Source organism: Hirundo rustica, chromosome 2, assembly GCF_015227805.2.
Source record: "Hirundo rustica isolate bHirRus1 chromosome 2, bHirRus1.pri.v3, whole genome shotgun sequence".
Taxonomy (NCBI): Eukaryota; Metazoa; Chordata; class Aves; order Passeriformes; family Hirundinidae; genus Hirundo; species Hirundo rustica.
The window spans coordinates 115,628,749-115,750,644 of record NC_053451.1 but is presented as its reverse complement, the minus strand read 5'-3'; the positions used below and the strand labels follow the sequence as shown (position 1 = coordinate 115,750,644).

Here is a 121,896-nt window from a genome sequence, read left to right as displayed (position 1 = left end):
CAGCGGTCTGTGTCTCTTCCCATGTGATTGGGAGCCCTTTGATCAGCAATACTCTGTTAATAATTTATGTTAGCATTGTGCCCATAAGCTGACAGACCAGTGGCACTCCTGTCAGAACACGAATACTAATGCAATACACCCACGATTGCTCTTCACTGGAGAACGGTGTCACATGAGACACAGCTTCTTCAGGGGCTAAACTTCATCATCTTTATCTTGGGTTCTCACAGGGCAGCTCCTGAAGCTGCTCATGCAATGAACTCTTGCCATGTTTGTTGCCTGCTTGGGCCACTCACAACAAAAACTGGGAGAATTCATGACAATTAAAAAAAAAAAGCCAGATGCTGGTGGAAGTCCTGGGAATAGTGGTGTTCAGTACCACAGATTTCCTGTTTTGTTTACCAGGAGGGTAAATTTACTTTTCTCCTTTTCTGGACATAACTGTAGAAGCCCTTATTATTTTTCACACCCCTTGCCAAATTCAGCTCCAATTCTGTTTCAGCTTTCCTGATCCCATCCTTACATATTTGGCCAGTATCCCTAAAATATTCCCAGGATACACACCCCTGGTTCCACTGCCCGTGGAGCCTCCTTATCCTCAGGCGAAGGAGCCCAGCCCCTCCTGCCTCTCCAGCTCCGAGGGAAAATGTGGTTTCTCATCAGATTTATTTCTCTGTCTCTATTAATACTGGCCCTGAAGACAGATGTTGGCAAAGAGAAGAGGCTGCTGCAAGGTAGTCCCTGGAAGTGGGAGGGCTTGTCAAGCTTCTTGGGCTCTCCAATATAACACTTTAACTTTTTTATTGATTTGAGAAAAATTTGAGGGAGTTAAGTGCATTCCCAGAGCTAATTGAACCTATATTTCTTCACAGATACGTGAGTCAGAGCATCTGAGTCTGTATTGCCAAATATAGCGATTGTGCTCCATCAAAAGACGGATGCTGGAGCACAACAGCACACATCCCAAAGTCCTGCTTTAGTTTCACATTCAGAGAAATAACAGAAAGGGCTCTTTTCCATGTATCTGTGGAAGAAATGCTATGTATTTTAACATTTTAACAGGAATGGCAGCAAGACTGATGAGACAGAGAGGAGAGCCAGGGGTGAGCAGAGCAGTGATTCTCTGCCTGGTTTATAGGTTCGCAGAATGTTAAAAGGTTAGGAAAGGATCTTAAAAATCATCTCGCCCCAACCCCTCTGCCACGGGACACCTTCCACCATTCCAGCCTGGATTTGAACACTGCCAGGCTTGAGGCACCCACAGCCTCCCCGGCCAACCTGTTCCCAGTGCCTCACCGCCCTCACAGTGAAAAAAAAAAAAAAGAAAAAAAAAAAAAAAAAAAAAAAATTCCTTGTTTAATTTATTCATCCGATCTGCCGCAATAATTCCCCATTCCCAAGCTGCCTCCAGCACACTCGGAGGTCGTGTCTCTCCCCTGTGGGGATGCCCGAAGCCACCCCAAAGTGGCGCGCACGGTGCCGGGCACTCGGGGATGTGCGGGGGGAAGGGGGAGGAGGAGGAAGAGGAGGGAAAGGAGGAAGAAAAGGAGGAAAAAAAAGGAGAAAGATGAAGAGGAGGAAGAAAAGGAGGAAAAAAAAGGAGAAAGATGAAGAGGAGGAAGACGCGCTCAGCGCTCCCGGCCGTGAGGGCTGTGAGGGCCGTGAGAGCCGCCAGGGGGCGCCGCGCGCTCTCGGGATGCGGGGAGCGCGGGGATTGGGTGGGGCCCGCGCGCGCGCGGCGCTGATTGGCTGGCGCCGGCCGGGCCGGGCGCTCGGCGCCGCTTCTTAACGCGCGTCGCGGGGCGGCGGGAGCGCTGAGCGCCGGCGGGGCCGCTGCCACTGTCACTGTCACTGTCGCGACATGAGCGAGGTGAGCGGGCAGGGGGGCACGGGGCGCTCGGAGGGGCAACGTCACCTTCCCTCTCTCTGCGGGCAGCCGGGGAAGGGAGAGGCGCATCCCGGGTTGGGAAGGTGGGGAGGCTCTGGAGATCCCGGGAAGGGGTGTCAGCATCTCCTCTTAAACCCTGCTGAACGCATCCCCACGTGTGTATGTGTGTGTGTGTGCAGAGCATAAAGCAAGGTGGTGCTTTTGCCCTTTGAAGGGCTAGGTACGGTGATGGAGGTTCCTAGTTAAAAATCCCCCATAATTTCTCATGTCTACCCAGCGCTTTCCCGTGTAGAAAGGAGGATTTAGTGAGTTGTGGGAAAGTTGCCTGCTAGAGCTCATGGAAAAAAACCGCCCTGTTTGTGGTTGGGTGCTGATGTAAACTTTGTGAGTAGTGTCCTGAGAAGGATTACAATTGAGGGGAAAAAAATGTAAATAGTGCCAAACATGTAAAGATCACTTGTACCCTTGTAAATAAATAAGCTGAAATTTTGCACTTGTGGGGTTTTTTGCTTGCCCTTTTTTCTCTCTCTCTCTTTTTTTTTTTTTTTTCCCCTCTGCAATGGAAAAGTTCAAACTAGATATATATATATATATATATATATATATTTTTAGTTAAATGTATTGTTAGACAGAACGACTCCTTAGTTCAGCTGAGAGATCCCACATTCTCTAGTGCGGCTCATTCTTTGGGAATCAGCAGAGGTACCTGCAACTATGCCTTAGCCAGCGCCTATTTTTGGAGGCTGTTTGTTAAAAAACACCTGCTACTCCATTAACAAATGGGATTTTCCTTTTTTAGAAGCAAAATTGAGAGTGACACTGGATAAGCTGTGAGCATTGGCTGTGCAGGTGTTACACTCAGCTGTGGTTTTTCGTGAGGTGTAAACCGGAGATGAAAACCAGGAGCAGCCTGGTGCGTGGTGCAGGGATTTGTGAGGAGCAGCTCACATTTTGGCTTTCAGGTCATGCCAGGTGGGGAGAGCAGAGGAAATCCTCATTGCTGCTGCCTGCAGGTATCAGGCACAGGGAGATCTTCACGACCTCTCCTCTGCTGCTGCCTCTATTTCTATCACCTGGCTGGAGTTCCTGCACTGTGGGTTTGGGTTTTTGGTTTTTTTTTTTGTTTTGTTTTGGTTCAGCCACTGTGACTTTGCTGCCCAGGCTGGCTGAAGTGTGTTGAGAGATGCAGCAGCACTGTTCTACTCTTTAAATTTATAATTTAGGGGAAAATCTTACAGAGAGGGGTAATGTCTCGATGGTGCTGCTGTACCTGCTATAACTATATGAGGCATTCTTGTCACAGCTTTAAGATGGGTTGTTTTTGCTCAGTAATTACCTTTCATAATTTGAATTGGACTGATTGCCTTTTGGACTTAGAGACACAGTGAAGATAATGATCCTGCCTGCTACCAGCACAGGGGTTCTTTATTCACAGTGCATTTGTTTGTGCCTGACAGAGCTGTATTCCTGGCAAACCCCTGGAGCTGGGAGATGTTTCCCTGGTGCAGAGCTGTGTCCTGTACCTGTGACACTGAGCCCTGCACTCGGTGTCTTCAGTGCTGCTGTCATTCCCCTGACAAAATTGGGGAGTTAATCACTCACAGCTCCGCTGAAGAAAAGCCTCCCTGCTGTTCCTTGCTGTCAGCTCTTCCCCAAAAGGCAGAGAAGAGCAGCTACACCACCCCAAACCACCTCACTGAAAAAGATTCTTGTTAAATGAGGCAAAAAAACTCCTGAGCAGAAGAGAGGCTCTTAGCTACTGTTTGCTATTGGGGGGGTCTTGATGGTTTTAGCTTGCAATGCTGCAATTGAAAGGTATTTTTATTTTTGGCTTAATCTGCAAAAAAAAAAAAATAATCTGTGGATGGGGTGATTGAAAAGAAGCTCAGTTAGAGCCCTCAAAAGATTATCTCACATGCAACAGTGTTGGAAGGGTGGGGAGGTTTGGTTTTGTTTTTTGCTTTATGTTACAAATTACCTGGATTTGAGCAGCGCTAGAAATGCGGTCGCAGAAATCTCTGAAAAGAGCTTTCATTTCCCTGAGTTCTTTACTGAGACTTTGCACGAATTCTCGTTTCATTGCTTCGAGCAAAATTAACTTCTTTCCTGTTTATGGGCAGTGATTGGGGTGATTTATGAGTGTGGTGAGGCACTTCAACAGGTTGTGCTGAGAACCTGTGGCTGCTCCTGGATCCCTGGAAGCGTTCTAGGAGAGGCTGGATGTGGCTCTGAGCAGCCTGTGACAGCAGGAGGTGTCCCTGCCCACGGCAAGGGGTGGAACAAAATGATCTTTTGGGTCCCTTCTAACCCAAACGATTGTGTGATCACCAGTCTTCTGGTAGAAAAAGCTGAAAAGGAAGCAGCCCTTCATCTGACTGTGGTACTTTCCTATTTTCTAGCAGCTAGCTTATATTTTTTTCAGGAAGGATAAGGACCTTTTCTACTGGATGAATGCTACACTCTTTTCTCTGCAGTATTTGTCTGACAAAATGTTTAATGAGTTCCTTCTGCTGGGCAGAAGTCTGGCTCCATACGTAGTCATTGGGCGTGTGAGGTGCAAGAGTTGACCCAGTGGCTTTGCAGATTGTGATTTCTGCTTCCTGCTGCCTGGTTTAGTGGCAGACAGGTCCCTTAGCTGTACGGGAATTCCTTGGGAATGTCAGCGTACACTGAAATGCATTTTTAGCTCTGAAAGTCTGCCCTCAAATAACTGGGGAGCCATTTCTGTAGGTCTGTGCCTGCTCTCTGTTTTTAACGAGCCTAGGGAGGAGATCTGTGCTGAAAAATATCAGCTGCTGTCCATGAGTGGCCATGAGACTCAGCCTGGCTTCCATGAAAGGTCTCCAGTCACACAGGCTGAACTGGGGGAAGAGATCTTGGTTAACGAGCCCACAGACCAATGCCAAATCTTTATTCACAGTTAGCAGCTGTACCAGTGAGCCTCTAGACTCACACCTGGCATAAACCCGATTCACCACAGGGAATCCTGCCATCTGAGCAGTCATTTAACTGTCCTGACATGTTGCAGATGATGTTATGTCGTGGTATTCCCCTGCCACGAGGGTTCACAAGAAGCATTCAATCACACAGACGTTTTTATGACGTTCACTCTTGCCTTCTGTGTGGAATGCTCGTGGTTGTCATGAGAAATCAGGTCTGGGTTTAGGAAGGAGAGCACTTAAACAATGTGTTCTTACAGCCCTGGGTGCTGTTCCAGTGGCTAGGGGATGAGGAGATTGCCTTGGATGCATTAATTTCCTTTTGGTTTTAAAGGGTCAGAGTGGTGTTGCTGGTATAGGGGACAAGCTCAGCTTTAATGTGTATTATTTAGGATGTGACTTTAGGAGAGCCATTGGGGAAATCTTTTTGATTGCCTGAGGCACTTGTGACTGAAGAACATGCATTGGAAGAGCCTTGTGCAATGTGAATGAAGTGCAGCGCTGATTGGCAGGGTGCTGATGTGCACCCCTTGAGTGTTGTGTACTTTGAACCAGCAGCTTTTTATGTGTGAGAATCAGCCTAGTTACCAGACAGCAGCAAGAATATTCTGCCTTTCCTCTGGAAACAGGTGTCAAGCAACCAGGCACATGAAATTCAGAGAGCTGTTTGGGGTCTGACTCTCTTAGCTGGGAAGGTGAAGAACTCAGAACTTGATCTCTGCATAAATGCACAGGTTTTCGTTCTTTTGAAAGCAAAGAACCCCAAAACTTGCTTATTTGAGCTACAACAAGCTCTTTCTCTTTGCCTTTGGTTGGCTTTGGAATCCTGTAGCCACTGCTGTGCTGTGCCCACCTTCAAAAGGATCATGGGGAGTGTTTGTGTGGGAATTCCTGTGGGTGAGCTGTCCTGGTGGGTGTGCTCATGCAGGCACCTCCGCTCTGCAGCCTGGAGAGCTGAATCTTTGCTCTGGAGCTCAGACCACCCTCACTGGCAGGAGTCCAAACAGCCAAATCTGCAGGCTGATGTGGGATAACTCTGGGGTCAAAGATGTTCTGAAAAAGGAGCTTGAGTGCTTGAGGTGTGTCTGTAAGACACCCATCAGCAAGGCAGCCTCTGCTTTCCAAACAAGTGATACCCTGTGATTTGGGCATGTCCCACGGCAGGCAGACTTGGACAGAATGTCCTTTTCCCTCAGAGCTGAGGGAGAACCTCAGACATGTCCCTGTCCCTCTGGAGGGGTGTGTTCAGCTGGAGGCTGTTGGAGAAGGACGGGGAATGTGTGAAATGTTAGGTGTAAGTGGAGGTTTGCGGTTGAAATTGTCTGCTTGAGGTGGTTAAAATGGTAAAACTGGGGTTCTTGCCTGGGTTGCTCTCCTGAATTCCCTTGAAACCATTCCATTGAAATGGTGTTTATCATCTTGGAACCACATAAACACAAGTGAGGATTATACAACCATAATCCTGATGGCACTAAATCAAAGAACTGGTGTTGGTGAGGGAAGAACACACCATATTTGTTTAGACGAGCTCCGGTTTATCTTCCTGGTAGGTGTCTGAGTGAGCCCCTCACCTTAGGGAGGGCCCTTCTGCTTGCATTTTTGAGATGTTGCCGTGACCCCAATTGTTAATTATTTGCCTCATTATACCCACAATATGTACAAAAACTGCAGCTCTAAAAACCCCAGCAAGAACATGGCAGAGTGGAGGAGGAAATTTTGCAGCTGTTACAGGATGGGGGCGGGATCGATAAGCACATGAACATCAGTTTTTAATTTTAACTCACATCTATTTATTAGCTGAGTGGTAAATTGCAGCTCAAAAGAGGAGGAAGAAGGGAGAACAATAAGTTTTACATCTGTCACTTTGCCTACTCTTTCCATCAGTGTGGTTTCAGTGGGATCAAGCATCTTCTAAAATAGCACTTCGAAGTGACGTTGGAAATTGATCTTAATTTGATGACACTGGCACAAGCTCATGGGTTTTCTTGCCATGTATAGAATGCCAACAGATTCAGGCAACACACTCTGAAAAAAGGACATTTAGCTTTAATAGTGTGCTTTGATATCATGTTTCCTTGTAAGAGAATAACTTAATCCAGCCTTCACCCTGCAGGACTTGACAATGCAATAGAATTTCAGGTTGCAAAGGAGTATTAGTTTCTAGTCCAATATCCCTAAATTTGTAATGAGTTGGCAAGCTTATAGGAGTCATCGTCCAACAGTTATTACATTACCTAGATCATGCTAATGATGAAATGTGGTGTAAAGCAGCAGTTAACTTCAGCAGGAACAGCAGGGGCACTTCCATTGAAGGCTTCTGGTTTTTTGTGGGGTTTTTTTTTTTGGTGTGTGGTTGGTTTTTTTTCTTTGTTTGTTTGTTTGTTTGAATAAATGATTCGATTTCCAAACTGCCATTTGTTCTGGTCTCTCTGTTTTTTGTAGGGATGGCTTGTAAAATGTGTTTGCATGTTTTGCCTCTTTAACTCTGCTCTAGAAGAGCTTGTAACAGGGTGGGCTAAACACTGGGTATGTCAATCCTGAAACATCCCTTTGGCTGAAGAGGATGGGGGAAAGCAATGCCTTTCTTCAGCCTCTCACAACAGAACCTTAAATTCCCTGAGCCAGGTACCACGGTCTCTGCAAGGCACAGGATCTTCTCATGAAGATGAAAAACATAAATTCCTCCTCTTTCTAAGGAAAGATCTGTTCAGTTATTTGGATATTTGGTTTCTAAATAAATAATAAAAAAATGGTGGATACCTATGAACGAGGTCAAATCACAGATAATCCCTTTTTAACTTTGTCTTCTATTTTTAATTCAGAAAACTAATCTCTAGTTCTCTTATAAGAAGTGAAAAGCAGACTATATACATTTATATACATTTGTCTTATTAGGAAAACAAATGGCAAGCAACTGCAGAAGAAATCAGTTGTGAAAGATTATAAATTACAGGATTTGGGGTCACGGTTTATCCCCACTCTCCATGTCTGCTTCCTCGGCGACAACACTGAGTCTACTTAGCAGTAAATTGGGCAAGCATCACACAGAGCCGGTATTTGGCTGGTGCTGCCTCATCTCATCAATTTATACCAAGAGGGATAAAGCCTTATTTATGCACTAACATGGAATTTGGAGGGAGAAGTACAGGTTTAGTCGGAGAAGAAATGAAAATTGTCTGCCTACGTGACTTGAATATTAGTTACAGCTGAACTGCCTTTCCTCTGAAAAAGAAAAGTATTATTTTATAGACACTGGATGTTCTTGCATTATCACCTTAGTCTAAGGCATGAAATATGACCTTAACCAGTGGTGTAGCTGACACTTGAGTGATGTAATAGTAGACAGAATGATGTTAGAGAGCTCTTTTGTGAGAGATGAAAGTAAGAAACAAAAGGAAAAAGAAGAAAGTAAAATAACTTGCAAAATCTGCTGTCCTTCTGTCTGACCTTGGAGACTTCAGCGATCCCTGGAGACAAGGAGCTGGTGAGAAGGGTGGCACCAGCTCAGAGGACATCAGGTCTTGGAGACTCCATCTCTGCCAAAAAGTGAGGCGGTGTGTATTTAATATCTTTAACATTGAGTCTGAATGTCCAAATGCCTGACAGAAAGGTCTGAGCTGCTTTGTCCCCAGCCTTACCTGGTGTTCCTTGGCTGGCAGTTGGATTCTTGGTGGGTCATGAGGCCTCGGCTGCTGCATGGTGCCAGCAGAAGTGGAAAGCTGCAGCAGTAGAACCAGAGAAACCTGAAATGTGGTCAGGTTATGATGGTTTAAACTTGAAAGGTGTGAGCAGGGCTGTGGAAAGTCGTGTTGGATCACTGCACAACAGGAGTCTTCTGAAAGTGAAAGGGAGAGATCCCTTTGGGGATCCTGGCTGGCTGCACACACTGATGTGGATGGATTTGGGGTGTACCTTTTCTGGGAACAGTGGAGCACAGTTAAAAAATGCCCAAGCCAGCAATGACCAGGGCTGACTGTGGAAATGGGACAAATCCATGTCCTGCTGAATCAGCTGGACAAGAGTTCACAGGCTCTTCAGCAGTGAATCGGGGGGTGGACGAGATCTTAAAAGAAGACTTATGGTCTGCACAGCTTCAAAATGTTGGGAGGGTGACAGCACCCATTGCTAATATCTGGGGATGATTTGCATCTCAATGCCTCCACTGTGACAAACAAAATCAGCCTTGTTACCCAACAGGTACCACGATCTCAGCAGCCTTTTCCCCAAAATGCAAGTGTGTAACAGCAGATGAAGCAAAAATTAATAGATCTGAGGACATAAGTGCTTCCCCATGGATTTTGATGATACGAGACCTTTTCTTAGTGACACTCAGGATGTGAAGGAAGACCAATGGTTTGTGAGAATAGTTTTCGCAGATACCGTAGCATTTTTCCATTAAATGTTTGCCTCACCAGGCAGTAGGGTGAGGTTGGCTTGACCAGGTGAGTACCAGGGTATAATGCCTAGATAAATATAAAAACACATTTTAAAAGGCTAAAGTCCAAGTTTAGGTGAGAGGCACAGAGGCAGAAAAATAATCCTCATAAAATCACAAGTGTGTTTTTCATTTGAATTGTAGTGGTTTTCATTCTTTAGCTTTAACGTTTTAAATGGGGTTCTTTCTTTCTCTTTATGCCTTGGAGGAAATAGACTTCTCTTTGCAATAACCAGCATTAACTTAGTCTTGTATTAAAATACTGAATACTCTGCATGTTGACTCTAAAGCACCTAGTTTTAACACTGATGGAAATGCTCCGAAGAATGACTTATTTGAACTTTTCATTGTAGCATTCCAGGAAGAAATCTGAATGACATGGAAATCTGTTTCTTGGAATTCCAAAAGAGTACTTATAAAATGGGTTGCTGAGGGAGGCAGAAGATAAACTGCCAGAAATTAGAAGCATTAAGTTGATGGGAAGGAAGGAGGAGGAAGGATGGCTGGGCAGGCAGATGACATGGGGGGCGAAATGAGCCATGTGGCTTCATGGCTGCTTCACACATATCACTACTCCCGTCAGAGCCGACAGATACACACCCCTGGAAGAGAGCAAACATATTGTTGGCTTGGCACACTTGAGAGTGCATGTGCCAGCACACATGTGCTGCAGTTGAAGCAGGGCAGCCAAATGCCTAAGGCAGGCCAGCTTGATGCCAATTTTAATTTGCCAGTCAGACTTGGCTAGTTATCACTTCTTTCCTTCAGCATATTTTGCAAGCTACTGGAGAGCACTAAAGCCCAAAGAAAGCTGAATGAACCTCTCAGGATAGATTACAGGAGATCCTCTCTTTCTCACAGCATTGCTTTGTATTCCTTGCGTGGATCAAAATTTTGAGTGCTTCCATCCTGGAATTGGACTTAGGGGATGGATCTGTAGGTGTGGGAACATTGGTAGCAAAGATTCTACCTTAATATTGTGAATTGCAGAGAACCCAAATTGCAAATTACCGGAATTCTAGCAATAGCTTTTGCAGTTATCTTGAATAGATGTTTTTGGCTGACTGTGGTGTGTCAGGCAGCACAGCTGGACCTAAATCTGCTTTCTGCACGGAACTTCTAAGGAACCTGTTTTCTCTCTAGTCATGGGATAAGTATGGGAGACTACTACCAAAATGCATGACTTTCCTTGTAGGAGCACCTAAGGGCCATTTTTACTGGCATGGCAGGATGTTTTGCCATGTTGATGTGTGAAGGAGGTGTAAATGTTTAGGTGGGTAATGTTTTTTCTTTTGCTTCAAAATGCAAGGCACAAAGTACAGAATGGAGCCTGCTTCATAATGTGAGACTGAAGACAGAGAGAATGAAAGAAAACTACAGAGAGAAACTTGCAAGTTTTCATTGAACTTGCATTGGAAAACACAGTTCATAGAATCACAGAATGGTTTGGGTTGGAAAGGACCTTAAGGATCTTCTTGTTCCACACCTTCCACCATCCCAGGTTGCTCTAAGCCCCGTTCCACTTGGCCTTGGACACTTCCAGGGATGGGGCATCCACAGATTCTCTGGGCAGCCAGTGCCAGGGCCTCCCCACCCTCACGGGAATGGATTTAGTCTTAGGGCAGGTAACCCAGTATGTCTCTGCTGGGGCCAGGGAACCTGGGAACTCTTACAGCTTTCCTGTGGAATTTGCTTTCTTATCTTTGCTGCTGTTAGCAATGAAATGGATCGTAGCAAAAGTTTCCCCAAGCAGCTGTGGGGTCCTCAGAATCTGTGATTTGTGGAAATCCCAGTTTTCTGTCCGTCTCTTGGACAGAGGCAGTGACCTGACTTGTCTTCTGCTTGCTACATGTGAGCTTATTTGATCGCTGCCCCTGATTCCTGGCCTTCAAGGTGACCTTGTGCCTCACCCTGCCCATTTTCCTTTCACTGTTGTTTCTAATCCCTTGGCTGTGGTTTTTCCTTGCAGTGCCAAGAGCTCTGCTCTGAACCACATCCCCCCCGTAACAAAGCAGCTCCCCTAAAGCTCTCAGCGGGTCATTCCCGATCCAGATTGGAACAATGCTGGACAAATCCTCTGCTGAGCGATGCCCCATGTCAAGGGCAGCTCCAGCAGCCCATCCCGAGTTCCCCTGGCAGGGCTGTGCCCAGGGTGCCAGGTTTGCGTCATCGCCCTGGGCAAGGCTGCGCTGCCAAGGCTGCGGCACGCTCGCAGTCCAGTGATTTGTGCCGCTGGAACGACCCTGGAGAAGCTCCTGTCATCCCAGCAGATGGCTGGGGGGCTGCTCCCAGTCGCTCCCTGGGACCAGACGGGCTGCCTGGGCCGGGAGGAGCAGTGCAGTAAGTGATGCAGAAACATCCCTGCCGCTTGGTCTTGCTCTTGTCTTGAAAATCAAAGGCTTTGCCCGAGGCTGAAGGCAGAAAGTTCCTTTGCGTGGTGGCTTGAAACTGCCATAATTAATATTTTTGGGAAATCCTGGCTGGCCCAGTTGCTAGAGCAGTCTGACTGTGATAATACCTGTTTAACTCTGAAATATGTAGGGAAACAGCAGGGAAATAAGAACAGTTTTTGGGTTTTTTTTTAATTATGCAACTGGAAATAAAAACATGCCAACAGAAAAAAGCCGTCACCAGAATTTTTGCAGGCTGGGAAGAAGCAGCCTGTTTTAATAATGATAGGCAATATGATCAGAGATGGAGCAATTTGTCAGCACATATTTTTGCTGTGAATAATCCAAGCTGTCCCTTGAAGACAACCTCTAACTCAGTTACAGCTGGGTTTAGAGCTCAGTAAATTGCATTACCCAAAACTTCAGAAGGGCTCGGAAGAATAAAATATAAAGTGAATTTTCCGCTACAAAACCTCTATCCGTAATCAGTTATGTATCCTAGGCAGAGACTCTGACCCTAATTGGATTAGGACACTCTTCCTATCTGGGGGTGCAGATATGAAAGGATTCCCAGGATATTGTCTGTATCCAAATGCTGTTTCCAGATCCCCAAGGTTATCTTCTTCCTAATCAGGTGCCCTGCTGTGTTTCCCACACAGGGGACCAAGGCTGATAATTTAGTTTGCCCTGGTGCAACTGTTTGTGGGATCAGAGACATCAACTAAGGACTGAAATGATCAACAGAAACAGTTGAAATATGTATTTCTTTTTTTAGCTGGATCGTTTCAATGATTGTTTTCAACACAGCTCTGCTGGAGGTTATTTTTAACTTGAATCATTTTAGTGCTCCTATTTTCCATGTGACCTTGCAAACAATAGTTTCCAAAGAAATGAGGCCTTGGGGATGGGAAGGCGTGGCTGGATTGGGCTCTAATGGGAAGTAGGAGTTTTTAAGGCAGGTTTCCTGCCCAAAGATGCCCTTTTTGGAGCTGTAATGCCAGGTCTGATGCTACCAACAGATAAGGAATAATAGAAAAAAAAAACCAAAACAAACCAGGAGAAACCACCTTAAGAACCACAGTCAGTTTTTATTTACACCATATAGCTTAATCAATTTTTATGTAATTGAAATATTCCTCTTGGGTCACCTTGGAAATGGATAAAGAGGAGGCCTCAGTGTAACTGGGCTGTATCACCCATGTCCAAGTGAGAACTGAGGTCACTTTTTGGCAAGTGGGGTGAGAAGGTTTTTTTTGTAGTGGATTTTACTCCCTTTGCCCTTTGCTATACAAAACCCAACACACAATTTAGGGGAATTCTACACTACCACACTGAGGTTCCAGTTCCACTCATAAAAGTAATTCTGCTGAGTTGAAGACAACTCCTCGTCCACGTCTGACTTAGCCCTGTAAATAAACCATGCTGGATCAAATCTTCCATTTCCTGCAGGAAATAAAAAAGCGGATTACTTCTCACGGCTGGCCTGGTAATTAACAGGATTTGGGAAATACATTCTTGCAGCTGCTTTCAAAATTAACTTCAAAGATTCCATTAATCCCTGCCTCTAAAAAAAAAAGTGATTACAATGTCTTTGGAGAAATAATGTTTTAATTCAAAATATGCTAATAACCTAAATATTAAGCAAGATACTGTTTGTGCTAATTACATTGATTACATTTGGTGTTGGTGTAAATATTCAGTTTAGAACATTATATGGAATCTGAATACAAAATCAGCAGGTTCTCACTGTGCTGATTTATAAATTATAGCCCAGCATCGGCAAAAGTGGGGCACAGCTAAAGTTCTTTTCTGTGCTATTAGAATATTTAAATTCAGCACTGTAAGTAGGTTCCTCTATCCCAGACAGTGATTCCCTGAGCCCATTTTCATCAGGTGCCTCCTGATTTATCCTGGGAGCTGCTCCAGCCCTGGGCCAGCACAGGGAGGACGTGGAGCTGCTGGAGAGAGCCCAGAGGAGGCAGCAGGATGAGCAGAGGGATGGAGCAGCTCTGCTGGGAGGAAAGGCTGGCAGAGCTGGCATTGTTCAGCCTGGCCAGGAGAAGCTTTGGGCTGAGCTCAGGTTGGCCTTGCAGGGCCTGGAGGAGCCCCAGGAAAGCTGGAGAGAGACAATTCCCAAGGAATGGAGGGACAGGACACAGGGAATGGCTCCCAGTGCCAGAGGGCTGGATGGGAGATTGGGAATCAGGAATTGTTCCCTGTGAGGGTGCTGAGGCCCTGGCACAGGGTGCCCAGAGCAGCTGTGGCTGCCCCTGGATCCCTGGCAGTGCCCAAGGCCAGGTTGGACCCTGGGGCTTGGAGCAGCCTGGCACACTGGAAGGTGTCCCTGCCATGGCAGGGGTGGCACGGGATGATGTTTAAGGTCCCTTCCACCCAAACTGTTCCATGGTTCCTAGTGTGCTCAGTGCTGAAGGATCTCCTGCTGTCTGTGTACACTCAGAAGTGCCTGTTCTGAGGATTTACCTCAAACCAGAAATTCTGTTTGGACAAAAATGAACAAACCACACCTCCTAATTGAAGCAAATGACCAACCATGTGATTAAGCACTCTGCATTTTGTGTAGCCATACTGTGCTTTCCAGGATGACAATGTTCATTCATGTGCATAACCGTGTCCCTTTGGTGACTGAAAACGTCACACTGTCCCTCTGTCAGCTTGCAGCCACTGCAGTTTGAATCCCATCAGCTCATCTCAGCCCACCTGCGCAGTTTTAATTTATTAATATAGCTATAAGAAAGCCCTAATAAAATTAGGGACAATCAGGAGCCCAGTCATGTAGAAAACTGTCTGACCCATGAGGATAATTACAGGAATTGTCAAAGTGCCAAGGATCATTTAGCTTTGACAGCCAGTATGGAAAGATGGATTCTGGTGCTCTTGCTCTGGCAACGTTGTGCTGCCCTGACAAAGCAAAACAGACAGAAAAATGACTGTAGAAAACTCCCTTGGAGTAGAGGAGCATGCAGGGAGGAGGGGATGCCTAGGTGAGGAAGTTGATAAATAATTTTTCTTCCTGTCAGGCTGCTCAGGAAATGCGGTCTGCGATTTCTCACGGTGATGTGTAAGACAGAAGTAACAGACACATTATCAGATTTATCCATCATTCTGACAAAATCTTGGCTAGGTGTTCTGTACCTGGTGCAATTCCTTTAAATGTGGCCTTTGAAGGACACTTTAATATTATAAATATTCAGTACCATGTCTATAAAAATGTGCAGAGGAGTGGAGGAACTTGTAAAGGAGGCACAAGTGGACGAGTGAGGAAGGTTTATTTGTGTAGTGTCTTGTGCAATTTTTGTTGCTTTATCCAAGCTTCTGTCGGGGGTTCTTCAGCCCTGTGTGCAGATGTTGTGTAGGTGAGTGATGTGAGTGAACCTGTACGTCACAGAGTTGGTTTGGGATTTGCCATCTGTCTGTGCCGCAGACCAGTTTGGAGAAGAAATAATTAGAAGTAAATGAGTGAAATGATAGAAGTTGTGCCTGGCTCTCCAGCAGTGTGTTTCATCTCTCCTAGCTGTTCATTTCCACGCTTTCTGATGTATAATTCCAAAAAACACACTGGTGCTAAAATTCCAGTCCCATTACTTAGAGGCCAGGAATCCCTTGCAGCTTCAGCAACCAAAATCTTTTTGTCACAGCAACATAATTTTTCCCTCTCTTAATTTTTATTTTAAGCAGTGTGATTTCTTTTATCCATTTATAAACCAAATTTTTACTGTGTTGTGGCTAACAGTAATGTTTTTCACACTTCATGGTGTGAAATGCTGAGTGCCATGGTTTCAGGTCAGTACATGACGTTAGAAAGAGGTAGTGACACAGAAACCTCCAATAAAGGAGAACCTAACCTAAATAATCATATTGAAATCCCAAATTCTGCAGAGAGTAGCCACTTACCTCAGTGAGCGAAGAGAAATAAAGCTGCTAGCTTCTTGCCCCTACTTAAATTCTGGATCTTCATTTATATTCTCATGTGTCTCCTGAGCATTCTGCTGTGATTGGGAAGCTTTCCTTGCTTGGAAAACACTACAAGTCCCTGAGCAGCTATTTTCAGTGACATTTTTGTTTTCAGAAAGATCGTAAACTTCATAAATCTTAGATACGTATTTTTTGGGTACTTTTTTCACATTAAGGATGAACAGCTGAGTTGTTTTTTTGTTTTGTTTTGGTTTTGTTGTGTTTTTTTTTTTTTTCTTTTTTTCTTTTTTTTTCTTTTTAATTAAAGCAGAATACTATTAAAAAAAGTCCTTATGAAATAGTTTCGTTGGATTCAATTTATGTTTCTTGAAGAGAAACCTTTGTATGGAGAACAGGTGGTGGTGCAGAGGGAAGGTTTGCTTGGCACTGTGCTGGCAAAGCCACAGCTTTCTTTTGTTGCTTAGTACCAACATGTATTTCCTTTTGTCACACCTTAGGGTATCAAAACAAAGCTTAGGACGCTCAGGATATGCACAAATTTCCCTGCTGGTCTCCTTGCCAATACAGAACATCCTAAATAACATTTCTATGTGTCACCCCCATCAGTCTATGCTGACTTTTTCTGCTGTCCACTTAATTGAAACTTTCCACCTGTTTCTGTTCTTTTAATTCCACTCCTGGGTCTTTTTTTCCGATCTTTTTATGTAGAAACACAAAACGCATTGTGTTGAAAATCTGCAGCCACTGCTTTCCTAGGATACAACCCTCTGTACCTTGTTGACCCTGCACCCAGGCAAAGCATCAGCATGATGTTATTATCTGGAAGAGCCCATTTGTCAGAACGTTCTGGCAGTTTCATGTCCCTCATCTTGGACTTTCTGTGGCTCACCATAAAACAAACAACCCTTCTGCCCCCAAAAATTCTCTAATCAACACCTGGCTGCAATCCCTAACACTGAGGTGCTAATTAAAAACATCTCTGAAAAGGTCAGGCTATTTCAAGACAAGAACAGAATGTAAGATTAAAGGCAAAAATTAGGCTTGGGGGTACAGCAGGGGCAAGAGGAATGGGTTGAAAAGCTGCTGCAGTAATTTAACATTCTTCTTGAAATGTCCTCGTGGCTGCAAGTTCACTTTTGACCTTAGTTTGCTCACCTTGGGGACTAATTTAGTACAGATTTTCATACTACATTAGCTGGCCTTTGCGTATAGCTGTGAGAGTTTAACAGGAAAGCAAACCTGTTCTTTTCTTACTGGGATTTTGAGCATATGGCAGAAGTCTTTTTAACTTCCTCTGCTGACAAATTGGGAGTCACTTTGATTTTTGGAGACATTTCTTAATTATGTGTCTTTGGTGTTTTGTAAAACCACCGAGTTAAAAATTAATATATCCCGAAGCAGTCATAAACTCTGTTTCCTCCTACGCAGCATAGCAACAAAACTGTTTATCATGTCTTACTGTGTAATTGGTCTGCACTCATGTTCATCTTAGCTCTGATGTTTCTTTGATGCCTGGTGGAAAGTTTATTCAATGTTTCTGTCCTGGTGCTTGCCTTAAAAGATGCTGTGGAATTCCAGAAGCAGTCTCTGAATGAAGGGAGCTGGCTGAAAGTTACTGGGGATGAGAATCCTTTCTTGGGAGGGGAAGGCTGAGGGAGCTGTGCCTGTTCAGCCTATCAGATCCCAGAAATAAATATTGCTTTTCTTGTATTTCAGTGATTTTAATTTCATCTATTTTATCTATGGACAACATCTGCTATACCAGCATTTCATTCACTGCTGCTTGAAAATACCCCCAGTAACTCCTCCTCATGTTTAGTCCCTTTTTGCTCTGAACCACATTAAAAAGCTCAGCTTTGTTCTGCAACCTCGGTAGCATCATGAAAGGTGATGAAAGAAGAAAGAAACTCCAGCTGCTAATAATACCAACACCTTGAAAATGTTTTGAAAAGTAGGTCCACTGAAAGTATTGAAATAAAAGACTAAAGGCTTTGCAGGAGGATGATCCCATTGTATCTGGCTTTTTCCTGAGTTGCAGTGCCTTGTTAATGAGAAGCTGATTCTCACTTTCAAATCCGTTGCAGTCACTTGGAAGACAGCACAGGGCTTATAGATCAAAATACATCTATAACTAAAGGAAAAGCTCTTAGAAGCTGGTTTGGCAGACTTTCAGATTTCTTTCTGTACGAGTCCAGTGGTCACCAATCAAACAAATGGCTGCAGAATATTGCAACTGATTTCAGACTTAAAGAAAAATACCGTGACCTCATGAATAGAAAAACCTTACTTTACCAAACCCAAGTTTTTATTCTTTTTCCTTAACAACATTCTGCTCTCCCCGAGGGGAAATCTCGAGACACGAAATAAATGTGTGAATCCATATTCCAGCACTCCATCATGAGCAGACTGAACCTGACAGGTATAGCCCAGGGAGGAAAGAGAAGCTTTATAAAGCTTAAGCAGCACAGCCTGAAATGCTCAGGAAATAAAATAACTTGAAAAAGCATTTAAAAATATACGGGGGAAGAAAAAGGAATATAGGTAGCTTTTTATTGATAGGAAAAATAAGCTGTTTTGTAAATGAGCACTAAGATCTTCTTTAAAGTGCTGTTTAGAGTTGAAACACGAAATTATGACTTTAAATAAAGGCACAAAACAGAACTGGTGGTTGGGTGGATGTATTGATTTCTGGCTGTTGGTAACTTATGCTTTTGTCAAAGGTGTTTATCCCTTTAGAATTCCATTCTCTGTTATTGGCCAGGTTTTTGTCTTGGCTGTGAGGCTCGAGGGAGAAAAAGGATGTATTTCCATTTTCCATGTCAGAGCTAAGAGCACATATGAAGGTTTTCTCCTTACCTCATGATTAGGTCTATGTACAAAAAATACCTTAGAAATACCCCTGCTTGGAAAGGCAAAAGACAGAAACCAAAGCACAGAAGGCTTTAACCAGAAATTTTAGAGAAAATGCCTTCAGATAAATGTGGCTGTATGAATTTGCATGGGAGAATCCAAAGGACTGTCCAGATGTTGGTAAAAACCATGTGGTTTGCAGTGCTCCTGTACCTGTTCACTTCCCTGGTGCTTGAGGGTATGCTGCCTCTGATGGCTGCGTGCAGCTGGATTTATTCTCATATTCCCAGATTTTTAACATATGCAACCCTGGAGGATGATTTCTATAGTTCTATTCCAGTCACACACACAAGCATGAATAATTCGGCATAAGAAATGTTAGTTTTGCCATTCTCTTTAAATACCTTAATCCACCTTGAGATGCTTTCTCTGGGGGATGCCAAGTAATCTTCATAGAGTGACCATTCCTAAGCTGTGAAGTTCCCTACTATTGTAACCACTCTGGTTCTCTGCCACTGCGAATATTTTGAGTGCCCTGGTGTTTGCCACCTGTCACTTGGCAGAGTGATCTAAATCAGTTCTTTTTCATGGAAATTCAGGAGGCTATTCCTTGGACGAAGTGAATTAAAGTGGGAAATTCCATCTTCTTTTGTGGCCAAAGCAGAAAATGTATCTTCCATCCAAAATGAGGTCTGGAACATTCTCCTTAGCCCTCCTTTCGTTGCTGATGTTTCTAGGAACGTTGTTATTGTGTCTTTTTTTATGGCATCGTCCAAATTAACTTCAGGCTGGGCTTTGACCCTTATCATTTTGTCCCTGCAAAACCTCACGACTTCCCTGTAGTCTCTTGAGTCATGGAAGAGGAGGCACAGCAGGGAGCTGAAGAAATGAAATGCTGCAGTGTAGCTCCTACCCTTGGACTGCTGGGAACCTGATTACACACATACATATCACTCATTGTGATAATTACATCCAGGGGCACACGGAGTGATGCAGCTGGACCCAAATCAATCTTTTATATTGGAAATGAACTCCAGGATCACAGAGTCCAACCTTGAAACGGAACGAAGCATTCCTGGTTCACTGGCAGCGTCTCAAAGCAGCATTGCATGAGGGTGAATGGATTATCCAATGTGTTGAGGAGAAATCAGGCTGTAATTACCAGGAATTCCAAGGGGAAAACGTGTGTTCTAACATCTTGTTTTGTGTTTTTTGTTCCCCCTAACAGAGACAAGGAACCGGGGCTACAAATGGGAAAGACAAGACGTCTGGTGAGAGTGGTAAGGGTTGACTTTATTTCTGGATGGAGAATACTGAGTAAAATCGAGCCAAAATACTTCTCACTGTAATGACAGACGTCTGTAGTGAAGGCTTTGGTGTCATAACTTATCTTTTGATTGTGTTTGAGAAACTGGAAGGGCTTCAGTGGCTTTGTTTTCTTTTTATTTGTATGTTTAAACCCTTTGGTAAAGTAGAGTCTCTTTTCTGAGCATGTACTGTGGTAAACTAAAGGACTTCACAGAAGTCAGAGCAGACACAGATGGGGCTAAAACAAGATTAGATATGTGTGGAAAGGACACAAAAAACCAACATGGGGTATTATTATGAGCTGCTCCATGAATGAGGAAGGTGAAGAGAAATAAAGTTTCAAAGGATTTGGTCATAGAGTTTCTGTAGTCTGATTAATCGTACCTAATTTTAGGCCCAGAACTAAGATACCCAAGTTAAAATCCACTTGTTTAGAGCTCATTTGCATGTTGCTAGACAGAAGCTATGGATGGAGCAGCTCTCATGGAAGGACCAGATGGCAAAGAGGCTCTGAATTTCATCACTGGAGTGAGCTGGGCTCATCTCCACTTCTCCAAGGGGTGACTCATGGGGCTTTTTCAGATCTTAACAAAAGGGTTGGCAGAGACCAATTTCAGCCCTTCAAGTGACATGAACAATTCTAATTAAAAAATGTTGATTTTTTTTTTTTTCCTCCCAGAAGAATGCAAAACTGAATTTTCATGAAAACAATAATTGTTTTGGGTTTTATCTGCTGAAATCTCGTTTTATTTCTTAGAGGAGCAGAAATGCTTTACACACAAGTGATAATTGATTAAAAGCCTGTTAGTGTCAAAATCATTTTTCAAAGGAAAAGATAAAAAAATTCATTTTTTTTTTAAATACCCAGCTGAAAAAGAAGCAGCATCAGAAAGAGGATTGAACTATAAAATGTGCTCTCTGCTTCTGTTTTCTCATCCAGTTCTAATTAAAAGAATGTGTTCTGTGTCCATCCCATCCCCTGAAAAGATCTGAAAAATCCCTTCTCTCAAAATCCAAGGCTTTTCCAGTGGGTCATTTGAGCAGTCATTTCGGGTATGTGTTTTGGCTTTTTAGTGTTGGTCAGAGTAGAATTTTTGGGCCCTTTGAGGTAACACATCCTAAAGCATTAAGAGCCTTCTTTATGGATAGTTTTCCAATTGCAGGGAGGTGACTTTCCCGTAAGGGCTGTTTGTGTAATGTTTCAGTAAATGAAATCTGTAGATGATGCTCCCGCTCTGATAAAACACAAATTGGAGTGGGGAAAAAAAAACCCCACAACTAAATAAATATTTTGGCTTGTTATAGTGTCTTGAATTAGTGAGAACAAATGTACCCTGACAGCAAGACAATTTGCATTTTCAAGTTAACAGGGAAGGAAAGCAAGCAAAATTATGTCAGCCATTCGGGCAGCATGGGGAGCATGATTTTCTCTTTTCTGTTTGAGCACATTCTGAACCCAGCTCATTTACTTTGAATTTCTTTCCCAAATAAAAATTTCTTCCCGAATAAAATCATCCTGTTGTCAAGTTTAGCTTGGATTTACTGATTCTGCAGCGTTTTTAAAAGCAATTTTTTTTTCTTAGTGGGGATTTTGAGTGAGCAAGGGCTGCCTCATTAATTCAAAAATATATATGGTTCTAGTTGTAGCATAACTTTATGTATAACATACACAGACAGATGCACGGTTAATCTTGGGCAAATAGATAGCAATTATTTTTTGTAATGAAATTATAGCAGAAAAGCTGTCACCTACATAAAACACAGGAGCAGCAGGGGAGATGGAATAGAGTCCTCTGATCTCCCCAGCCCACATGCTTGCATAAAAATAAAGCAGAATCAGAACTTTGAACCTGAGATTGAATGCTAAATCAAAGAAGCAGAAATGTGTAACTCTTTGTCCTTATTAGCTCTGTGTGGTTAAAACTCAAGCAGTGATTTATTGCTCTGAAAACTGGGGTGTGCTGTAATCCCACATACACAATAAAAATCCTGTGTTCCATGTTTTTCCGGCAGAAGTCTGCAATATGTCCATGTCTTAAATGTTATTAGCCTCTTCTTCGAGTGTTTGTTTCCCTGTCAAAAGGAGACTTTCCCTCTTGTTTCCCTCTTGTTGAAAAGGAAGGAGGGTGGAGAAACAAAAAACTTTCATCTTTTAAAAAGAAAGAGAAAAAAAGGAAAAGTCATGCTCTGACAATGTTTGCGAAGGCAAACCGGTCTGGTTGCTGTCTTTGCTCTTGTTTACAGACCAGGAAGAGCTGCTGAAAACTGGCTCAGCCAACAAAGATGCTTGGCTTTTCTCAGGGTTTGATTCGCACAGTGAGACACTGTGGGGTCGAGCTTTGTTTGTGCATTGCAGTAGAAAATGAATTTTGGGCTCGCCTCTAGGTTAGATTGAAGCTGAAGAAAATAAAATAATGACCATGGCAATCAGCAGTGTCCCTCTTTGAAGACATGTATGGCCTTGCTGTCACCGTGCAGCACTCAGGGAAATTCAGTCTGAGGCTTCCTTTTATAGCAGGGATGGTTTGGGTAGACTCAAATGCATGTTTTTGTTTGACCTTCCTTGGACAGGAACAGCTTATCCTTAACTGTGTTTAGTTTCCTGCCCCCACAGCAGCAGTGGCAGCTCTTAGCAAACCTCTGAACCTTCAGCTGTAGGGAACTGCTCTGCTGCGCGCACAGGATGGGTGAGGAGGGAAGGGACCACAGAGGGACATCTGGTGCCACCTCCCTGCTCCCAGAGCACAGGGCTGTGTCCAGATGGCTCTGGAATATCCCCAGGGAGAGACTCCCCAGCCTCTCTGGGCTCTGCTCAGGGCTGCTCCCTGCCCAGGGCACAAGTTGTGCCTCCTGTGCAGGGGAATTGCTGGGCTCAGTCCCTGCCCGTGGCTCTGGGGCCATTGCTGGGCCTGGAGCAGAGCCTGGGCCCTGCTCTGCCCCTCCCTGCACACAGGGACACACAGGGACACACAGACAGACAGACAGGGACAGACAGACAGACAGGGACACACAGGGACACACAGGGACAGACAGGGACAGACAGAGACAGACAGAGACACCCAGGGACACCCAGGGACAGCCAGGGCTGAGGCCCCTCTCAGCTGAGCTCCTCTCCAGGCTGAGCAGCCCCAGCTCCCTCAGCCTTTCCTGGGCATGGAGCTGCTCCAGGCCCTTCCTCAGCTCCAGGAGCTCCTGTCCCTGCTGTGCTGAGGATCCAGGGCTGGACACAGCACCCAGAGGTGCCTCCAGGGCTGGGCAGAGGGGCAGGATCAGCCCTGACCTGCTGGGAATGCTCATCCTGATGTCCCCCAGGATGCCATTAGCATTCCTGTCCCCAGGACACTCTGCTGGCCCAGGGACAGCTCGGTGTCCCTCAGGACTCCCACATCCTTCTCCAGCAGGTCACCCCCAGGCCGTGCTGATGCCTGGAGTTATTTATTCCCAGGTGCAGGACCTGACTTTGCCATGGTTGAATTTCAGACAGTTCTTCTCTGCCTGTCTCTCCAGCCTGTCGAGGTCCCTCTGAAGGGCTGTGCAGCCCTCGGGGGAATCAGCTGCTCCTCCAAGCTCTGTGTCATCACCAGACTTGCTGAGGAGGCTTCTGCCCCTTCATCCAAGTCACTGGTTAAAAGATATGGGCCCAGTATTGAACCCATAACCTCACTGGGGATCTTGAGGGACCTCAGTCTACCTGAAACAGCTCAGTGTGGGATAAGAAGCCGTAATTTCCTTGATGCTCACCTGGTTTGATTAGTTGGGACAATCATTTGCAGATGCAAATATGAAAGCAGAATGTTCCCCCCTGATTATTCTTAGTGAATAAGTGATTCTTCTCTGTGACCTTGGCAGTGTCACAAAGTTCCTCTGTAGGTTAACACTTGTCACTTCTTGTTCTGCTTCGCATTGCCCTGTGTTGTTTTATTTCTCATGGTGTAATTTGCAAGCTGCTCTCATCCAGTCTACTCTTTAATAGCCCAGCACAACTGCCAGGGAAACAATTGCATCAGAACCAATTATTTCTATCTTCAAATTTAGAATCACTCTGTTTCCTATTAATAGATCTCGCCCTTTCTTCTCGAAGTACATAAGGCATGTGATTATTAATTGGTATTAATAATTTTTCTTGGAAGACGAGGTTTATCATTCGGTAACATGAATATTTATGGTAACAAAGTGTTTTCATGGGATGAATTCTATGCCTTCTTGGCTCTGAGTGAAATGAAAATGAGTAGGTTTTGCATGAACTGAGATGTCATGGTGGATTAATCCAATCACAGCAAGATGGTCAGTTGTGTTTTCAGTTTCTTCTCATTCCCAAACACTTGTCAGTGTATGAGCTCTGCTTTGAGGCATTGAGAAAGTTATACATGAATAAATATTCTGTGTTTCATCCTGTTTGTGAGATGCCTCTACGTAAAAGATGAAGATACAGTACAATTAATAAAGTAAATTTTTATATTTTACATCTAAAATGGAGTCACTTCAGCTTGAATGCTTCTAGAAAATATTAAGGGTAAATAACTGCAAAGCAATTCTGTGTGGAAGAATAAAGATCTCTCTCCAGTAAGCTTTCCTGGTGTAGGGATAGGCACCTGCCAGTGTTAACAACAGTCCATTCACCCACTCCCTCTATTCAAGAAATTTGGTAAATTCTGCTCACTGCACTCAGGAATAAAAAAAAAAAAAAATCTTTCCAGATCTGATAGAGTGAATAATAATCTTCATAGTTATTTATGTAGAGTGCTTAGCTTAATAGAGCTTCAATTCCTGGCTAGAGGCCAGGATCATTATTGTAGTATGGGCTAATATAAATATCTCTTTAAGAACTCAAAATTAATTTTCCACTAATATTCTCCAATGACTGCGTAAAAAATGTGCTGTTTTTGGGAACAGCCCTACAAATAAACTTACTGGTGGAAAAAACGATTCTGAGGAGGGAGGGGAACACATGAGTGTAATTTGTATAAATATTCAAAGGACCTCATGGAACATGGTTTGCTGTATCTTCCCGGGCCTAGAGGTCACATTTTTTAGTCCAAGGAAAGGACAGAGCCTGAACTGCTGCATTGCAATGCTCATGCATTTTCTTTCCCACAAAACATTGCTTATGTGGCAAGAGATGAATCTTCAGTATTGCAAACAACTGCTGAATCAATGTAAAAAAACCGAAAAACACCCAACCCTTTCGAACTGCTGCTCTCTGATGTTTCACCCCCCCCCAGCACTAGTCAGAAGTTAGGATGGAGAGTATTGGATGAAGGTAATTAATATTGAGTTTTCCTGGGTGATAGGCTGAAAGCTGGCAGGGAAATTAGCTTGCCTTGTTGTCTCTTCACTGTGGTGTTCTAAAATTCTCTCATCCCTTTTAAGTGGTGCTTCAAGGGATATGGTCTCCCAGTAATGCAGTCTCTCTTGTTCTACTTTCAACCTATATTCAAAGACAAATTCTGCCCTATATCATCCAGTCTAGTACTAGTGGGGATTTGGGAAGGGAAATGAGAATGATTTGTTGTACCTCATCCCACATCTCTTAAAATAAAAAGTCTGTGCCTCAGCAACATTCCCAGACGTGTCTGCAACCACCAAATTCCATAACACCTTCACAGAGCCTAAATCCAAAAGTGTCTGAACCCTCAGCATGGTTACATAAGTTGTGTTCGGTCATGTACAGATCACTCAGGCTCAGAGAGAGGTGTAAAAATCCTCTGAGAACTCAACACTGTGATCTGTAGCTGAGGCTGGATCAGATGAGAGGAGAAAAAGTCCCAAGAGAACAGTTCTAGATGAATCCCATCTCAAGGCATGGCAAAAACACTGCAGGAAACTGCTGAGCTGCAGTTCAGGCATTTGCCTGGGGACAGCTGCACGTAAAGTTTGCCCAGAACCAAACCCAAGATGTCTCAGGTCCTCCCTCCTGGCTTGGTTCTCTTCCTTTGCCCATCTTGTTGTGTTTATCAAGGAATGTGTCCATCCCTGCAGCAGCCAGCAGGGCTCAGTTAAAGGCAGATTGAGCCTTTAATAACAAGGCTCTGGGATTGTTCGCAGATCTTCCCTGGGGAGGATGCTGAGAGGAAGAGAAGGGAATTATACATGAACTTTATTTCCTCTCCTAGGTGAATTTCCATTTCTGGAGGCCAGGGATGAGCATGAGTCCTCTCCAGAGGGATGCTGTGTGCTTATTTATTTGGGGTGATGAAGGCAGTGAAGGACTGTTCACTAAAATTCTCTGAGCAGCAATTTTTTAGTGTTTATCCAGCAACAAAACTTCTAAAGTGATGTTTTTTTGCGTGTGTTTGAGATAATGTGGGCACCTTCTGCACTGAAACTTCACCTACACCCACATGTGCCTGTCCATGTGCAGTGACCATCTGGTTTCATGGAGAGGAGCCTCTGGGGGAGTTTAATCAATGCATCTGATCTAAACTGGAGTAATACTTCTGAAAGAGCAGATATTGTTCTTATTTTTCTGTTATCTGTCAGGTTGGCTTTGACACTGTGCATTACAGCTGCACCTCATCTGGTAACGAGGAACTTTCATTTTTTTTGAAAGTTTTGGCAGAAGCATCTTAAAAAAAAAAAAAAAGAAGAAAAAGATTGTATAAAAGTTTCATCAATTAGCAGCAGTGCTCTTGTAGTCTGGCTTGTGCCCTGGTTCTGAAATTCCCTGCAAGTTTTCGTGTATATATGATTTATAACCACTCTCATGACTCCCAAATAAGTCCATCTTCCCACAGAAAGAACATAGCACTATCCACATGAAGGATGTCTGTCAGTATTTTACTGTATAACATTAATTATGCAACTTTTTCTTTCATGTTTTGGGTTTTGGTTTATTTTTCTAATGCAGAAGTCCCACAAGGATAAGAAAACATAGAGCAGAACAGCACAAGCATAGAATAAACATTTCAGCTTTTTAAGGACTAAAAAAATAGGAAATTATTTCAAATTACAAAGCTTCTTTTAACTGGTACCTTTGACATAGAGAATCTTCACACAATATTTGTGCTACCAATGAATCTGTCTAGGTACTTATATGGTCCTCACCACCATAGTAACTGAGAGTCTTGCAAGGATTTAAAAATAGAGATAACAATAACAATTCTTGCCCTGGTCCACCTCTTTCTTTCCAGCTTGCCAGGAGAACAACTTGATTAATTTATGGGATCTTTGTTTTGCACACAGTGCCTGCACACAGCTTGGGAACCTTGTGTGCCTGCGTGGATGCGATGTTCTCAAACCCAGTGCATCCAAAAATCCGGCTGCATTTCTAAAAATGTGAGAGATGAACACATGTATAGGAGTTATATATATATTTCTATATGGTCCCTCACAGTCTGCTCCGTGGCAGTACGTAGAAGTCAGTAGAACTGCAGCATTCCTGCAGTATTGAGGTCAGGAGAAGCCCAAGGAAATCATCATGAGGTGCCTCGTTCAAGTGGGCATTTGAACGCCTGAAAAGTGGTGGTAGCCCAGCTCCTTTCTGAGAAACTGTCTGGAAAATCAGCCAAGGTCATTAGGGAAAAAAAAAATAAAAATCAGTGATTAGAAATGAAGAAAAAATGAAATTAGGACAAAAGAAAATAAATCTGTGGTGATGCAGGTGGGTTTTGCCTTTTGGATGAGTCATAAATATGTTGGAGTTCCCATCAAGTGTTAACGAGGAAAGACAGAATTGAAATGATGCCTTTGACAAGTGCCATATTTCTTCTGGAAATCAGCCTGTAATTACCAGTGAGCTGCCTGACTGTGCACCAGGGAGAAGGAGCCTTCTTTCCATGACTGGCACGTAACTGGCTGGCTTCCACGAGTGTGCGCTGCCTGGAAAACGTGTTTTCTTGGGAGCAGGGGCCTTTAGTTCTGCTTTGGTGCTGATGCTGACCCAAAGGGAGGACACAGCTCAAGCCAGCCCCTCAATAATCTTGGTAATACCGATGAAGTTATCTCTGGAATGAAGCTGCCCCTGCATCATCGAGGGTGGTTTGGGGTTTGGAGTCAATGGGATATGGGAACTGGACTATTTACATTGGGAATCCATGGAGCTGGGCTGAGTGGCACAGCTTGGACATTCATCCCTCCACATTTGTTCCCCGACACTAACAACAGATGATTAAAAGGCTACAAGAGGTGCATGTAGCTGAGCAGCATGGGGGTTTTTTTTTAATTTAGTGGAAGTGAAAAATGAAAGAGGAACGCAATCAATGCCCAACAGTGGTTACCAGGATTTACTGTTGTGGAAACATCACTTTTCTTTTTGACTGTACACACATGACTGTACACAGACCTGCTTTACTTCACGCCACAGGCTCTCGTTTTCTCCTTTCTTCTTGGGTTTGTAAATGGAATGAAAATACTTTCCTACTTAAGAGCTCTTCCGTTTGCATCGGTAAATGATTAATCATATTTTTTTTTCAAAAGGTTTTTAAGATTTTGATTTGTAGCACACAGCTGTCTTCAGGCACTTAGCTCGGTGCTCCAAAATTAGCTTGTAATTTGGTGTTATCAGGCTCCCTTGTGTAAGCAGGCACCAGAATTTAGAACAGCAGGAGTGTTACAGACATGATGAAAATGTGGTCCTTTGCTGAACTGGTGGCCAGAACAACAAGCAGGAAGGAAGCAGAAGCTCCATCAGGAACCAGCACAACTCTTCACCTTCAGTCCCAGTGCTCAGGGCATTTTAGGACCTTCTATAAAATGCTTAGGTTGCTTGTCCAAGGGAAGAGAGGAGTGTCTCAAAGTCAGCCCCACACGTGTCTTGGGTTCCTGTACCTCTCTCTATAAGTTTGGGGTGAAATTCTTCGTGTCTGGCTCTTCAGGTGCATGTCCATGTGAGAGGCCTAAAGCTCTGTCTGTTCTCAGCAGAGAAAAATGTGGTTTTCTGGGGACATTTTTTTTGTGTTTATCATAATGACCTCTGGAGATCCTGGTGTTCATAGATCTTGATTTGATTTAGGCTTCTAATTTGCTTAGCTCTCTCAAGGCTGAGGAATTTGTGGGTAACACTAAGATTACAAAATAATAAAGATATTATAATAAAATAAATCATAAAGATAAGAATCTTTTGTCTATCTCTGGAGTTAAGTGAATGATCAGCAGGGTATTTCAGAATGTCTGGTTTGTACCTGGACATTTAATTTTTCCTTAAATCCGTCTCAAACCATTCCATCCTTATTCAGATTTGACTTATCCTGACCACCTTGTGCCAGCTCTCACAGCCATTTTCTCTGTGGAAATACAGATGTGGAAACAACAAAATATTTTCTGGCTTGAGGATTTTGTTAGCCAGGACACTGGATTTGATAGAAGAATTTGCTTTAGCCGAGCACTCTTAGCATTGGTTCATTTTCCCCCCAGCCCACAGCGAATAGGAAAGATTGAGAAAAACACATATTTTCCAAGAAGGAATTTCTGAGAACAGAAGAAAGTTGGGTAGCACCGGATATGGCAAAGGCATTTTGAAAGTCACAGTGGAAAAAAAATAGGGCAGGGTGCTCTGGCAGCTCCTGAGAGATGGTGTGGATATTCCAGAGCTGGAAATCAGCTCTCAGCACTTCTCCAGGGTCTCACAGTGACATTATTTAATCACCGTTGATGAATGAGTTCTCTAACTGTATTTTGAGTATCTCATCTTTCATTCTAATTTATACCTAAAACCCCCCGAGACTGCTGGTTGATTCTAGGTGGAGAAAGCATTAATTATTCCTTAGGTTTTAGTGAAACACTGGCACTCCACAGTGACCAATTTACTACTCCTTTAAAAGCTGCCAATAAAAGATGGACATGTACAAATATATTCATTAGCACAAACTAATTAAAACCCAGGCTAATAGCCAGAAGCACAACACGGTACTGCAGGATTTTGGAATTCATTATGTGCCTGTGCTAATCCACCAGTAACTATCACTGCATCTCCTATCTGAGATAAAGATCTCATACTGATAGACACCTAAAATTTATAGTCCCTGTTCCACTAAAACCCACCTAATTGTCTTTACTGCTTGAATTTTAGATATGAATGAAAACAGAACAATTAAAAAAATAACTTTTTTTTTCCTTTTCTGCTCAGGAAACCAAATTATTTCCTTCCTTCCTTCCTTCCTTCCTTCCTTCCTTCCTTCCTTCCTTCCTTCCTTCCTTCCTTCCTTCCTTCCTTCCTTCCTTCCTTCCTTCCTTCCTTCCTTCCTTCCTTCCTGCCTTCCTTCCTTCCTTCCTTCCTTCCTTCCTTCCTTCCTTCCTTCCTTCCTTCCGCACTGCAGAGCATTTCTGGCCCAGGTGTCTGACAGGAAGCAGGGATTGGCCATGGAGAAAATTTCTGGGCTACAGGAATGGAGAAAAATCTGAGCTACATCCTTTTTTTTGTGTATGGTAGAACCAAACAAAAGGGTGGGAGAGGTGAGATTAATTAAGCCTGAGGAATTGTTTATTCTCCTGACCTTTGATTTCAGAGTGAACATAAGTTATCAGGTACCTTTGAGGGAAGATGTGGACACACCTGTGTGTATTCCAGACCTCCAGTTGCATTTGTGTTCCATCCTGAGGAGTGATGAGACCACATAAACCTCTATCCTGGCTTATCCAGGTTCATACAGCACAGGTGAGGATCAGACAACCTCCTTTTCGTTCTGAAGAGACAGAACCCATCAAGAGAAGGACACTGAGACAGAGCTGAGCTGGATCCAAAGCTGTTTGGTGTCCTGAAGCAGCCACCTCTGGGTCTAGCAGCCAGCAGAATAATTACTAGCAGAAAATGTATATTTTAATCTCACCTAATGATTGTATTCGTCAAGCACACGGCTGTATTTGTCACTTGCAGAAATTTCTTGGTGACCCTTCCAATGAATCTGTTCACAACAAAACTCCTTGTCTCTCATGAGCTCTGCCTCTGTCAGGCAAAGATGTGGAGAAACTGGGCGGGGGGAAGCATTCCTGGCTTATTTTAGGCAAGAAGGTAAGAAGACAAATGGAAGATGTGGAGGTTTGGACCTTTTCTGTCAAAGGGTGATGGATGCTGTCAGCAGAGGGCAAGACATTGGGTTTGCCAATCAATCATTCTCTCCATCAGCACCACCTGGTCTCATCTCAGACGAACCTCTTTGGCTTAAATTCCTTCCTCTGTCGAATTCAAGAGAAAGAAATAGCTTTTCCAGACCCCAGTAGGGAGAAATTTGGAGATTAATGACCCATAAACAATAGTGTATATTCCTGTGCCATTTCCCTTGAGGGACCAGGTTTGGGAGGGTTGGTGGACGTTGTCCGCTCTCACTTGTTGCACCTCTTTGAAGCTTTTCCAGAGAAAAGGGTCACAATTCTTGTTTAAGTAGTTACGGTTTTCACAGGAGGGACCACAGAAATAAAAAGCAAAAGACTTAAGTCATGAGATGGAATCCTCTGGAGGTTCCTCAGCTCAGAACCATTCCATTACGGAAGAACATCAAAAAGGAAATGTAATTTTTGGCGCTTTCCCCCATTCCTCCCCATGCCACGGGCAAACCTTGGGAACAGCACAGTCTAAAAGCTGTTCTTGGATGCAGCAGAGTTGGAGTAGAATTTTAGTCCCTATTCATCATCTTAAGAAGATTACTGCCGCTAACATTAGCATTTTTGCTATTACATGGTGGACTGGCTGAAGTCCAGACTGAGTAGGAATTAGAATACTTATTTCTTTCCTTTCATTAGTTCTTTTTCTTCTTGCAGTAGAAGATGATGGACACAAAAGAAGCCAGTGAAGAAAGCTGCATCAAGGGATACCAGTGCTTTGTAGTTTCTCCCCATGTAACTGTTTATGTGAGCTTTTAATTCCAACTCAGTTTGGTTTTAAGTTTCAAGTTTAAATGAAATTAAATATAAACACGCCCACAACTGCCATTTATTTTTGAGTGGGTACTGTGTGAGACCTCTAAGAAGTTACTGTTTTCCTCTCCAAACCATAAATATATCCAAATTTACATGAAACTTGGCATGAAAAGGTTTTATAACTGCCATAAATTTGACCCTTGTTTTGAGTCTCCCACAACGCTTTGGACATCACAGTAATTTTCTGTGGCTGAAAGTAGTTTCCTGCAAGATTCTGTAATACTAAGGTGCATATTTGGGGCTGAATTTCTTGACTGAACTTGCAGAGTTTAACCTGAGCTGAGTTAGAAAGCAGCTGCTTCTGTTCTGCTGTGTATTTGTGGGGGTTCTGGCCTGGCAGCAAAAGGCTTAGTTTATTTTTATTTATTTCAATGTAATTGCTGAGAATAGGGAATGATGCAGCCCAGAGCTGCCAGCCTCCTTTGCTGGTGTCAGGGATACCTTTTGTTGTTGTAAGTGATGCTATCTGAATGTGACAAAACACTTGATAAGCTTGGCCAAGCATGCCAGAAGACAAGACAAAACAAAACAAAAAAGCAATGTGGATTTTCAGACCAAGCAGTTAAAAAACCCCCAGGGTGTTCTGCCCATACCAGCGAGTTGTTTCAGGAGAAAATCTGATCGATTTGGTTAAGAAAAAGGAAGAAAGTTTTGATTTTGCTAGTCAGGAGAGGCTGCACAGATTGAGGTGAGCACTAGAAGACACTCAGTGCCGTGGTGCACATTGCCAGAGCTCTCCTGGCAGTGGGTTCTGCTGGCTTTTGCAAAGCCCAAGAGACATTCACTCACAACATTGAAGCTTTTAACCAGTAAATATACTTACTTGTGTGGGTAGATACTTTCCTGCCACTGAGACCCCTTGTTACCGGCAACAAATGAATGTGCCCGTGGGAGTGGGATGAAGCCCAAGGTGCTCTGGGGGTTCTCTGGGGTGATTCCAAATTCCTGGTCCTTCCTGCCAGGCAGGCCAGGATGCTGTGATGGGTCAAGTTAGTTATTCCTTACTTTCTTCATAAAACCTGAGGTTTTCCTTTCATCTTTTCCACAAGTAGGGTCTTCTCTGCCTGCCTCTCTTCCTGTCTCCCTCATTTCTTCTGTTTCACCTCTCATTCCTTCTACTGCTCCAGAGAATTTTGTGTCTCTTCAGCACAGGCAGGTCAAGTGCTGCTTCTCCCTCTAGCTGCCAAATTTCCCCTCCTGTTTGCCCAGGCAAATTTGCAGGCTGGGTAATTAGTAAAGAGTACTCATTTGCCGAAAGAAAAAAAAAAAAAAAAAGTTCCTGACTAATGCTCTAATTTGGGGTGATAGTGACCCTCGCCTGAAGTTCCTCCTTCCTCTCCAGTCTCACAAAATATTTCCCAGACTAGGTTTAAGCAAGGGCCAGGTGAGGAGTAACCTGGAAGGAGAGAAACATCAGTAAGAGACAAAGCAGTTTTTAATGTAGAAGGAAGGAAGGAAGGAAGGAAGGAAGGAAAGAAGGCAGGAAGGAAGGAAGGCAGGAAGACAGGCAGGAAGGCAGGTAGGAAGGCAGGAAGGAAGGAAATAATTCGGTTTCCTGAGCAAAACAGGGAAAAAGAAATAATTGTTCTGTTTACATTCAGATCTGAAATTTGAGCAGTAAAGACAATTAGGTGGGTTTTAGTGGAACAGGGACTGGGGCGTGCTCTGTGCTGTGCATTCTGCATGTGCCAGCACTCTGGAGTCAGTGAGGGATGTGAGTCCCAACTTAAGTCCTTCCTTGCACCAACCCAGCTTGTGTTTTGTGAAGCAGAGCAGATGCATGAAAGGTTTAGTCCTTCTTCCAGATGCTTGTAAGCTCATGTCCTTGTAATCCTCTGAAATGCAGAGGAAGAATGGATCTCTCTAGATCAGAAAACACGGGCTGGAGGGGTGATCTGAGGTTGGCCAACCGTGTGTGTCAGCTCAGATGTTGTTTCTGATCAGCTTTATTGACAATGTGACACGTCTGTAAATCCAGACAGACCTTAAAAATGCCCGTCAGGGTTTAAATTCACACAAGGGAAAATGTTTTCTAGAGAATTTTTAAATGAGTAGCAGAGATAAGTGTGAGAGAAATCCCCAATATAGAATGTGTAAAGCACTATTCAGATTAATTTTTGTCTTCCATGTAATCATTTTAAGTGACTCAACTGTTTTCAGTTTTTTTCCCGTGCTCAAATCTTGGAGAAATCGTTGGCAACTCCCAAAACACCATCAGAGTAACACTCACCCTCTGCTTTTGATCCATTTTAAAGGTTTTCCAGCTATCCATAACTTTTATTTCATTTAGTTTACATTCCTTCATTGGTTTTTTATGCACTTATTTTGTTTATTGCAATCTGGACTGGTGGCAAGGCCGATTAACAGCTGCTGAACTCTGCTGGTTAAAAGCTCCCTTTTCAGTTGTACACAACCTTGCCAAAATCCAATTGCTCAGGCTGAAATTTGTCATTTTGATTGCTTGCCTCAAGCAGAATTATTTTGGAAGGGTTCAGCAAAGTCATTCCAGTAGTTTCCAAAAATGAGGCTCAAGCGAAATGTTAGCACATCAAGAATTAGAAACAGTTTCTGGTGGCCTTTTGTTTGACTGCTTTGAGTCTTTGTCATTTTGAGCAGAAATGTAAGATTTGTCATCTGGGATGTGACTTTTCTATCTGTTATAGAGGCCAAGTTATAAATGTTTAGAAGGACAAGTCTTATATTTGTGTGAGTTCAGTGGAGCAGTTATTTTTTTTTTTCCCCCATGAAAACTCAATGTTGCTAAGCCAAATAGTAAACACTAAAGCAATTAAACCAACACTGTCTTCGAAAGGCTTAAAGAAATCATAGTTTTCCTTAATTGCTGCTACATTCAGCAGTCCTTTGGCCAGGAGCTGAAGCCAAGGGCTCAGCCCTTTTTGTGCTCCCAAAACATTACAATTGCTTAGGAAAAAATGCGCCTCCATCCTTGGAAGCAGAAGGACCCAGAAGCTGGAGCAGGGAGGTCAAAGGACGGAATGACAAAAGAGTTCAGTAGGTCTCGTCAGGAAGCTGGAACCACAGAGGATTAGGCAGGATTTGATATTTTTGGGATGGGAACTGGGGCTGGGAGGGAGGAAAATCGACTGGAATGTGAGAACTGAAGGGGAGAGCAGGAATTGGCTGGTGTGGAAAGGGACTGGGCTGGACTTTTGAGGTTAGGGAATGTCCTGGTGCAGTTCTGGGGAGCAGGAGTAGCCAGATGAAGACACAGCATTGTTGAGGTCTGCTGGGAGCCGTGGTGACCATCGGGGCTGGCCCTGAGCTGGAACAGAGGAGGTAGAACAGGAGCAGCCACCACATCTGAATGCATCAGAGTTTTCTCACTGTTCCTTTCCCGTCAGCTTTATGAATCCCACCCAAAAAGCAGTCAAGTTCATTCCCTTTCCTGCTGATTCAGGAACAGGACAGCAACCTCCCACCATTGCCAGTCACTCCATTAAAACTGGTGTTGGATTTAGCAGTTCCAAGCAGCTGTGCTGAGGAGCCATGTGGGTGTCCATATGTTGCATCAAAATACATTTTTTTTTGCTTTCAATCTAGGAAACGCTGTGCTCCTAAGACCATGAAAGTTTCAATGTCAAAAATTAAAGTCGTCCACTCAATGTTCAGTTAATTTTGCCGAATGGTATCAGTTCATTTTGTAATTTATTAACTTTCTCATGTTCAGCTTTGCAACCCGAATGTTCTTTTAAGATAGCTTTATGTGTGCAATAAACTTACAGCTGAAGCAGGAGAGAAACCTTTATCCCCCAGCCTCAGTTAGATTTTCATGTCAATTAGTCTATCTGGCACAGGGTTTAATAACTTTCTAATTGCAATTGCAGCACTTAGCTAAATCGATGGCTACCCCTTCCGATAAAATGGATTTTAAATAGCCGTTGTTAAAAGGCACCAGGTGAAAACTTAGTGAGGTGAAAACCAAGATAAGATGAATAGGAACCCTCCTTTTCTTCTAGACAGCTCATATTAATAAAGCTTGCTTTTTGTTTTGTTTTGCCATAGCATGTTTTTGCATTGAAAAAAAAATAAATTGAAGTTACAGAGCAAAATTTCTGAGCTTCCTTTTGAGATGTTGCAGGATGGGAGGATTAAAAGGGGTGACAGTCCCTTCTGGAGAAGGAGTCAAGGAATGACAAAAGAGATTTGTCCCAGCTCTGAGGACTGGAAAGCAGCAAGGCTGGAGGGCCAGTGTGGTGGTACCTCACACACCACTTCTCTGGCAGCTCAGAAATGCACCACACTTCCAGCACGTACAACCTTCCTTTGTGTCCTCAGTGTTCTGTGTGGGTTTGTTAAGTGCACCATCTGTCAGGATAATGAGACCATTTTCACTTCCCTGCTCCATAACTTCCTGATGTAGATAAAGAGCTCCCAATATGGACCTGGCTTCCCCTTCTGCAGGGGCTTTATTGGAAAAACATGCTTGCTTTTACCCACATTAAAAAAAAAAAAAATAAAATAAGGTGTGTGGGTGTGATTAATGAATACATAGGCTATAAAAAGGTGGATACTCCTTGCTACACACTTGAGGATCAGCCCACTGCAAGGCAGCTTTAATGATCTACGCTTTAGTCAGGCGCTTGTCAGAACACAGAACTGCACCCTTAGGGGAGAACAACCCTTCCACCCTTTCTCTGAAATAACATCGAGTTTAAAAGAGGATGTTGCTGAGTCAGTGCCTAGGACCTGGAAGGTTTGGAATTCTGTTTTTTTTATGAGATGGGGGGAAAAAAAAATTAGAAGAAGCATGGTTTGAAGTACTGTCTAGTGTCTTTGGAGCCCGACCTTGCTCATTATCTTCGCTGCTTTGGAAAGGCTTGGAAAATTAAATTACCTTACAACCATCAGTCCTTACTCAATAAATACCAAGGCTAAAGGCAGGGACAAGAAATCCCATAGAGCTTTGGTATTGACTTGTTAGAATTCCAGGCTTTAGTCTCCCAGTACAGCAAGTGCCTTTAGGTAATGAACAGGCTGCTGAGGACACCTTGCCCTTCTGGATTCATTCCCCCCCTCTTTTAAAAGATCTGTTCACTGCCATTTTTTACTCCCTTATGCTAAACAGTAAATTGTCCTAAGTGACAATGAGGTCTTCCCTATTACTCTGGGACAGGAAATCAGTGGAAGAGCAGAGCTGTGCTGCAGTTCTGCCTCAGAGCCAGTAGTCAAGCCCAGCTCAGCATCAGTTTCCACAGTAGGGGATGGGAAAGAAAAAAACATGGCAAGGATGTGTGGTGGGCTTGTATTTCTTCCATTAAGGAATTATGGAGCAGTAACTTGTGTGCTTTGGCATGTAAGGAACACGTGAGTGTAATTGTGCTGTGAACTCTGAATTCTCTATTGGGTGCACCATATTGAGGAGCTGCACCAGGAGGAGGTCACTGTGTTCTCCTGAGCTCTGCATGCAGATCCTGTTCTCATGTCAGTGTTCCTTGGCTTGGATCAGCCATGAGAATCATGCCAATACCTTTTAAAGCGTTCTTCTCTTCTACAGACAGTCACCCAGCACATCTAACCCCCACGTTTTATTCCTCCTGCATTCTCAGCACTGCCTTGGCCACATGCTGGGTGCAGCAAGGTTCCTTGGAGCACCTCCACCCTTCAGGATGGCAGCAGCCATCACCTGGCTCATTCTTAGCTAAGTAGCAGAGCAAGGTTTGGTGTTTGCTGTAGCTGGTGAATTCGATTACAGTTCTCACAGAAACTCTCATTTGGCTGCTTGTTCACGTGAAGCATTTGATATTGCTTGTCGTGGTGTTAGTTGTAATCCCTTATTAGAGGTATAGAAGGAGTCTTATTGATGTACACATAAAAGCACACAGTGTACACAAAAATTCACTATCTCTGAATTAAATTGAAGGGAGAGCGAGAGGTGCTGATACAGTTCTTTTTTGTCTGTTCAACTATATTTCTGTTAAAAGAAAAGTGTATGCACACTGTTCAGTCAGCCCCTGAGGGAGCATGAGAGAATCCAGATCAGCTGCACGACTGGCAGCTTCTCTGGCCATCTCAGCAGAGGGAACAAATGTTCATTCTGACCCTCTGTTGAAGGTGAGCTGTTCCCTTCTTCTCCATCCCATATGGGATCAGAGCACACGGATGGAGTTGTGTGAGAAGGCGTGCCTACCTTTATTTTATTTTATTCTCTTCCTTCCTGGAGTAAACAAGATTTCTTAGCTGCTGCAGTTTCAGTGTAGTACCTTTCATAAGGGCTAAATAATTCATTTGGTGAGAAAGAATTTCTCATGAAATAGCAGATAAGTGTGTTCATCTGAAATTCTACAGTGTGCAGTTCAGGCACCACTCAGGCTCAGCCAGTGTAACTCATTTAAAGAACAATGCCTACATCTGAACCAGTCCCTCTGAGCTGCCTTTACAACTAATAGAGAACTGCCCAGTGTAGGAAGGGGATTCAGGGGTGAGATTCATGCTGTGCAAAAAATGTTGGAATTGCACCCTTGGAATCCTTGCTTTTCTTCATTGATGTCTTTCTAAACACCTCCAAATTTGGCTTCCTTTATAGCTGGACTTGATGATCTCAAATATCTTTTCCAACCTAAATGATTCTATGATTCTAAGTTAGATTAAGGATTTTTTTTTTTCCCCTAGGAATTTGTCAGACCTTTTTACCTAGAATCTGGTTTTGAAATATTTGGCTTAATGAGCTCCTGCAGAACGTGTAACGTGGCTTTCCAAGCGGCTCATGGGCAAGACAGCCCAGAACACACTGACGGTACCCTCCAGCATTTAATTCCTTCCCATCCTCTTTCAGAGCCACATTGCCACTGGATCTTAATTTATCTCCCCTGTGCTGCTGTTCCAGTGTTAATCCTACATTCTCTTGAGGAGCCCCTCCTCTCTTCCTAGGAAAGTCAAGCAAGCCAGCCTGCAGGGGAAATAAACAGAGAATGTGGCTTTTTGTGTTCAGTGGAGACACGGTAAACTCAAATTAATGATTCTGTTCGGGTAACAGCCCGAGCAAAGGAAAACAGTGGAAATTTCCTAGAACCAGCCCTCCAGCAACAGGATATCTTTGCTTTATGGTGGAAAAGTACAGCTGGGTGACTGCTTTCAGGAGTCAGAGATGTTAAAATTCTGTACCTTTCGCGAGAAAATTTCATTCTGTGGAACGTTCAGTAAAACGTCTGGTCAGACTGAATCTACCCAACACTCTGGCTGAACTTGTGGGTGCTGGAGCAGAAGTGACAAAGCTAAGTGATGCAGGAGCATGTGAGTCCCACTGGCAGGCCAAGTTTCATGCTAAATCAGTATCCATCAGAGTCTCCTGGTCTTTGCTTAGGCTGAGCTATGTTGGAGCTGCTCCAGAAACCTGGATTTTATATCCGTCACATCTCTGTGGCTCTCCTGAAGGGATGAATTTGGTTTTATGGAGGGGTGACAAACTTTATTTTGCCAAATGCTGTCCTAAAAGGATGTCTTAGAGCAGGTTTGGTACTTCCTTGGGCATTTTTAACCTCACAAGCTCCACTTCTACCCAATTATTGACTAGTTGCCTCTACAAGCATCCCCAAACCGGCAGGTAGTGCAAGATATTAGAAAAACATGGTACATGTATTAAAGCAGTGACTTTTTTTGGTGGTGTGATTGCGCTAAATTAATTATGTTATTGTATCATGGAGCAGTGCTCATGTTTGTGCAAATAAAAGCTGCACTGCTTGGTCATTATTAAAGTTGTTTGTTTCTTGCATTTAATCTGTGCAGTAAAGTGAGTGCTTCTTACTGATAATATTTGCAAGGCTTAGAAGATGCTGAAATAGAATCATAGAATGGTTTGGATTGAAAGACTTCTTCAAGCTCATCTCATTCCAATCACCTCTTCCATAGGAAAGGAACATCCACTAGACAAGGATCTTCCAAGCCCTGTCCAACCTGGCTTTGGGCACTGCCAGGGATCCAGGAGCAGCCACAGCTGCTCTGGGCACCCTGTGCTAGGGCCTCAACACCCTCACAGGGAAGAATTTCTCTGCAATGTCTCCTTTGTTTAAGAATGTGATATTGAATGGCAAAGCTCAGTTCCTGTGCCTTACGCTGTGCACCTCTGAGTGTGGGATTAAGTCATTTGTAATTAAAACCTGTGATGGATTTTACAAGAGGAGAGTGTTTTCTCACTGTGACTTTCGAAGTGCTCATAAAGTAGTTTTTATTAAAATTACCCTGTAAAGTTAAAATAGCCGCTCATTAGTTGCTAACAGATATGCTGGTATCCAGTGACTCCAAGAAAGTGCCCTTATTTTCCACTTTGAAGATGAGCAGGGCAAAGTGTCGCTCTTCTTTGTGTGTGGAAAAAGAACCATCTTCTGACTCCATATCACGGTGCTTTTGATTGATTCCTCTCCTTTGTGTGACTGACAGGTTTTGCTTTGTAACCTGTGCCACCTTCCCCAGCTCCTGTCACTTTGGCAGGCACGGATTTGATCCCCCTTTCCTGCCGCTCCTGTGTGGCATGTTGTGATCACTGCCACTCCTCCGAGCTTCTTCCCCAGCTGCTCTTTGGAGGGGTGGTGGGGTGAAGGAGCATCCCTGGAAAGCAGAGCCAAGGGAGACAGCTGGAGGATGAAATCCTCGGTTTTGTGTTTTCCTGGCGAGTGCTTTCAGGTACCCATCGGTCATCCCACAATTAACAGCAAGTGCCAACTCATTTCGAAGCGGTTCCTTTGCAGTCTGGAGCAGCAAAGCGTTTGGAAGTGCTGGGGGCAACATCCCTCTTAGGAAACAAAATGGGTTTAGAGCCTTTTGTATGGTTTTGATGCAAAGTGGTGCAGCGTGGCTTGAATCAAAAGGGCTAAACTCTCTTTCCCTCAACACCCCAGGGGCTCCACGCTCTGCCACCAAAGTCCCTTGGCAGAGTCTGTCTGGAGCAATCCCAGCCTTGCCCGTGGCTGCACCAACTCTCAGATGTTTAGGGAAGCTGTGGATGATGCCTGAGCTGTGCTGGGGCCTTGGATAATGTGCTGGTGTGTCGAGGTAGCCCCGAGGAAGTTCTCCTGTTGTTATTTTAAACGTTATTGCTGAAGACACTTCTGCAAAGGTCAGAGCACTGAGGGGTGGCGGAGGGGAAAGAATTTATTGTTCTGCATTTGTAACCACATTAGGGCTCCCAGCCCGGGCTGGGAGCGCCTGGATGATACCATAATAGGGAAATAACTGATCATTTATTAATCAAGCAGTCGAGGAGCGAGTCAGGAGAGCAGCTTGCTTCATGCACTGCTGAAATGCAGCTCCTTCCCCAGCAAAGCTGGTTAAAGGCACAGTGTTTAACCGGGGAAATGAGGACTGGAAATGGCAGAGGAAATTAAAACCGTGTCGTAACAAGTCCCGTTTAAAACTTGGCTGGGGCCTTGGGCATCACGGGCAGCTGCAGAACGAGACTCCCACAACTCTGGGCTGAATTTGTGAGGAGGATCTTGGCAGCCTGACCTGGAGGAGAGGCTGAGTGAGGGCTGGGTGTGTTGTCCCTGCTGGTGGGGCATCCTTCTGCAGGGACACAGGGACCTGACAGGAGCAGGACTCGATGGTCCTTGTGGGTCCCTCCGAGCTCTGGAAATTCTGTGCTTGTGGCAGTGCCGGAACTTCATCCCCAGCACCATTTCCTTTCAGCTTCCAGATGCTCCCACTGAATTTGCCAGTTTATCACTCCTCAGGCACAGCTTTAGCTGGTAAGAGACAAGATTATAGAGCTGAAATGGCCATTTTTATTTGCTGGGTTCCCAATTAAACTTGCACAAAGTTTGATCTCCATGTGGGAACGTGAATTAGGGCCTCTAGTTTCATTCCCAGAATGCCTCCCATGAATTATGTACCTGTCTATGCATCAGTTATGAGTTTGTAAACCATTTTAAAAGGCTGGCAGTGATCCATTAATTACTTTGAAGATGAGGAATGATTGCTTAAATAATATTAGCATTTAAGGAAAAACAGTATTTGTCTCTATATTAATTGTTGAGCAAAATCAATTCATCTGTAGTTGGCTACAGTCTACTTGAGAATGCGGTTTCTGTAAACTGAATTTTATTGCTATTCCTTTCTGTACCATTATCTTGCCCCAATGTACATATTTTTTGTGCTACTTCGTTTATCTTATGTCAGAAATAATATTCCTGTTCTTGAACGTTATTACAACTAGGGGAAAAAAAAAAAGATTAATCAGACATTTCAAAAGCCTCATGCTGAAATAACATTTTTAAAATTATAGAAGAACAGCCATTATTTTCTACAGCAAAACTAATTTTTCGAGTTCGAGATAGCAACACCATATTCTGAAAGTAAAGGTCAATTTGAAAAACAAAAGATTCTGGTTGTCTAATAAGGTCATGTTCTTTATACCAAATTGTAATTTACAGTTGAATCAAATGATATTAATTATTTCTGGTTTGCTTTGAGTGATATTCTAGGGCCAGTTGGTGTAGTTCAGATAAAAATAGCCATTACATTTAGTCTTATCATTAACGATAACCTTTCTTTTTTTTTCCCACATGGAGCTTTTGAAGTCTCAGGAGACTGCTGAGCTCCAGAGGTTGCTTTTCAGTTTCAGAGATGGTTCCTTTGTGGATTTTCCATTTTCCCAGCATCTTCCACCTTCAAAAACCTGAAAACAAAAACTCCTTGTGTAAAGTTGTAATTCCCCACCATCGAGTGCCTCTCTCCTGACAAACAGAACGGGGAGCCCTGGACTCTGGAGGGTGGCCCTGGAATGTCTGGGTTCCTTTTGGAGTTATGAAGCAAGAACAGCTTTAGGGATGGAGTCTTTGTCACAAAACAAGAATCTCACCCTGCAGCACTTCGAATGAGCAGGAAGGAAAAATACTGTTGTTCCTAATCTAATTAGAGAAAAATTCTGTGCTTACTAGTGAAGAAGCTGAATATTTGTGGCCAAGAAGGCCGATGGCACCTGGGCTGGATGAGGAATTGTGTGTCCAGCAGGAACAGGGCAGGGATTGTCCCTCTGTGCTCCAGGGCTGTGTCCAGCTCTGGCTCCTGCAGGAGAGCCCTGGAGGGGCTGGAGCGTGTCCAGGGCAGGGAAGGGAGCTGGGGAAGGGGCTGGAGCCCCAGGAGGGGCTGAGGGAGCTGGGAAAGGGCTGAGCCTGGAGAAAAGGAGGCTCAGGGGGAACCTTGTGGCTCTGCACAAGCCCCTGACAGGAGGGTGGTGTGGTTCTGCTGTCCCCAGCTCTCGGATCCAGCACAGGGAGGACGTGGAGCTGCTGGAGAGAGCCCAGAGGAGGCAGCAGGATGAGCAGAGGGATGGAGCAGCTCTGCTGGGAGCAAAGGCTGGCAGAGCTGGCATTGTTCAGCCTGGCCAGGAGAAGCTTTGGGCTGAGCTCAGGGTGGCCTTGCAGGGCCTGAAGGACCTGGGAAGAGAGAGACAATTCCCAAGTACAAGGGGGATTGGCTTCAAACTGACAGAGAGTAGTTTTTGGTTAGATATTAGAAGAAATTCTTTACTTATGAGGAACTGTAACAACTTGCCCAGAAATTTTATGGATACCCCTGGATCCCTGGCAGTGCCCAAGGCCAGGTTGGACATGTGAGCTTGGAGCAGCCTGGGATAGTGGCAGGTTCCCTGCCCATGGCAGGGGTGGCACTGGATGATCTCTAAGGTCACTTCCAACCCAGGCCATTCCATGATTCTATAACTCCCCTAAAAAAGGAGTCTTTTACTTCCTCACCCTCAAGTAGATAGAGAAGGGAAAGAATGGCCAACATCAGCTCCTGGATTTTGACACTGTTGCTTGTGAGGAGTTAAGTGTGGCCTCCACACCTCTAAGCATCCATATGTTTTCTCCAGCTGGCTGGTTGCTCTGTGGAGTCTGGGCAGATAAAATGACTCTTCCCATATCACATAAAGATACTGCTCCACATGGATGTCAGCATCCATGTGATTCCTGCCCATTTTGGTCCTCTTTAATTAGGGGCTGTTCTGCCTCATTGGACAGGCTGGTGTAATAGCTTGGGATAGGGATTATCTCAGCTTGAAAAATCTTCGGAGCAGTGGGAGGTAATGATCCTGCCTGAGGCAAAAAAGTGCTTCTGGCCTGTTACGGGGCACTGTGATTCTGTCCCACACTCCATTGAATCTTTTCTCCCAGACGCTGCAATTTAAACCCTGAAAAACGCAGTATTTTTATGAGTGTACTCCATCTTCGGTCTGGTCCAATAATTCCTGTTAGATGTGAGCAGGGTGAGCAGGGTGAGCAGGGGCAGAGGATGGCACCTGAGACATGAAATGCCAGCTAGAGGCTTCAGCCTGTGTGATTTTTCATGCTAGGTGGTTTTCCAGAATGTGACGAGCGATTTCTGTTTCATCTGGAATGGGAGATGGGAATTTCTGAGACTAAAGACTGAGTCCACTTTTCCACACCAGTAACCTCTTCCCTGAGCAGTTTTGGGCAGGACTAGTCTGTTTAGGCTGCATTCAAATGTCACAAAAGACTGCTTTCGACTTTTGGCCCATGTGGAATAAGCAACGTTTCCTTTTCCCAGTGTTGTCACAATTCAGTTTACTTCATAGTCGAAAAGTAAATGAAAGAAATAGCTGGAGGCACAATTGTGAATAATTACATTTGCACTGTATTTCTTCAGAGTTCCATGGGTAGATTTATGTGTAAGATTTTATTGTTTTCCTTCAGCTTCATTATCCAGCCACTGTTTGCCATGGATCACGAGGCGCTGTAGCAGATCATGGAGACAGCATTCTAATGCTGTTTCATCTGGAAAAGGGAATGCATAGATCTTTTTTTCATTTGCAACAGTGCAAGAGGATGGGAGTCTTGGAAAGCAGCTCATTAGCTGCTGCTTCAGGCTTCCCTGCTGGGATGAGTGCTGCCTGTGGTGAGGGAAAACCTGCACCCTATAAATTGTCTCTGATTTCAGCCCTGCAGTGTCATGGTGCTGGTGTGTGGGGCGCCCCTTGTCAGCAAGCAGCTGATGTTGTGCTCCAAGGAGTTTGTCCCACCACTGATCAGATTTGCCTCAATTGGTCCCAGAGCCAGTCCATGTAAATGTGTGATTTTTGGAAAATCCTTTGGGTAACAGTCTTTTGTTATGGCCTACAACTGCTGTCATGGGATCATTCACCTCCCCTGTTGGCAGTGATCAGAACCCAGCAGGGACATGCACTGTTGCCCTGGTTTATCAGGGTGTGTTCAGAAGAGTGGGAGTCCAGAAAAGTATGAAGAAATCTTTCAGGGAAAAGCCTGGAAATAGCTGAGTTTAGTGGGAAGGGTTAGGGGGATTTATTTATTATGGGCTAATGAAAGCAGATCCCCCCTCAGAAAGCAGGAAATGCAGGCCAGGGCTTACCAACCATCTCTGAATCCTGTAAAATCACAAGAAGCTCTTGAGTTTAAGTCTCCTGACGGCAGTTTTGTTTTCCCTAGTTTTCTCATGGGGATGGGTGTAGCCCAGAGACCCTCAGATATCCAGTTGGAAGGAATCATAATGTGATTTAGAAAGTGACAATATCAACAAAAGGTTATGTGTGGCAAAGGTTGGGGAGAGAGTCCTGGTCCATCTTTACTGCCTCATAAAGGTAGCTTGGAAGAAGGTGGTTTGTTATCAGGAGGTTGGTCCCCACCAGCAGGAATGAAAAAATCAAGTCCAGGAGTAAAGCCTGTGCCAGTGCTTTAGCTGTGCTCTGGCCTGCTGAGAGCGAGAATTTTCCGGGTTTTCACACCATTTCCAAGCTAATTATCCCTTCTGAAAGGAAAACCAGGAGTGGGAGACGATGCATGAAAGGGGTGCATTTGTACAGACTTGCTTTCAGCTCTCCGCAGAAATTTAATGATTCGAGGACTCAAATCCAACAGCCTGCACGCTTGAGATATGTGAACAACTACTGACAGGTAAAAGGTAGCGTGGCATGGGTGGATACGGAGTAGGAAGGGTGTAAAAAGGGTTTTAGGTTTTTTATCAGTGCAGTGAGGTGATTTCTAATCTGTGCAGGTCCTGAGCTCAGGCTGGGTTTTCACTGTAATTAGTTGGTTAATTCTTAATTTGTAGAATTGTAGAATGGTGTGGGTTGGAAGGGACCTTAAAGATCACCTGGTTCCAGCTCTCCTGTCACGAGGGAGTTAGAACTCTTGCTCCTAACCAGTAAAACCATGTAGTTTTCAAGGTGTGATACTTTTTAAATCCCAAGACTGCTTTTAGGGAAGCAGCTCAAAGTGAAAGCTAAACTTTTATTCCCTTAGACAAAGCCCAAGCTGGCGCCCCACTGAATTTTCTGTCCAGATTGACAGTCCATGTGTTAAAGTATCTGTGTTGTGACAGGTATCAGTAGAAAATGGTGTGGGGAAAACTCCAACAAAATCCTGTCCCAAAATTTGGGAAATACCCAATCCAGCTCTTTTCAGTTTAACACAGGACTTAAACTCTTTAAGCAAATATGTCTGTGCAATTATATACATATATATATATATATATTCTCTATGTATGCAAATGTGGATGGACCATACATGTGTAAAAAAGTGAAATATGGGCATTATTTTTATAATGCAACAAGAACTATCAGTAAAAAAGAGCATATCGTGTATTTTTTGGTTGGCAGTTGGTTGTATTATTATAATACACTATTATTATTATTATATTTTATATTAAGAAAATTATACAGGTATGTCTATCACATCACATTACATTACATGTATAGGTAATGCACATGTTGTTTTATCATGTATATTATGTACATATGCATAATCATTATACTTCCCTACCATCTGCTAATTATTAATTACTTCATTATTCATATAAATGTCTTGGCCCTTTTGAACACTTCCAATTTCTTAATTACAAGTCTAAGTCATGGCTGAAAATTTCTCGTCCTACCATTTCTTAGTGGTGATAAGAAAATGGAAATATAGGAAGAGCTCATATGGAATTTTGGTTTTAATGTTATCAACAGTGAGTAAAAAAAATAAAAATAAAAGGAAGATAAAAAAATAAAAGAAAGTAAAATCTTAAGACATTGTAAATTATTGAATTACAGTTGATTTTAAGACAGTGATGAGGAAACACATTGAGCAAAGATTTAAGTGTCCTGGAAATTTTAGATACAAATTACACTAAATACTCTATTTTCTCAAGTCGTAAGATTGCTGAGTCACTGTTGCAAGTTAAGATAGTGCTAAAACTTGGCTGTAATAGGAAATGAGCAGTACAAGCCAGATTTCATCAAGAGGTACAAACCCAATTGTGTCTATTCATCCACCCGTCTGCTTTTTCCAACTGGCATTTCCAAAGGACAGTAATTAATACACTCAATGGCTAAAATTGATGGATAGACTCCACTTTGACTGCTAGGTTGCCTTTAACCCATAAATACCAAATCAAAATCAGTTCCAATTTCTCCTTGGCTGTGTCACTTCCGACCTACACATGCCTTTCCCCACGGAAGATAAACTGTAATTGTATTTCTGTACTTAGGGTGGTTGTATTGCTTGAATAGTTACACAAACCATGTTGATTCTCAGATTTAATGGCATGATTCTGTGATTTAATGACATAAAGTTAATGGATTGATTCTCCACAAAAATCTTTGTTTTGATAGCTTAGCTTTTCATTAGCCTGTATAATAAAACTTGGTGAGCTCTCAAGCTGTTCTTTTTATCCAGATTTTCTCTTTCTTCCATTTTCATCTTTCTTCTTAAATGTTTTCTAAATAAAACAAAATACTAAGTGAACATTTCTCTTACGTTAGCATAGCTGCATTTATTGGGTGGTTGCTGTTAAAATAAAATCAATGTGGAATATTGCAAAACCTTCCCTTTAAATATTTTCTCAGTTTAGAGTGGTCCGTGGAAAATGGACGCAAAAACTGATTTCTGAGTAGGGATGAGAAGTAAAGGCAATAAACACTGCAGGACTCATCCTAAAATCATGGAATGGCATCCCTGTTTTCTAGTGTGCAGGACAGAGACAATGGGGGATAAGTTTCTTTTCATTTTAATAATACATTGAAAGCATTGCCTTTCTCTGCATTAACGGTTCTCGGGGATGAGCATCCTGGAGGTATTAATGCCAAGGATTAAAAGCAAAATGGTTCAAAATGGGTGAATTCCCCCAAGCAGAGCTTCCTGCAGACTCCTGGTGTGACGTTCACTGCAGGCTGGCACACAGCAGTTACGTAAGTGAGTTTAACAAACAAGTTTATGCTGAAGAGCTCGGTGCTGTGACGAGGTTGGTGGGGCGAACGTGTGCTCCCACTAACTCAGTCCAGGCAGTTCGAGGTTATCTTTGCAATCAGGGCAGGAATTTTCTCAGGGCTGCACTTTTAACTTGTAGGTGGGTGAAGGAAAATTTCAGCAGAGTCAGCTGGGTTGTCTGCGTGGAGGCCGAATGCAGCTAAAGGGAAAGCTGGGAATAGAGGAAGGCAAAGAGCCAAGGATCGAGGATGAAAGACAAGAGCAGAGCCTGGAGAGAAGTGAGGGAAGCAGCGCAGTCGTGGAGAGATTGGACATAAATGATTCAAAGGGGAAGAGCCGTGCGTGTTGGAAGGGATGAGGCAGGAAACGAGTGGAAAGGATGGAAATTAGCCTTAGGAAGTATTATCTCTTCCTCTCGTGTTGGAGGTGGGATAAGGACAGAGTCTTAATGCCTCTACTTTAAAATATTATAATTTGCCTTTTTGTTTTAGAGGAAACATAGAATAATTTAGGTTGAAAAAGTCCTTTAAGTTCTCCCTGCCGGGTGGCACAGAGAATTCCCTCTGTTCCTTACCATTGGCTCTCTGGGCTGGGCTTGCCCAGATGATGCCTTGGGAATGCTGACCTGGAACAGAGACTGGACAGAGCTGGAGAATACAGCAGATATTTATTGAAAGGCCTTTAAGGGCACACCTTGGGCAGGACAAGAGCCTGGCCAGGGCTGCACCCAAGGTGGACCCAAAACGGTCACAAAATGGCCAAACGGTCATGAGGTCTCACACTTTTATAATTTCTGGTCCATTTGCATATTGGGGTTTAATTGTCCAATTCCAGCTCCAGGTTATGCAGTCCCATCCTTCTTGTTTTCTCTCTTCAGTCACTTTTGTTTGTGCTTTTGGGCTTGAAAACTTGTCCCATTTGTCCTTGGTGTGCAGCAGGAAAAGGATTTGTTTTGTCTCCCTACTCTGTGAAGAGAACTTACTAACACTTAATGTGAGGCTCAGAACTGCACCCCTAGGCAGCACAGAATCTGAAAAACATGAAAGCTGAAAGTTAGGGTATCACAGGTGCTGAGTGAGTGCTGAGCACCCTTTGGATGTTGCTCCTCAGTGCCCAGCTCCCCACAAACTCCATCACTGGGAGGGGTTTGATGAAACTTGTCCCAGGCTTTTTCCCTGAATCTGCTCCCCATTGCCATGGCTGTGTCTCTTGATACCTTTTCCTTGGCCTTAAAGTGGAGAGTCAGATGCAGTTAAGGGGACAAAGGGTTTTTACCTCAATATTTAATAAGGATCTTTAGGAAGAAGGAGAAAGAAGCAGAATTTTCCGCCTGTGCTGTTCAATGATTATCCCTGTCTGAAACACCTGCTGATGTTTTTGTTCTGTTTCCTTTGAGCAGATGGGCAAAAGAAGGTCCAAGAGGAGTTTGACATAGACATGGACGCGCCAGAGACAGAGCGGGCGGCCGTGGCGATACAGTCCCAGTTCAGAAAATTCCAGAAGAAAAAAGCGGGGTCCCAGTCCTAGTAGCTACCTCACAGCGCAAAACAAAGTAATCCTGAGATGATTTATCAAGAAGATCAGAAATAACACAAAGATGCATGTACAGAAATTATCAATATTTAAAACCCCATTGGCAGATAACAACCCATGAGCTTGTGTGTGACTTCATCCCAGATGTTTCACGCCCATTATCCTCTGTAACTCACCATTTTACTTGATGTTGTAATAAAAAGTTAGGGTGAAGTAATTAAAGTGTCTGCCTTCATCTGTCTTTCCATATTAATCCAGCAAGTGCAGCGTTACAAATGAACCCAGCCCAGATGCCTGTTTCCCTCTCCACCTAAAAGCTTGGAGTCATAACAGCACCGTATGTTGCAGGGATTTTTGCTGAGGGATGAGATAGATGCACCTCAGCCCTGCTTCCCTCATTTGGAGAATTCCAGCTGCCAGCAAAATGTGAAAATAAAATGACTTTCTCGTAATGAGCTGAAATTAGAAAAACAAAACAACAAAAAAACGTTGCAGACAGAAGCTGGCATGAGGGGTGTAGGAAGCAGGGAGCAGTTTATTTTTGTCTTGCAAGTGTGTCAATAAAGTGGTTTGAGTGGGGAAACTGTGCCTGTCCTTCCTCTTTGCATGATAACATTCAGAGATCTTGGACCGCATTGACTGTTACGGAGAGAAAATAATAAACCAGACACAAAATACCTTTGGAAGTTTGGCATTTATTTTTGTGTGTAAAAATAGAAACTGGCCGTCCAAACTCTATTTCTCGATGCAGTTCTTCAGCCTCTACATAATCAACAACTGTTTCTGTGCCATCTCTCTATTTCCATTTTATTTTTGGTATTTGAGGAGTAAACCATAACAGGCTTCCTGAGTCCATTTGCACTGTTCTGTATTCAGCTTCGAGCCCCTTTGTCACTGGGTTAGCCCAGCTTTGGATCAACAAAAGCAGCTACAACGACGTGTCAGAAGTTGGGAAGGGAGTGGTGACAGCCTGCCTGCCTGTCACTCCTTCGAGGGGGACAGACCCAGCTGTCATTCCCAGCTCTGCTCAGGGGAATTCTTTTCTTCCTCTCCCACTTTCCACAGGCGTGTTTGATCACCAGGGCAAGGGACAATTGCATCATTAGTCACCTTTAAAGCCAGAGCAGGGGGCAGGAATAGAGGGAAAGGGGGAATTCCTGCCCCTCCCACAGGAGCCCATCAGGGCAGCGATGCTGGAGAGGTGCAGGGCTGTGGGATTACAAAGGAAAAGGAAGAACCTCCTGCAGGTTAAGGCACTTGTGATGTTGGGCATCATTTTAGTGGTGGTGCCAAGAGCTCTGGCCCCATGCTGGTTACGGGGAACCCTCAGAGATGCTGAGCAGGAGAAATCCTGTGGGCACTGAAGAAAGCATGTGCAAACATGATTTGTGAGGTGCTTGAGACTGGCTGGGAAGGCACAGAGTTTTTTTGAACTAATTTTGGGAGGGAACACCTAAGTGCTGCCCAGATCCTGCCTGGGGCACCTCTGTCTGTGTCAGGTCCTGGCCCTAGGCATGGCTTTCCCACTCATCACCTGCAAAGTCAGCATCCTCCAAGCTGCAGCTCAGTGCTTTCATTTTTTATCAGCACTGTTCCTCTGCATTTAAGAATTTCACAAATAAACCTCAAATAACAGCGCTGCTGTGCTCCAAGTGTGGTTTGTGGAAGCCCCAGTTCCCCCGCTTGTCTTTCACAGCAACTGCTCACCATATAATAATAGCCTAAGCACAATAATCTAAAAATTATAATGGCTTTGGATTGTCTTGGTGCCATTTTGTTTAGATGAGCATATATTTGTAATAAAAGACTGCATTTGTGTTCTGCATTATGTCATTTGAAACAGCATGAGCTCTGTAATGGCTACTTAATTGAATAAAAACTATGGGTAAGCACTAGGCTTTTATATTTGATCTGACATTCCTTGGACTTAAATTTCCTACACAACAGGAATAATCATATGGTTGGGACAGAAAAAATGATTGCATTATTGAAGCGCAGCAACAGGGGCTGTTAGTAAATGAATTATGGCTCTTTCATTGGCAGGGCTTTTCTTCAATGTGCAGTTCAGAGTGCATCTTATAGACACAGCCCTAATGTACAGTGAAACATAATGAGGAAACAGTGATCTGGCACGAAATTTGGAATAATTGTGAGTGCCCCTGTCAGACAATTTCCTTTTTCTGTAAATGTGTTTGCACACAGATTCAGTTCGTGTTCCAGGAGAGCTTCTGTGCTCCTGAGTCTTGCTCTTCACTCATCCTTTGCCCATATCCAAGGTGACAGCTGTTAATTGCTCTTCTTACCACAAACTCACACTCTTCATAGATATTTGGGTTTGGCTGAGGTGAGAAAAGGAGTTGGGTTCAACCAGGATGGGTGAAGGAGTACAGTTAAATATTCCAGGAATAATGTGGGTCTTTTAGCTTCTAAACACTCACTGAGCTCTGCCTAACTGAGTAACTCAGTAATGGAAAGAAAGATTTAAATTAGGGGGTATCTGTGCTGATAGCCCCAAAGTTCCCATAGGTATTGTGGAAGAATATTCAGAGCAGTAGATCTTGCAGGAAACGGGGTTATGACACCCACACCCTCCCCAGACACATCCATGCTGCCTCTGCTCCAGATTGCTGCCAGATTATCCCAAAGGAGAATAACCTACAGCTGAGTGATCAGAACAATTGCCTGAGCCTTTGCAATCCTTAGTTCACATCGTTGCCTGGACCGTAAAATAACCTGTGGAAGTAAACACAGAGGAGAACAATGGAAGGAACCAAAAGCCATCAAAAAGCACAGGAATGCCATAGGAGGAAAACGGCAAAGAATGTGGAGTCTATCAAGTTAAAGACAGAAAAGTAAGCCACAGCCAGACCTGTGGGGGAAGTGGGGAAGTGGAGGTTTTACAGAAAGAAATGAGTCTTGGAATAATGCCCAGAGCAGAGGCTCCCACAGCTCAGTCAGAGTTTGGAACCACCTGGCAAAATCACAGAATCATAGAATCAAGCCATGGAATGGGTTGGAAGGGTTCTTGAAAATAACCTCTTTCTAACCTCCTCTTCCACAGGAAGGGAAAATCCACTGTCCCAGGCTGCTCCAAGCCCCAGTGTCCAACCTGGCCCTGGGCACTGCCAGAGATCCAGGGGCAGTCACAGCTGCTCTGGGCACCCTGTGCCAGGGCTCAACACCCTCACAGGAAGGAATTCCTTCCCAATATCCCATTTGAACTGACCATCTTAGTATCAACAAATTAATACCACCAAAAATCACCAGGATTGCACGAGGTTCACCTGTGGCTGGTGGAGGAGCTCAGATGCAAAACATCTGCCTTGTTCAAACCATTGCTCCCATCAGCCTCAGCTCCAGGGAAAGATAATGACACATTTTAGAAATGTTATTTGGAAAGGGCTCCGGCAGAATTCAGAGATTTCCAAAGAGCAGCTTCATTAGGAATCTTGGGGGAGAGAAAATGATATGGTGTGATACAGCCATGATGCATCACCACCACACGGCAGCTGTGATTCCCAAACGTGCTGGTGGGGGAGATGACAGGTGGGAAATGGTAACCCAGGGGCACCTGGATTTTCCAGAAGTTTTAACAAGACTGCCTTGAGTGCCTCTGAGAGGAGTTGAGGTGTGGGAACAAAGGGTACCACAGAAAAACAAGGAAGGTGACAATTTCTTATATAGTCTCCCCAGGGCAATGGTCACAGTCCCAAGGCTGCCAGAACTCAATATTTGGATAACGCTCTCAGGCACAGGGTGGGATTTTGGGATGTATGTGCAGGGCCAGGAGTTGGACTTTGATGATCCCTGTGGGTCCCTTCCCACTCAGGGTATTCCAGGACTGTATAATTATTTTTTCAGAATTGGCTCTATACAAGTGTTCAAAGCCCGATGGGAAAAAAGCAGAGTGAACTATCAAATATGATGAAATTAATATTTAGACCTCTATTTCCTGGAAGCATTTAAATGCAAATATCCTTCTCAGTCGGAAAACAGCAGAAATCCCTTGTTTTATTGGTTCATATGATCAAGACAATCTTCAGGGTGGAAAGATCCAGGAACATCCCCTCAAAAGGGAAGCTATGCCATTTCTAATCCATTAAAGTCTAGTCACGAATGGGTTACTTAGCTCAATTCTTAAATTAAGGTAGTACATTTTTTTTCTTTCTCTCTCTCTCTCCCCTTTTTTTTTTTTAATCCCTAAACTCTCCCTGACAGATGGTCTCCTGCCTTTTAGTATCTCTAGTGATGGTAAGGCTAAAACCTTCCTTGGCAGCTTGTTCCATGGCTGAACTTTTCTTAAAGCTATAAAGGTTAGTTTGTACTTAAAACCTAAATCCTCCCTCCTGCCATTTAGATTAATTTGTTCCAGTCCAGCTATGCCCAGTTTCCCTAATCTTATCTTGTAGGTCTTCTTTTCAACCCTTTTTGTTATTTTTTGTTATTCTCCTTTGAACTCTGCCAATTTATCTGTGTGCCTGGAATGAAATGCAGCCATCCAGATGAAATGTACCCAGTGCCAGGCACAGCAGCATAATTATCTCCACTATTTTACAAGTGACAAGCCCCTCACCACAAATTTACACAGCTTTTTGGTATTTTTTGTGACAGCATTATTCTGCTGGCTTGGAGTCAGAACATCATTTCCCAGGAATATGGAGCTGCTCTGTGATTTCTCTGGCTCGTCAGGATTTTACCTTTTTTATTTTTTTTCCTGAAGAAGACTAGTCTGTCTGTAAAACATCTCTCTCTCTCTCTCTCTCTCTTTTTTTTTTTTTTTTAATTTAATTTAATTTTATTTTAATTTTTTTTTTTTTAATTTTACAATCCCCCTGCACCTCTGCAATACTGGGACGACAAACAAATCTGGGTAAATGTCTTCATCTGTAGCACTTTTTTTCCTTCAAATAAGGCAGGAATTGTAATGGTTTCAATTCCTTTTTTTTTTTTTTTGTGCCTTCCCATTTTCTGTTCCTAAATAATTAGAGTCAGGTGCAGAGGCTTCAATGATCTCTAAATCAACCTTTTTTGGAAACTCAGAAAAGGTTTCAATGACTTCTTATTTTATTCTGAAAAGTTAACTTGCCTTTACTGGTGATGACTAATTATTTGATAAGAAAAGTCTTCATATCCACAGCTAAAAATAGCTCTCGAAATAAGCCTGAGGACTCTTGTCCCTCTCAGTGCGTTGTGATTTAATGATCTTTTCACAAAGGCCAAACTGATATTATTACTCATATTCAGTGGTAGTTTCCAGCACGAATATTCCTGCAGAAATCTTCAGGACTAATGTGACACAGGAGGGGGTGTGAGCACATGATCTGTTGGCCTCATCGAGTACACAAAGTACAGTGACTTTCTGTGCTTAGTTTGCAGATCTTGGCAAAATTATATCCCTGTATCCCTCGAGCCGTTGTAATTTCTTGTTGGGAGCCAAACCTGTATTTAATACAGTGAATTATTGGGAAATATATATATATAACCAGCAGATGATGGCAATGATTAGTAACAGAAACAATAATTACTACAGCAAGAGGAAAATTGACAGGTTTCCAGAAGACTGGCATCACAAGAGCAGCTGGTGACAGGACAAGGAGGAATGGCTTCAAACTGAAAGACAGTGGGTTTAGATTGGATATTAGGGAAAATACTGTTTCCTGGCAGGGTGTTGAGGCCCTGGCACAGGGTGCCCAGAGCAGCTGTGGCTGCCCCTGGGTCCCTGGCAGTGCCCAAGGCCAGGTTGGACTCTGGGGTTTGGAGCAGCCTGGGACAGTGGAAGGTGTCCCTGCCATGGCTGGGGTGGAAGTACATGATCTGTAAGAACCCTTCCAACCCAAACCATTCCCTGACTCCATGATCTCTCCAGAACACGTTTAGTTCAGATCATACACACGAGCCCCAGTGACACTTTCCTTTGTGTGGCTTGAGCAGAGCTGTAACCTTCCTCCTGCTCTGACCAAACCCAGCTGTAGAGGCAGCAAATTGTCTCTCCTGGCACCAGGGACATTTCTGGCCATGTCCCACCATCCCACTTTCCCCACCTCTGCACAAGGAATGCCGTCTGGTCCCCACTTTAAGATCACGTGGAGATATAGCAGTGTCCTTTAGGCACTCCTGTGTTTGTGACAAATCTCTCATTATCAGGTGTTTTGACAAAACTCAGACCAGCCCTGTAAACCTTGAGGTGGAGCCTTTTAGGGGCTGATGGGGCACACACCCGCTGGCCTGGCTGGGTGACCTGAACAGGAAAATCTGATTGCCAGAACACCAGCAAAAAAAAGGCCAAAATGGGCATCAGCATTAGAGCTTTGAGCTGATCAGCCACGGGGCTGTGGAGTCACTGCCCTGCCCTAAATCCCAGAGCAGCCCCAGCATCGGGTAACACTTGTCAGGGCAGAGGATGGAGTGGTGGGAGATGGCAGCAGAGCCTGGGAGCAGGGAAGGGGATTTCTGCAGTGGAAAGGGAAAGGTTTTGGAAAAGGTGAAGGGGACAGGTGTAATAACAGCTCTTTCAGGGGGAGGCACAGGGTGTGGGCAGAGAACGCTGGCAGGGAGGGTGGCAGGGGTGGGAGGTGATTGCCTGGTGCCGAGGAGCTGCAGCTCTTCATTTCCCACTCACTCTCGTGCTGATGGGGTGAATTGCTTCGGAGATTTCCCCTTCAGTTATGTAAAACCAGTGGTGTTGTCTTCAGGGATACCTGGGCAGCAGTGCTGAGGTATCGCAGCGTGCCCAGGTTATGCAAGGCAGCAGCTGAGGATCACAGCTGTGCAGTGGAAATTCTGGCAGAGTTAAAAATAAAAGCCTCAGTGTTTGATCAGTCAGCCTGTAGTTTGCCCTCTAGATTTCCCCCTGACATATGGTGCCTACAGCCTCTGGAGAACACCCAAACCACTTCTTGCATCCAGGGCTTAAAAAGTGAATTGGGAGACATCATCTGTGGAGAAATTAAAATCATTGTTCGTGGGGAAAGCAATTTTATTCCGCTAGAATTCTTGTGCCATCGATGTTCCCCTGTTCACAAAGGCCTTTTCTTTACAAGGGATTAGCCAAGGCAATCAATTGTTTTTATCTGGTAAATGAAAATGAATAAAATGCAATTTGGATGTAAGTAAACAGAAAAGTCATTTTCCACTCGGCATTAGCTCACATCTCAATGGACATTAGCCCCAGGTTTATTGAAAGACTGGTTATTGCCTGGGACATTGGGATTTTAGTGGAATGGAACACAAACTCCAGTTTATTGACATCTGCTGCATAGCAAAAAGATGGATGATTAGCTCCTCTATTTCTGCTCCTCTTCAGAACTGCTGTGTGGATGCCCACAAGGGGAAAGCTTGGATTATGCATCATATTCTTCATACTTTTATACTGAAGAAGTTAATGGTCCTTTCATAGAAGCACTTTCCATTAATACAAGTTTTCTTGGCATCAGAGAGCTACCTGCTTTTGCTTCGTTCTCAGAGATGTACATGACTTAGTGCCTGTCATCTGAATTAAAAGTCCATTATCTTGATTCTGTGCTGCACATTGAAATTGTAATCCTGCATGCTTTGTAGTCAATAGTACTAATTTTCAATAGTATTTTTAGTTTAGAGCTGCCACAGCTTCAAGGACTAGCAACAAAGCAAGAAATAAAAGCAAAAAGAATAAAGGAAATCCTGAAAGTTATCCAGCAAGGAGGGGAAATTCTCTCGATGATTTCCCCCCCCCCTGCCTGCACAGAGACAGATAATTCTCCTTTGAGGAAACAAACCCCCAAATGGTAAACATCCCTTTTTCATCTGCACAGCATTCCCTTCAGTGCCAGTGCACAGTCAGAGCTCGGGCTCGTGCACAGCAGCAATGAGCAGCTGCTTCTCTGGGTGCACCAGCACAACATAAACCTTGTTCCTGCCCTTGATTTTGATTTTCCTCAGGTGTCACTTGGTGCAGGGCTGCAGCATGAGGGAGGATGTGCTCCATAAAGGTGAGATACAACTCCTGGAGCTGTGTCCCCGTTCCTGGTGCTGCAAGTTATCACCTCAGAATTTATCACCCCATGAGAGTCTGCTGGAGCTCAGCCTCCCTTGCTGGGGAGGAAAGGGGGCTTTGAGATGTGCCAGGGCAGGTTCAGGCTGGGCATCAGGAGGAATTTCCTCTGAAATTCAGGTCTTCCAACTGAGGGATTGTTAAACATTGGGACAGATGTTCAGAGTGGCAGTGGAGTCCCCATCCCTGGAGGTGTCCAAGGACGTGGCAGAGCTCTGGGCTGGTGACAGGGTGGGGAATTGGGAAGGAGGAGGAACTTTGAGGAGGAGGGAACCATGAAGAAGAAGGATCCTGAGGCGAGAGAATCACTGCTGTGAGGTCAGTTTGGGTCTGCAGTTTAGAGCCTTTTTTTGGAACCTGCAGTCACAGTCTAGCTGGGTGAAAGCCTGCAGTCAGAGGCTGCAAGGGAAATTCCTTGCTTGCTGTAAGCCAGAGTCCCTGTGCAGCTGGAATCAGAATGGCTGAGCTGTAAAGAGGAATAAACCAGGACCCTTTCCATGCTGTGATAAGCAAGAAGTCTGTGTCTTGGCTCATTTCTACTCTTTAACAAAAGGGCAGCTGCAACAACCCTCTGTGTGTGTGGAAGCTGCTGCTTCATCCAAAAGGATGATTCATCAGAAAACCTTGACGACATCCCCACCTGCTTGTCACTTCTGGAGTGTCCTTCTCCCTCTCTGCCCTGGAATGAGCTGACAATAGGCAGGTGATGAATCTGGGGCTTGTAAAACATTACTGAAAAATGTTTTGCAGCTCAGGAATATAAAACCACATGGCCTAGGAGGACTCATGCACACAGAAAAAACTGGTTTCTCAGCTCTCCCAGGCTTTCAGGGCATGCCTTAGTTATCGTGGCATGAGCAGGCATGCACTTGGGTTGCCTGTTCTTTGTCCTAGCAACCGAATTTTGCTCTCAGTTTTCCTGCTGCTTCCTGCTAAAGCATTCCCAGCTGAAAAGCTTTTCTCCTGATACACTATGTAAGGCTTGATTGGGTTGCTGGAGTCAACATTAGTATTTTTAGACAATGGTCTACAGCCTCTGATGCAAATCAACTTTAAAAGGTTACTTTTGTTTGTGTGCTTTAGGCTATTCTGTTCCCTCTTGTAACTCCCTTTTCCTGTGCTCTGTCAGCAGAGATATTCTTTAGGTGAGATGATTAGTCAAGGCCACTTAATTCCTTTTGCCTGTCTCTTCTCTGACATAAAACCTGTTGATTCCCACTGGAAAAAAAACATCTGATCTATTGGCTGTTAGGAACTTTTGTATTTGGGAGCCTAGGAGTCAAGTATTGTTATAAAATCTACTTTCCAATCTGATAAATTCTTAAAAAAACAAAACCCAGTCATTTTTGTTTCCTCCTTAAAATATCAGTCAAATTAAAACAAAAGCAAGACTTTCCCAGCTTATGTAAAGCTGGATTGCACTTCAGACTGTACTTTTGTGCATTATTAAGTTTACTGATGTCTCAGGGGATGAAATTTGCAAAAGCAAGTACCATTTAAAGTCATTGGCACTCGTGCACTTTAATCCCCTGGGTGCTTTTGCAAATTTTTCACAGACTGTGTAAATGTGCCATATTCAACTGCAGCAAGTCCGTGATGGATGAGTCTTCTGCCAAGCAGGGAGATTTAGCAGAGCCTCTCTTCGTCGTGCATTTCACTGTTATTAACAAGCTCTCACCTAGAGCGAAATAAATCTGACTTAATTTGCACTGGCTTCCCGTTATTAGCCATCCATTTGTAAATATAGCTGCAGTGACATCTGATTGGTTTTTTTGTATGTCTGTTGCATCAGAAACAAAGCCAAACAAATTCTCTCTGGTTACGTATCAGCATCTATTATCTGCTGTGCAGGAATTGCCTGCAGAGAGAGTTTGGAGGAACAGAACCTTTTCCTGGTGCTGAAATTCCCTTTTTTGGACAGCAAACCAAACTGACCCACTGCCTATTTAGGCCCTTCCTCAGGCTTTACTCTGGCTTCCAACCCTTGAAAGTGTCCAGCCTCCTTCTGCAGCAAAATCACCTCAGTTTGGTGAGATAAAGAGGAGTTTATCCCATTTCCAGATGGAGCTGATCCAATCCATTGCTCCTTCCTTATTTACATCAATCATCCATGTTCATTGCAGCAGGGTTTATGTTAGAAATGCTCATGTGATACCAGAGGTAAACAGTTAATAGACTGGAAAGTCACAGTTAACGGAGATTTGAAAGCACATCCAATAAATCCCTCAGTGACAGGGACTGGGTGTTGGAGGTGGACTCCTTGCAAGGCAGTTTTCACCTAAGTTGGGAAAAAATGAGGAATTAGTAAAGGATGCTGAAGACATCACTTTTAATGAGGATGTGAGGCTGTATTATATAACCCAGGGTATTTATGACTTCACGGCAATTTAGGGATTTTTCACTCTGCAGTCAAAAATTGGTTGGGAATCATAATTGAAAAACTGACAATTTTTACAGGATCCTTCTTCCTCTAACCTGAAAGGAAAGAAAAAGAGCTCATTGCTACAGCCTGACACTGACACAGCCTGATCACTTCTCTGATTAGCTAAGGCCAAATATTTCAGAGAAATCTGTTTCTCGCCTACATACAGTCAACCAAGTTAATTGATCTGAGATTTCTTTCTAAATACCCTATTCAGCAGAATAACCATGTTATTCTCCCACTTAGTGCAACATGAGATATTCTGGATTCAGTTCAAGTTTTAGAAAAGTGCACTGCACCTCTGCTACCTTACCTTGGTAAGAGCTGCTAAAATAAGAAACAAGTTGCAGCCTCTGGGGTTAAAAGTTTTTTCTCTCTTTTTTTCTGTGTTGTTTGTGGGTTTTTCTATATTTTTGTTTACTAGAGTAGTTTCAAGAGTCATGTCCTAGATATCTCCTAGGGAAAAAGAAAAGAGAATCCACCTCTTAAAACTCTGTTGAAATGTTGATGGAAGCTGGCTGTCCTTGTTCTTCATTAACAAAACAATTGAAGTATTTGGGATTTTTTTTCTGGGCACTGGGCCATGCCCCTTGTCTTTTGTCTTGGAACTGTGCACTTGGTAAAGCCAGAGTGAGGAGAAAACCAGGGGTAATACCTTTCCTTAGCTGTGGTATTTATCTTCAGACCTGGTGGGATTATCTAGTTAAGCTCATTAACTGAACTGTCAGTCAAAGCACAGGTTCTTTTCAGCTTTTTTTTTCTGGACAATCAATCAATTAAAGATGATACCAGCTCTGAGATATGAAGGTATGAGGGTTTTGGCCGGGGCATCCAATTGTTTTGTTTAGCTCCAGATTTTGCCCACTTGGGCACAAAGACGTGGGCATTTAAAGAATTCTGGGATATAAAAGCATTTTGATTTGATATTTTGATTTGGCTCAAGTTTTAGGGAAACTAAGACAGCTTCTGCCTTTCTTGGATGAAAAATAGAGGATCTGGTGGAGTATGTTTCCCTTAGCATCCCAAGATAACAGTTTTTCCTGGATTTTCCTGTGGCAGTGACATCTAAAAGTCAGTTATTAGAACTTAACTTTCTCGTCTAAGATATTATGTAAGTTCAGTGTAGCTGTGATGCGTGTTTGTATTTCATAACCATTTCTTGAAACTTCTTTGCATGTGTGAGCGAAGCCTAAGCCTTAAGGGATTTAATATTTAGCATATTTCTGCAATCTGGCAAGGTCATCTTTCTGCTGATATGTTTGAGTTAGGAATTTACACAGTAAATGCCATAACTATTAAGTGTGAGAGAAAGCCGTAGTCCTGAAAAATTAAGACATTTGAAAATAGAACCTGACCTTCTCTAATACAGGATTCCTGATGCCCTCCCCACACCCTTTACTTAATATTTCAGTTCCCATCACACATGGTACAAACAAACATAAATCAATCAGGAGTATTCCCCCGTTTGCAGACGTCAACAGTTTTCAAAGTGACTTTCTTCCCTCCTTCAAAAACTACTTTGAACAGGGAAGGAAAATTTCCCTCCCAGAAATCAAAATGTGAATCCTGATACCACAGAACAAATGTGTGGTGGTGAATTAAATAATTTTATGTGGGTTTTTTTTAGAGAAGTTTTACTCTTCTGAACTTTTCAGCTGTACTTTGTTGTAATTTTACCTTCAGCTAATGTACTGTCAAACTTCAGCACATACAAGATGAGGCTGTTCTAAGATTGTCATAGGTTTTAGTATTTGTATATCTGCATTTGCCCATCTGCATCTGCACCATCTTCAAGAGGCTTAAGAGTCACAACTTAGCAAACATAAATTAACATTAAAGAGTCCTTTGCTGTATCTGCAGAACATTTTCAGTTTCTTTGTGCTCTCCTGTGCAGAGCTGAGCCCTCTGTGCCTCAAAGTTTCCCCTTTGTCAAGGCTGACAGGAGCAATCTGTTGGCAGGGAGGAAAATGTGACAGAAACCTCCTGTCCTGTCTTCTTTAAAAGTTAAACTCCTGTCTCAGAGAGAGCGTGGTTGCTGAGCCTGCAGTGCCTGAGCTAAACAAGCACTCAGTAATTCCCTTTTCCAGTTGAAGATGCTGGGTTCTCTTCAAAAGTTGACTTTAGTGCTACCAGCTGCTCATCATCAGCACACGGGGCCCAGCCAAGGCGGTTTAATGGTGCCACAAGTGTTAGTGTTTGCAAACTGTGTTTGTGTTTCCAAACAGTGCTGACCATCCACTTGAGTCTTGGAAATACTTATGCAAACCTATTCTCCTTGGAAATAACTGCACACCAAACTCTGGGAACATTTTGACATGGGTTTAACTTGAGCCAGCAGTGACCACACCAAGCTCCTCTCTCTTCAACAAGTCTTTGCTGCCTTCCTCAGCTGGCAATGCAAGGAATGCACTTCTTGTCAAGGTTTTTAAGCTCTGTAAAGACTTGGAAAAAAACCTTTTTGCAGTCTAATTAAAAGACGAGATCAAGCCTGCACAACACCAGGCTGTATTTTTTATGGTCCAGCGCTTGTGTTGCCTTTTGTATTCCCACATTTCTAGGCCACAAAAATGGTTTTTGAGAGGTTGTTCTCCCAGGCTCTGATAGATCTCTGCTGCTGAGCTGCTCTGCCTGGCGATCAGCCCCTCTGGGCCAGCACCACACCAAGGAGCTTCAGCTGGAGCTGTGCTAAATCTCAGGGCTGTTCTCTGCTCTGCCACGCAAACCTCTCCACCAGCAGGGACTGCAATATCCTTTCTCCTTTCTGCTTGCCTCACTGAATGGGCCATTACTGCTTTTAAAGTCATGCCCCACTGTCGGGGGCTTACCCCAACATTGAGGTGGTTTCAGGGTCCTTGCTCCCCTGCGCAGCTCCGAACCGAGCCAAAGGAAGAGACGGAGTTCTCAGGTTTAGATTTTTCAAGGTTGCATACTTCGTTTATTGTTTCTTATCTTACAATTCTCTCGGAGTCCAACAAGATGTTCGCAGCTGCATGGACTCCTCACGTCTCCCCCCGAGCTGGGCTGTCCTTATCTTTTATACTAATTACTACGTATTTCTTATTTACTATTTCTTACCAATGTCTATCACTATTACTAAAAAGGTCATCTTTACTTTGACCCAATCCTCACTAACTACTTTGTGCCACGTCAATGCAGCAATGGAGTGAGGGAAGAAGAAGGAGAAGGAGAAGGAGACAATGCCCCAGATTCTCCATCTTGTCCCCATTCACTTCAATGCTAGAAACCTAAAACTATTATTTTCTCATTCTGTGATAAGCTAAACTACTATTTCTCACATTCTTGTGGCCTGTAAACCTTCTCTCAGTGTAGGAAGTTTTTCCCATGGACTGAAATCAAAGCCAGTGTCTCTCTGAGCCCTGGGCTGGGGTCCCAGACCCCCCTGTCCAGGTCCCTGACCCTCCAGGGCAACCAAAGGAATGCCCTGGACTCCAACACCCCACGACCGTAAAAGTTGCTTTTACAGTCACAGGACAGGAAAGGAGGTAGCTTGACCAGCTGACATAAATAAATACATTCTAGCTTCAAAATTAGACACTGGCTGTGCTGACTGCTCTGCATCTCTTGTGTGCTGGACTAACAAGTGGCTCCAGATGCTTTGCCACATACAGCGAGTATTTATTGCCTGGAAAAAAAAAAAAAAAAGGCAGGAAAAAAAATTATGGGATAAATTGATCATCAAGCAGCAAGCCACAGTAAAATGCCAGAGCAATCCTAGCCTGGCCTGCCAGGATAAAGCTGGCAGGTGCTTGAGCAAACTGCAATCTTCTGAAACATGATTAAAATGTTTGCTCTTTGGAGCTGCAGGCCTCGTGGTGGCTGAAGGCATATTTATATAAATTAATGGAAATACTGATGATTCTTTGGTGGCAATAGGCAAAATTTTTGTGATAACATCCTGGAATTTGTTCTCAAGCACTGACCTTATTTGGGGGAAGCAAAGCAGCATGTGGTGACCAGCTCAGACACTCAGGAGGTGGAGAGAAATGTTTTGCAAGGACGTTTAGTGGCTGAACAAGGGGAAATTGCTTTAGACTGAAAGAGGACAGGTTTAGATTGGATATTAGGAAAAAAATTATTTTCTGTGAGGCTGGGGAGGCCCAGGTGCCCAGAGAAGCTGTGGTTGCCTCTGGATCCCTGGAAATGTCCAAGACCAGGCTGGAGCAGCCTGGGAACAGTGGAAGGTGTCTGTGACCATGGCAGGGGTGGGACTGGATGGGCTTTAAGGTCCCTTCCAACCCAAACCATTCCATGATTTGAGGGGAGGTGGGGGGAACTCTCAGCATCACCCTCTGGCTCATCCCAGGTCCCTGCCCCTCTCTGGTTGTTGTCCCAGTGCTCCATCAGCCTCAGGCTCAGCAGGGCATGGCAGAGGCCTCAGGGGCCATGAACCCACCACCCCTGTCCCCCTGCTCCCTTCAGCCTGAGGGCTTCTTGTCAGAGCCAAAATTAATTCCTGTTCACCTGAAGTTAAACCTGGGGCAGGAAATCTGCTTCAAGCAGGGCAGAAAGCAGCTCTCCTTCTCCACCTCAGTCTGGGGCTCCAGCACAGGATTGCTGGGGAAGCAGAGGGTTCACCTATTCAAATAACTCCATTTTGAGCTTTTCCTTTACTGCAGTACTTCTTTAGTCCCAATATTGAGGTAATCCATGTTCCTCAGGGAGGAAAAGGAAAAAGAGGCAATTTGGTATAAAATGACAGCAATTCCACACAGTTTGGACTTTCATAAAGGTGAGATTATTCCCTTTCCTCCTCTCCTCATCTAATTCCCATCTCTGCTCAGCTTTTGGCACCATTTTGTCCTGCCAGAAGAGCTCCTCCATCCCTTTTGTGCCTTCTGCCAGCTCTGCACTGTCCCTTCCTTTCCTGTGCCACAATTTGATAAAGTCGTGACATTAATTACTGAGCAAAACCATGTTTCTCTCCATGGTGGATAATTTCTAGAAAAAACAATTTCTATCAGTAGCAAGAATTCTTCTGCCACATATGTCCCTGACTGTTTGAGATTCCAGGAAACCAGCCCGAGGCAGTGTTTAAAATCCTAATTCAGCTGTAATTTATATCTGCAGCTCCAGGTACTTAAAAGCAATTTTTGCTTCCATCAGCTGTGGAAGGAGTAGGATGATATGAGAAAATGTAGATGCCTCCTCTGTATTTCACAAAAAACCCTGACAGAGGTCGTCTCGCTGTGCCTGCAGCCGGAGTTTCACAGGAGCTCTTTGCTGAAGGACAACCAGAGGGAAAAACCCTTAATTGCAATCCACACTGCCTGGTTTCTGTCAGCAGAGCTCCATTACTTCAGGCAGCACCCAGGGAGGGGGGACCTGCTGCAGCCCCAGCTGCTGAGCTGCTCCTTCCATCAGCAGGGTTCCTTCGACATCCACCCCCCATTTTCCCTTCCTTTGTTCCGTTTTATGGAATGAGGGAACCACAGAATGCTTTGGGTTGGAAGGGAATTTGAAGATCATCTTGTCCTAATATCCCTCCTGTGAGCAGGGACACCTTCCATCATCCCAGCTGGCTCCAAGCCCCATCCAACCTGGCCTTAGGCACTGCCAGGGATCCAGGGGCAGCCACAAAACCTCTGGGGAACCTGTGCCAGTGATTCACCACCATCACAGGGAAGAATTTCTGCCTAATATTTTATCTAACCCTGCTCTCTGGCACTGGGAGCCATTCCCTGTGTCCTGTGTCCCTGCAGCCCTTGGGAATTGTCTCTCTCCAGCTTTCCTGGGGCTCCTTCAGGCCCTGCAAGGCCACCCTGAGCTCAGCCCAAAGCTTCTCCTGGCCAGGCTGAACAATGCCAGCTCTGCCAGCCTTTCCACCCAGCAGAGCTGCTCCATCCCTCTGCTCATCCTGCTGCCTCCTCTGGGCTCTCTCCAGCAGCTCCACGTCCTCCCTGTGCTGGATCCCAGCTCTGCAGCTGGGCTCTCACCTCAGGGGGCACAGGGGACATGATCCCCCTTCACTTTCTGGCTAGGGTGGGATGAGCACAGGACACGGGGGTTTCTGGGACATTTCCACCCTCTCACCCCCACCAGCACCCCCAAGTCCTTCCTGGCACGGCTGCTCTTGATTTTGTCACCCCCAGGCTGTGTCCATACCAGGTGTTGCCCCAGTCCAGCTGCAGCACCTCACACCAGCTCTCGAAGCCACATGAAATTCCCGCGGATCCGCTGATTTCCCACCTTTAACCCTCTCTTGGAGGGTGAAGCCCTCTCTGAGGGCTCTCAGGAGCCCTGCCAGGAGGGGTGAGTGACGGCAGGGCCTGATGAGAAGTGGCAATCAGCCCTCAGCCATCACACACCCTTCTGTCCACATAAGCAGGAAACTTTTCACGATCCGGGTTTGTTTATTGCCTCAGCTAGCTAAAGGCCACGAGATGCTAATGCCAACGCTACGAGCACATTACTGCCTCTTTAATTTATTTCAGCTAACTCCCGTGGATGGCATTTGGGTGAGCCAAACTGCCAGTTGAACTGAATTTGTTGTGCAGTTCGACGTAAAAAACCATGCTGGAAATAGATCTGTATTCCGAGGCATCTAATTAGGAAAGCATCATGATAGTCAATGCAAATGTTTTCCAAGGCTCTGCATCTGTGCACCGTGCATCAGTTGTGCACTGAGATTGTAATATCCATTTTCCAAGCCTTAAAAGCCATCTAAAGAGGAAAACACTCTCTGCCAGCCTGCCTTGGTGGAGGAAAGAGCAAACCTCGTGTTTTAGTGCTTCAGCATCCGTGTGTAAACCTCCTCAGCAAAATCAGGAGGAAAATAAGGAAGGAATAGGAAGGAGGGCTTGCAGGCTGTACCAGGAGTCTGTCCAATGTTTAATAGCTGAGAGCTGTGGTTTACAAATGCCTGAACACAAACTTTGTTGGACATGCAAGTGTGCAAACCCAAATGTGTAATTTTTGCAGACCAAAATACTTTGAAGTAGTCCGAGGATGCTGACCTGGGCTCCCCTCTTCTTCTTTTTCTTATTTTAACAGTGGTTTTTGTATTGCAGTACACATGGACATGTGAATATAAGTACTCATATATATATATATATACACAGATATATGGAAGCGTGGAATGGCTTGGGTTGGAAAAGACCTTAAACATCATCCAATTCCACGGGCAGGGACACCTTCCACTACACCAGCATGTTCCAAGCCCTGTCCAACCTGGCCTTAGACATTTCCAGGGATGGGGCAACCACAAGTTTTATGTGCCAGGGCCTCACCACCCTCACAGGGAACAATTTTTTTCCCAGTATCCCACCTAACGCCACTCTCTTTCAGTCTGAAGACATTCCCCTTTCTGCTGTCACTCCACCCCTTGGAAATAATCTCTCTCCATCTTTCTTGCATTTTTCTTGTTTCTGGCTGAGATTTCTTTGTCAGGTTTTTCATGAAAGCATTTTAAAATAATTTGAAAGCATCATAAGTGCAGTAGAATGCTTTTCCCTGTTCTTCCAAAGTGTTATAAAAATCCTTAAGGATCTGTGCAAGCTCTATAAAAAAACTCCCGAATTTGCTTCTAACATCTAAACCTAACTAAAAATAACCAGTCCATCAAACTCAAAAGAACATAGAATTTTATTCAAGTTCACCTAGGGACTTGATTATCCTGTTGAAAATGGCAAAAAAACAGCAATTATGAAAATCTAGGCAGAAAAATAGATTTATCTTAGGTCTGTTTAGTTGCTCTCCTTCAAAACAACAGATACCTCCCCCTTTTCTATAAGTAAATAATTTCTGGCCTCTCACATCTATAGAAAACTGCTTTTGTCGAGGAATTTATACAAAAAAGTCACTGCAGCTCTATTTGTAGAACAAATAGGTCTATAATGACTCGCAGTCTCGTTTGAATATTCATGTTAATGTGCCTTTTATTTTTTTTTTTTTTCCCATTTAGGAAATAATCATGTGGCAACCAAGGAATCCCATTAGCTGGAAAATGCAGTTCTTCAGGAAAATAATTTATGCTCATTCTTGACGAGATCGAGGGAATTACCAAGATCAGTAGGGAAACTAAAAGCACCAGATGTCTTCTTCTACCTGTCCTAGGTTTAGTGGGTCCAGCATCCCATGTACAGCTGTGGTGCTTCCCAAGGATCTTCCTGCCTAGGGATGTTAAAAATCCTGACTGCCCCGCATAGGATCATATGAGAATGGAAACATGGAATGGTTCGGGTTAGAAGGGACCTTAAAGGTGGTCTTGTTCAAACTCCCTGCCATGAGGAGGGACACCTTCCACTGTTCCAGGCTGCTCCAATCCTCAATGTCCAACCTGGCCTTGGGCACTGCCAGGGATCCAGGGCCTCAACACCCTGCCAGGGAACAATTCCTGATTCCCAGTCTCCCATCCAGCCCTGCCCTCTGGCACTGGGAAGCCATTCCCTGTGTCCTGTCCCTGCAGCCCTTGGGAATTGTCTCTCTCCAGCTTTCCTGGGGCTCCTTCAGGCCCTGCAAGGCCACCCTGAGCTCAGCCCAAAGCTTCTCCTGGCCAGGCTGAACAATGCCAGCTCTGCCAGCCTTTGCTCCCAGCAGAGCTGCTCCATCCCTCTGCTCATCCTGCTGCCTCCTCTGGGCTCTCTCCAGCAGCTCCACGTCCTCCCTGTGCTGGGTCCCAGTTCTGCAGCTGGGCTCTCACCTGAGCAGGGCACAGGGATCCCACCACTTATTGCTGTACAAAATGCTAATAAAATATGAGGAAAAATGAGGAAGAAAATACGAAAATGGAGAATTCCAGCAGCTATTCTCACTCAGCTGGGAGGAAGCATCATGATTTCTACAGATCCAGAGCCTTTGCCATTAGACTTGCTGAGGATGACAATTCACCTTAAAGATGTGACAGTTTTCCACAGACATTTTTTGGACCGTCCCACTGGAAATTGGAATGAAACAAAAATTCAGCAAATGTTTGTGGTAATAGTTTTTGACAGAGCCCTTTAAATCTTTAGTTAGATACGAACTGAGTGTGGTTCTCTGCATATTTTACTTATTTCCTGGTAGTAGCAGCAATGCAAAACATATTGGAACTGTCTTCAGGGATTGTGTATTTAAGTTTTCTTTATTAAACAGTTCAGTTGGTAATGTGTATTTACAGATTTTTTTTCCTAATTAACTGTTTTAGAGATAGTTATTATTTTCTGTCATATATTAAAGAACAGAAAAAGGGAAGGAGAGAAAAAGAGGAGCCCTAAAGCCTTTCTGCATCATTATCCATTTATTAAAGCACTTAGGAGCGGGAGTTACCCACACATTTTTATGTGAGATCCATTACAAGAAGTTCTGGCCATCCTGAATTAACAGGAGCTTTGCCTTGGGGACTGAACTTCACAGCCTGGGTTTTAGGCATACCCTGGTTTTGCTCAGTGATCTGGGACTCGTGGTTGCAAAAACCAGAAGGTGAAAGCCCTGCAGACGAAGCTCAGAGGGCTGTGAGGAATTGAACTGCAAGGAAGGAACCTTCACTGGAGAAAGTAAAAATTCTGCTGTGAGAATTGAGAAGAGTCATCTCGGTTTTTTGTCCCGGGATTCAGGTGGTTTTAGAGTCTTTTTGCCTCCTGCAACGCCCTGAGCCAGACGCAGGAAAGAGACGGAGTCTTCAGGTTCTGATTTTTCAAGGTTGTGCACTTTGTTTATTATTGTTTCTTATCTTACAATTCTCTCAGTGCCCAACTAAGATCTGTGCAGCTGCTCAGGCATCTGGCGACTCCTCCCACACTGGGCTGTCACTGCCTCTTATACTAATTGTTACGTGTTCTTTGTTTATCATTATTTGCCAATACCTATCACTTATACTAACCAGGTCATCTCTACTCTGACCCAATCTCCTTAAACTACTCTGTGCCACCGTCACTGCAGAAAATGGAGTGAGGGAAGAAGAAAGAAGAAGCAGGAGACAACGCCCAAAATCCTCCATCTTGCCCCCATTCACTTCCATGCTAAAAACCCAAACCTACTGTTTTCTCACCCTGTGATAAGCTAAAATCCAATCTTTCACACTCTTGTGGCCTGCAATCCTTCCCGCAGTGCAGGAAGCCTTTCCCATGGACTGAGATCAAAGTCAATGTCCCTCTGGGCTCTGTGCCAGGGTCCCAGACCCCCCTGTCCAGGTCTCTGACCCTCCAGGGCAGCCAAAGGAACTGGACTCCAAGAGGGTCTCCAACACAGTCAGAGCAGTATTTTAGCAGGGCCTGTTGCAGTAGGATGAGGGGCAAGAGTTTCAGACTCAGGGTAGATTTAGATTAGATCGAAGGAAGACATTTTTTATGAAGAGCAGGATGAAGCACTGGTTGCCCGGAGAGGTGGTGAATGTCCCATCCCTGGGAGCATTGAAGGCCAGGTTGGATCTCAAAGCAATCTGGTCTGGTGGGAGGTGTCCCTGCCCATGGCAGGGGGTGGAACTGGGTGATCTTTATTGTCCCTCCCGACCCAAACCATTCTGTGATTCCCTGAATTCTGCCCTGCACGTCGATGCACAGTCAGCTCTTAAGCCAGACGGTGAAATATTCCTCATTAAAACAGTGGCGAGGGCAGAAGAGGGCAAAGGAGAGGGGGAACCTGATGTATGGCACAACTGTCAGAGCACAGTTTTATTTATCAAGCCACTTAAAATTAAAATATTGCCATTTCAAAAACTTTTGTTCGTTTGTTCACCAGGAGCTCCAATTCAACTCTCTTCTTTCTCCAAAGAGCGTTTCACTCTGTGTTGTTCCGTCCAGCAGATATTTTTGCTGACAAACTCACATTTTTGTCCTCTAATAGGACACTTAGGGAAGTCAATAAAATTTGGGAAACCACTTTGCCCTGTCTGCGCTTCAGCCAAATCACAATGATGTTAAATGAACTGCTTTTAATAATTTATTGCAGCAGAATCTGGTTTACTTTTAGCCAGCTCTTGGAGAAGGAGAAAAAAAAGGCTTTGGCTTCTGAGCTTCATCTTGCAGAACTGATGGATTTCTCCCAGGCTGTTCCCAGATGATTTTCCAAGACTGGACAAGCCTCCCACATTTTCTCCCCTTTTCTCTCTGACCCCCAGAGGAGAGTTCTTGTGCCAGCAGCCCTGATACAGGAGGTGACACAAGGAACAGGCAATTACTTGTGTACCTTCCCACTGTTAAAAAAAAAAAAAAAAAAAAAAAAAAAAAAAGGGAAGTTTTCACCTGCTGGTGGACAGATTTAATTAACCCTTCTCTCCCCAGCCACCACAGAAATTACCAGATCTCAGGCCCCAGGTAGTGCCCACACAAGAGGAGCTGTGCTGTGCATTTCTTCTCCTGGGACTGTGAGAGGACAAACCCCCCAAACAAACCCCAGAAATTAAAAGAAAAAAAAGAAATGGGGGCTGTTTCAGGCCTGTGATGTGTCCAGGAGAAAGCAGCAATTTATGCTCAGCCCTGGGTAGCCAGAATGGGTTAAGGCTGTGAGGAAAAATAAGGGCTGGGGGTACAAATATAATTATTTTTACCTTACACAATCAAAAAAAAGGGAAGAAAGACAAGTTTGGAGGTACATGAGCCATGAAAATGACCTGAAGAAAACTCACCTGCCTCTAAACATATGTTTTTCCAGCCCTTGGTCTAACAAAAGGTATTCCCCATACACTTTTCCTCAATTACTTTTACATGTAAAGTAATATATTACCCAATACCTGCGTTTGAACTGAAGTTTTGCTGGTTATGTTACAAGCACACATCAGTTTAAATGTGTGTGCATACACAGGTGCCTGTACCTTAAAGGGTGCCTGTTGTACAGAGAGATACAAAAATATTTCTGTACCTGTAGTCAGATCCCCCCCAAAAATAAAATAAAAGGAGGAGACTGGTTTTATTAGTAGTGTAAATCAATAAATTGTCCTCAGCTGGATGAGAAGTGCTCAGTTTTAGCAGCTGGGGATGTGGCCTGCAGCCTGAGCTCCCATTTCGTGGGACAGCAGGGAGGAAGGCAGGGATCTCTCTCTGCAGGAGCTGTTCAGGGAAAGCTTTCTTGGAGAAATTAAAGCTCCTTTGGAGGTTAAATTTGAGACAGAAGAGCTGTGAACAGCCTCCCCCACCCTAAAAGTGTAATGATAATTATTAAAGGTTTCATAGAACATGGAATAGCCTCGTTGGATGTTCTCTCTAATGGTCACATGGGTTTAAAAGCTGTTCCTAACACCCTGATTTTCATTTGCTCTTCTCTTAGTCTGGTTTTTTTTTTTTTTGCCATTTGACAGATGCTCTCTGGGCTGTGAGGGGTCCAATTCAGCATTCAGCTTCCTGCAGCACTTCTGGGCAGCCCCAGGAGCACAGCCCAGCTCTCAGAGGGAGCCAAGAAGAGAAAACAGGGCTCCAGAGAAGAGTCATCCGAATTACACTTTAGCTTCAATTCGTCAGCTGCACCACCACCAGCAAAAGGAGAGAGGGGGAAATGTCACAGAGATGGTAACCTTTCAAGTGTTTTTGCATTTAAAGGAAAAAAAGAGACCAAAGCACGTGGCTGTAGCAGCCTGCAGCAGCATTTCCATGACTTCAGTGAGTTCCCCAGCACAGCCCCAAACCCCTCTGGTCTGTGGGGACTCCTCAGGGTGGCATCAGCCTCTGGAAAATCCCAGCCAGTGCCACCAGCAGCAGGTTGGCACCACTGTCTCATCCACCATCCCTGGAGCTGAGTGCCCAGGAAAAACCCAGCCCAGTCCCCAGCACCACCCCAGAGGGACATTCAGTGCTGGAAACCCACCAAAAATACGGATTTGTCCCTGCAACTGTGAGGCATTGGGGCTGCATGCGTCAAAGAAATTTTTTTTCTTTGTCCTTTTGCTTTGAATTTCTGTCTTTGTCTGATTGCTCAGCCGTTTGAAGAATTAAGTCATACCTGAAATCTTCTGATGTGACCAATTTTTGAAAACCCTGGGATGTTTTCTGTACACGTGAAAATGTTATTTTGATAATGAAGAGTGCTGGGATAAAGGTGTTGTGCAGTAAAAGCCTACTGAATACATCTTGGATGTGCTCACAAGATATTCTGGTTGTGTTCACATACTGAATGTTGTGAATTATTCAGACAGCATAAAAAATTACCTCCATAAGGCAAATAATGTCTGTAGAAATCATGTAGTAAATAGTGCAGGGGGAAAAAAAAAAAAAAAAAAAAAAAAAAAAAAGTGGATAAATAGCAACCTTTTCCTAAAACTACAGAAAATATTTCAATTTTTATAAATAAGTCAAGCTTGGGTGTTTTTCTCCAGCGCAACCTACTTTGTAGCTGGTTTTATGTGATTTTTTTTTTTAACAAATGTATATATGTATTGATATTTTCCAGCACTCTGGGGAATGTTGAGATGTAATTCGCAGCCCTCACTGCTTCTTTTAAAATTGACACTTCTTCAGACAGAATATATTTCAGTATAGACCCAAGACTACCCTGCTGGTTGAAAACCTCAGCTCTATAAAAGTTATCTGAAAGTCATTTAAAATACCATCAATGATCTTTTCAAGGCAAGGTCATTGGTTAGGAACCCATCAGAATTTTTCTGCACACTGTAAAGCACATCCAAAATAACTGGGTTGCAAAGGCAGCTATCTGAAGTGGAGAAAGGCCAGAATTAGATACCCCTGCAGTATTACTGGTTCTTGCTCTTCCATGATGAAATGTGTTATGACACAGGTTTTGACTCCACCACCCTCTGCCCCCCTCCCCCAGCCCACTCCTATTCATAGGAAAAGGGACATTTTTCTTTCCTACTACCTGTGTTTTATTCAGAATTCACTGTTCAGAGGCTGAAATGATCACAACACTCTTCATTGCCTCCCTAGAGATTTCCTGGTTCTAATTTAATTTCACGGACGCTGTCAGACGGTGTCCAAGTGTTCCGCAAAGATTCCTGAGCTTCTCTGCACGGGGTCACAGTGAGATGAAGCAGCAAATGCCTCCACAGGAAGGACAAAATCCCACCTGGCTTTTGGCACCTCACATTATGGACATAGCTGGAAAATACTTGGAGCATTCTGTGCGTGAAAAGCCGAGGTAAATGGCTGTAATAGGTCGGGCAAGATCACATCACTGTCAGTCAGAGAGACAAGAAGAGTCCTGAGAACTGACACAGGGAATCTCCTCTCCTCTCCTCTCCTCTCCTCTCCTCTCCTCTCCTCTCCTCTCCTCTCCTCTCCTCTCCTCTCCTCTCCTCTCCTCGCCTCTCCTCTCCTCTCCTCTCCTCTCCTCTCCTCTCCTCTCCTCTCCTCTCCTCTCCTCTCCTCTCCTCTCCTCTCCTCATCTTTTCCCTCCCCATTCCAATTCTCCTCCTCTCCTCATGGAATCATAAAACCATCAAGGTGGGAAGGGACCTTTAGGATCATGAATTCCAACCCAGCACTGACACTGTACCCTAAACCACACCCCTAAACCACAAAATCAAATCACCCAACACCATCTCCTGATGCCTCTTAAACACCTCCAGGAATGGTGACTCCACCACCTCCCTGGGTAACTTATTTCCGTGCCTGGCCACCCTAACAATGTTTTTTTTTTCTGATACACCATCTGAATTTCCCCTGTCTCAGCTTAAGGCTCCTTCTTCTGGTCTTCTCCCTCATTTATTAAGCAGCTACTGGCACAGGCTGCCCAGAGAAGCTGTGGCTTCATCCCTGGAAGTGTCCAAGGCCAAGCTGATCTTTAAGAGATGATCTTTAAGGCTCCTTCCAACTCAAGCCATTCCAAGATCCTGATGTTCTTTGATCTACAACTTCTTTGGGCAACCTGCCACCAGGTTCAGGCTGAGCCAAGTCCCCTTTGTGCAAAGCAGTGAAGGCTGAAATCTCGTGTGTCCAGAATGACCTTGGGGGAATCATCTGACCCCTGCAGCCTTCCCTTCCACGACTGTGATGTGAGGGGCCTGTAAAAAAGCTCCCAGGCTCCTGAGTTATTTGGTTATATCCCTGATAATGTCCTGTGGAAGTGCCAACAGAGACTTCACCTGCAGCTTTTCCCCTCTGAGGTCTGCGCTCCTGAGCCTTCAGCACAGGAAACGCTGCTGTACCTACACAGGGGGGAGAGTACCATCTTCTTCACTGTAAATAAGAACAAATTAAAAGCTCAGAGACACCTGACATCAACGTTTTGCTGTCCTGGAGGCTGCATCATGTCACCCTCAGGGTCATATTTAGCACTGCCCCTGTCACCAAATGCTGAAATTTTCGATTTTGATTAAAACTGCAGAAGATAGGAGCTGTGTTGTCAAGCAACATCCTGACATGGACATAAGCTGTGCACACCTTCGTGAATTTAAAGTTGTGGTGAATTTTGCCAGTGTCTTAGCTCCTGGTCTCTGCCATTTTTCTTCCCCAAGTGGGTCACTTTCTGTCTTTATCACCCAATTATCTTCCTGCTTCTCTCGTCATAAACACCGACTAAAGACTTTGGGACTTCAGTGCCTGCGAAAATAAGATGGATTTTGCCCTGTCAGAAGGAGATGTGTGTTTTACTGGAAAATAAAACTGGTGTGCAGGCTTTGGAGATGCGTTTCTGTTATGGAACCACGTGAGAAGCAAGCCAATATACTGCTGGGCAATGGGCAAGGCTTGCTCTTTTCTTACATGATCGGACCTCATGCTCTTTATTGAGCTGCCAGGACTGCTTCAGATCTCATGGGCTGGAGAGGGTTTCGTCCTCATGCACACAATGTGCTGTTTTCCTCCACAAGCTGTGCTGTTTGTTAGTGTCTTTGGAGGTTGCCCCTGGGACTGGGATGCACCCTGAGCTCTGTGGATCTCAGTCTCCCTGCTAAGCTCAAACCTGTCAGCACCAGCTCCAGCTCTGCTGCTTCAGATGCCTGGTCATTTGGGCAATTGTTAATTTGCATGGCAAAATTTCAAGCCTCTCTCAGGCCCAGAATGGACAGCTAAAAAAAAAATATATATAAATGCTGCTTGGGAGCCCTCCCTGAGCTCCAGGAAAGTTGTTCTTACCCTGGGCTCAGCTTTCACCAAGCCTGCTGAGCCCCAGACCTTGTCCAGCCTGGTCCTGGCTGCTCTGGTTTCCAGACAAAGCAGCTCAGAGAAAATCTGTCGGTGTGGTCATCACTGGATGTGGCCAAAACCACTCCTTCCTCTCAGATAATGGGAGTGCTGGAAATCCTTTGTTTTCCTCCCAGGGAAAAGAGGCCTGCAGCTTCCCAGGAGAATGGAAATCCTGAAATTTGCCTTCCCTCATTTTATAGGGAAAAAAAAAAAAAAACAAAGAACAACCTGCAAAACCATAAATGCAAATGTTTGTTTTCTGATCCCAGCCTGTTGTGGCTGTAGGTGGTGGCTTGGGCTGATTCCTGGGAACTGAGGGAAGCTGCCAAGGTCACCCAAAGGGTGGAGATGTGTCCAGGTGTTGAGAAGGGAATCTCAAAGGCCCAACCTAGAACCTGAATCCCCACAAGCTTCTGCTAGACCCCAAATCCGGGGGAAAGAGGCCATGAACAGATGCCTTGGAATGCCAGGAGAGGCTTTGTTGGCCTCAGAACCTCAGGGGAAGATAACCCCATTCACCTTGGGCCTGCTGATTGACCTGGTAGAAAACCAAGTTGTTTTTAAGCTGGTTGTTACTGACAATGGGAGACTGGCATGACAATTTTGGGTCTACTGTGTGGACTTTTCCAGTGAGATCCCTAAACATCAGGCTGTGCTGGAACAAATCTACTGAGAATAATCAGAATTAGTAGCAGTAATCTTTGTACCAGACCTGTTCTTCCTGACACTGGCAGCTGTGGCACAAAGCTTTCTGCATTTTCCTGGGGTGGAAAACACTGACCATTTCCATTTGCCACCTATGGAAACTGCTGTGGGGTTTCAGTTTGCTCTGGAGGCGATGGGACAGCTCTGATTGTCGCTCCCAGAGACCTGCTGGGAGCATGTGGGCATAAAAAGTGGTTCACAGCTGTGAGGGGAGATCATGGGCTTTTTATACCTTTAAGGTTTGATGTGGAGAGTTTCTAGCATTTAGACTCCATTCCAATACTTCTTCTTCTCTTTTAGTTCTGTTCAGTGTAAATTACTCCCTTCACCTTGCCCTGAGCTTTTGTCTCTACTAGTCCCTGACTTGTGATCTGCTGCTGAATGGATTAAAGAGCTCAACTTTTTGCTGTGAGGGAGGGAAAGAATAGAATAAAAATTTACAAAGATAACCAGGGGACATTGTCTCCTGGATAGGGCAATACTGGTTAAAGGGTGGGCCGGAAAAATTCAAATTTGCCTGTGCTCACACACAGGGCTGAGAGAGGGATGTGGCTGGAGGGAGCTGATGCTGTGGTTTCAGCATCTTTCCCTGCTCCCTTCCCCCACGTGCCAAGCACTGAAAGGGCTGTGATGGTCACTGTCACACTCATCCTGGCCTAGAACACGAGCGGGACGTGCCCACACCACGACCACAGATGAGCCCCTCGCGGCGCAGGTGACACCAGGCTCTGCAATGCCAGGTTGGCCACAAATAACCCACAGTCCCACCCCTTCCCAGCGCTCCAGCTCCCCCTTGTTTGCTCTCAAAACCACATCCAGCTGGATGGATGTTGTTCTGGACTCCAGGGCCAGGGAAGAGCAGCCTAAATCCCAAACCCACCCCTCGTGTTGCGAGCTGACCCCGTGGTGGGGTCACATCCACTCTTTTCCAGCTGCTCAGTCCCAAATCCTCCTCAAATAAAACCTGAAACGAGCTTCACCCTCTCTCTGGAGTGTTGTCTTGGCTCTCTTTGAAGTGACAGGAAAGCTGCAGAGTTATTTTTAGCAGCTCCTCATCAATTCTGTGTTCCCGAGCGCGTTGGCTCCTCCAGCCGAGGTGATTCTGCTTACAAACACTGGAGCGGGTTCACCTTCAGAGATGATATTTTAATTAGAAGTGCAAAGAGCTATGGCCCAACGTGTCAGAAACTAATGAAGGAGCTTTTGTGGTTGGTGGAGAGCAGCTTGCCAAGGCATCCATTCTCTCCTGTACTGTGTAAGATGAAATGCAACTGGAGCTGTTGCCATTTTAAAAGGAAAATCTTATTACAGCCCAGGCAAGGATATCAGAATAAAATAAATGGCTCCTGGTGCTTCTTCATCTATTTGTATGTAGGTTCAGGTGGGATTATGTAGTCTGCTATTCACTCTAATTAAGCTTTCTCTTTGCTGTTGACCTTGGGGCTTAAATATAATTTGTTCTATAGGAAGAAAAGGCAGTACGAGTTCAGTATTTTAAGGTTTAAATTGATTTAGGTTACATTTAATTCAAATTTCCTTATGGAAGCATACAATTTTACTATTACTAATGTTGGAGCAATTACACAGAGGTGAAGGATCTGGCACAGAGCAGAGCCTTGCAGCTCTCTAATGCTTCCCTTCACAAGCAGAAGCATCCCTGCCTTGTGTTTTTGGTACAATTTTATTGAAATCCACCAGAGTCCCAGTGAGCTCACACTTTTCTGCATGTCTCTGGCTCTCCAGGCAGACCAGAGGTGACAGTGGGACCTGCCCAGAGCTGGGAGGGCTCCAGCAGACCTTCCCCCACCTGGGAATAGAGGTGTGGTCTTTAATGTTTCCAGGCTCTTTACCCTCTCCAATAGAACAGGAGGGCTTGGGAGAGCTGGGAGCTCCTGGGCAAAGCAGGCACTGCAGGCAGGTTGGCTGTTTGGTTTCCAGCCCCTGGACAGACCCTTGTCCATCAGAGCTGAGCTGTCTGTGCTTCAGTCTCCAGGATTTTGGGGAATGGTCCGCGCTGAGACTTGTCCTGGCCACAGGGGAGTCCCCAGCCCCACTTTTCTGGTTTTACAGAAGCAGGGTGGTGGGTGCCAGAGGAAGGGGCACCAGGGGTGCAAGAGCTCAGCCTGGGGCATGGGAGGGACTGGGAGATGCTGGAGATGCCAGCAGAAATGAGGGGAAGAAGGTGTTCCCGAGGATCCAGAGGCAGCTGCCCTGAGTTTCTTCAACCCTCTGAAAACTGAGGGCAGGATGGGATGGGGAGAAAGGATGAGACCTGGAAGGGTGTGGGAAGAGAGATGATTGTCAAGCTGTCCATGTGTTTCTTTCAGGGAAATTCTGCAGGATCAGCCACAGGCAATGGAATGCTTATGGCAATAACGTGTGCTCGTTATTTCCGAGCCCCTGCTGCAACGCTCTCCTCCTTCCCCACACCATCCAAAGCATCCACTGCACTACAAACAGCCCTGAAATATCTGTTCTCTCTGTCAAAGTGTTGGATCTCATGATTTTGCTATCCCACTGAGACTGGAACCCCTAGAGAAAGCATATAGGAAAACTTTAAGTGCAAAGAAAAGGTGCAAAGGTGTGGCTTGATTGAGCTTGGGCAATATCCCAGAATCACATCACCTTGTGATGACAAGGTGCCTTAATGACAGCATTTCTTCAGGCTTTCCACCTTTTCTTGCCATTGTGTTGTGGGTTTCTCTCACCATTTTATGAAACACCTATCTTTCTCACTTCTAATTAAATAAGAGTCCAAAGGTTTGAGCTCTGGAGGGGGTGGGTTGTGCTTTCTGACAGGCTCAGAGGATGAAATCTTGATGGTTCCAATGTAAAAACAGTGACTTTGCCAATTTCTCTCGAAGCAAATTTTTCAGTTTGTGTATTGTGAGAACCTGGTGTTGGCATTACTGTCCCAGGGGCACGGGCAGGGATCGCTTTCTCTCGCGCTCAGTCACAGAGATCTCAAAATCTTTTGTGTGCATATCCTTCCCACGAATGAAGAAAAAAAAAAAAAAAATTAAAAAAATCACTGGCTAGAAATTCTGAGCGTGTGTCCAATGGCACCAGAACAAATCCCTGCAGCAGCTTTCCCCTGACAAACACTTTGCAGGGAGACAAGCCTGCATTTCATGCTCAGATGGCTGCTCCAACAGGAGGGAAATCTGTCCCCTCTCGCCATGGCTGTGCTTGGTCAGCTCTGTCTCGGGGTCCTTTCCTGTCACTTGTCCCCTTGCCCACCATCTGGCCCGAAAATCAGGTGACTGTGAAGGGGAAAATCCTTAATCTGGGAGGGCAGAGCTTGGAGGAGAGTGCTGCAGGGTGTGGAGCCCCTGTGCCGAATTCTCCCGTGCTGAATTCCTGCTGGGAAGTTCCCAGGGCCCTTGTCGACCCTGAAAAGAGTTATAGAGCCTTTTTTTGGTGAACAGCATCTTCTGTGCTGAAATCCTGAAACCCATGAGCCCAACCCTTGCTGTGGAAAAAGGAGGAATGGTTTGGAAAGTACAACCCCCTCCCCGGGGAGGTCCTCAGCACGACCCCCCAGCAGTGTGAGCAGCGTGTGCTGGGCTCCTGCACTCCCTACAGAGACATTTTCATTCTGGGGAGGGAGGGGAGCTTTCCCTTGGGAGGCTCAGACAAGCTCAGAGAAAATTAATGGTGAAAAGCACTCTCTTTTCCCTGCTGGAATGCTTCATAGTCAACCAGGAGAGCCCATTAAGCAACTGCTGTGACCTAAAATAACCTGGCTACCACTAAAACTATGAGCAGGCTGTATGGGTGTGGGGGGTGTTTTCCTTCTTTTTACCTTTCCTTCCTCTTAAAATAAAGCTTCATTCCCTGGGAGAGTTTTTCAGCCTGCTCAGGAAGGTGTGCTGGCAGGGTTTGCCTGTCCAGCTGCCCCTCTTTTTCCCCTCTTCTTGGCTGCTCATATCTTCAAAATAAAAAATACACCTCCCAAATAAAAACCCAAGCAAAGTCTCCCCTTCATACACTCCTGGTTGTGCTGCCAAAGTGAGTTTGAGTGTCAAAGTCTGGAGATTTTTACCCCTAACCACTGAATGGAAGGAATCAGGAAGAGACTTACTGCCCACCTGCAAGCCAGGAATGGGTATCATCCCTCCAGCTACCTGGAAAAATGGGAAATCCAATTGCACAAAGCTCCTCTGGACTCTCTTTTGTCCCAAATGGCAGCCCAGGGTTGTTTTGTTTGCTTTTCAACTTGGTTATTTGGTGGAATAATACCTCACCTTGCTTATAAATCCTAACTCTTCTTAGCTATGGTACCACTGCTGCGGAACTCACTTGGGTAAAAACGAAATGACCAAAAGATAAACACTTAAACAGTCAAAATTTTTTCCATTCTGCATAGGAAAAGCAAGTGTCAACCTGAAAACGAGGAGAGGGAAAATCTCTACTGAGTTAAACTGCAATTGTGTTAATCAGACAATTTAAACGAAACAGTAATGGAATAAAGGATAAAAGGGTTCCTAGAAAAGGCAGGAGTGAGGGAGTTGCTAACTCATTTGAGACAAAAAGGGAGACTTAATTGCTATCTGTGAGTCATTAAAGGGTTAGCTGAGGTTGGGATATGAGGAAAAGTGTAACATGAAAAAGAGTGAATCTCTCTCAGGAGGTACGATTTCTAGGAGAGAGAAGACAGGGAAGAACTTTAGCTCTTAAATTCATCTTTTGAAGTAAAGTCTCCAATTGCCCTCGGGACTAAGATGGAGTCACAGTTTTGTGCAAGATGTGTTCACACTGATATCTTCATGTTCTGATACCTTCAGGGTTTTTCTTTGGAGTGCTCCTGCTGATGCCAGCTGCCGTTTTCACTCCTATGAATATTTCCCCAGAGGGCATTTGGTTCAGTGGGGAAGTGGTGAGCTCAGAAATGTGCCCAGGTGGGCAAGAGGCCCCTGGCACCTGGGCTGGATGAGGAATTGTGTGTCCAGCAGGAGCAGGGCAGGGATTGTCCCTCTGTGCTCCAGGGCTGTGTCCAGCTCTGGCTCCTGCAGGAGAGCCCTGGAGGGGCTGGAGCATGTCCAGGGCAGGGAAGGGAGCTGGGGAAGGGGCTGGAGCCCCAGGAGGGGCTGAGGGAGCTGGGAAAGGGCTGAGCCTGGAGAAAAGGAGCCTCAGGGGGAACCTTGTGGCTCTGCACAAGCCCCTGACAGGAGGGGACAGCCGGGGGGGTCGGGCTGTGCTCCCAGGGAACAGGAGCAGAGGGAACGGCCTCAGCCTGGGCCAGGGGAAGGCTCAGCTCGGACAGCAGCAGGAATTTCCCCGTGGAAAGGGGGCTCAGGCCTTGGCAGGGGCTGCCCAGGGAGCTTTGCAGTGCCCATCCCTGCAGGTGGCACCTGGAGGTGGCACTCAGAGCTCTGGGCTGGGAACAGGGTGGGGATGGGGCACAGCTGGGACTGCCTGGGCTGGGAAGGCTTTTCCCACCTAAATAATTCCACGATTCTAAGCATATCCCATGCCAGGATACAGGCATACAGGATCCATGGATTTAGCTAGTTCTCTTCCAGTGTTTGAAATGGTGCTGGCAGAGACACATCAGCTCCTTTCCTGTCACCCGGGCCCTGCAGCTCAGCACATCCAGCAGGGGCTCGGCTGCTCCTGGCTGCACTGATCCAAGATTCCTCCACCTGGACTGGATGGGAGTAGAACAGGCAGTCCCTCCGAGCCCCTGTTCCATGTTTATCTAGCGCTGCTGGGAAGATGAAAAGCCAGCGAGAGCCCCAAGCCAAGGGGACCGTGCTCATGTTTCCAGTCGCGCCTCTGGAGATCCGCCGGGATGCGGGGCACGGAGCCAGGCTCCCCACAGCTCCCGGCCTCCTGTGGGAAGCAGCAGCCCGGTTCCACTCTGATTTCAACCAGCAGGAGACTTGCAGTGAATTTATTTGAATATGGGCCCCCCCAAAGGCATCCTCAGTTCATAAGGAGGATGGATATTAGCAGGCACATTGAATACAGATGAGGAGGGAGTCTCATTAAGTCAAGGACAGTTGACACTTTTCCAGATCATCAGCCAAATGTAGATGTAGGGAGATGTTGGAATATTTCCACTATCAGCAGGCACCGGGAGTTTAAAATGTGGTTATTTCCTGCCTCCACTGCTGGTTCATTCTTGCCTGTCATTGAAGTTTTGATGGGCAGCCACAGGACCCACCACCCCTGTGATTGAGGGAAGCCAAGAGCCGCAGGAACAAATGCACCAAACCTTGATTTTGTCCAAAAGCTTTTCACCTTTTTACAGAGGACAAGGAGGAAGCTTTGAATATAGAATATGAAAGTGTTTGGAGACTCAAAAGTCCTTGAATGCTACTGAGTAAATCAAATTTTATTTCTACATGCAGTGCTAATGCTCCAGCCACCTCAAGCTGAGCGCAGCAGAAAGACTTTTGAGGGAATAAAATAGGACTGAATTGCCCCAAAATCTTCTATAAAAGTTTCATTTTCCGTGCTTTTTTCAATGGGAAATAGTAAAAGAAATTTCTTTCTGCATGCTTTAATTAGGTTCTTATTAACACCATTTTTCTCTATGGAAAAAAGAAATAACATCAAACCAAAGCAAATGAATAGCTTAATCTTTTTTTTTCCATGGAATCATTAAGCTTGGAAAAGACCTCCAGGGCCATTGAGCCCAACCTTTGACCAAACACTCCCATTACAAGTGAAACTGAGTGCTAACAGATAGTTACTTCATTCTATTTGGAAACACTTCATGGGTCATTCTTAACATTTTCTTTTTTAATTTCTGGTTTGGAGGCAAAAGGTTGGCTGTTGAGGTTTTTTGTTGGTTTGCTTGTTTGTTTTTTTTGAGGTTTTTTGGGGGATTGGTTTGGATTGCTTATTTTTTTGGTGTATTTTTTTTAAAAAAATTAATGTTTTATGACCATATTGGTCAGACATGAAGGCTAGATGGGAAATGACCCCTTAACTGAGTGACATCTCAGGAATCTGCAGGTCTAGAAGTTCATACCTCGAGGATGTCTTCATTTGGTCTCTTCTGTCCAGCTCTGCAGACCTTTAGCCCTTGGGGTTGGCAAAGCTACGGATGCAACCGCAACCCAATCCATTCCCAGACACTTAAAGTACTTTGCTCACTTGGTGCCCTCTCAACAGCATAATCCCATTAAAAAACAGTGACGAAGCAACCATGCATTGCTGCACTTTTCTGTTTTGGGACAATTTGAGTCGAACAGAAATGTTTGCGTTAGCAGCGCTCGCAGGGAAATCGCGGGAGTTCCCACCCTGCCCGAGCACTCCGAGCTCTGCTGCTGTCAGAGCACGGCTAGTACCTCCAGCAAGAGCTGGAACAGCGTGTTGGCACCAATTTGGGATGCTCTGCTCCATGTTCCCTGGGCCAGGGCACACAGAAGTGGCCAGGACACACACAGGGAGGCACTTAGCGAGGCGGCTGCGGAGCTGTTGTGTTAAAAACACCGACTGTGGTATTCAATCATTTATGCTCTGCATAAAACAAGCAATATCACTTCTCACGGAATCAGAGGATGCAACAAAGTAATAGGAGCTGACAGCTCCCACGTAACAAGCTTTTTTTCCCTCTAGAGAAAGACCTGGAATAACTTTTTCCTCCCATTTTTCCTATTATGGAAAAAGTTGTCATTTTTTTTTCCACCCCAGTCCTTATGTAAGCAAAGAATTTCCGTAAGAGCTGCTCCCAAATGGACTAAAGATCCATTTCTACAGAGGAAGTAAAGTAACATCAACGCATTTCTTCTGATCCAAAAAATATTGAAGCTGAACCAAAGCCTCCTGGTGTGAGATGGACCAAATGTTGCGAGTCCTGGGTCAGTTTGGATCAGGACACCCAGAGCTTGCAGCCTTCTGCCTCTTTGCCCCATGGCAGCAAAAAAAGGTGAGTGAATCCCAATTTTTTTCCCAAAATGTGACCCCCGAGTTCCTTTTCTTTTTTCCCAAGGCACAAAAAGACATTACTCAGAGGATGGCACTGACAAGATTATCACACTTTGGGAAAACCACAGCAAAAGGTGATGGAAGCAGACATCACAAATAAAGGCAGAAGACCCTTTTATTTCGCATAGACAAAATGCAAAGAGTGTCTCATTAAATTAATATTAAAAAAAACAAACCCAAATCAATCTCCTCACTCCACTGACATCACTCATCCTAATTAACAACAAAAAAAAGAACAATCAAGGACCCATTTTCTAATTAAAAAAAAAAAAAGTGCAAACATGACAAAAGACTTTTTGTTTTTCCAAATCAATGTTCCTGTTGAATTCACAAAGAGGGTGATTTTCTTTTTTTTTTCTTTTTTTTTGTGATTTTTTTTTTTCCCTTTTAAATCTTGTCTGATGGAACTTCCAGTTAAAATGTTTTTGTTAAGTCTCCATGCACTTCGTAGAAAATCAGTAAAAACACAAACGCTTGTGAAGATCAGAAAACTGGACTCTTTTACCCAAAAATTCAGATGTCCAGTCAGATGAAGCTCACACTCAGACAGAAAAAAAGCAAGAGAGTCTTTGCACTGTCTGTCGTTCATATTACTATTTTTTTTTTGTCAAATATTTTGGCAATCTTCTTCTTTAATTATAAATATTGGAATTCAATAAAAAAAAGGTAGCTTTCATTGGATTTGTTTGTTTGTTTGTTTGTTTTTCCAGTGTAAATATTTACAGCCACTGTCCAGCCATGCTCTTTTCGTTATACCAGGGTGTAAGATTTTGCGTAGGGATTGTTTCCTTTCAAGTGGCCCCGGGAGTCCAGCAGGGATTCTTGGGAGCTGCTCATTTTTGCTTGAGCCTGTCCTAGCTCAGCTCCTTCTCGCTGAGGTAACGTTGCCACAGCACCAGGTTGCCATGACTGGACGTCTCTCGTGGAGGATGTCTCCATGGGGATCGGCTCCAGCACGGTGGGACGCTTCAAGGTTCGGCTTTTCTGTGGCTCCAAGCAGGCTTGCCCCAAACCCAGGTCTCTGCTCGTGCCCTGCGCGCCACGGTTCAATAAAAAGTCCATCCTAAGGTAGGGTGGCAAATGCATGAGATCACCTGGGGAGGCAAAAAGGGAGAAGTGAGTCTTTGTTTCGGGTCGTGCGTTGTGCGGCGCTCGCCCGGCGGGAGCGACTCGAGCTGGTTTGGCCGCCAAAGGGGAGGATCTGTGATCAGAATTTATAATTGATAGATTATTTGTCAGACATTTACTGCGCTACGATCTTACAGAATTGTGCAACGAATTCCTTTGGGGCAGATGCAGGAGGATTCGCTCTTAATATTTGTTTTCACAATAGAATGAGAAGTGCAATGCTCTTTGCATGCCCTCATGGCATGAAGGAGATAAAATGAAAAGACCAGGAACTTTTTCTCAAAATCTGAAAAGAAAAGGTCTTGGTTTTCTTTTGTCAAAAACTTGGAATATGTGGAGGCTCAGTAAAATTCTGATTTTTATTTTCCACTTGAAATGGCAACCTTCACAATTCCAATTAATGAGCCCCAGTCTTGAGTAGAATGACTAAACTATTTAAAATGGATGCAAGGGTGTTAAGGCTGTAGTCTTCAAGAGACTTCTGAATAAAACAGAAACATTCATCTCCTCATATAACAAAATTTAACTGTCAACCGTCACCCTTGTGTTTAATTCACTAATATTTTTTTCCTACAGTGACCACCAAGATGCTGCTGGTTATGTGGTAACAAAATGTGCTGGGACTGGCACCTGAACTCTTGCATCAACGTTCTGCTCTGTGTTGTCAAGAAAACCTCTTATTCATTATTTCCCCTGACTCCTGGGCCTGTTAGGCATTCATGACATTCCTCCAAGGAGATGAGAGGGAATCAGGCACATAATGACATTCCCTTCTAAAAATATTTGATGGTGTAACCTCACCTATGTATGAAAAAAAGAAAAAAGCACAGTTACAGGAGCATTCAGAACAGTATTTTCCCTTCTTAGCAGATCTCTGCAGGTATGGAGCTTCTTGTTTTTTATGGTTGATATCAAACCCAGAGTCTCATCTACAGATGGGATGCATCCTGAATGTTTAAAGTAGGAGACTCTTGGCCACACACCACCTGTGTAACTCTCCATGAGCTATTTACAGCAGGAGAAATTAAGGCTGACCTGTGCCAGTGGCATAAACAACAGAGCAGGAAAGCAGTCCTTCATAATAAAACAATGTATAACAATTTTGTTCTTTCTAGCCCAGCTAAAAGCTGTCCAATGACCTAAAATAAAACAAGGTTCTCTGCTTTCCCACGCAAGTCAAGGCACTGCAAGTCTTACCTAAAAGACCAACAGCATCTGCTCTATCTGTAATTCCAGGTCACAGACAGAGAATTGCTGAGGAGCTGCATTTGGCCAGACTCTGTGTTTATTCCTATAGAAATCCCTCAGGCACAGTCTAACACCATATGTTTTTTTCTGGATGCATCTCCAGCGCAGGCTCACGGCACGTGGTGTTTTACCCCCGTGGAGTAAGTTGGGAGGATCTCAAGATGAGGCTGACACACACTGTGGAGTTGGAGGGAGAGGGGGAGGTTTGTGATGATAATCACACTGATTGCCTCTTGAAAGAGGAGTTGTGTTAACTTTAATTGGTTTTACTCGGTGGCTTGCCTGATTCTCCTACAGTACCTTTCATGCCAAGCACGGTTCTGCATGTCTGACCTGTTTCAGCTGAGACAGCAACGTTGCTGCTGCCGTGGTGAAGGACAGCAGGACATGGACACAGGAGCAGGGAGGCACCAACTCACTGCACTTCTCCACAGGCATCGAGCCAAGCTGCTCGTGGGTACATCTGTGCTGTCCAACACCTTCCCCATCCTCCTGGCACCCGGACCCCGAACCCCTGGCCACATCAGTTCCTCTGCTTCTGCATCCCCTTGTAGTCCAAGTCCTCCCAAAATGCAGTTGTGGGGTTGGTTTGCTCCAAAGAGCATTCCCTGTGAAGGGGGGAGACAGCCAGGACGGGAAGTTCTTATGTCACTTGCTGCCTGTGGCTCTGTCTTGTGCAGCACTGCAATATCCCAGAGAAGAAATATCCCAGTGGGAGAGAGGTAGGAGTGTAGGAGTCTCTGCCCTCTGTCTAATGAAGGTTTTGAGGAGCTTGGTTTAGCTTCCTCAGGTGTGGGGGTTTCAGTGTCAGGGCCAGCAAAGTGCAGCTCGGAGATGGCAGCAGCAGGTGTGAGAGCTTTGTGACTAATTATAATGCCAGTGATGCTTCCCTCTCACCAGGAATGTTTAGACACTGGGGTCAGAAAGGGAGGTTTTTCTCCCACTCTCATGTTCCATAGGGGTCCCTCAGTCCCAGCAGAAGAGGAAAAAATTTCCATGTTGAACCCATTCCTGAAGCAGCTCTGCTGTGGAGATAGGAGAGGAGAGCTGGGGTTGTTCAGCCTGGAAAAGACAAGGATCCAGGGAGAGCTCAGAGCCCCTTCCAGTGCCTAAATGGGCTCCAGGAAACCTGGAGAGGGACTGGGGACAAGGGTATGGGGTGAGACTATGAGGAACAATGGCTTTAAACTAAAACAGACTAGGGTTAGATGGGATATTGGGCAGGAATTGTTCCCTGGCACGGTGTTGAGGCACTGGCACAGGGTGCCCAGAGCAGCTGTGGCTGCCCCTGGATCCCCGGCAGTGTCCAAGGCCAGGTTGGACACTGGGGCTTGGAGCAGCCTGGGACAGTAGAAGGTGTCTCTGCCATGGCAGGAGGGTTGGAACCAGATGATCTTTGCTATCCCTTCCAACCCAAACCACTCCCCATTTCCATTTCCCACAACAATTGTCCTTTTCCCAAAGGCGTCTGTCACCCAGCACTGCCTGTCTGCCACTGCTTTGTTAACACCAGCCAGGACATTTTACACCCACTCCCTCTTTCTACTTCATTTTCTGCTTTTTTTGGTTGACTTTCCAGGAAGGAGCTGGTGTGGAGCAGCAGCTGGAGCGTGGCTCATTGGCAGCTCCCCTTGGGCACCTCACGGAGCTGCTTCTGTGCCTTGGCACATTTGCTGTTTTTTGGGAGCCACGGGTGTGAGTGGACTATAAAAAAGATGAGCATTGAACCTTACAGAGATGGAGGTTGGTTTTCAAGCTGCTGTCTAGACATTCCTCAAGTGTATTTAGGAGCTTCGAGCTATGTAAAAAAGACCTTTTCCCCTCCTCCTTAAATCTACACAAGAAAGCCTAGTCAATAATGTGTAAACAATACGCAGCCATTTTCCTGCGATTTTCTAAATGTCTGGGGGGCAAAGTTCCAGCAGGATTTCAGTAATGAGAAACCACAGAGTGTAACTTGTTCTCCAAAGCTGGGTATTCAAAGCACAATCTCTGACATGGCTTATGCAGAGCCCTCATTATTTGACGTGATGTACACATTTCCCCATCATAAAAAACGTCAGTGCTCCTTCTCATCTGCAAGGAGCATCTCTCCCTGCAACTGCTTATAGAATAGGGCACATTATTAAAATCACTGGCAAAGAAGAATTTTGAGAATGGAACTTTTTCCTCTGTGCTAGGGTTGAATCTGTCTCGCAGGATGGAAAACAAAAAGTCTTTGATTTAGAAGGACTAATGGGTTTCTGACTTGAAAACACAATCTTTGAAATATAACCACAGGGGTTCACCTTTGCCATTCCTACGTCAGTTCTGAAGGTATTTTTGAGCAGAGAAAAAGCTTCTTGCTGTATCTCTGGAGCTGCTTGGGAAGACTGGTTCTTATTCTCTGGACACAACAGTGTAGGCATTTTTTTTGTCTCTTGCTATTCAGCTGAATGATTGGGGTTTTTTTTTGGCAAAATATTATGAAGTTTCAGGATGGTTCATTGCCTTTGATGCTCTAATTACCTCTTTTCAGCTATGTTTGTGCCTTATTAGTAATGAAAGCAAACCTTTCAAGTGCATGAGCACTGCAAATGAGCATGTTTAATAATTCATGCATTTTGGCTTAATTAGTACAAAAGACATTCTAAAACTAAAGTTTTCTGTTGCATTTTTAAAAATGGGGTTTGGACTGGATGATCTTCAGAGGTTCCTTCCCACCCTGACCTTTCAGTGATTCTGCAATTTTTAAGAAAGGAGAATTTGCTGTATAAGAACCTCAAGTTTGTACAGAAATAATAAATACCCAGTCAAATCTGAATTCTGCAATTTAAGCCAGAGCTACCACAGGCGGGTTTTTTTGTTTGTTTTTTTTTTTTTTTCCTTAATGGCCAACCCTCTAATTAATTATTTAGTATAGTACATTTAGGAAAATGTTAGTTCAAATAAATATTTGTAAACAAGTGCTAAAAATCACGTACTGTGATATTTACAATAAAGAACACATCCTACCAAACACGGAGTATTTTCTGAGTTATTGTGACACCGAATAAAAATAATTTATCCTTATTTCAGTAAAACTAAGCTGATCTAAAGCACTTTGCAAAAACAAACAACAAATATTTTTAGCTGTATTCCAGAGGTCAGCTTCAGGTGTGGGAAGGGTTGGGATGAATTTGACAGGCTTCATGCACGGAAAAACATCACTGCTGAATTTTTCTTGGATTTTATTCAAGATTGCTCTCTCGTCTGCACAACTAAACCAAGCTGAGAAGCACTTCTTTCTCCCAAAAGATTTACCTCATTCCTCTTTCAAATGCCAGAGAGCTTGCATGGTGGGTTTTTTGTTTGTTTGTTTTTTTCTTTCATCTACTACAGAAAAAAAAAAAAATCTAAGGATTTGTGCTATTTTCAATACAAAGATCATCACAGACGGGAAAGAAAAAAAAAAAAAAAAAAAAAAAAAAAAAGCTCTTACCAAGTTTTCACATGAGAGGTCTATGCATTTTCTCATGAATCAGAACCTCCACTAAAGCAAAAGCAATTTGTCTTCACAACACTCCAACAGAGATACCATCAGTGAGGGTGACAGCCTGAGGGTTTTCAAGTCTGGTTGCCATGTGGAGGAAACTCCAGTGCTATTTGAGAGATTATCTCAGAAAGTTTTGAGAATTGGGGCTGGTGACTATGACAGAGTGTTTTTTTCAACAAAAGTAAGGACAAGCCTGCTTGAATAGCACATTCGCACATCCTGCTTCAAGAGCTGAGGGGTTAAAAAATAAAACCTCTCAGAGATCTTTCTGGGAAGATTCCACAGGATCAGAAACCACGCCAGGGCTGAGTCCATACAGCCCTGTTAGCTCAGGGGAGGTGCTGATGTAATTATGTTGATTTAGGAGCAAATGATGACCTTGTGCAGTGCTGGGGGTGTACAAGTGATGTGTAGATGGAGCCTCACTCCCTGGGCATCTCTTGGCTTGTGCTGACTTTGGAAGGGGAAGCACTGATGGGATATTGTGTTTTCTTTTGAAAGGAAGCAAAGGAGACAGAGCTGCTGACATAGTTCTAAGCTCAGGTTTATGCTGATTAAAAAATTTGGTTGGTTTTTCCAGCTCACTAGCACAGTAAATAAATCAGTGAAGCCTTTGCTGCTACTCACAGGCTGGTTTTCAGGACAAGGACTGCGTATAAGGGAAAACTTGCATTAGAAATGAGGGAAGAGTGGAGGGTTTGCAAGGACAAGGTGAGAGGTGTGCTGAAAAAAAGGAGTGTAAGTGACGCCCAGAGGCCTTTGTCACTTCCAGGACTGACACACCATTAAAAACTTAGCAGGCAAAGCTTTCTTGGACAGCAGCAGCTTGGTCTGAGGCCAGCCTGATAGCAGCAGTAACATTTCTCACAATTGCTGCTGTCAGTGTTGGAAACCTGCTGGTGCTCCCTCCCTGTCCATCTCGTGTCCGCACTGCGCCGAAACCATCCCCTCACCTGCAGTGCTCACAGCACTCTGCAGCACCAGGGATAAACACACTTAATGAGCAATAAAACCAATAATTTAATTAGCTTGGTCCTGGGTCCTGCTCAGCCAAGAAGAGGGAGTGAAGAGGATCAGTCCTGCAGCTCCTTGCTTGGCCGATACAGGTTCAGGGATCCGCTCATTGTGGAACTGCCTTTCCAATTCGTTGGATAATTTGTTATTTTCTTGCAGTAAAAATGCCACAAGTAGAGAGTAAAAATTTCTGAAGAGTGTTTTGAATGCCAGGGCTCCACTCTCTAGAGCCAGTGTTGACCAGTAATGGAAATGGAGACAGAATTTCCATGTGCAGATTTCTGACTGGCCAAATGAGTGAGAATCTCAGCTCACTCTCTGTCGACAGGAGCACACCATTATCAGAACATTCAGGAGCTCACAGGCTCCTTCTGAGGCCACTTTTTCAAGAAAAAAAATTGGATCTAATAATTCTCTGAGGTGATCCAGAATAAATGGCAGAAGGGCTGAGAGCAGCCAAGCAGCAGAAGGGGAAAGGAAGGAGGGAGGAGAGAGGGCACAGCTTCCTCATTAGTGAAAAAGCTGCTGTGAGAGCAGGCACGTGCTTCAACCTCTGCTCAGGAGACCAGGAAAAAAATGATTGAAGTGCTCAGCATTGGGGGAGTACTTTTAAACTGATTGAACGCAGTTTATGGAGCTCATTTCAGCTGCCAACCTGCCCTTCCTGCCTCTCTGACCCACAGCATCACATCCTCTCGTGCCTCTCTCTGTGTTTCAGCTGGCAGAAAAAAACACCCCACCCTTCTGCTGCTTTACATTTTTCACCTAAATAGGAGAAAAAATGTTAGAGAAATAGCCAGGTTTCCCATTTCCAGCTGGAGAAATCAGAATTTCCTGTCACCCCTGCAGGGCTGAACTTTATTAACTTTCTACACAACAACTGCACCCTCATAAATGGTTTGGAGATCCATAACACCTAGTTAAATGTTTCACACTGCAGTCTGCTAAAACTGGCATTTTCATAAAAATCCTCAAAATACCAGCTGTGATTCACAGAGCAAAATAAAAACAACAGTTGCTGTTGACTACAATCCTTGGAGTTATCTCTTAAGGAACACCAGGGTATCAGCAAATCTGTAGTTCAGGAGCCAAATTTGTTACTGCTATAAATCACTGACTCTATTGATTTCAGCAAGACTATAAATTGATTTCTACTTACTGGAGATTAGGTTTAAGTGACTGAAAATGAGGATTCCAACTAATTTTTTTTTTTTTTTTTTTTTTTAAGGTGATTCATTTTGTTATTTAGATTTAAGCCTTCTGGTTCCAAGAAAAAGCCTTTGATCAAGATGTCTTAAAGCAAAAGCACGACTGCTGTAGGTGAACTGAGATCATCCATCTGAACTCGATTGACAAAACAGACTGTGCAGCTGCCTGAGAGGATGGCAGGAGCCTTGATTATCACATTGTTACCTCTTCCTGGAAGATCTAATGGAACAGGAATTAAGCACGTTTTTGGTTTGCATGTCTCTAAGCAGAACTTGGGTCTCTAACACAGTGCAGCACTTCCGAAAGACCCGCCAGGTGCTTCGTCCTTTCCAGAAGTAACTTTAAGGAGAACTGATGCGTCTTTAAGGGCTTCTCTGACACTGAGCTGAGTAAGGAAGGAAAAATTGATTAACTCCAGGGGTCAGATAGATTTAGACCCTATGGATAAGCCATGTGGATGTTCAGCCTCGCAGGACTGGTGCACCTGCACAGCTGATCCCTTCCTGCCTGGATTTAATGAGGTGTCTAAGTTATAAAAACATGTAAAAGAGGCCTCACCATGTAAATCAATACCCAGTCCAGGACAAAAGTCTGCAAATTTGTCAATAAATAATGAAATGGTGACAGAAAAGGTAAACCCAGGAGCTCTCCCTTTCCTCTGCACCTTGTCACGAAACTGCTTCATGCATTTTTAAGGATATTCTGAGACAGAACTCTCCTGCCCAGTGGCTGGGAAAACTTGGAAAACCATTCTGAAAACTTCGGTGAGTTGCCCCTGGTAAGCAAAGCTGGAGTTTTAAAACTCATTTGCTGGTCCTGGGAGCAGTGAACAGAAACTGTTCAATTATACATCACTTCAGCTGGGGGTTAAATCGATCGTGACTCCATGGAAACAGGTTTATTCCTGAGATATGTTGGGAGCCTGGATTCAGCACAGAGGCTGCAGAGGTGAGGAGTTTTCAGGGTTCACTGGAATCAGCAGGAATTGCTCTCTTGACCTCTCCAGGCTCCAAGCCATTCCTGTAAATTCAGGGATAAACCTGACCGTGCCACGGCAACGGGAGAGCAAAACATGCTGCTGATGGAGCTGGGCAGGTCAGGCCACAGCAGGGAAACCAATACCAGCACTGCCCTGCTCTCTGCTGAGCCAAGGGTGAATTTCTGTAACTCAGTCTCCCCACATCCATTAGTCTGAATCCCCTGAGTGATGCTGACGGGGTGTAGCATTGCATTTTTGTTAATTAACCCCCTGGGACCAGAGGTTCTCACAGCTCTCACACTGAAATTAGGGATGCTGAATATTTCAATACTGAGAGACATCTGCAGAGCTGTGCTTTAAAGGACAGCACATAAAGCTCTTCCACAGATGGCACAGACCATCCCTACAGCCAGATTAGGACTGATAAAACAAAAGTTTTATTTTCTCTAGTGATACGATTTCCTGCTTTAATTTCCAAGAAGATCACAAGCGTGACCTTTCTTGCAGGTAAGATTTGGTTTCCATTTTCAGGTGTTGTAGTGCCAGCTCTCCTGTAGAGCTCAGATTACACTCAGGTCTTCTTGGCACAGGGGAAATAACAGAGCCTGACACCAGTTAAATCAGGACTGGCTGTAAATGTCTGCAAGGACCTTAAAGCAGGGCTGGATCTGCTCTTGCCTATATAGAAACCCCTGCTGCTGGTCACCTTGGGCTGGCTGACAGCAAAAGTCACACACACTGTGTCCTAACACTGCAAAGGTGAAATTAGTTGGCATTTTCAAAATTAAAAATCTTTTTGTTTCAAAATTAAAAAGTTTTTTTTTGTAAAAGTGAGGTTCAATTTAGGGACGCTTAAGAGAAGTGCTCCAAAATATCTTTTGTGTTAATTGAAGTGGACACAGCATCTTTGGTTTGACTTGGAACTTTTGCTGGTAGTTTTAACAATTTAATATTGAAGTTACGACTGTAAGAACATGAAAGTAGCTGAAAATTGACTGATAAACGTAATCCTTGCTTAAGGCATAAAACTCTTCAGTAACTAGAGCTCAATCAAATGTTCCTGAAGCTACAGACAACACGGGTAGCCTAATAGCTGCAGCTCATATATATATATATATATATACACACACATATGGACCACAAAGCAAATCATCTACTTTAGAAAACCCAAATTAAATTAAATTTTTTAGAAAACCTCAATTCTAATAAGAAAGATGTTGCTAATCAAAAGATAGGAAATGGGTATTCTTGAGGGGAGGGAGGGGGTTTCCTTAATGTGCAAATTTTAGTCTAGAAGAAATAGAAAATAAACCCCATGAGTATCCTGAACCAGCACAGTTTGGGATGCTGTGGTTTTTTTTCAAAGTCGGTGTTAATTTTCAAATCAAAATAAAGAATAAATTAGGAAGCAATAGGAAAAGGTGAATTTTGCTGCTACACACTCCTCACAGAGTCTTTGAGGAATTGGTACCACTTGTTTCTCTCCTCTAGTTAAAAGGTATCTCCCTAACACCGGTATCACTGATTCATAGATGACAATTGTAAAAATAATTCAGATTACTTTAATCATAGACTCACAGAAGTGTTTGAGTTGGATGTTAAAGATTATTTAGTTTCAAATCCTTCCACTATCCCAGGTTGTTCCAAGCCCAACCTGGCTCTGAACACATCTAGGGCTGAGGCAGCCACAGCTTCTCTGGAAAACCTGTTCCAGTGCCACCAATGACTTGAATTTATGTTGCAGACGTTTTCTGTAGTACCTGAAATGGAACTTTCACATCACAATTGCACAGAAACCTTGTAACTGAACAGCTGCCCTATTTAAACTCAAGATTCACACTGATATCATCTCCCTTTCTGATCTCAGAATATCTCGGCTTCTGATCTGAACCTGTTTAAGTTCATTTTTATTGTACTGGCAATGTTAAAAAACTTGCAGTGAGAGCCTTCCTGCCTGCAAATCCACCAGAATAAAAACGAAAGCCAATGATATCAAGTATGTTGTCAAATCAAATTAAATGGAGAATTAAATGGTTTTCATCCCTGCAGAATATTCAGCTTTTCTCAGCTGAAGGAGAAAAAGCTCCTGATACTCCACAGAAATAAAACCTGAGACAAGATAAAGGCAATTTCCTCTCATCACTGATGTGCCATTTCTAGGATAAGCAGCAAATGGCACAGTCTGTCTCTTTGTGACATGCTCCAGCTTTTCCAACAGTGCAGCAGAAAACAAAAAGAAGGCTTTCCATGCACAGAAGAATTTAACATGGAAACATTAGAGATGCTCATCTAGCAGAGTAATTTCAGGATACACCACATAACTTGTATATATACAAGTTTACAGTCAAGCTAAGAGTATTTTTACTACTGTTAAAAATTGTAGGCAAGAAGGTTTTTTTCCCCACTCTGTGCCTGTCCTTCTGTTTTTCCACCTGCTTATTTTGATTTGTCTCCTTTATGTATTTCTCTCAAAACTGGATCTTGGTCTCCCACTGTAGAGTCAGGACGGTGATTTCTTTGTTCTGTATACATATTATATACAGTGTGTATATACATATGCCTATTTTTTCACATCTATTCTATTGTATTTGAAACCAAACAGTGCAAATAAAAAACTGAACCAGAAAACAGCCCACATCTCAGCCTTTGTGTGCTCTGCTTTGGGATTTCTGAACAACATCAACAGAAGGATACATAGATTCCTCTGTATCTTCAAGAAATTCAGTTTCGGATCTGGAAACCGTGGAATTAATGGAATTATTCCCCATTTTCGGTCAAGGCAGGATAATATAAAAGGCATGGGGAAAGGAGGCTAAAGGTGAGGTGTCAAGAGTCCCAGCCTTTGCTGAATCTCCAGTGGCCGAATTTGTATCGGATTCAGTCATGGCCACGGCCGGTGGAGCTCTGTCAGCAGCTTTCCAACAGAAATCCAGTCCCTAAATAGACTCCAATCACTGTGTCAGAGGGAAATAACTCCTTCACCCTTGAACTCACAGGGCAGTGGGAAAGGGTTCACATCTCGGGTTACGGGGCTGACACTGGAAAAATACTGTGCCTTCTATTGCTGCCTGCTTCTTATTTTTCTCATTATGCTAAGCAGCTTATTTTTAGCTGCAGTGAGTGAATTCTGGAAAAGAAGATTTGTTTCTTGACTTGGGTGTTTAAAACAACATTTAGGCACTGCAGGTGATATGCAGACTGCATTTAAGGGACCCTTGTAAATCTTTTAATAAAGTACTTGCATTCTTTAGCTCAAGGCTTGTCTACACGTTATGGATTTGCCGTTCAATCATCAGGATTAGTCAAAACAGCGAGAAACTTCTAAATTGGGTCAAGAATGCTAATTAAGGCATTTGAAAAACTGAGAGAACCTGATCATTCAGCAAAGCTGGAGAGGTTAAATCAGTATTTTTTGCCTAGTTAATATGCAATAGGTTTAAGGCCAGACTCGGGCTCCTGGGCTGAGATGCCCAACTGTAAAAACCCAAAAGGTGTCCAAATCTGGATGGTGAGGGCTTGGTTGAGAGCAGGCCTGACCTGGCCCTGGGCTGATGTTAAAAAGGCATTTTCAGGTGGCCAAATCTCCTCTGGGACATGGAGGCTAAAGACAAGGGCTGGAAAATGGAAAGGAGAGAAACAGAGTTGCTGCCTGCCAGCCAAGAGCACAAGGACAGCATGAGGAAAGCACTTCCAGGGGAGCAGGGGCTTGGAGAAGGGAGGCTGCTGCTTTGTGCAGGTGGAAGGACACAGGAAAGCATTCAGGTTCCCTATGGAGGAGTGGAGTGTCCCTGACATCTTCATGGCTGTGAAATCTGTCCCTGGAAAATCTTTTCTTAAGAGTCGGCCTCTCCAAAAATGCCATTCCTCCCCATTCACGAGCAGGTTTCTTTCTACACTGGTTCCTTTCACCAGCTGAAAGTTTGTGGAGGAAGTTCTGAGATATAAAATGTTGTGATGCTTTAAATGGATTTCCAAATCTAGTAGTCTGACATACCCCCTGAGAGACATTTCTTCTCTGGGGTCATATTTGGGATGCTTTAGTCCTTCAGGGGTTTTGTATTCATGTGATCTCTCCCCACTTTTGAGGAGGTGGGATGGAAAAATGACCTTGAACTTGTTTTGTGACATCAGGTAGAGAAATCCTTGTTCCAAGTCAAAGGAATCCTTAAGGACAATGTCATATATAAGCAAAGGGGTATCTTACTGCTGATTAGCAAAAGAGAAAAATGTAATTGGGGGTCTGACTTTTGCAGTACCCCTGTGGGAAAGAAGGTTTCTGCAAATGGAAAGAAATTAAAATTTTCTAGATATTTCCCATTCAAGCCCTTATCAGATGTTATTCCTTCCAAGCATGAACTCCATTGCCAGGGGATGCAAGTAAGTGGTCTGTCCACAAAAGAACCCCAGACATAAATAGCACTTGGGATGCAAAGAATATCAAAATATTTCCCAGTTAATAGAGGTTCTTTTCTCCAGCACAATAATTTAGGAGTAAAGAGAAGAAAAAACCCAACAGGCTTCTTGGCTGAGGCTATTACTGAGATTTAAAATTATAATAATAGGAATCTATTTTTAATAAACTGCTCCAGCAATGTTTATTGCAGTGAAGAATTATTGTTATGATAACTCAATTTGTGATTATTATTCTTAAAACAGAAGAAAAGGAACATTATTATAGAACTCTTTGAACCTCTACAATTATCTTCCATTTTTCTACATTACAGACTCTTTGATGGCACAGTGGGAGGTAGGAAGAGAGTGCATTTCTTTCTAGTTTCTGTCCCTTTTTTGGAGGATGAGAGACTGACTCATTTGACAACCTCACAGGTAAACTTGGGGTTACAATTGTTGAAAATTATGAATATTTATATGAAAAATTGCCTCAGTTTTGCTCTGCTTAAATGATTCCTTGAGGACCTGATCTTACTAACCAAACTTGTAGTTAATTACAGCTGTGGGGAGGAGAACAATAATCCAAATCTCAAACTTCTTGGAGTTTTGATGCTAAGAAACATGTAACGAAAATAATGTGTTGCCACCATTTTTACAGCATGAAGGATTTTAACACAACGCAGGAGCTAAGGAGACCCACTTTTGTACAGGATGTGATTTATCCCACAGCTTTAAAATCCTGCTGTGCTGTTTTTACTGCTTCAATTTTCTCTTTTAAGGTGTCTCCTGGGACACATGACTATTCTGATGGCTTCCTGAAAAGTGTCACCATCTACAGTCGGTCACCTTCAAGCTCTAGGTAGATTAGATCTGACAGCTCTGTGCAGTCCACAGAACCCCATGTGAAGGTCTGCATCCATCCCTTCACTTTTTGGAAGCTGTGCAGAGGCTGTTGTTAAGCAGCAATTCCAGTTTGCTTGGTTTGTAATGTGATACTATAGAAAGGAGAATAATGGTGGTGTTAATGATGAAGCATGAACTAAATAATCACAGAATCTCAGAGAGGTGTGGGTGGGAAAGGACCTTAAAGCTCATCCAGTGCCACCCCCTGCCATGGCAGGGACATCTTCCACTGTCCCAGGCTGCTCCAAGCCCCAATGTCCAACCTGGCCTTGGGCACTGCCAGGGATCCAGGGGCAGCCGCAGCTGCTCTGGACAATCTGTTCTAATCTTATCTTTTTCCAAAAATCTGCTTGGGTTGTTGTAAAGATCAGAACACAAGGATTTGGGGGATATGCTTTCAAAACACCAAATGTAGGCATTATTTAACAAAAAAAAGAAAACAAACCCCACCCCCCCAAAAAAGACAACAAACCCCCCAAAATACCCAAAACCAAAACAAAAAAACCACAACCCCCCCAAACAAAACAAACAAACAAACAAACAAACAAACAAAAAACCAAAACACCAACCCAAAAGAAACCAAACCGAAAAAACCCCTTTTACTTCCATGTTCCATTTCCTGTAGCTATGAATTTTGAAAACTTGGAGAAACCTTTGAAGTTTTTTTTTTTTTTTTTTTTTTTTTTTTTTTAATTGAAGACTGTTTAAAAATGTTTTCCATATACTTGGAAGTTTTGGCCTGGTGTGGGGACAATGATGCAGAAAACATCAACACCTGCTTGTACTATCAGCTAATGTATCCTCCTGTCTAGGAGAGCTGGCTGATATTCAAGGATCACCTTCTCCAAGCTCAGTGAGGAGAAACTCAGGCAAAAATTCTAGGAGGCCTCTATGGATGAACAAAAAGGTCCTGGCAAAACTCAAACACAGAGAAGGAGCACCCAAGAGGGTGGAAGCAGGCAAGAATAACCCAGCTGGAACACAGAGGCATTGTCCAAGTATTCAGAAACATGGTTAGGAAAACCCAAGCCCAGCCGAAGTTGAATCTGTCCAGGGATGTCAAAGACAGCAGGAAAGCCTTCTGTAAGTTTATAGGTGACAACAAGAAGGCCAGAGAAAATGTGGGCCAATGCTGCATGGAATGTGGTGACCCTGAACACCTTATTTGCCTCAGTCTTCACTAGCCAGACCAGCCTTCAGGAATCTCAGGTCCAAGAGATCAGAGGAACAGTCTGGAGCAAGAGACTCACCCCAGGTGGAGAACGATCAGGTCAGGGAATGCTTGAGTGAACAGAATCTGTGTAAATCCATGGACTTTGATGGAATATGACTCCAAGTGCTGAGGAAACAGGCAGATGCCATTGAGGCCACTGTCAGTGGTCTTTGACTGATCACGGTGATTGGGAGAAGTGTTTGAAGACCAGAGAAAAGCAAATGCCACTCCTGTCTTCAAGAAGGACAAAAAAGAGGATGCAGGAACCAAGAAGCATCTCAGTCTCATCTCCATCCCTGTGAATTCACCAGCAAACTCCATTGTTACCTTCTGTGAGTTAAGTGTCAGCTTTGCCATTGGGTGGATTCATTTCCAAATGCCCCATTCATCAAAATAACTTTTTCTAAGTGTCTTTCTTCAGACTGTATTATAATTGTTGGGAATTTTTTTGAAAAACAAATAGTATTTATTGCAAACTCTTGAAACTTTACTGCAACAATAAGATGCAACAGGCAGCAGTTTGAAAAGGGAGGTCAGAAATTAGGAAGAAGGAGGCAGAAGTGATTGAAAGTGACATTTTCCCAGGAAGATTGAATTGGCTGAGAAGAAAAGCAAAGTACCATGAAAACAGGTAAAAATCCTCTTGAAAGAAAATATTTACTTCAAGGAAGAATAAAGACGTGCTAAAGCAGCACAGTGATTTATCTCAAATGTTCTCATCTACTGAAACCAAATACCTTAAGGTTTTTTTTTGGTTTTTTTTTGTTTTTTTTTTTATTTTATTTCTTCACCACAACCTTAAATGGAGAATTACTTTGTTTAATTGTATTTGAATTACTAATCAAATTTCTGAAGTGGTGGATAAAAGAAGAAAGATGCTCAGTAAGTGCTCCCTCACAGACTTGAAAATTAAAATATTGGTCTGTCTGCAACTGCTGAAAGTTCTTTCTCTCCATATGTTTTGCTTAAAACCCTTCATAAAGTGCCCTTTAATAATGCATTATTCAATATTTATGGGCCAACGTTCAAATTGCCCCACTGGAACACTCAATTATTCTTTCAAGGTAATGAAGCTAATTATTAATTTTATATTATATTTAATTTCCTTGCTGAAAAGGAAAGCTAAAGCTAATCAAGAAAACTAGAGGAAAAAAATAAAGCCATTAAAACTAAAAGCTAAACATGACTACAAGTCTGTAAATCACTGGAGGGTCTCTAAGGTTGTTCCAACCCTGGAAGATTTTTCACTCAAGCACGGGGACCAAATTTTGGTTCTATCTGCCCTCAAGAAAATCAGCTTTATATGGAATATATTAGAATATTTCCAAATACTAAATATGCATAAGTAATTTATTTGCAACATGAAAGGAAAGAGAGCAAGATATTTGTTAAAAAAATGATAAAAAATATTTGTTGACTCCTTGGAAGGAAAGAGTTCAGTTTTGACTTAGCTGTGAATGCAGATGCTTCCCTTTAGCAGTGCAGGGACAAATATTTATCTTACTTCTTTAGAGTTAGAAATGAAAAGTATTTCTATCTTTATCTATTTCTACAGCTCCTGGGTTTGTCGTTCTACCCTGTTACTACAGAGAAATCAGCAATTTCTCCCACTACTTTATTTCTTACTTATTTTCCCTCTTATCTATCTGTGTGACACACTAATTTCCTGTCTTGAGTATTATAACTGTCTACCTTCTGCTTGGGCTTTTTCTTCCCACATTTTTCTTTTAGCTTTCTCCAGCCAAATCCTTGATACTTTCTTTTCAGTGTTCCTGCTTTTGAATGACCTTTCCTGATCCCACCGTCTCCCTTCCATTCCTCTGTCCTCACAACCACAGCTTGTTATGGTGAATATTGAACAAAAGACCCTTCATAGATTATTCATTACTCTTTTTCACATAGATGACCACCACTGATTACTTTCTGTGGATCTGAGTAGCAGCACTCACACTGGGAAATGTATATAATATACTATAATAAAATAAAATAAATAATGTTTTCAGAAATCCAACAAATATAATTATGCCTTTTCCCCATTTGAACCCTACTCTGCTGTGTCACATCCTGGATCCTGTAACAAATCTTCTGAGATTTTATAACCTGCTTGGTCTCAGAGTAACACAAATAACCTGCCTGTGCTGTTGGGAATGAAGCTATCAGTAGAAACACCGTGTTTGTGATCTGGAAATTTAATTGAGCCCAAGAGTTGGATGTACCTCAAGTACTTCAGTCAGCAGGGAGTTGAAGTCTTAATTTTCTCCTTTTTTTTGTTCCCTCTCGATTTAGATATCCCGAGTTCGATATTAGGTAATGTCAAAGAGAGAGAGTGGAACAGCTCCAGGACATCACCAAAGGGTTGTTAAAAGTCTGACAAGCCACAAGGCAGAAGGGACGAGCACATCTCCTGCAATCTGTCTTTATGAGCAGTTAATGAGAGCCAACTTTTGCTCCCAAGCACAAAGCAGCACAGTCAGACACGGTTTGTTAGAGACTGGTCTGAGCTGGAGGTGGGCAGATGCATCCACATATGGTCTTATTTATCCCAGAAGGGTCAATGGCCTGGTGGCTGCAAGTGTGAGGAGTGGATTTGATGGCTCAGCCAGCCTCTTTCTGCTCCTAAATTCCTATGTTTTCTGTACGTGGGAGAATATGCTCACATGTTCCATTAGCTGGGACTGATGCCTTAGGATTTTAGCTTTTATATTTTTCATGTATTTGTAATCCTGCAATTCTTCAGTGGGTAACTCTAAACTCCATATAGTGTTAGCTACTATTCTCCCATTTTGGTCAGACAAAACAATTCCTCTCCCGGCCTGGGAATCAAGGACACCTCATTGTCTCAGGCCCCAAGAAATGTAAATAAAAGGGAGTTGGAGCGGAGCAAACTTGGGGTAAATGACTTAATTACCTGAAGCTGTAATTGGAAGATTAACTCCCAATATGAAAATGGACCAAACTTATAAAAGGGTAAAAACCTATGACCCGTCGTTCATTTTGGGTGTAGCCCCTGGGTTGGCTTCATCTGCCTGAAATGTACCTGAAGGCCCTTCAATAAATATACCTTCTTTTTATTCCCTTAATTTTGTCTGGCCTATGTTTTTAGGTAGCCCCCAAAAGGACAAATCTCCATTAAACCTGTGAGTTGTTACGGGAGATACTGGGATCCACCCTCTCCTGCTCCCCAGCCTGGGTGTGGGATGAACTCCTCCCCAGAGCGCCCAGAAGGTTCTTTGTGCTCACCTGGGCGATGTGCCTTGGGAACTGCCATGTTCATCACCCGCCCTCCGTCCTGAGGCTTGGGGGGTGACGCTGTGAACCTGCAGATGCCCGACTCGGACGGCGTGCTGGACGTCAGGCTGTCCGTGTAGTCGTTGGTCCCTGCCGTGAGCTGCTCCGAGGAGGTGTCTGATATGAAGCACTCCGTGATGGTGAACTTGGCGTGCCTCAGCTGCTCTTCCATCTTGGCGTGCTCGTAGGCCCTCGCCAGCTCTTCGTAGGTGGAGGAGGCACTTTCTGTGGAGACCATGCTGCTCCTCGCCCGATCTAAGCGCCAGGAATGGGAACAACGGGAGAGAGAAAACATCTGCACAGTCCTTTTTGTGGGAGGAAAACCACGAGTATGATATTTCAGAGTAAAGCAGAGACACCTTGAAATTATCAAGGTGATTTAAATGAATCTGCTTCAAATGCCTGCACAAGTGTTAGTTTAGCCAGGAACTCGACAACTACAGATAATCTAAAGTGAAGCCTTATCCTGTGAGCAGCATTAGGTGCCTTAGCATTGAATTCATGTTTCTGATATAAAAAATCACCTTTATGACATGAAAAATATTACTTTTTAAACAAAAACCCCATTTCTCCAAATCTTAAATGCCTTCAAAAGGTTTCAAACCCACAAACCAGATTTAGCAAAATAAGAAACAGCTTCTTTACATTATCTTTTTAATGCATCTCAGAAATATTTCACTGGGGTTATACACAGCTTAGAAAGGAAAGTCTTTTTGACCTGTTTCCATCATACTTTTTTTTCTTTTGGAAAGTGCTGCAAACAAAGGTCAAATAGGAAGGCAGTAGCTCTCAGATACTGTCTCTCCAGATACCAGGTGAAACACTAACTCATTTCATTTGGAACAAAGGTCTTCAGAAAGCAATATTTGGCAACTACAGCAGCCTGCAGTCATTGAGTTGCCTTTTTTCAGTGCTGCTGAAGCTAGTGGGGGAATTCACATTTGACACACAGGTTATTATGACCTACAAGCTGTTCTTTTCTGCTGATGAGTTTCTGAGAATATCAATATTTCTTAAACAACGCTGTTATTGAAGATGTAAATGGCTACTGATACATTAAGAAGCACTCTGGAAATGCAGGGCTCATTTCTGCAGGGACGGAGTTGCTGGGCTGTTGCACCCACAGTGTTTCTACTTCAGTTGGGCTGGAAGAGCAGAGGACTTTGAAAAGTTCCTTGGGCAGAAATCGTGTTTCATCACAAGATCTGTGCAATTTCAGACATTTTGGTGATGTTCAATAAACAGGCACGGTCTAATAGCTAATTCACAAAAATGGACGTCCTGCAGCAGCCAGAGGCAAGTGTGTAGTTATTGCAAATCTTTATCTTTTTTATTACGTGCCTGCACCCCTGCATCAGTTTTCAATGTTCATGAAGAATGATACTCCTGCCACTTTTAAACAGGACCTTCCATTATTTGAAATGACAAATACTTTGGCAAGATGCTGTAACTTGCTTAAGATTTGGAGCTGACCAGAACTTAACAAGGTTGTTTTTTGTTGGGTCCCCCCCCCCCCCCCCTTTTTTTTTTTTCTTTTCTTTCCACCTATTCTGTTTTACACATCTCATATTTCTGGTCAGGAGGAAGCAGCTGATCAGTGCCATGGAGCAGTGCATGTGAATATCATGGTCATGCAAAGGTCACAGCTTGGTCCATTGAAGCTCAGGACCTGCAACTTCCCATATCCCATGCCAAGAGGGAGAATATTCCAGAACCAATCTGCCTGAACACCTTCTTTAGATTTGATGAAAGTTTATCCAAACCCAAGGTGAACTTTATGAAACTTCCTGAACTTCATGAATACAGATTGATCAGGAAATTTCTAATGGCCTCTAGTTAGAACATTAGAACTCTGCCACAGCTATGAACTGCTGCCAGGCATTTCTCCTAAGCTCAAAAGCTACTGCTTTACAAGCCTGGAATTGTTTTGATAAGTGCTAAATTCTGCCAAATATCAACGGCATCAACCAGCTCCTGAAATATAAACTCCAGATTGAATAAGTGATCAAATGTGCACATTAGCTCAAATGATTCTTGAACACATAATTTGGCTACATATGTTTATTTGAAAGTTTTAAACTTCTGAAGCACTTAAATTAAATGGACTCTACTCTTTTCCCAGAAACCAAGTGCTGTAATAGAGCTGCGTTTTGGCACAAGAAAACCTTTCTTGATCTAAAGCTTGCTATCCCTTACATAAATCACTGTGAGCTCAAAGGTAGACACAGAGTAGAAAAGTAGGCTTGTTAAAATATAGATTATGAAGTCTGTTTACATAATTGGATGTAGTTTATCTACTAAACCACACAGTAAATTTAATTTCTGCCCTTTGTCACACACATTGGAAAATATCCTTGGGTGACAACAAGTTGGAACACATCCAAATGCACCTGAAATCTGGAGTGTCTACAGAAAGGGTTTCCGGGAGGAGATTTTCTATTTATATTTAGATTTGTACATTTAATAATCTTAAAAATTTATGATAATTCTACCTGAAGGTTGTCAGCTGGCTGGAGGTATCTAGTGACCGCCGTTACCCCATGGAGACAACACTGAGATTTAAGAGAGTGAATTATGAAACGTTGAGAACTCTAGGCTGTAAATTACTAGATATGACTGAAGTGAGAAAACAAACCTGTCATACTGGTTTTTATAGTGAAAAGTCACTCACATCCACTGCTTTGTAGCTCTAACACATCAGGAACATCTTTCTCCTAAAATCAGGAAAGACAGCTGGCAACTCCTTCTGAGGAAACCAGAGCAAGCCTGGATTCACTTTGGTCAGACTTCCCTTTGAGAAATATTTTACCTTTCTTCTTTTTTAACCTTTATTAGATTTACTTCATGATTGTTCTGCTAATTAATAATTTACTCATTTATTTGCCTTTTTTGTTGCTTTTTCAGCATAGGACAGTGGAGAAAGCTTTTTTTTTTTCCAGTTACAGTTGCATTTATGATGTGAAGGCATCAAGAAGAGATGAGGACTGCTGGCAGAATATGTATTCAGTGTGTCCCCAGTTGTCATCTAGAGGAATAAACCCCATGCTGTTTCTCAGGAAAATCCTGGCCAGATGCTGCAGAATTCAGTGTTATGAATGGATTTTCAATTGGACTCTAATTCCAGAGCTTCCCCCCTTTATTTTTTTTCTTCCCAGTGACAATGAACATATTACACAAACGGGAAAATAAAAATGCTAACCTGAAGGTTGTTCAAATCCTAAAACCATTCCAAATACGACTCAAGGATATTCTTGCTGACTAATATTGTCCATTCCTAGTCAAATTCTCCTATTTCTACTTTTTGTTTCGGGAAGCTACGGGAAAATTTACCACCTTGTCTTTTAAAGGAAGGATGTCTTTCAAAGGATGTGTGTGGAATCAGGAACCAGAGGCACAATATTTGTTATCATTATCACTACAAGCATTTGTGACATCCTTCATAAATAACTTATAGAAAAAACAGCCTGGCAAGGGAAGAACAATGACACCTTGGCCTGGGTTGTGATGCAAGATGCAACCAGATGTTCCTATTGCCATCTGTTGAAATATGTTGGGCAGGTGTTTTCTTTTCCTCTTCCCTGACCCACTCCTCATAACTCCAGGCTGGATTGGGTGGGTGCCTTCTGTTAATGGGCCAGATGTTAAACCAGGTGTGGCAGTGTTCTTTATCTCTTCCATGACCCATCCTCCATCTGGGGGATATCTGCTGTTAATGGGACATCAAGGCCCACTGCATGGCTGATACAATTACATCATCCCATTGGGAGGAACCAAGCATTCCTTCGTGGATAAAACTTGAGATTCAGCACAGCCTGCTTCCAATGGACTCCTAGAGGAACACTGGACCTGTCTACACCACCACTGTATTTCCAGAGGAAAACTACACCCTTTTACAGGATCACTGCTTCAACAGAACCACATCTGTCACTCCAGGAGAATTACAGCCACCATTTTTATTGGACTGCTGCCAACCCCCTGACCAGCAGGGTGTCAGATTGTATTCTGACTCTGTTGGTGTTTTTATTTTGTGCTTCTGCATTTTTAGTTTAATTTTCCTATTAAGAACTGTTATTCCTATTCCCATATCTTTGTCTGAGAGTCCGTTAATTTCAAAATTATAATTTGGAGCGGGTTTTTTTTCCATTTCAAGGGAGGCTCCTTCCTTCCTTAGCAGACACCTGTCTTTCCAAACCAAGACACACCTGAGCTCCAAACAAGGCACACCCAGGAACAGGAAGGTTCCTGCAGCTGCTGCTGTCCCATTGTCCCTGCAGGGAGCCCTGTCCGTACCTGTGTCCTGCGAGGGGCTGACACTGTAGCTGTCGCTTTCCTTGTCCACTGATCCTGCTGGCCTGGGCGTGGGGAGCCTCCAGTCTGTGGTGAGGGTGTGGGCTGATATGGTGGGGTGGGGTCTGTTGAGGGTCCACTGGCTGGCGTAGCGGTTGCGTGCGGTGGGTCCGGTTTTGGCACTCCTCCTCGTGGTGGGATCTGTGAGGGATTGGGAAGGAAACCAGCCATGTCAAAATCACAGTCCTAGAATGCCCTGAGCTGGAAGGGACCCACAGGGATCATTCAGTCCCACCCTTGGCCCTGCACAGATCCCCCCAACAATCCCACCCTGGCCATCCCTGGGAGTGGTGTCCAAATCTTTCCCTGGCATAGCACCAGCCATTTCCTTGTGTCCTGTTCCTGGCCATTAGAGAGATCAGTGCTCTTCCCTTCCCCCTTCCAGAAGGGGATGACCACTGAAATAATCTTTGTCAAAAAACCCCAGACTCAAGGCATTCTTTTCAGGGAAAAAAAAAATTTAGGAGTGTTAATGCTGATCATAACCAAACTGCTGATGCTTTTCTACAACTACTCTCTTTCTAATGAAACTCTACATTTTATCAAGGGTGGAACTGAAGAGCTGAAGGCCCCATCATTCTTCCATTGACACATTCATTATCCCTTTACTCCAAGAAAAGCTGTTCTCCAGCATGAAAACCACTCTGAGAACTGAAAGAGCACAAGGCAAGTAGACCTGGTCAGGGATTTCACACCGCACCCCAAAGGAAGTGCAAGGTAAATCATTAGCATAGATGTACCCTCAGAAACACCCTGCACCAAGTACTTGCCGTCAGTTTTTTAAATAGATGTGCTCAGAAATGTGGGGCTATAATTCCTTATTCTGGACATACTGTTACTATATTACAGTATTGATCAGCTACAGATTTCCTATTTTAACAAGTGGCCAAAACATAAAACATAAGCTGTAATAGTGCCATCAGAGTTTCAGTGGGAACAGGTTGATGAAGATTTGACTGCTTTGGAACAATTAGTAAGTTAATACAATTTCTCAAACTTTAAAAATCATCTGCTACTCTTTTAAGGTCAGCAATGTTGTATTTATTAAATTAACTTAGAGATAATATAGTGACCAAGATTGTAAAAGCAAACTCTGTGCCAAAATTGACCTCCTTGAACTTATTAGTAAAGAGATCTGCCCTAAAAGTGAGTCTAACAAAGCAAGGGCAAGAGAAAAAATCATTATGTGAAAAACAGGGAGTGACTACATCAGCACTGAAGGATTTCTCTTCAAAGGTTCTGAAAGGATATCACTAACAATAGAAAGGGTATTAGAAATGAAAAATTCAAGTCTATTCAAAATGTTCTTTGACATTCAAATGGTGAAGTTGTCAGCCTTTGAGGTAAGAGACTTTAGCAGAAGAAATTGAAAGAAAAAGCAATACCCAGATAATGACTCTGAGCACTGCTTTTGCCTAAGCATTCCCAGTGAGAATTTGTATTCTGCTGCTCCAAAGAAACTAGGCATTTATTTACAAATAATGGTCTGACCCTTCTCTTTTTTTCCCCCCCTACAGCAGCAGAGAAATTAGAACCTGGTGCCATTGATAATTGATCCTCCTGGTAGCGCAACACAGAGCTGCCTCACATGGACAACATGCAAATCCATGCTCAGAGTGGTACAAACCAACAATTAGGAATGTGGCACATGGCTGTGATGCCTAAAGCTTTAACTTTCATATTTTTTAGATTCTGTGCTGCCTAGGGGTGTAGCTCTGAGCTTCACATTAAGTGTCAGTAAGCTCTCTTTACAAAGTAGGGAGACAAAACAAATCCTTTTCCTGCTGAAGACCAAGGACAATGAGTACAAGTTTCAGTCCCAAAAGCACAAACAATGGTGGCTGAAGAGAGAAAACAAGAAGGAAGGGACCTCACAACCTGAAGCTGTAATTGGACAATTAAACCTCAATATGCAAATGGACCAAAATGTAGAAAAGTGTAAGACCTCATGTCCAGTCATCCATTTTGTGACCATTTGGGGTCCACCTTGGGTGTAGCCCTGGTCAGGCTCTTGTACTGCCCAAGGTGTATCCTTAAAGGCCCTTCAATAAATATCTGCTTTACTCTCTAGCTGTGTCCAGTCTCTGTTCCAGGTCAGCCTTCCCAAGGCATCAGCTGTGGTGTGGCCAGGAGTGAGCCTCATTTAAGGGAGAACATGGAGAACAGAAGGAGAGTGCTGGTGGGAACAGCTCCTGACACAGTGCTGGGGCTGCCTGGTCTGGAGAAGAGAAGGTCTGGGAGAATGCCATCAATGTACAGAAATACCCAAAGAGCAAGAGGACAAGAGCCAAGTTTCTGTCAGTGGCGCCAAGTGAGAAGACCAGGGGCAATGGCCACAAGGAGAAACTTGAGAGCTTCCTCCTGAACATCAGGAAACACTTTAATGTGAGGGAGACTGAGCCTTGGCACAGGCTGCCCACACAGGGGGTGGAGCTCCCATCCTCAGGGATGTTCAGAAGTCATCTGGGATGTTCCCGAGCAACCAGCCCTTGTTGACCCTGCTTTGAGCAGAGGGGCTGGATTGACCGGTGTTCAGATGTCCCTCTGGACCTCAGCCTCTGATTCCATGACTTGGGAGGACCTCATCAACAATGGGAATGAACTGGGAGAGCCTCTGCCAGCACACAGGAGCTCAGTGCTCATCCTGATGAGTAGAAGCTCTGCTCCAGCTGTGCTGTGCCTCTGTGAGGGGCTGTGCAGCATAGGCACAGCAATTCCAAAGCTGGAAGTGGGATGGAAACACAGCTGGTGCCCTGGTTATGCCAGCTCTGCTGTCAAACACAACTGGAGAGAGCTGAGGTCAGCAAAGCAAAGGTTCACAGAGCATCTTTTGCATAAATAAATAAAAAAATAAGGAGAAGAGAACTTAAAATGTGCTGTAAAGGAATATTTGTCACTCAGTGGATGTGAGCGGGCTCAGACAGGAGGGTCCATAACCCCTGAGCCACCAAGCTGGGCTCTGCTCTCCTCTTCACAGCAGAAGTGGTGGCTCTAGACAAAATCCCATCACCCAGCCTGCAGCAAAGCTGAATTAGTGTCTTAAGTCCAGAGAACATTACCTGGAAGTTTTTGACCCAGCCCTGTGCACTGCTGCAATCAGATCTGTACTGCTTAATAAAACTGCTGGTGGTTTTTTATTTCCAAACAGGGCTGGACATAGATCGTACTCTTATACATGACTTAAATCCACATTTAATTTGAAGGAATTCTCTCCCTGGGTGCATAGGAATGAAGCATGAAACTGCTCACAAATGGGCGTTAGTAAGGAAGGTGCTATAAAGTTCTGTGGTGTGACGCAGGCATGAGGTTTTGGGGTGGTGCCTTTTTCCTTATTAGAAAATCTAGTCCTCAAGGAATGACCTGAAAAAAGATGAAAGAGCTAAAAAAGCACCGAGGCCAGAACTAGAACACCTATTATTTAAAAGACCATGGTGGAAATGGATTTTTCAAATAATCAGCATTCTATCAAATGAGCTTTCAGCATTAATGTTCACCAAACTTAACAGGCAAATTCTGAAATGATCACAGGACAGAAATAATCCAAGCGATTTCAGACATTGCACACTGCAGTGAACTACATTTTGGTAAAATTTCTAACTCATAACTAACCATTCAACCTAGTAATTTTTTTACCCATTTACATAGATATGGAACAAATTCGTGAGAGGAATGACAAGAATAGATGGCATCAGTGTATTAATTTATGATAGTATTTTAATCACTAGAAGAAGAACTTGGCATGGATATATCTGGGAAAAGCAATTTACCATAATAACTAAAGTCAGAAATATAATTTTCCAGAAAAAGTAATAATGAGAATTGCTTTCTGCCTTTTTTTTTTTTTTTTTTTTTTTTTTTTTTTTTTTTTTTTTTGCCTGATGGAGAGGCAGGAGAAAAGTTGTTTTTGAAATACAATAAAGATTGATCACAGAGAAAAAAAAAAAAAAAGAAAAAAGTGTATTAAACACTGAAAGCCATTAAGGTAATTTACCCAATAAATTCTGGAAATTAAAATCTAGCATGCATTTGGTTTAATGAAGGCCAGGTATGAATTATTTCAAATTACACCTCCATTTCAGAGGCGTATGCAATTTTCCCCATATTGAATCACTAAGTGCAATAGTTTAAGAAATGTCCTCTGCTGACCTAAAAAGATTTCTCTCCACTCTCAGACAGGAGGATGAGGATGCAAATGCAGAAGCAGAGTATTTATTTTGTTACACCTTTCTCCTCTCTAAAAAAACCCCCTATTTTCTGATGTGCTTACTTGTTCCTGGCCGGGCATCAGAGACATCCACCAGTGGCCCTGTGGCTTGTGACACTGACTGGTAATGGACCGTGTGGGTGACAGTCAGGGACTTCTGCTTGGACGTCTCTCCAAAGTCAGCATCAGTGAGCAGAACCGTGGATCTGTCGTCTGTAAGTGGAAAAATAATCAGGCAATGAGTACAGAATGTTGGCTTTGCCTTCATCAGAGCTTTGCAGCGAGTCCCCAGGCGTCCCCAGCCCAGTGACACCACGGGCAGAGGTGGCTCCCTGCTCTCTGCAGGGCCGAGCTGGCTTTGAAGGGAGGGAGCCTCTGGGTTTAAACTCAAAGCTCATATAAAACTAAAGAATAACTTTCATTTTTCCTGGCGATTTCACCTTAGAGATGTGCAGCTGGGGCAGACTGTAAACATCCTCACAAAGAGCTGATTTGTGTGGAATCATTTGTGACCCTGATTCCTTCGTTCCCATCCTTGGAACACTGCCCTCTTCCCCTTCATTTCCAGAGAGCTCAGATGAGATTGTCAACAACATATTCCATTTATTTATTTTTATTAGCATGATTAGCAATGCCCTCAGTGAAACCACCCCTATCTTCCCAAAAGGAGGTTGTTAGGGGGTGTTGTCAACCAACTCTCTCTCTCCTTTTTCTGCAGACAGAATATTGCAGAAGGGAAGACCCTGAGCCAGGACTGTTCTTTTCTGCAGCTTCAAATAAAAGTGTGAGGTTAAGCCTGACCTTGGGAAGGAAGAAAAAGGTGAGCACTAACCTTTACTGCTGTGTGGTTCTGCTGCTATTTCTTTCCCTGTGAGGTAGGATGTATTCACCAAATTTCTACACAGACCCTGATCATTGCAGTGCTGTACAGCACTTGCTTCCTTTTTTTTTTTTTTTTTTTTTTTTTTTTTTTTTTTTTTTTCCAGTTGCAATTTCTTTTTGCTCCAAGGAGATATCCAGTCCACTTGATCATGGATGGTTTAATAGCAATGAATCTTTCACTGCCCTTGTGCTTGCAGAACAACTATTTGGTGCGCTGTCAGACTTTCTTTTACAGTCTCTTTACCATTCAGAATTGCAATAAAAGCCTCAAGGATTTCCTGCTGTGTTGTGCTATATAGTGTTGTAATGTGTTCTAAGGGACTGGTAGCAGCAGGACTTCTGGGCATTTACTAGTCAGCAGAGGTTGATCCACTTCTTTTAAGCATCTCTGGGTTTTGTTTTGGATTTTTTTTTTTTTTTTTTAAAACTTGACAAGACACCATTAGGGTGAACAGCTCTGCACAATAACAGAACTCACATTTTTTACCCAAAGAAGGCTATAAATAGAATAACATTAGGAATCAAACCACTCTGTCTCTGGCAAAAGATGAGCTCTTATTCAGGTTGGGAATAAAGCCTCTTGGCAGCAAACTCTGTCAAACCCTGCCAAAATCCCTGCTTATTCTGGGTGGAAAGCTGCCTCTTACCAGGGCCCTGATCGCATTGCTGCAGTTCAGGCTCTAAAAGTATTTTCACTGTAACCCCCCCACTGCTCAGCAGCTGCCACTCAAAAGTTAAAGCTGTCTTTAGAATGAAGCCTGGCACAAAGGACAGACTTTGGGAAGCTCAGATCATGATTTAAAAAGTCTGGAGGTCTCCTTTTCAAACCTGGAATGGGCACGGATAGGAGGTGCAGAGATGCTGGTCTCAGCTTCCTGACTTTCCTCTCTGGCCACACCACCCCTGGATGCTGTTACTTTGTCAGCCTCTTTTATACAGATTTTTATCCCCCAAAAAAGTAAAGTTGGAAGTCTAACAAGACCAGTCAGGAGCGTCTTGCCAGTGTGTGCCCATACACTCACCACATCAAGCTGCATTTCTATTCTGGGTTTCCAGATATTTTTAAATTATTTGGGGGAAAAAAAAAAAAAAAATCCAACACCAAACAATTCTATTTCTCATGACAGCTCAGTTAAGTTCCAGCCCCATGAGGAATCTTGTTTTCTGTTGCATCAAACAGTTTAGATTTGAATTTTGCATGGATACACAGAAGCCAAAAACTGATCAAAATGTTGAAATACCATGTGCTATGAACAGGTGGATACAATATGCAACGTTTTAAAAGTTAGCTGTAACAAATCTTCAGATACTGAGAGTGCAGTTTCAGAATTTCATTTTCCCTTTAAGTAATGTCAGTGATCCAACTGCCTAGTCAGAGCCAAATGAGAAATCAGAATGAAAATCATAAAGCTGCCAGTCCTCAATTACATTTTCAAGAAACTCTTTCCAACAGTTTCATTTTCCTAATGTCCTGCACTATTTTAGATCCTATACTGAGATTACTTCTAGTGGGAAATGACTCAAAGGGGAGGGGAAAAAAACCAAAAAACAACCCAAACCAGTTCAGTTTTCAAATTACTTTGTCGCTCTTTTCTCTTGATGTATGCAGCGGGTAAAAGGTGTGGAGCAAAGGAATTCCACCCAAATTAACCAGGGGAAAAAAAATCAGATTTACCGATGGTCTCCATGGTGTCCCTCTCCTCTATCAGCAGCTGTGCTCTGGGAATGTCTATGTGCATCCTCAGCGTTTGCTGCTGCTTATTAAGTGTGTCTGATGTCCTGGTGTTCTTGCTGAAAACAAAAGAGAAGTGAACACATTAACATTCAGCCTAAATGAAAAGATATTTGCAAACTTCCTCGTTTTCAATCTGTCCAGCTCATAAAAAACAATGTAACCGTAATCAGCACTCGTGCATCTGATTTTGCCCTCTTCAGAACAAGTGCATGGTATTAATTTATTGCACGTGGTCAGGCATTAGATGAATGCTCAGTGTGGAGGGATGTGGTCTGTCCTCCATCAGTAGGAATCCGAAAATTTCACACAGTTTCCTTCAAGTGTTGTCACAATAAAATGGATAAAAACACTTTGGAAGATGGACCTTTTCTTTCACTCCTCATGAATCTGAGTAATGCAACACACAGCTGATCAAACAGGTTGGTAGGAAAATTATGTCTTGAGTAACTTCTAATTGTTTTTTTTATCTTTTCATTATTTTTAATTAGCTAAGTTACAAATATCACTTCAACTGATAAATGAAAAAGCAAATTAATAACTAGGCATGCTATTAATAGATTGCTTAAAATAAATAAAGGCTTTAGTCCCATTGATGTTCCAAGACAAAAATTGCAAATCTTGTTTACATTCGTGGATTATGTCTAATTGATTGATGAAATAATCTAAAAAAGAACATAAACCAATTATTTTATCATCATGCAAATTGAAACAATTTCATTTTGAAGTTTGTGTACCAGAAAATGACTTCTTAAATGAGCTGTCTACCAAAAGCAAATGAAAATGGATGGTAAAACCAAGTGCCACAGTAATTTCTAGCACAGAGCTTGCATCAAGAAACCTTCAGATTACACTAAAAACCCAGGAATGTTTTGCCCTTTTAGATGTAATTACTCTCTGGATGAAATGAAATATTTGCAAATACTTCACACAGGGAGGCTGAGGAGAGTTGAGACAAATCATCCAGCAGTGTGATCCAGGTGCTCAGGCTTCAAAGAGCTGTAAGATCCAAGTGGAAACTCATTTTCTAGTGTGAAATAGCTGCAGATCACTCAGTTTAATTCTGCTTTGGCAGTGAATTACTGTAGTTAATGGAATCAGCAGAGGACTGTTAAAGGGATAAGCTCAGTTCTTCTGCGAGCACAGGAGATCAATCCATGTATGATGAGCCAACATCTCTGGGAAATTTGTGTTAACTTCCTGCTGTGTCTCCACCTCAGCAGGACCTGATTACCTCAGGTTTGGAGGTTCTCCTGGAGCCCCTTTTTAGAGGAATTTTCTAGCCATGTGGTCAGTGGTTCTGCTCCAATCCAAGGGTGAAATCCACAAGGCACGTGGCAGCACCTCTCTGATTTTCAGCTCCTGGCTTCCCTTGCTGTTGTGGTCCCCAGCATCAACACCATCTATACATCCCAAATGTAATGTCTCTCTTCTCCTGGGTGATTAGATGGTGCTGTTCCCATCACACACACATGGATAGTTGAAATGCATTCAAACAGGCAACAGCTGGTGCCTCATTCAGTCATCATGGAAGAAAAATATCAGGAGAGCCTCCCAAGGGCTCCCAGGCTTTTCTCCATATATAATCAGGGGGGAATGGTCATCACAGGGTCTTACCAAACACATCAATTTTCAAAGACATTTAGTATTGTCAAATGAAGATAAATTTCACACTGGTGTTCTCCAAGTCTCTGCAAGGAGTGGATGTCACTCAAGTTGCTGAAGTGTTAAGAGAATCAGACAGTAATATTTTATCTGCATGCCAAATATGCTTGGATACAGGCCCTTGGAAAGCTGGACTGCTCTGGGCTTGCCCAAGGTCGTAGAGCAAATGTAGAGCACCTGTTCCAGTGCCTCACTGCCCTCTGAGTAAAGAATTTTTCCCTAATATTTAATTGAAACCAGCCCTCTTTCAGTTTAAAGAAAGAAACTGATTTTTTTATGTCCAGTTTCAATAATCCAGTAGTTAAAGGACACACAGAGTTACACACATCTGGAATCCATGCAGTACATAACTGAGCCTGGGAAATGCATCACTGCACCCCTGTGCACTCACTGGGGATGCAGGAGACAAAGGGATGGAATCAGACTCCTGCTCAGAGAATGCAGATCCCAGAATCCCAGAGCTAGAGCCTCTTCAGCAGGATGAATGCCCTGGATTTCCATTATTAGAAAGTACTCAACCAACACAGAAAGCATGGTTTGGACCGCAGGCAGCAGGAGCAGAGTTTTCCCCAGATCTGCAGTTTCACTGCTCACCTGACAAGAGAGAATTCCCAATCCCAACTCTGGCTCCAGGGATAACTTCATGCAAAATATGTGGGAGGTCTTCCAAGCCAGAACTGGAACCCAGGCCTCTCTATATTCAGCAATATTCCCTGCTATTCTTATTCCTCGGTTTGTGGGCTGTCTCTCCTCCTCCTTGCTGATCTAATTAATTCCCCTGCATGCAGCAGTGACATGGGGTGTCCAAACACAGCACAGGCAGCTGGCAGAAGCAAGGGGGTTGGTGCTGATTAGGATGCTGCCTCATTCTGGCTCAGGGAATTTTGAATTCTTTTTTTGCAGACCACAACGGCTCAGCTTTCAAGTTATAAAATCCTAAAGTGCCAACAGCAATGAAGTGCCTCTAGGGCTTGGAAACAGGGCAAAGAGTTTCAAGACTTCAGTTTTGAAGCTTGGTTGGAAGTATTTCCTAAACTAAATTCAGGCAAAAAAATATTTTAATGGTCTGGTGGATGAGGAGTCCAATGATTAATTCTTTAAAGGGATAAAATGTATGTATCTTTATTATTTTATATTTCCAGACAAAAAAATCCCAAACATAATCATGCACTTTTCTTTACCTTGCAGGGATTTGTGTATAATGGAATTAGCTCCCTCTGGTTCAAAGAATCTCTGAGCTCCAAATAGTTAGGCACTGGGAGCCTGTCAGGAGACTGAGTCACAAAATCACAGAATCATGTCTTGGGTTGGAAAGGACCTTAAATCCCATCTCATTCCAACCCCATGCCATGGGCAGGGACACCTCCCACTATCCCTGGTTGCTCCAAGTCCTGTCCAGCCTGGCCTTGGACACTTCCAGGGATGAGGAGTCCACAACTTCTCTGGACAACATGTTCCAGTGCCTCACTGCCCTCTGAGTAAAGAATTTCATCCTAATATTTAATCTAAACTCAACTTCTTTCAGCTTAAAACCCTTTCCCCTTTTCCTTTCACTGTCTGCCCATATTAAAAGTCCCTCTCCTTTTCCTAAGCTCCCTCCAGATACTGAAATGCCTCAATGAGATCTCCCCAAAGATTTCTCTATTCTGAAGAATCCCAGCTCTCTGAGTATTTTCCTGTATTCTTTTACTCTACTAAAGTTCCTGCTTTTGTCACTATTTAAAACAGATATTTTGGGCAGCTGAGTACAGCTTTTATGTTGAGTCTGTGGATAAAAGGGCCTTTTCCAGAGCAACCATATTGTATAGGGCATTTTGAAAGAGTCCACAGTTTGTTGTAAAAACATATGGGAAATGAAATCAGAATATTTGTGGATAAAAGATTCTTAATCTTGTGTTCAAAATTTAAAAATCCAGCAAATTGCTAAACCTATTCACAGTGAACTGTTATAAAGAGCATGGATGGATTGATGCCAAAAGAAACATTAAAAAGCTGTGCTTATCCAGCAGCAGGGATTTTTATTTGTGAGTATAAGGTCTCAACAAAGAGTTGTGCAGCTCCCATTAAACTGCTGACTTATCCTGCTCCACAGACATTTGACTTACACAGCCAAAGCCAGCAACTCTCAAAGCAAAGACTAAAGCTCCAGTTTTAATCCACTTTACGCACATTCGTGAAAATCTCCTCAAAGCAAAGATACACAAAGCTCTTTCCAGGCCTCACACCTTCCTACCAAGCAGGGAATCATCCTTTCTGCCCTCTCCCCAAATAACCCCTTTCTTGATATTTTTATTATAGCGGATTTTGGTGACATCTTAAAGATAAAATATATCAGGGGATTTATCATATGTGATTGTTGTTTTGGAGAGGGCTAATTATCCTTTGATTATTCACATGCTACGTCTTCAGGAACATGTGTTGTTTGTGGGTAGCTCAGGTTTTGGTTAAGGGTATTTCACAGATTTGTCACAAATGAAAGTTGCCAGTTCTGGCAAGTCTGCAAATGTAAGCCTATATCCCCTACTTCCTTGGAAGTTCTGATTTAAAAGACATTTGCCCTTGTTCAAACTTTTAGAAAAGAAATATATAAAATATGCTTATGTGATAAAACCAGGATTGTTTGTTAATAAATGAGATGAGAGGAACTGGTTTGGTGATCATGTCTCAACGGTGGTGAAAGGAAAAGCCAAATGAAATGGTGGCAGGTGAGTTACCTGGAAAAACAGCTCTGAACTAAGGACTGAGAAAGGACCTGGCTGCCCTCTGACTGTATCAGGCAGGGAGGACAAAATTCCTTCATTTGGTAACCATCAGCAAAGGAAAAAAATGAGTAAAACCTGGGCACTTCTGCTGGAAGTTTGGTGAAGTTTTCTAAGTGTCAGAGGCGTGAGACTCTGCAATGGCCTTGCAGGAGTGGTGACAAGGCTTGTGAAGCCAAGCAGAGTTAGGGCAGAGAGGTACCAGTTTTGCAGAGGGCTCTGAGTGGTTGTCACTGGGACTGAAAATCTCCATCCAGGGCTTTCAGCCGGACCCTCCTGGGTTTCTTCAGAGAATAGACTTGCTGTGTGTGCTAACCTGTGCTGTCTTCTGTGGCACCAGAAGCCACCAGGACAAATGTTCCTAAAGCTGCTGAATCCCACAATTTGCTCTCACAACAGGGAAGGGATGACCTGGACTGCATGACCAGTCCTGTTAACATCACTGGGCTTATTCAGGTATGATGGCATATTGCTGAATTTACACCAAACCCACCTGTCACCATGCCTTTGCTGAGCTTATTCTTACAACAGAAGTGAACTTTATCATGGGAGTGTGGTTTGTGCGGTGAAATATCTATGAAATTCTCAAATTTGTTGCTTGAGTATAGAAAGTATTTTCTAGCAACCCAAAATTCATTTGAACTCAAGAATAATCCCTCGGCGATCCCAGTTTCAAATATATGCAGTGGTTCTAAAGTTCAGTATTTTCCCTAGACAAAACAATAAACATTGAAGATATGAAATTTCCAGCTTTGAAAGAATTGTGGTGCCAGAATAGTCATTATGATGCAATTCAACAACTGAATTAGATTTCTGAATGCTGAGCTGATGGAAAAGAAGTGAAAAATAATAAATGGATTTACCTGCTCTTTTATACCTTTGGGTACAAGCAGCTAACAACAGTGAATTACATAAACAGAGCTGCAAAGTTTAGAGATATTCAGAGCCAGAAATTTATTGCCTTTAATCAGATGATCTCTGAAGAGCAATTACTTTGATACATATCATGAAAATATTTTTCAGAGTAGGAAAAAATGTCCAAATGGACCTACATAGCTTCTGTGATTTAATCTAACACAAGTTATCAGGGGTTTTTTTGCCACTGTAGCCCCTCACACTGTCCACAAAGTGTCTTCTTTCTCCCATGTCTGACCATCAGTGCATCACAGCTCCTAACAGACAGACAAATGCTGTGTTTTGGAAAAGGGTTTAGGAATAAAAAGTTTACTTCTCCATTTGTCCCTACAATTCTTAAATATGATGCTATAGTTGACAGATATTTTTTCAACTAAAAAAAAAAAAACAAAACAAAACAAAAAAAAAAAAAAACCAAAAAAAATCAAAAAACCCCCATTCAATTTGTTCTTACCTCATAAGCATTTCAGCCAAACTCTTTGCATCTAGAAGAAAACAGAAGAAATGTCATCACAAATGAAAATCTATTTGAGACATGCATTATTAGCAAGTGGTTTGAATCAGCCATGTGTAAGACCACTGCTGTTTCTCAGATCAGTGGAAAGAATAAAAGAGTGCCTAAAAGTCCCTACTTTTGCTGAAATTGCATTTCTGCCCCGAACAGCCCAGTTTATTTCCTCTGTAGCACCAAAGATGGCAAGAGAAATACAAGTTACCATTGGCTTAACTAGAAAAAAGCTACATAAACATATTAGAAATAGGAACAATTTTAACAAATAATGGGAATCTCTGATCCTTTGTGCCATGGATAGCAAATGAACAGGTGAAGGAAGAGGAAAAGGCAAAAAAAAAAAAAGGAATTTAGATATCCATCTCTGGGCAAGAGTCAAAACCAAGCTGGATGAGCAGATGCCATTATGTCATTTCCAAACCAAATGAAATTGCACAAGATCTGAGCAAGGGATGGCTCCAAAGAGTCAGTTTAGAATCACAGAATTCCTGAGGCTGGAAAAGACCTCCAAGAGTCCCAGCTGTGCCTGATTCCCACACTGTCACCACCTCAGGGCACTGAGTGCCATTTCCAGGCCTTCCTTGGACACCTCCAGAGATGGGCACTCCAAACCTCCCTGGGCAGACCCTGCCGAGGCCTGAGCACCCTTTCCATGAGTAAATTCTTCCTGATGTCCAACCTGAACCTCCCCTGGCACCAACTTGCTTGGTTGCACTCAAACATAAATATTTTTCCACTAGCAATAATTCAAAACTGCTGCTGGGTCTTCAGAGTATGGTCTACACATGAAACAAAGGATGGTTTATTCCCACATGGATCAGTCCTGCAAAATAAGATACTGCTGAAGGAAAAATATTCCTCCTGTTCTTGTCATTGTTGCTATTATTAGCAGAAAATCCTTTGGGGCTATAATTATTTCAATACTTATCATTTCAAAAGGCACAGCTGAAGTTTGGTTTCTCAGGTAGGCTTCTGTAAAACTTTATCAACATAATACACTAATTTACGTGGTTTCATCCAGCAAATAATAGGCAGCTCTGCTTTGTTCTCCTGCAGTCTGCTGCTGAACAAACTCACTTAAAATGCTGATTCCCAAGTCCTTAAGTTTATCACAGAGCAACAAAGCAGCCTTTTGTGCAGCCAAGTGAAGCAAATCTGAGAAGAAAGCAATTCCAAGTTTGAAGTCTTCAAACAACTCTTATATGGGAGTTTACACCTCTTCTTTTATCTGCTTCTTGTAAATCTACCAGCACCTGCCAAGACATTTACTGGATTTGTCTTTGTTTCCTCCATCCCACCTTTTTCATTCCTCAGTCACCTCTTGGGTCTCCAACACCTACAACAATTTCCTTACTTGTGATCCTATTAAATATCCTGCTTTTAAAATTCCAAGGATGCAGACAGAAACACGCCACCATCTTAACACATCTCTACAGCTTGTGTCGAACTAATTTTTAAAAAGAATGGACAGAGGGCTCTTTTTATTCATTAAAAACAAAAAACCAAGAAAACACAACTCTGCAAAACCCCTTTTATTCACTTCTCTGAACTGTATTTATCTGATACAGTTCCAGCTTGCCTCTCTTAA

General features: G+C 43.6%; 2 protein-coding genes across 3 annotated transcripts in view; one reads left to right on the top strand and one right to left on the bottom strand.

Annotated features, from left to right (window-relative positions):
• The first annotated feature begins 1,763 nt into the window (after positions 1 to 1,763).
• Positions 1,764 to 49,978, top strand: PCP4 (Purkinje cell protein 4). Its single transcript, XM_040056652.2, has 3 exons — positions 1,764 to 1,870; positions 19,664 to 19,715; positions 49,168 to 49,978. The coding sequence occupies exons 1-3, from the start codon at positions 1,862 to 1,864 to the stop codon at positions 49,293 to 49,295; spliced, it is 189 nt and encodes a 62-aa protein (XP_039912586.1). The 5' UTR covers positions 1,764 to 1,861; the 3' UTR covers positions 49,296 to 49,978.
• Positions 49,979 to 84,502: 34,524 nt separating this feature from the next.
• DSCAM (DS cell adhesion molecule) overlaps positions 84,503 to 121,896 on the bottom strand; it is a 447,196-nt gene continuing 409,802 nt past the window's right edge. For both annotated transcript variants that reach the window (XM_040055422.1, XM_040055421.2), the window contains exons 28-33: positions 120,252 to 120,282; positions 114,402 to 114,517; positions 111,908 to 112,057; positions 107,584 to 107,781; positions 103,246 to 103,548; positions 84,503 to 85,499 (exon numbers count right to left, since the gene is read on the bottom strand). In XM_040055422.1, coding sequence (XP_039911356.1) covers positions 85,156 to 85,499; positions 103,246 to 103,548; positions 107,584 to 107,781; positions 111,908 to 112,057; positions 114,402 to 114,517; positions 120,252 to 120,282 — 1,142 coding nt within the window. In that variant the 3' untranslated portion in view covers positions 84,503 to 85,155. The remainder of the gene's footprint in view (positions 85,500 to 103,245; positions 103,549 to 107,583; positions 107,782 to 111,907; positions 112,058 to 114,401; positions 114,518 to 120,251; positions 120,283 to 121,896) is intronic.

Bases quoted from the DNA above. Each gene is read 5' to 3' on its own strand.
- PCP4 (XM_040056652.2), top strand. The intron at 19,716-49,167 runs GTAAGGGTTGAC...TCCTTTGAGCAG, and splicing joins CAAGACGTCTGGTGAGAGTG to ATGGGCAAAAGAAGGTCCAA.